Here is a 144,179-nt window from a genome sequence, read left to right as displayed (position 1 = left end):
GAAAATTTACATATATTGAGACAGAACCAGTTGTCATGGTAAAGGGGGGGTTATAATTAAGAAAATTAGAAATGTATATCAGGCAACAGTTCTGTATAGGCATATGATTAAATATTTCTAAATCAGATGTTCTTATTGTGATAGTTGAATATTATCATTACCATAAATATCATCATCATTATTATTACTATACATTTGTAGTTGTAGTTCTCATATTTCTTCAAAATAATTCCAATTAGGTGGTAGCACTTTCTATATTTTTTCTTAAATTATGTCAGTTTTTCCCCTAATCCAAAAAAAAATAGAAAACTATATTACCAGCATAAATAACTCGTTTCAAATTTATTCTAATTTATAAGGCACTTTACTTCCATGATAAACCAAATCAAAAGTTGTTTTTTAAAGACCACAAGGACACTGAGGTTAGAAAGAAAATCCAAGTTGTATATAATGTTTTGTTCAAACACTACTAAGCTTTGCACACATCTAGTGCCATCAAAGCAAAAGTAGGAGTTAAAGCAAGCAATCGTAAGGGAAAATCTTCCAATCACATAATAAGTTTAATTTTTGAATATGTTTCTTAGTTCTATGACTATAAGGGCATTTTCCCCTGGCCCCCTTCCCTTTTTAACCTTACCATCTGTCAACAGGATTTTGAAGATCTTTCGGTTGGTATTTGCATTCTTCTATTTCTCCACTTTGTGCATTTACATTTTATTTTAGAGAGAAAAATAAAAGTTAAATTTCACATTAGCCTCTGCTACTGTTAATTCAATTGGATCTGAATTGTAACAAAGCATCTGGCCAGCCTGAAGAGGATACAGTAGCATTTTGCTTTATAACTTGGAAGGCACTGCACCCCATTATGAAGGAATTAAATCCTTACTGTATATTTTGATGGTGATGTCTTTCTAGAAAATCACTACCATTCCCAACTCTCATGTATTTCATTATCCACCAGAATTGTTCTCCACCATATGAAGTCAGTGGAAACTAAGAAGCAGTGTTAGCGAAACAAAGCCGTCAAGAGCCTGAAGAGACTGTAATCTCATTGTGTCAATCAGAAATTCTGAATTAAATCTGTTCACTTACCACATGATATCATTATTCCGACTTACAACTCTGCATTTTTCATCTTTCTACCACTACTTTTCAAATGTATTGGGGTTTTTCATTTCCCTTTCTTTTTTTTTTCTTTTCTTCTCTTTCTATCTATCTTCTATCTTTTCATCTGGTGGCAGCTGTTTCCTCTGACCTCTTACATTTCAAACTGCTGGGGTGTGCAGTTCCAGTATACCTCATGGGGATCCTGTGGAAATTGTGTTGTTTACCATCTCAAAGAAACACTAGTTTGTCAATAGATTACATTTAATGATAATGATAATGTTAATGCTAGGAGTTTCTATGTATTAATAATCAAGATTCCTAATCCTAATTTTGTTGTCATTATAGTTAATATGTAAAATTATCATCACTATACACATTCCAATACCTATACTTTCTATCCAATAATATTCTCTCTCTCACTCTCAAACTTGGTTCTTTAATTTGTTATTGGTAGAGAAGTCTTTTGCTGAGGAAACTATTTTTGTTTCCCAGTAAGAAAGAGAAGCTGTCATGATTTTTAATGGGAGAGTCTACAATGAAATGAGATATTTCAGATCATTGTACTTTTAAAAAGCAAATAGAATCCTTTCTGTCCACTTTCTGGTCTGAGAGATCCTCCCCACAGTATGACAAGGTCTGACCACAGTTACACTGATGGAGACAGGACATGAATTTCTCAGTAACAAGATAAGGTAGCCAAGCTATATCTTCCAAAACACATATTATTTTTGTTGGTTGTTGCCCTCTCACCTCAGTAACCTCCATCACTTCTTCTCTTGAATATCCTGAGAAACCTGTATGCTCTGTAGTTAGCTTTCTTTCTGTGAATTATAGTGACGTTAATATATTGGCTCTATGTTATGTTGCGCGCGTGCGCGCACGAGAGAAAGAGAGAGAGGAGAGAATGTTTGAGAGAGTTCACAAAGTCAAGACAAGTTTTTTGATCGTTTTATCTTATGTAAATTAAGTACCTTTTTGTGCATTTTAGGTCATTATTGGCAAAATAAGATCATTCAAAATAGAGAAGCACTATTAATAATCAAAATTTTATGTCAAAATACTATAAAATAAATATTGTCGAATGTTTTATTTAAAATCAATCATAATTTAAGCAACTGATATATTTGAATTTTTTCTTTCACATAATGATTTCAAAATATTCTTCAGGGTATATGACAATCATACTTATTAATTTGTGTGAATCATATAAAAATGTTAAATCTTGAGAGCATAAATTTCTTATTTTCCCTGAAGTGGTATAATTTTAGAAATTTTAAAAGAGCTAAATCACTAGTTTTGCTTCCATTGACTGAAAAGAAAACTTTTATATTTCAACAGTTTTTAGTATAGTGGGATTCTTAGGAGTGAAAAGGTCACTAAAATGTAAGAGCTGAACTAAAACCATAGTTAGACAAGGATAAGAGGAAGAAAAACCAGAAAGAACTTTTTTTTTTAACTTCAAGAATTCATGTATCTCTTTATCAATTCTTTAATAGAGGGTATGGGGGGAAAGAACCCAGAATAAACCATTTCCCTCTGGAATAGTCTTCTTTATATTCTCTTAATGGAGTAGTTTCTTCATTCATCACAAGAATAGATCAGTAAAATCTAGTTTTAATTTCAGATATCTAAAATATTCGAGGGAAGCACAGGTTGGGGGTAGCTGGGTCATTTGCTTATCATTTTGTGGTCAGGAGACTCTGATTCATTTTGTATGTCTATGATAAGTTATATAAAATGCCCAATCATAAATCCTGGTATTCCTGTGCTCCACTGTAAAACTCTATTACTGTATCCTCAAAGGGTTAATGGCACTATTGGCCGGGGGGACAATTCATTCTGTAGCTAAACGCAATGACAAATAACCATTATTCTTTCCAACTGCACTGATAATCGGGACAGCTTAAACATTTTCGCCAATATAAGTGAAACCATTAATCCTCTTGGATTTCACGATAAGTGGTGACTGCGAAATAATGACTGTGTCATTGTAGGCAAGAAAAAATGTTAACAATTAAAACAAGTTAGCCATTATCTTACAGAGAACTGAATCACTTTCACATTTCATTAGCAATATTGTAAGTGATATGTACCTTATTAAAAAGCTCTTATTATCCACGAAACCTAATTAGTCAAAATCTCTCAGTCATTGCTTTAATTTTCTAATGATGGTGGGTAATGCAATGTGAGAGAATGTGTCTGTTTGTCCAAATGAAAGAGCAGCAGTGTATAATCCTTTCTAGTAGAGCTTACTTGGTTATGAATGAGGACAGTGGGGAGGAGGGGGGCAGGGGGACTATCTCCTTCTGGGAAAACAGGATTCTCTTTAAAGTGCTTCATATGCATATATATGTACACAATACATGTGTGTATTTGTGAATAGTGTAAAGCAATATATGTAAATATACATACTTGAATAAATGTATATATTGAGTATATAGAGACAGGTGAGTTTAGAGGGAACTGGAGGAAACAACTCCTACATAATTCATAGTGTATCCAAGTGAAACATTAAGTAGGATATCAAGCAAATAAGAAATTCAGGGAAATAATTATAACTTTTTTCAGTAGGATTAAGAGATATCTTTATTATCCTCACCCTCAATCTTAGGGCTTCCCCAAATTCAAGCCAAAGAACTAACACTATACTTTTGAGTAATGTAGGAAATTCCATGTAAGTTATGAGGTAATGTCAAAGATCAGTTTCAAATCCTATAGGCTTTAGTTTTTAAAACTCATTAGAGAGAAGACAATGTCAATATTTTTGCATGTGTATGTTTGTGTAGGTATTCTCACATATGATCTTTGTATAAATAAATGGCTATATATACTGACTGGTATTTGTACCTATATATTGAGCAATTCTGTGTATATTTGTGTAGGTATTCTCACATATGATGTTTGTATAAATAAGTGGATATATATATATATATATATATATATATATATATATATATACATATATACTGATTGGTATTTGTACCTATATATTGAGCAATTCCTGAATTCTCTGGTCTTTAATCTATACAACTATAAAATGAGGGGTTTTGACTACATAATTTATATTGCCTTTTGAAGCTAACAAAATCTAATATTGTGTTTACTCATGCATATATTAGAGCTATATAAATATAAAGGTCTATATAATGCCTGAAAGTACATCAATGTCAGAAACTAAGGGTCTTCAGGAGCTAAAACAGTATATACTATGATAATTACCTTTCAATATTATTTAGGGAGTTTACTGGTCTATAGACTAAACTTGATAAATTTAAGGAGAAATGAACCTTTGAGATCTTATGGAGGATGTGGATATGTTTTTTGGCATGAGTATATGGAAATACCCATTGTTGCTTCATTGGGAGAATTAGAGGCATTTCCTCAGTTTTCAGCTATTAAGAATGAATTGATTTACTTTCGTTCTTTTTGTGACAATAAAGCTACAACAAAGGGAGAGAAATATCAATCAAAAAGATGCCCTTTTCCTTCTTAGAGAGGCCAAGAGAAAATCAGAGAGCAGCAGTTAAGAAAGGTCCTTTTAGGGGAAATAGTGATGACACAAAGCCCTTGATCCCCTGATGCACTTCCCCTCTACCCCATGAACTCCAACTGCAGAAAACTTGAGTCAAAGAATATTGCCTTAGTATATTATCTTCACCACCTGATTCAAGACAACTCAATTTAAGAGATGGCAGTTATAGGTAGTGTAAATAGAATAATATCTCACTATTTAAACTTTTTTGAAGCTAAACTATTTACCCTAGCAAGAATGAGTCAGGAGACACCTCCTAAAATTTTATCATATAAGTTATTGTCATTAACTGCACAATATTTTAAAATGTATGCTTTTTCAACATGACTAATAATAGGGGCGGCTAGGTGGCATAGTGAATAAAGCACAGGCCCTGGAGTCAGGAATACCTGGGTTCAAATCCGGTCTCAGACACTTAAATACCTAGCTGTGTGGCCTTGGGCAAGCCACTTAACTCCATTTGCCTTGCAAAAACCTTAAAAAAAAACAACCCATGACTAATAATAGAATATGCTAAACATAATTGTCCATATATAAACTATATCAGATTACTTGCAATCATGTCAGAGGATGAAAAGGAGGGAGGTAGAAAAATGTGGAACTCCAAATCATACAAAAAGACTATTGTTAAAAACCTCTTTGCATGGGATGGCTAAGTGGTGCAGTGGATAGAGCACCAGCCCTGGAGTCAAGAGTACCTGAGTTCAAATGTGGCCTCAGACACTTAATAATTACCTAGCCGTGTGGCCTTGGACAAGCCACTTAACCCCCATTGCCTTGAAAGAAAACTAAAATAAAATAAAACTTCTTTGCATGAAATTGGAAACAATAAAAAAAATTTAGAATTTTCAAAAAAAAAAGATGCTATCTCCATTAAATCAGAATGCACATCTAGGAATAGTTTTTTCTTGAACCTTTTTCTTTTTTCTTGTTTTGTTTTGTTTTTTGTTTTCCTTTCACAAAATTATCAATATGGAAATGAGTTTTTCATGGCTATACATATATATATATATATATATATATATATTTATATGTAAAATCAAATTGATTTCCCTCTCAATGAGGTGGAAGGGGTGGGAAGAAGGGAAATAATTTGAAAGTCAAAATTTAAAAAGTAATGTTAAATGTGTTTTTATGTATAAAATAGATAAAATATACTTGATAAAAATTAAAATAAAACAAAATATTTGTTTTTCTCTATAGATAATGCCCAGTCCTTATCAGAAGTTTACAATCTATTTGATTTCCTCTAAATTCCAACTACAAATCTATCTTCTACAGGAATACTTTTTTCCTAATCCCTCTTAATTATAGTGCTTTTACTCTCTTACAGTTTTAGTCTTAATTTCTAGTCAAAATATTGCTTTATAATCAGTTATAAACAAAATGTATTTAATCACATCAATATATCTCATATGCTTAAGTATTTTATTGTATCTGATCTCTTTAAAATGGTTATTTCCAGTTGATACAGTTTACCTCATCTATACCTTTCATCCCATGTCACTATTGCCCATACCCTCTTGTAAATTCTCAACTATTTTACTACTACTCAATGCACTGGAGTCTTTTAATTTAATCTCTTGATATTGCAAAGTCAAAGTTGTATATCTTTTGTCCCTCAACGACATGACTAGTTAATTTCTTTTTTTTTTTTGGTAATACATTTATTTGATAATGTCATTTATTGCTCCTTATCCTCTACAGTTCTTTATTGGAAATATACAGTGCCCTATTCACTCTCAGCATTTGTCTTTCCATTGCACTTTAGATAAAATGTAATTTTAATTCTCCAGGGATGGCAGATCCAAAGATCTGACTTCATTTAACTTCACTAGAAATTTATTTGTGTTCATTAAAAGAACTTTTGCCTTGTGGAGAAAATTAGAATCAATAAAACAAGGTATACATTTGCAAAATTTCATTATTATTTTAATGTTTCCTATGTATGTGTGTTTGTATGTATGTGTAAACAGCAGTGAATGATGATGAATGTAAAATGATAAGCATTATGTGCTGTTTCCATCTTCCAGGTCCTAATCTAAGGTACCATATTAAAGCTGAAAATGTGATCAAACCTCTTCTAGTGAGAGGTGCCCCCCATCTCAGTGCTAAAGGACTTTCACTTTGGGATAGTACACTAATGCTTTATTGGTCCCCATAAATTTTCACTTTAGGATGACAAAGCAATCTCCTTGTTAGTCTCTCAGTCCTTGTAATGGATTACATTGTGGAGGGTATGCTGAGTCGAAGAGTTGTACTACGCATATCTTTCCTTTGGTCCTTTTTGATCATTCTTATATTTGTCCAAATGTTCATTTCCCTATCCTTTATGGATTCTTCATCTATACCATGCCCACCATGGACATCTTTTTATTGCTCTATCCAAATTTTTCTGTGTGATCTCATTAACTCTGAATGTTTCACTTACCATCACTATACAAATAATTATCAGGCATATATTTGCACATATAAAATGTGCTATGAATATGTGTGTGTTTTTATACAAACACAAGTATGTATGTGTGTATTCCTAGTTTTTCTTGAGCTACAACCCTCTCTTGGAAATCTCAAACTGGGTTCCTATTGACAAAATAAATTCAACATGTCCAAAATGAAGAATCAAGAGAAGCACAAAAAGATAAAACATGACAGAGTCATCATAAGGAATTCAATAAAGTTGAAGTATTTATTTTCCTTCAACTTTATTGCAACTCCTAAAAATGTTATTATTATTAGGGCAGTTAGGAGTCTATAAACACAGAGGCCATGAATGTAAGTCAGCTATATTGGGATAATCTCCCTCCTCCCCCTCAAAAAAGGGTTGAAAAAAGAAGTATGCACTGGGACAAATGTGAAAGGAAAGATAGAATGAAGAAATTTTCTCCCTTAAAAGAAGTATAAAAGGGAGAGTTTTAATAGTGAAGGGATAAATGGAGGGGGACAATGCTTGAATCTCACTCTTAACCGAATTTATATAAAGAGAGAATATATACATATACACATACACAAACTCAGATGGATATAGAAATTTATCTTTTCAAATTGGGAAATAAGAAAGGAAGGGAATAAGAGATATTGGGGGGGGGTGGAGTAGGTGATGATAAAAAAGAGGATTCCAGGGCGGCTAGGTGGCATAGTGGATAGAGTGCTGGTCCTGGAGTCAGGAGTACCTAAGTTCAAATCCGGCCTCAGACACTTAATAATGACCTAGTTGTGTGCTCTTGGGCAAGCCACTTAACCCCATTGCCTTGCAAAAAAGAAAAGATTCCTCAAGGAAGGGAATAGGGAAAAACAAAATAGACTTTGAGGAAGTAAAAGATAAAAAGAGTGAAAGATAAACTAAAGAAAAAAGAAAATAGGATAGAGGGAAATATATAGTAATCATAATTGTCTATATGAATAGAATGAGCTCATTCATAAAATGGAAGTGCATAGTAGAATGAGCCTAGAAACTAACATCCAACAATATGTTGTTTACTTGAGACACCCATGAAATGGAAAGACATACAGATACTTAAAATATAGGATTAGAGAAGAAACTATTATGCTTTATAACTGAAGTAACAAAAGGCAGGGGTAGGTATAAGCATTTTAAATAAAATAAAAGCAAACTAGACAATTAAAAGAGATGATCCAGGAAATGACATTTTGATAAAAGGCACAAATTTTTCAAAAATTTTATGGTAAGTTTCTCAGGTATCATTTTATAAATATATAGGAAATAACCAAATTTGTAAAAATGATAGTCATTTCCCAATTGATAAATGATCAAAGGTTATGAATGGGCAGTTTTCAAAGGAAGAAGCCAAAGCTATCTAGAGTCATATGAAGAAAAAATTCTATATCACTATTGATTAGAGGAAGGCAAATTAAAATAAAAGGTACCACTTCAAACCTATTAGAAATGACAAAACATAAAGGAGAGTAGGGAACATAAGTACAATAATAAATTGCTTCTGGATTTATGAATTTTGTTCAATCATTCTGGAGAACTGTTTGAAGCAATGCTCAAAGGGCTATAAAATTTGACCCAGCAATTGTACCACATAGAGATTAAAGAAAGGGGGAAAGGACATGTTTGTATTAAAAGAACTCTTTTAATGGTGGCTTAGAATTGGAAATGAAGGAATAATCATTAAGTGAGGAATGGCTGAAAGAGTTATGGCATATTATTGTGATGAGAACTATCATGATATATGAAATGATGAGGGGGTATTTTCAGAAAACTATGGGAAATTCTAAATGAACTGAGGAAAGTGAAGTGAGAGGAATTGGGAGATCATTGTCCACACTAAAAGTAATGTAATGATGATTAACTGTGAAAACTTAACTAATCTGATCAATACAATAATCCCAGAAAAACACAAAGGACCCTTGAAATAAAAAAAAAAGTTATTCAATGCCAGAGACAGAGAGAACTGATGAGTTCAAACTGAGTACAAATTCAGGCATAATTTTTTTTGCTTTTTTTTGCAATATGGCTAATCATAGAAATGATTTCATGATTTCAAATATACATATATATATATATATTTGATATATTGTTTGTCTTCTCAGTTGCTGAGGGAATGGTGGGTGGGAAAAAAAGGAAAACCTGGATTTCAAAATTTAAAAATAAAAATGTTTAAAATATTTAAAATAAATATTTAAAAATATAAATAAATGTATAAAGTATATATAAAATATAAAAATATGTTTAAAATATTTATAGGAATAAAGGAACTTTAACTTGGGGGAAAGGTTCCTCTTATATAAAATTTTTCCTAGTCTCCCCTCCCCCACCTCAGTGCTGATTTCTTATTTTTTAATTGCCTTCATATGGTTGTACTGTGTGTGTTTATGTATGTCTATGTGTGTGTTGGTGTTATGTTTCCAGTTATTTACATTGTCTCTTCCAATATAAGGTATAATTCTCAAAGGCAGGGATTATATATTTTTGCTTTTCTTTAGATTTCCAGCACTATATATAATGAGATGACACATAATAAGCTTATAATAAATGCTTGTTGACTGACTCATTGACTTACTGATCAGGAAAAGTCATTCACTAATTAAAAAAGGGATACTATTTCCAATATCACTTTCTCTTTTTTCATCAGTTTAACATATTAGGAAATCTGGCTAGGCTTATCTACTTGAAAGGGAACTCTAAACTGGTGTTTAGAGAACTTTGACATGCAGCAAACCAGAGGTTTATTTAAGAGATGTCCCAGGGCTCTACCTCAAGGTAAAAGTCATTGAGTATATATGAGTCTCATTCGACAGTTAGCAGAGCCTGGCACATAGTAGGAACTCAATAAATATCGATTGATCTAATTATTGACTTCAGGCACTCTCAGAATCAAACCCCTTTAAAGTGTGAGATATATGTCTCTAGCTATACACATACATTATAGACAGATATACGAAAAACACAATAGAGAAAAATCCCAGCCATGTCAATTTGACTTTTATATTTACCTATCACATTTTAATTTTATCTGAAAGACTCTGATGGAGGAAAAGAAAATCAATAGTAAATTTAAGATCTAAAGTTAAATGTTCATATACATATTAAGAAGAATCCAAATGGCCAAGTGTGACATGGACAACCTGTTCCTAAGACTCTTATTTAAGAACTCAGAGGTCTTTCTGAATCACTTGCATACATTCTTCTAATGCCTTTATCCCTAGAGGATCCCTCAAGTGTTTCCCCTGGAAATGTATCTTCTTTACTTCCCACAAATGCCTCAAATCATTCCTGTCTGCCCTCATAGCCAGGGAAATCTGGAAGCGATTGCTTTCAGAAGCCACAACTCCTGCTCCAGAACTGGCCACAGGGGTTTCTTCCAGTGACTTCCTCTACAATTCTCATGTCCTTGATTGCTCTAGGAGCAAAGAGCACCATAATGTGAGACCACATAGCAGGTCCAATTCCCATTAGCATTAATTACATGTACAAAATATCTTGTATCTGTGACAGCAGAACTTATTTGCATACTGTTTTGGGGTAAACCTATTGTCCTGAACAAAACCAGCTTCAGTACAACTTCTCCTGATGACTGTCCTGGGTCCTTTGATTCAAGAATATTGTGGGGTTTTTTTTCTTTTTTAGCTCTTCCCAAATTTTCTTTAAAGCAAATTTTTTTTTTATTTCCAGAACTTTACATTATTTTGCGATTCTTTCATCTTCTCTCTGCCAAGAAATACTTTAAAAGCAAGTTAAATCCTTGCTATTGCAAGCAAGTTACAACCTTGCTATTGCTAACATTTATATATTTTTCATGGTTTGCAAAGTATGTTACAATTATTTCATTTGATTCTCACAATCCTGGGATATAGGTGCTATTATTATTCTCATTTTACAGAGTAGAAAACTAAGGCAGACAAACATTAAGTGACTTGCCCAATCTTCTAAGCCACCTACTGGTACTGCCTTATCTCTATTGAAAATCATGGAATGCTCTCCCTGCTAGCTTTGGAGTGCAAGAATAACAATCATAGGATCAAAAAGAAATTGTGTAAACAGAAGGTATGAGGAGAAGGGAGGAGAGGAAAGGGGAGGGGAAGAGAAGAGAGAAAAGGGGAGGGGAGGAAAGGGGAGGAGGGGAGGGGAGGGGAGGGAAGAGGAGGGGAAAGGAGAAGGGGAGAGAGGGGGAGGGGAGGGGAGGAAAAAGAAAAAGGTTCTGGAAAAGAACTAAAAATAATATCTCATTTTGATTATCTGATTACTTGCTTATGAAACTGTCAATTAGTCTAAGGATCTTAAATCTCTATGGAGTCTCTGGCACTTAAAGTGAGCTTTAAATTTTGATGGTCTTGCCAAGACAGTATCAGTTTTCCTATGAGTATAAGAAGTCAGAATTTATATGGACTAATCTCAAAATATACAGTGTCACTAGTTAATTAGATATTCCCATGAGTAGAAGCCAAGAAACTATATACTTGAATTCATCAACACCAATATTTAGAAAGTTCATGTTAGTTATAAATTTTAATATGCAACCATAAAGTTTTAGAAATTGAATGTGTGAAGTTCTATCATAACAATAGCTTTTATGCAAGCATATTTTCTTCCTTCTCCCATGCCCTCTGCCCTACCAACACCCCATTTTGAGACTAGCCCTGTGACTTCCCTTGTATAAGTCCTCCTAAGAAAATGTCCTCTATTCATTCACCTCATAAATTGCACTTCCAGTTATAGAGAGGAAGGCTAAAATGACTTGCCCAGGATCACTCAGCCAGTATATAGCAGAGACAGTGCCTGGATGTAGCTGGGCTTGACATTGTAGCTAAGTTCTTGATCTACCACATGGACTCCCACAAATATGATCTCTCTCAGTGGTTCATAGATGGATTAGTAGGCAGAATCATAGAATAAAGTAAATAAATAATGGAACCAAGAAAATGGTAGGAGATACAACATTATATAGAGGAAAAAGAATTGACCTCTGAATACAGAGGCACTGGATTCTAGTCTTACCTACTGTACAAACTGGCTGTGTTGAGGCTAGCCATGTTCCCTTTCAGTGTTCTCAGGAAATTTTTTAAGACTATAAAGTTGTAGAGTAATAACTGATCTGCATTGATAAAGAAGGCCTCTTACTTGCAGTCCCCTATACTAATAAAAACAAGTCTGCTTAAAAGGGGTTTCCAATAGAATCATTTCTATTAGCATAAAAGGTAATAGAATGCATCTGCATTCACATCACCTTATGGTTTTAGGCTAAAGTTATTAGTGTGATACTCCGACTAGATATTTAAGCTAATCAATCCATATATTTATATACATATATACACATACACAATATTTTGTCCAGATATTTTTTTAATCAGTATAGAGAACTTCCAGTGCAGAAATTCCTTCTCCCTAGGCAGAACTGCAAACTGTCTGAAATTTATGACCTTAAAAAGTTGACTTTGTCTTTGTCCCTGACTTTGTCTCTATCTCTTGTCTCTCATTTCCTCTCTCTGCCTTTCCCTTTTCTCTCTCTCCTCTCTTCCTATCCTCTTCTCCCACCTCCTTTCTTTTTCCCTCTTTCCTTTTTTTCCACTGTTAGATTTTTTTCCCTTATAGACTGGGCTTCATTTAACGCAAACAGAGCTTTGTTCAAAGCCTACTTCAACTTGGAAAATGCTCCATCTAGCAATGGAAACTTAGACTTGCCTTGTAGCAAATCTGCATTGTAGCACACTGCATTGCTTCAGGATGGGTCAAAATAACAGAAAGTCAGGTTCTGGCTTTGCCAATGAGACACAACTTTATCAGGTCCTGCCTCAGCTTATTACTTTTGAGGTGACCATCTTGTAACTAAGGAAATGCTACTGAAAAACTAGGCCTGTCGTGTTCTATATAATCTCTAGGCCTCAGCCTGTGACTGCAGGTGTTTCTCTGTATTGAATCTCCCTGGGGAATCCTTGGCTTCACAGCAAAAGCCGGCTGAAGTGAAAGTGATTTGATTTGGATCCTATTACAGGCACTTTACCTCTTCTATTTCCGTGATAATAGCAGATTGGAGTCGATTATTGTACTGGGAGGGAAGTTAATGTGATGTCGAGAAACATTGGGAAAACTGGCACGGGAAAAAGGGGATAAATTTTTTTTTAAAAGTTTCAAGGCAAGTGAAATCCTGTGGAAAAACCCTGCATTGTTTCTTGGTTAAGTATCCTGCTTAGTTCCTAGTGGAATTTTCTGTAGAGCTGAGGATTACTTCCTTGATTTCTCCTGGTTAAAGAAAAGAGATGATTTTGACTGTTCATCTTCAACAAGCCAGCCTTTTATGCCCTCCTAACACTTTGGCCCATCACTTCTATGCCTCCTCCTCCTCCTCCTTCTGGAAACTTGCCTTTTGAGACCAAGGTGCTGCAAGAACCAGCAAGCTCTGATTTCCTGGCGTCGTTTTCCCCGGAGTCCGAAAGTTTGCCAGCCTTAACTAATTCACCTCTGACAGTCACACAAGCCAGAAAGAAAACTGAGCTGGTTTAAAAAAGAAGCACTTTATGTTCCTTCACAATAGAAAAGAAAAACATTGAAAAATGTCCAAGAGCTCCTGCTAGGTAACAAAGTAGCATCTGTTGGGGTTGCTGTTCAGGCCTCCTACACTTCGCTCCCCAAACCTTTGTGTTAAGCATGAGATGGAAGCGATCCTAGGTTAGAAAAGCATGCCACATCAAACAAGACACCATTAATAGGGTGGAACAATGAGATTTAAGCCACTTTAAGTCTGAATTTGTCAAAGTGAGTCAATATCATTCAATGATTTATCACATATATTCATTTTCAAATAGTCTGAGTTTAAACTACTCCATATGTCTAGTCATTGGTTTGAACACACCTTCTTTGGTGAAAAAAAAAAATGCTATCCTTGCATTTCTGCTTTGTGGAATGTGTCATGGAGATGAGGTGTGTCATGCATACTGCATTAGATTGTAGTTTGTTATAGACTGTGTAAATAAGATAGATGACAAGCTGTTTCAAACAGCAATAAAATGAGTTACAAAACCAGCATGCTTTCAAACAGTCCTGTCATCTATGTAATGAATGTTGTCCACTTTTTAAGATGATGTCATATATTTGGCTGCCATGACTAGCAAAACCTGTCTCTAGTCAAGGAAACTTGAAGTTGCATAGCTTTTGGAAAAATTTGTAATATGCAAAAATAATTTGATTACAAATTGTTTCTACAAAGGTTATTCATTAACATCAAAGACAGTGGACAATGAGTGAACCTAAATGAATGTTAATAGAATCTATCAGCTCTACATTAAATTTATCAACAAGAATGTATTAAGGGCTGACCCTATATTACACAATCAAAGTACCAAGGATATGACCAAAGTCAAAAACATTCTCTTTGCTCAAAACACTTACAATCAAATCAGGTGATTAAGTGATTGTAAGATGTATCCAATAGATGGACTTCATTGTAAATGTTTGGCAGTATAGTATCTGGATTTAGAAATTAAACACTAAGCAACAATGTGGTATGAGACTGACTTTATCCTTTTAACCAAGAACCCATGGGAGGTAACTATAAGAGAGAGAGAAAGAGAGAGAGAGAGAGAGAGCTAAATTTTGTGTGGGTGGGGTGGGGTGAGTTGATCTCAAAGGCAAGATGTACAGATAGGCTGCTAAAGAAGATAGAATCACTGTCTAAAGAGTAGAGAATTAAATGGAATATTCTTATTTCCCAATAAACTTATCTGAGGGTCAGGGTTGAGTGAATGCTTTGAAATATGCATGAAACTCAAGGAACAAGTTACTTTTATAGTCTATAAACTTCTTTATGTTAGTGTATCTTTATTTCTGGTTAAATAATAGAATCCCAGATTTGGAGTGTTCACTTTTAGATATGAAAAAGTTGGAAATTCTAGCTTCACTGCTTCACTGGCATAGGAAGTGGGGGTTAAGGAAGGAGAGAGTTTCTAGCCCTTATATTGTTAATGATAGAAAAGTTAGATAAACAAAACAGAAAATTCATTTCATAGAATTTGATTGTAATATTGACTTAAGTATATTTCCATTTCTCATGCATTTTGTCTGAGGAGGGGAAAAACCACAAAGGGTCAGGAGGTTTATTTCATTAAAAAAAAGTTTTGCAAAATTATGCCTTTTAATGCACTATCATGGATATTTATTTTTAATTGTTTTTAATTACTGGTATAGTTTCAACTTGGAGAGCCCTCTTGAAATGTACTAAAGTTAGTATACACTTATTCCCCTGAGAAAGTAGAGTTTATGTATGTATGTATGTATGTATGTATGTATGTATAAGAGGGAAAGTGAATTGAGAAACCAAAATAGTATGGAGAGCAGCATGGGCAGTTAGGTGGCAAATCTGAAGTAAGGAAGACTCAATTTCCTTGGTTCATTTAAAAGCTGTGTGACTCTGGGCAACTCACTTCACCCTGTTGGCTTCAGTTCCGAAAACATCCAAATTAGGTCACAAAGATACAGACAAGATTGAAATGACTGAACAACAATAAATAAGGCAGCATTATGTAGCTACAATTTCATTGACTAGCAGTGGTCCATGATTAATCTTTACAATTCTTAAATGGTTTCACTTTTTTAACTTTGTAACATCAATATTTGTAAAATGATTGTTTCTTTTCCTTAATATATATATATATATATATATATATATATATATATATATATATATACTTAACCATGTGAATCAACTACTCAAAAGTGTCCTCCTATGTACTCTAGAATAAAATATAAACCCTTCTGTTTACAGCTTCTTATAGCACATTCAACCTACATTTACAATCTAATTGGACAGTACTCCCACTCCTGCCTGCTGAAACCCAGCTAAATTGGTCTTCTCTTTGTTCTTCACTACATTTCTTTTCTCTGTGAATTTGAACTGGCTATGTCTCAGGCCTAAAATATGCTTCCCTCTTATCTGCCCTTCATAAATTCTCTTTTCTCCTTTAAGGTACAGATCAGACAACATCTTATTTACAAAGCCTCTCTTGATCACCCCCAACTACTAATGCCCTATCTCCAAACCTATCTTATATTATAGTCAATTTCTTTATTGTTGTATATATGCATATATGTACGAATTCATCAATTAACTTTATATTTATATTACTTATATTTTATATGGACTTGATGCATGCTCCATTAGAACATAAGCTCAATGTGAGAAGACATTGTTTCATTCTTTGTTCTTGAAAGATCCTAGCACAGCATCTGACATAAGGTCAGTGGTTAATACTTAACTGTGACTTAATGGATTGTCTAGTTCTCTTTACATCCATGTCTTGTATGTCTGAGATCTCTCTATTTCCTAGCATTCTTTCCCTAGAGGGATAAGAATGGTGGAGATAGTGGTCCATAGTAGAGATATTGGTTATTGAAGGAATACAAAATGTAGCTTGGTTTAAGAAAAACTGGCTTATTTCATTAGAACATATGCAGTGATACAATTCTTAACCAGGTTACAGTGCTTTTGACATTGATATAGAATGTTGGATAAGTTCCATGTTTTTTAGTATCCATCATGTTATCTATCTATCTATCAATGCATAGATTTATAGATATAATCAATATGCCTATATGAATATGTAATATATAACATATATATATATATATATATATATAGTTGTTTTGTTCATTTGTTTTAATTATGTCCTACTCTTTGGGATCCAATCTGGAAATTTCTTAGCAAAGACATTGGAGTGGATTGTCCTTTTCTTCTCCAGAGCTTTTTGTAGATGAGGAAAATGAGAAAAACTAGATTTAGCAACTTGTTCAGGATCACATATCTCCTAAGATTTTTCTGATTTCATGCTGGCACTCTACACACACACACACATACACACACACACACACAGAAACAGAGTATCCTTTATATCTCAAGTGTGTATACAGATAAATATCTGTATATTTATATACCTTATCCTTCAAATTTTATATATATGAGATATGAAGGATGCTAGAATCAAGGAATATACCTAACATCTCAGATCAATGCCAAAGGCAGTATAAAAATTGGGATAAGAATTGTATCTCTGAAACTATATTCTAATGAATTAAGCCTATTTTTCTAGAAGTAAAATAAATTTTCTATATCTATGTCATTTTATTTTCTAGAGATTCTACAGATTTGTACTCTATTCTCCACTCTCATCCCTGTAAAGACGAAATGCCAAGGAGAAAGAGGGAACCCAAGCATAGGAGGTTTGGTGGGGATTTGTGATAGTTACCTCTTCCTTGCAATTCTCTCTCCTAATTTGGTCTATTACCAGTTAAAATCTGCCAAGTCAGAGAGATCAAAAACCCTCAAAACAGAAAGGAAAAGATGAGGAAAAGGGGGAAGAAGGGTCACAGATAGGTCAAAGTTAGCGTGTGGATGATGATTTTACCTCTATGGATCAAATGCCGACAAAGGAAATCATAGGATGTGCACAAAGGTGTGCATTGATGAGTAATTAATGCCTGAGAAAAGATGAAAGGGAAAGCCCAGTAACAGATATTAGATAAAAAATAAAGAAAAGTATCCTTAGAATGGAGCAATATTATATCTACTGATCTCCTTAGGATTATAGGAAGAGAAAACAAAGGTCCATGGGAGAACAGGAAGATCTATTCAGAGTCATAGAGGAAAAGGGGATGAAGGAAAGACTCATTTACAATCCAATTTATCATCAGGATGCAATTAAAAGTACAAGTCAGCAAGTGCTTATACAAGGAATTATGTTCTAGGACCTTGATAATAAATGGCTAAGGATGACTCCAAGTGTCCTTTTGGTATTAACTCAGATGTCATGAAAGAAAGTGTATGATGTAAGCTTTAGGAAAGAAGTGATTTGTGACATTTTTAAGAGTAGCTAGTTTGGTATTTCAGTAATACTACTAACTGGGTCAAGGAGAAAATTGTATACATATTATTTAAAAACTGATTTCTAAAGAAGACAGTTGCATGGTTAAGAGACATTTTAGGCTATAAATCAGTCAAGGAAGATACAAAGGACATTGTGAAAGGAATACCAATAAATTTATTGTACCCTTGCTGGAATTCTGTCCTTGATGTGCATGCTGTGAGACCAAATTATAATTAAAGACATAATAATCAAGGTATTTTAGCATTTCCAGTAGTAGATGGATGGGGTCCAAGATATTCCTTAAAAACATAAACTTTCACATTATACTCTTCATAATTATCATTGTTCAATAATCAGGTTCCAATAAAGGTAGAATTGTGCCAAGTGGACAAAGAAATTGTTAATACACACTTCAGTCAAGTATCATAATCCAATAGGATTATGATAGCACCAATCACAAAAGGTACCATCAGTTTCAACTTTCTTATTCTAAGACATTATGGACCTTGAGGGATTAATTGAGGGAGTGAAAAACTAAGAGAGGGAGATAACAGCAAGAGACCAGGTGGAGACAACAGAGGACTATAAGTGAAAGACTTGATCACAGGGTAAGAATCTTTTCATCATTGTGTCTTTTTGTCTTGGGTAAGGGGATCAATGACCAGATCCTTATATAAACTTCTTTGGCCTATGATACCATTGCAATCAGCTATCCTGACATAGACAAAAGCTGCAATTCCTCTCTGATCTTGCTAAGTGAAAAGCCCTTGTAACCAATAACTGATAGGGATATGTCTGGACAAGACACAGACAATGACCCATTTCAGATTAATGAAATCTGTCATTATGAATTGGTCCCATGCTACTGAGGCATCAGACTACAACTTCAGTGGAAGGTGTTTATATGGAAAACATTTGTATCCCAGGCAGAGTCCATAAGATGCTCTATTTTGGAGTACTTTATGGGAGACAGAGGATTCCTCTATTAGAAGGGAGGATGAGTATTAAAAATATATAATATTAAGAGAGTAGTCCAAGAAAGCAAGCTTGGTATAGTAGATAAGAAAAGACAACAGAATAAACTTTAAAGAAGGTCTGATATGCAAAAGGCAGCTCAGATATATTGACATGGGGAATATCCTGGATGGATTTTTCTTCCACCTCTGGGATATAAAGGGATTCATCATCAATGGATAAGAGAAGCAAGAAGTCAGCAAAGTATAATATAAAAGAGAATTAGTCTGGATTCAAGATGGCTGTGGCTTGAATTCCCATCTCTGACATCAAGCTAGTTATTTTACTTCATTGGGCTTTATTTTCCTCATTTGCAAATCTGCAGAGGAATTTAAAAAAGGAAAACCTGCATATAGGTGGAATGACTGGCAACAAACTATTCTTGACCTCCATCTATGAAAGCACGTGTAATCCTATTTCTCACTTCCAAATATCCTTCCAATGTATTTCAAAAAAGAAAAATAAGTGTTTCTTATCTCTGCCCTTGGAAGTAATGCATCCGTTTGTGTGGTACAGACACAATGTCAGGGTCAAATTTATTGTTCAATAAAATTTCATTGATAGAGATGAATTGGGGAGCACACCAGCCTAAATTAGGGGAAATCTAAAATTGTAGAATATTTTCAAAGAACTCTAATTGTATTTCTTTGAAGTAGAAATAATGATTGTAACTCTTTTAGTAAAGTGTTGCCTAGTACATATAGTTCCTTAGGGAACTGCTTTAAGGAACAGAAAAAGAATGATTTGTAATTAGCATATCAAAGTGCCAATTTCATTACAATGACATTTTGTATGTAAATGAATTTTTCAAATGTATTTGAGGGTACTTGAATGTAATGGTTCTCTTAAGAAGGTAATCATTTCCAACTGGAATCTTGTTCACACTATTAATTTGCTTAGTTAAGTAAAACCTCCCTCTCCACCAACAAGCACTAGATAGTGCAGAGGTAAACTTCAACTTAACCTCTGCCAAAGTTATCACAATTTGTGAATTAGTAAAGTCTGAATTAATTAGTTATTATTATATTTTGAATACCATGCTCTAATGCTTAAGAAATTCAGATAAAAATGTATGAGAAGAAAAGATCAAAGTGAGGACATCTGACCTAGATAGTATCTCTCAAACATCACGGAGAATCAGATATGTGTATATGTATATATATGTATGTATATCTAAATATAATAGCCCACTCTTTGGAAGATCCTTAGAGAAAGTTGAGTTAGGAATCCTATTGTAAATTCTTATTTCAACTAAAATGTAAAAAGAAGATTGATATAACATAACTGGACAATTTATGGAAGTGATAAAAGTAATGAAATATGATTATGAAAAAATACTTTTATAATAGAATCATTTGGACTATTACCATAATTCTGAAAATCCAAAAGAATGGGAGGGCTAAGTGACCTATTTTTAAAATTTATAAAATATATGTTTCTTTACCACTTTACCAGTCTATCATCTCTGAACTACCTAAACAAATTTTAATAATACATTTAATAACAATTAATATTAAATAATACATCTAATAATACAATAATAGACGTGGGCAGCTAGGTGACCCGATGGATAGAGCACTGGCTCTGGAGTCAGGAGGGCCTGAGTTCAAATTCAATCTCATACACTTAATAATTGCCTCACTGTGTGACCTTAGGCAAGTCACTTTCCCCATTGCCTTAAATAAATAAAATTTAAAAAATAATACTTTAGAGGTGGCATCTAATCATGTTATATAAGCACTGAAAATAATCTAACAATATCCACCAACAAATTATTAAAAATTTAACTCTCTATATATAAACATTCTAATGTTATTACATTGAAATGGATCATTTAATGCTAAACATGTTTGAGTAGTGTAGAGTTTTAAGATTCAGAGGAAAGACAGCTGTCTACTGAATAGTTTCAGGGAAATAAAATCTCATTCATCTGGATTCCTATTTAGTGAATTTTATAGTCCTCTTTACTTCTTTGTGAACAACTGTAGAGGAACTGTCAGAAAGAAAATAGATTTATTTTTAAATTATAATTTATATATGTATAATATGTATATGTATACACACAAACATAAATAGTTCATTCACAGTATTCTGAGATTATCTAGTCTAAAGAACCAAGAATCTAGTATTTCAGAGTTGTGTGCACTATTGATGCTACTCTCTTTCCTACCTGAGGCAAAGACAATTCCCAAATATTATTGAATTCCAATATTATTATGGGAATTATTCCTCAGAGACATAATCCAAGAGTGATAGTTTCTGAATCCACAGAAAGGAATGAATAAAGGGAGTTCACCTGCAAATGAAAATCAGTTTATTGCCTTGAGAAAAACAGAAGGTTTTTGCAGAGATGAGAGGCATTCATTTCCCTTGGAGAAATGTGGGAGGGTCAGTTGGAAGTAGACTGTGTCAGTTCCTTTCTGCCCAGACATGACTGTGAATGAATTATTGATAACACAGGTATGGGGGAGAAGATCGGAAATTTTTCACATATGACTCAGGAGGGTATTGTAGACTTGGAGAAATTCAACCAGAACTTACTTTTCTCATTTTAGTCTGCTCTTCTCACCTCCTCCCTTTTCTACAAAACAACTTTTCTCTGCTCTCTCAGGCCACTTTTCCATCTCTTATCTCTGTGTGGTCTGCCATGCCTTCTTCTCCATGTAGAATAATCTTCCTAGTTCATTCACCTTTCTTGCTGTTTTAGGTTTATAGAATAGTCTCAAAGATTATTTCTTTCACAGAATTCTTAACTGCAAAAAACAAAAAAATAAATTGGATCCACAGACTGACTCTATCCCTGCATTCTAAAGTATAGTCACTTCCTTATTCCTTTGAGCCTTTCTCTTAATTGTCTCTCCAATCTTGTTTATATGGTAATATAACTGACATGACTTCTTTTGGTTTTTGCCTAATGTCTAATCTATTAAATAAAAATGTTTATAGTTTTGAAAAGGGTGAATTTGCTTTGTCAGGACTGACAATAATATTTAGTTCAGGGAATGCAAGGAAAGAAATTGAATTCATTAATAAAAAATGACTACTTCTGATACAGCAGAACTCTCTTACAACCACCAGGTTTCAAATATTTAGCAATATGTAACTAGTGGTCATTCATATTCATCTGGCATTATCCATTCATACTATCCTAGCAGAATAATTCACAAATAAAATTCCATATGCCAAATATTCTGATTCAGATGATAGCACCAGTTCAAAGCCAAATTTCTTCCTTCTATAAACATCTTTAGGGCTCCATTTTGGGAAAATTATGGACAGACAAATCTGAATATTCATGGTAAATTTTGGCTAATATCCATGCTTTTCTCTTGATATCTAACTTTATGATGTGGACTTCATGAAGTTTCAAGAATATTATCTTTTCTTTATCTTTTCAGTCATATTTTAGATTAGGATATCACTTCATTATATTATCACAACCTTCACAACTTTTATTCTGGCTATACTTTAAGGCAACTGTCAATAAAATTTCATTAAAACTACTGGAAAAATGTTTAAATCAGTGCATATCTTATTGATAATGGGTCAGAAATCATTAATATAATGGACAACATATTAGAATCTCAGAATCTCAGATTTGGAAGGGCCTTGCTAGAATATGTCTTCTCTATCCCTCCCTGGTAGAAGTTCCTTGAGAGCAAGTTCTATTTTATTTTTTTGTGTATCTTTCTATCTGCAAAACTGACATAATTTTGGTGCATAGAAGATGACTAATTTAATGGATTATGCTGAATTAAAGCAGCAGAGTTTGGAGATGGAGGATGTACATGAGTTCCAGGCTACCCTTTATCCTAGTCTTTGATCTTTGTGGTCCAATTCTATAAGGGGTTGAATTGGATTTCCTCTAAGATTCTGTCTGCCCTAAAACTACAATACTATGAATCCATGAGATCATTAAAATCTAGTCCAACATGGAATTTCACAAGAATACCCTTTAGAAGATAACTGACAAAAAGATAGCCAGTATCCTCTTAAATATCTCTAGTGATTTGAAATCCACAATTGCCTGGAGCTACCAATTCCATTTTTTACCCTAAGGCTATCTCCTTTATTATTGTTCATCTTAAAATATAGCTCATACAAGTCATGAATTAATTGTTAGAAATTAACATTTCCAATTAAATGCAAGAGTTCAAAAATGTTGCTGATGGATGATGAGATTATGCTTTTATTATAAAATCAAGATCAGGATCAAGATAAGTATCTAATTTAAGTAGATCAACAAATAATTAAAATAGCAAACTTTGTTTTAAAAAATTATTCATACTGGTCCAATACCATGTCCAGAATCATCCAATAAATGCTCAAAAAACAACTGACCTAATTATGAATTGGTAAGTAAAGAATTGAATGACTGTCCTTTGCCTCCTTTGAAACAGCCTTTGTGAGAGGCAAGTTTTGACAAGAGATAGATTCTATGTTATCCATTTTCATAAATACACTAGAAAGGGTATGTGACTGGTTGTCATGTTAACAAACACATAATTATAGTTCCAGAATTAATAAAGCTTCTAGAAGAGGGTACAGTAAAAATATAGACCTATTGCAAAACTTCACTGGATCTCCAGTCTTATCCACAAAAATAATACATCCAATAGTACAGATAACAATATATCCTGGCCTTCAAATTCTGTGTGACTCCTGTCTAGGTCTTTTTTCTAAGTGCTCCATGGGGTATCTATCCAAATTTTGAGAATCTTTCTCTAGTTCTCTTTACTCTACAAGGGGGCCAATATAGCATTCACAGGGTCTATCTATTATCTCTTATTTTCACTATAAACCCACATGCTGAAGGCTTATAGTCTCTCATTGATTGAAGATAAACTATACTGTAGCTATGGTCTTCATGGAGGCAGACAGATAGATTAAATGGGAAAAGCACTGAATGGGGATTGAGGAGATCTAAATTTTAGTTCCAGAACTGCAATTCTATGACCTCACTTCCCTCCAAGGTCTTTTTTACTACTCTGTTAAATAGGGATATTATCTATCTTACTTTAGATTATTTTTTGAAGATTAATCAAACATTTACATAATGTTGAATATGTTGTATATGCAATTCTACATGTGATATTGACTTTATCACCCTGATCTATCTGCTTATTGACCCTGGAACTTCTCTCAGTTCATGGGGCCTTATTACCCTATGACATTTCTCCATCATGCCAGCTCCATTTTCCCAGTGAGATTTCCTCTGGGCCTCCATTATCCTCTGGGCAGGCATCTGTCTCTAAGAACTTTGCTTCTCTAACTCAACAGCCCTATCAGCCTGGAACTTCCCTCAAAACCTGTATCCTTTCCATCTTTCAATATGCCTCTACTATGTGGGCTCCCTTTTCTCACTGGTAAGTTTTTTGAAAGCTCCAGGCAAAGTACTTCTAACTCTCAACACTTTATACTATTTGTATTGTCAGTGTCTATAGAGTACATAGTAAGTAGTTAAAAAGTACTTGTTGTCTGCCTATCTTTCCATATTATAATAATATTATAATTCCAAGAGCATCAATAGTCTTTTTGTTTAAACTTGGATCATCAGCACTTAATAGGCACTTAATAAATTCTTTTTCATTTATTCATTCATGTGAATTCACTTTGAAAGTTAAAAGCATTGTCTAAATGTTAAAGTCTTTATTATATATTGCTAAAGTACAAAAATGTAATGGACAGTATACAAAATAAGGCCTTTTTATTAAGTAGAAGAATCAGTCAGGAGCCCTCTGAATTATTTTTTTTAAAGTGATGGGACAAGAGAAAAAATACCTGTCCTTACCCCTCCATTCCCTCAGAGTTCACTTCAGAATTCTTTCATGATGACCCAAATATTTAACTATACTAAGTGACATTGAATATTATCAGATTCTTAAGATACTTTATAGCATATAGATTATTCAAGGAGCAAAGTATGTGACCCCTGATTAGTCTGTTCAGGTTAGACTTTCTCGGATTTGCATATTCAAAGAGAGTACCACTTGGAACCTTGTTCAGTTGTTCAATCATTTCCAACTCTTTGTGTCCCTTTGAATCTCAGAATCATAGAATGATGGAAAAGGAAAAAACTTTAGAGATAGTCATGTCCAAAACCCTCAGATTAAAGTTGAAGGAACAAAGGCACGTTTAGGCAAAGTGATGTGACAAAAGATCACACAGGTAATATCTCTCCCCTATTTCAGTCTTTTTTTTTAAATCTAATTCTTTTCTTCCTGTTCCAGCTCTAACTCCAATTCACCAAAAAAAACCATTCTTTGGCATGCTCTATGAGCAGCATTTATTTATTAATTTATCTATTTATTTATTTATTCATTTATCCATTTATCCATTTATTTTTTTTTAATAACTTAGTTCCCAACTTGTTTTATGTGAAGCAGGTTGGCAGGCCACATAGCTATACACTCATAGGGTATGGTCCGGTGGTGCTGTGTGAATACAGCCTTCAAAACATTTAAGACAGAAAAGGATTAAGTACAGTTTAGCAAATTGATGTTAATTTCAGATGCTCAAATTTGAAGAGAGAAGGCAATGGAACACTTCAGACAGCATCCAGTTATCTCATTTAATAACAGAGTTGTAAATCTGAATAAAATTAAAAAGATCAAACCCTATAGACAAATAGTTTGGCTAAATGCCTTCTCCTGTGATCTGAATACCAACTACTGTGTTGTGTAGTCATTTATAAAGGGGCTTGGAGGTAGGGAATAGTGGAGGGAAGGGGTCATTAATTTCAGCCCACCCAGAAAGGTGTTAACTATGCCCCATCCTTCTGGCTAGATGATAATTAAGCCAGCACTTTTGTTCCTCCCCAGAGGAGGCATATATACTGTATAACTACACAACAGAGTTAGTACAGTACAATCACAGTGAATCAAATCTTGTTTATCCTAAGAACGGTGGGCTCACTCAGTTAGAGCTCTTATTTTTAATTGGGGTTTTCAGCTCAGTGAACACCCTTTTAGCAGAATATTCTAGATGGCTCCGGGGCACATTTGGTTAACTCACTCCCAGACAATGCCATTATCTTTTTTCTGAGTGCTAAACTATTTGTAAGAACTCTCTTTCTGAAGAGGGCTTAGTTCTTCTAAAATGACTGGATATTTGTTTCAAGCCCATTACTAAAGAGTTTTACAGAACTTGTCTCATTTATCAGGGAGATAGTAATTTATCAATTATATCAATGAAAATCCAATAAATTTCATTTATCTATGAAATAATAATAGTTTCTAATATTGTTAATCATATACATTATTCAAATAAATTATATGAGTAAAGTATTTTGTAAAGCTCTATATAGATGTGAAATTTATTTATTTATTTATTATTACTATTATACATTTGGAAAGCAATATGATATATTTGTAAAGAGTATGGAGGTTGGTGTTGGAAGAACTGGGTTTGAGATGCCACTCTTTGCTAGATTTATGACTGCCAGCAAATCATTCAATTTCTTGAGGCCTCAATCTTTCTTATCTATAAAATGGAGAAATTGTATTTCATGGATTTTTTTTTTCAGAAAAGAAAAGGAGGAAGTATGGGCTAGGACAGAATGCTTAAACTAAAGTCAAATGATCTCCATTTTTTTGTTCCTCATTGACTTAACATGAAAATTCTGGGACTCTCTTTCCATATCTCTTAAATAGTGATAAAATGTTATTTTACCTACCTTAGAGTATCCTAATGAGAGTCAAACAAAATCATGTATTTTGTTGCCTCTTCATGTATTATTAACAAATCTGAGTTCTCAAAAATTTTACAGCAAACCCAAGCTTTGTTTCTCATGTCATAAATAAGGTAGGAAGCCTTGGATTATGGACTGGGTAATAGATTCTAGTGCAGCTATATGACTCAGTGGATGGATCCCTGGGCTTGGGGTCAGGAAGACCTGAGACATTTCTACCTATGTATACCTAAATTGACTCATCTGTAAAATAAGTTGGAGAAGGAAATGTCAAACTGCTCTGCTGTCTTTGATAAGAAAATCCCAAATGGGGTCCCTGACAGTTGGACACAATTGAAATGACTAAATAACAACAATGGATTCTTATCTGAAGACCAGCTTAGTTCATGTCCATTACAAAGATAGCCAACAGGTGATTTATATGTGGCACATGAACACATATCTCCAGCAATATGTGAAATTATCTACAGTGGTAGTGGGGTGGAGATCTACATTGGACAAAATATCCACATTGATGAAAAACAAAGATCTTTTGAAATGCTATGTAGACTTCCCTCAATCAGAAAATTTCAGTTTGATGAAAAACTATCTAATCCAAAAAAACCTGAATTAAATCATCATTTACATTCTCTTCTTTATGAAATTATCAAACTTTTCCTTGAAAACTTCCAAACAGGAAAAATCTATGTTTTCAGGAGGCATCCCTTTTTATAGATCTAATTATTTTTTCAATTCTATGTAAAGATAGCTTTCAACATTGATTTTTATAGCTCTAATTATTAAATAAGGTAAAAAGTAGATAAGTAAATAGGTAGCTCTATAGAGATAGACACATATAACTATACATAAATACATATATGCATACAAAAATAAATATATTTATACTTAGATACGTTGATAAATCAGTTATTGTGCCTACTATGTTCTAGACACTGCTAAATATTCAGGATACAAATAAAAATGAGTAACATAACTCTTATCCTCAGTGAGGTTCTATTCTAATGGACAACAACAGAGTTAGAAGTAGGGGTAGGGAGGGAATCTATTCATGTAATGATATGCCTGGAATTGTCCAGGCAGAGTTATGGGGGCTTAGATGTGAGAAAGTTATAAGACCAAAACTGTCTGATCAAAGTTCAAGATGCTTTCAGGATTGAAGTCCAATTTTCTTTTTCTTTCTTTTCCTTTTTTTGGTGACAAATACTTTTTTTCAGCTTCTCTTTCTTTTTTTTATTTATTTATTTTCATTGATATGTACATGTATATTTTTAAGTTTCAAAATTTCTTTCCACCCTCCCTTCCCATCCCCTTCCCCTCAGTAGTGAACAGTCAGGTTACCATTATACATACATATTTTTGTTAAACATATTTACAGATTAGCTATTTTTAGTATCAGGAATTAGGATTAAGGGAAAGAGATACCTAAGAGATAATTTTTATAAAGTATTCATCAGATTCTGAGGGGTTGGGATTTTTTTGTGTTTGTGTTTGTGTGTTTTGTTTTGTTTTGTTTTCCTACCACTGAATGGGGTTTATAAAATTGTCCATAGCTGATCTAATATGATTGTCCTTGTTGAAGTCTAATTTTTTTTAGAAAATTGAGTAGAGGCTTTATTCCAAGGACCCAAGGATTTTTCTTTATGCTAAGTCTAAATATGACTTTTTACAAAGAAACCCAATGTTCTGTTTGACTTTCTGAAGCCAAACAGACTGAATTTATTCTCTCCTCCACACAAACAATTCTTCAGCTATTTGAAGACAACTTTCAGAGCCAATCCCCATGAAGTCTTTTCTTCTCTGGTTTTAATACTCTGAGTTCTTCCAACTGACTCTTATTAGCCATGAACCTTCACTGACCTTAGGATGCTCTCCAGTTCATCAGTCTTTCCTAAAAGGTGATACTTAGAACTAGATCCAATACTGCAGAAGATGCATAGCCAGGACAGTGAAAAATGGCACCATCATGTCTTTTGTCCTAGTAAATAATGTAGCCAAGAATACTTTAGTTTTCGTGGTTGTCATATTTCACTTTTAATTCATATTGAGTTTGTGGTACATTGCAACTTTCATAACCTTTTGAAATTTATTGATTGCTGATCAAATCTATTCCAGTTTATGTTCATAAAGTTCATTTCTTGAAAACAGGTATAAGACTACATATATTTCTATTAAGATAATTAGATTGTAAGATGAATAGTGCTAGCTCTAATCAGGAATTCCTGAGCTCAAATCCAATCATAGACACTTACAAGCTATGTGTGTGGCCCTGGGCAGGTCATTTAATCTTATTGACCTCAGGTCCTCATTTGTAAAATGATTTTGTGAAGGAAATGGCAAACTTCTCCAATATCTTTGCCAAGAAAATCCAGAAACAATTCAAAAATACACAAATATTCCTATTATATTTCATCTTTTTATCACTATTTTCTGATCATTAAAATAAAAATAAATAAGTTGTAATGCAATTAAATTGTTTATATTTTTTCAAGTGTTTTGATATTATATTATATATAAGGAACAGAGAGAATTTTTTCTGATTGAAACATAATCTGAATCCTGTTTCCCATATATTATAGGATTTAGACACTTATAATAAGAATTAGAAATAGATTAAATCTGAGAGATCTTATATTCAGAGGTACTATGATATCATGGACAAAGAATCAGTTTTAGAGTGAGGAAGAGCTAGGTTCAAATGCTTCGCTGTCACATACCAGGTGCATGACCACGACTGAGTCTAACTTCAATGGCCCCAGAAAACTCTCTAAGATAAATATAGTATCTGTATTGGTAGTTCCTTAACTAATGAAATCACAAATTCAGAGTGGAGGTAGGAGGAAAGAAAATTAAGTCCGAGATTCTACCTATGTAAGAAATTGTTAATTTTTCAAGGCTGGCATCCTATGTCTGTGAGTTAACAAGCATATGGCATGTACATTCTATATAATAAAGCAGTATTCTACATACTGGAAAAAAAAAGTTTAAAAAAAGATCCTGTCTTTAAGAAGTTCACATTCTAATGGAGAAGAAACATATAAACAAATTGAAGATTATCTCAGAGAGGGTACACAAGCATAAAAAGGACCTAATAAAGATTTCTTGTAGAAGGTGATATTTAAGTTAAAATTAGAATGAAATCAGGAAAGCCAAGAAGAGAGGAGGAAGGAGAAAATGCTAAGCCTAAGGGACAGTCAATAAAAATGCATTGTAAGGAGATGGAAGGTCTCCTGTAAGGAAGATCAAGGAGCCTAATATCACTGGATTATAGGGAATTTGGAGACGAATAAATGATGAGTGCCAGAAAATTAGGAAGGACTCAGATAGTGAAGGGTTTTAAAAGGCAAACAAAACATTATTTGTTGTTGTTGTTGCTGCTGTTGCTATTGTTGTGGATGATAATGATGATCCTGGAGATAACTGGAAGGCATTGGTTGTGAATTATCTCTCTTCATCCAGCATAATCTGCAAATGTGATAAATATAGCATTTATAGCTTTTTCATTGATAAGACAAAAAAACAGAGCATGAAGCGAAGAACCTGGGGCACTTCACTGAAGACTTATTTCCAAGATGGTTTTGAACTATTACTAATTATTGATCTCTGACTATTCAAACAGATTTGAATTCATTTACTTATACTATGATCTACCCTACATTTCTCCTTAAGAATCATGTCTGTGATTTTATCAAATATTTTACTAAACTTGAGGCTAAGTATATGAATCTTTCAGTGTACAATGATCTATTCTTGCTGAGGTCATGATGGCTCCTGGTATTATTTTCTTCCTTTATTTAAGATGTTGAATTACCACCTTCCTCAATGACCTGCTCTACAGTTCTTTTAGAAATCAAATTCTTTTTCTAACTGCTAATTTTCATAATGCTTCTTTGAGAATTCTATTTTTCACGATATCATCGAGAGTGTTCTTTTTATGTTTTTTATTCCTTTTTTAAAAGTTATTTATGTTCATCCATATGCACATATATATTTTTAAGTTACAAAATTTCTTTCCACTTTCCACTTTCCCTTCCTATCTCCCTTAATTAACAGATTAGTTATTTTCAGTATGAAGAACTAGGATTAAGGGAAAGATATACATAAGAGATATTTTTAAGGTGTTTATCAGATTCTGAAGGGTTTGTGTGTGTATGTGTGTGTGTGTCTTTGCATCTGTGTGACTGTGTGTATCTGTGTGTGTCTGTGGGTGTTTTGTTTTGTTTTGCTTTCTCTGGATGGGGATAGCATTGTCCATACCTGGTCTGATACAGTTGTCCTAGCTTTCTGAACTGCTGAGAGGAGTTGCTTCCATCAAGGTTGATCATCTCACGATGTTTCTGTTAATGTTTATGTTGTTCTCTTGGTTCTACTCCCTTTGCTTAGCATCAGAACCCACAAATCATTCCATGCTTCTCTAGATTCTGACCATTTATGGTTTCTTATAGAACAATATTATTCCATAAAATTCATTTACCATCACTTGTTTAGCCATTCCCCAATTGGTGGGCATCCCCTCAATTTCTAATTCTTTGTCACTACTAAAGAGCTGCTATGAATAGTTTGGAACATGTAGACTTTTTCCCTTTTTAATAATTTCTTCTGGATATAGAACTAGAATTGGAATTGCTTGATCACAGAGTATGAACACTTTTATTGCTCTTTAGGCATAGTTCTATACTGTTCTCCAGAAAGGTTGGATCCGTTCATAATTCCACCAGCAATACATCAATGTCCCAGTCCTCCCACAACCTCCCCAAAATTGATCATTTTCACTTTTTTTCTCATCTTGATCAATCTGATAGGTATAAGATGATACCTAGATGTTGTTTTAATTTGCATTTCTCTAATTGGTAATGATTTGGAGTATTTTTATATGATTATATATAGCTTTAATTTTTTCATTTGAAAATTGTCTGTTCATATCCTTTTACCAATTATCATTTGGGAAATGACTTGCGATCTTATAAATTTGATACAATTCTCTATATATTTTAGAAAGGAGACTTTTATCAGAACTCCTAGTTGTGAAGATTGTTTCCCAGTTTTATGCTTTCCTTGTAATTTTGGCAGCATTGATTTTATTAGTGTAAAACCTTTTTATTTTAATATATTCAAAATCATTAATTTTGCAATTTATAATATGCTCTAATTCTTGTTTGGTCAAAAATTTATCACCTTTCCATAAATCTGATAGAGAATTCTTGGTCTATTAATGTATGCATGGTATAACTCTTTATGTTTAAATCCTCTACCCATTTTAAACTTACTTTGGTATAGGGTTTGAGATGGGGATCTATGCCTAGTTTTTATCCTACTATTTTCCAATTTTCCCAACAATTTTTGTCAAATAGTGAGTACTTATCCCAGAAGCTGATGTCCTTGGGTTTGTCAAATAATAGATTACTGTAATCATTTACTGAGACTTCTTTTGAACCTTTCCTAATCCACTGATCCATTACTCTGTTTTTAAACCAGTACCAGACAGTTTTGATGACTGCTGTTTTGTAGTATAGTATCTGGTAGAGCTAGGTCACCTTCCTTTACATTTCTTTCAACAGTTCCCTTGCTATTCTTGATCTTTAGTTGCTCCAGATGAATTTTTTACTATTTTTTTTCTAGCTCAGTAAAGTAGTTATTTGATACTTTGATTGATATGGCACTGCATAAATAATTTAATTTGAGTAGAATTATTTTTATTATATTAGATCAATCTAAACATGAGCATTTGACATTTTCCCAATTATTTAGATCTGACTTTATTTGGGTGAGAAGTGCTTTATAAATGTATTCATACAGTTTCTGGGTTTGTCTTGGGAGGTAAATTCCCAAGTATTTAATGTTGTCTATAGTTATTTTAAATGAAATTTCTCTTTCTATCTCTTGCTCTTGGACTTGTTTGTTCATTTATAGAAATACTGATGATTTATGTGGGTTTATTTTATATCCTACTACTTGGTTGAATTTGTTAATTATTTCAAGGAGTTTTTAGATGATTTTTGGGGTTCTCTAAGTATATCATCATATCATCTGCAAAGAATGAAAGTTTTGCTTCCTGAGTGAGAATTTTGATTCCTTCAATTTCTTTTTCTTCTCGTATTACTACAGTTAGCTTTTCTAATACTATATTGTGTTTGATAATAGGCATCCTTGTTTCACCCCTGATTTATTGGAAATTCTCTGAGTTAATCCCATTACATATAATATTTGTTGATAATTTTAGATAGATACTATTTATTATTTTGAGGAAAACTCCATTTATTCCTAAACTTTCTAGTGTTTTTTAATAGGAATGGATGTTGTAGTTTACCAAGACTTTTTCCATATCTATTGAGAAAACCATATGATTTCTGTTGGCATTGCTATTGATATGCTTAGTTATGTTGAGTGTTTTCCTCATGTTGAACTATCCCTGGCTACCTGATATAAATTCTACCTGATCATGGTGTATTAGCCTAGTAATAATTTCTTATAGGCTCATTGCTAAAATTTTAAGACTTTTGGATCAATATTCATTAGGGAGATTGGTCTATAATTGTCTATTTTTGTTCTTCCTGTTTTAGGTTATGTTTTGTATTCCACATCACCTTTCATATCATGATGGTATTTTTAATTGGTTATGATAGATTTTTGCATCCACCCTCCATTCTCTCTCTCTCTCTCTCTCTCTCTCTCTCTGTTTTTGTAATGGGCTTATGTGGGTTGCCCAAGGCCACACAGCTAGATAATTATTAAGTGTCTGAGGTCACATTTGAACTCAGGTCCTCCTGATTCCAGGACCAGTGCTCTATCCACTACTCCACCTAGCCACCCCTCTCGCTCTCTTTTTTTAAATCTGCATTTGTGGTTTTACTACTTCTACTTTTTCTTCCATTTGGAGTTGTTTCTTTCAAATCTGTTCTCCCAAAATATATGCTGCATTTTGTTAGACTCTTTCTAGCTTTCCTTTCTTTCTCTATCAAAATTTTAAGATTGGTAACTTTTTATTCCAAAGTTTATCATCATTTTAACCCTAGTAGTTAAATTCTCCTTGTTGAGGCTCAAGTCCAAAAATAGAATTTCCCTTCATAACTTTTTAGATTTTTCCTATTAGAAATTACATGCTTCATATCCCTCACCATTACTTGTGATCTTTTTTTCCTAAAATAATCATCTACTTTTTACTTCTGTCAAGGTGGTTTGCAGTATATCAAGATGGAAAAAAAAACACTGTCTTTAAAGTTTCACTGTTATTCATAGCAGTGATTGCTACCACACCAATTTTAGGGTTCCTGGATTTTCTTAGATGAAGACATTAGTAAGTTTTAAAAATTAATAACTTAAGACTTTTGGGTTATCTTGTTTATCTTCTTAATATAAAATTCAAATAAACCCCCAAGTTCCACCTCTTCTTTGCCTATATTAATTCTTATAAATAAGTTATAATTTTCTATCACCTTATTCATGCCATGATTTTCATCCACCAAGCTTCAGTTATGCCCCTGAAGTTATATTCACTGCCTTTCACAGGATTTCTCATTTATGTTTTTTGCTTCTAATACTTTTGCTTTTGAGAATAGACATCTGACGCCATAGAGAATATTACAAGTTTTCTTATTTTTTTTTATTTTTTTGTCACCTATGAACTTCTGGGTATCACAACAGCTGTTCTTCTTCCTACACTGTAGCTCTTTCCTATGGTATCAAACTTTGTGTTTGTCTCTGATGCCAGTCAGAAATGATCTTTCCTTTCAAAGATTTCACATAGAATTTTGTCCCACTTGGGCTCTCATTTTGCACTGTATTTATTTGTATATTTGTTCTTTCTCTTTCAATTCTCACTGGCTCATAAGCTCCAATTAGGGTAGAAACTGTCTTCATATTGTTATAGCTCTCCCAGAATAGATATGTCTTCAAAAGATCATTGTTGTATTATGGAGCTTAGTGTACAGGTGAAACTGACCTCCATAAGGTCAAGAATTATATCCTTTTTTCAATCTAGGCCAGTTCCTGTCTACCAGATAGTAGGGGCTCAATAGATTTTGTTGAGGGAATGAATGAATAAATAAGCATGTGGAATCCAGCTTCTTAAGATAAAGGTTGTTATCATCATATTTAGTTCATCAGAAATAGGAAACTGCCAGAGTGGATGGATGATAAACTACATGACTGAGTGAGAGGCCACGTCAAGAGTGGATGTGACCATTCATTCGAAAAAAGGCAGTATAATGAATCTGCTCCAGAGCTTAGGGGGTTAAGTGGTTTGCCGGAAGACAAGTTAATGATGTACTGCTGCATTCAATGAAGATTGATTGAGACTGGTATAAATGGGCAGTGGGTAACAACAAAAGAGCTGATTTTTGGGGAGGAGAGTATCTTGGTAAAGGCAAGACAGATTAGTGCTCTAGGTGCCCAGGTCTGAAATCTAGAGAAATAGAACAAATTAAGGGAGTAGGAAGAGAAAGAATTTCACTCAATTTTCATGGGAAAATTTTATATTTTTAATTATTTCACATAAAAGTGGAAGTATATGGAGAATTATTGATGGTGGGAGTCAACAGAATCTTCATTTTCTCTGACAAAAAATATCTGGTGTCATTTTGCAGTTTAGTGAACAAATGTTTAAAACTAAAAACTAATTGGTAGTTTTCTACCTGTAGCTTCAAATGTGCATATGTACATATTTACATATATACATATAAAATAGAAGTAGAAAGAAACATGAACAAATGCAAACCTTAGGATTCTACCAGTGGGAATTATTAACATTTCAGGCACTAAGGATATGTATGACATACCAAGAGAGATTGACCAGTCAGCCTTAATAGCAAGTTGCTTAGTGAAAGATTGTGCTTGGAAAAGAGAAAATGAATGATTCCCTAAAGTCAGCTCAACAGATAATTGACACAAAGACATAGAAAAGACTATCAGTACTGTATAATCTTGCCACAAAATTCTTGCAGAGATGAAAGTAAAGAGGTTCTGGGAATAGCATACATAACAATATACTTCTCCAAGAGAAGATACTCTCAATAGTAATAGAACCTTATTTCTTATACAATTTGTATGAGAAGTTATACTAATGGTGTCTAAAAATAAGTATAGTATAAGGAATATAAAATTGAGAATGCTGTTATAATTTCTGTAAATTTAAATTCATTTGATACAAAGTGCCATGTTTTAGTTACTGTTCCATTGACCTTATTTATTGGAAATTGGGGACTGAGGTTCAGGCAGAGAGAAAGTAGAACATTTGAAAACTGTTTCAATCCCCCTCCACTCCTATGGTAGTTGTAAGCACCAGGTACTAAATGTGCACTTACTTTGGGGGGTTTAGAAGTGCATGTTTAGGGTTGAGTACTATTAAAGCACAGAACTTATCTGTCAGCTGTCCCAGCAGAACACCTATCAATGACCAGCTCATGCTTGTCTTTCCTCCTTATATTCAAAACGTAAAAGGGAGAAAACTGTGGGAATATAGAAGATTCCTTTTTGGTTGGACTTTTACATTCCATTAAATGGAGGGGAAAAAATGGGTTAATTATATTTTATCCCTTCAGACTAATTTCATTCTTTTTTTAAATATCAACAACAACCAAAAAGGTGTTCAAGCTACAGAAAAAAGGGTAATTTCAATCAACCTAGTCATTAAAGCAATTAATATGAGCCCTTATTTGTTACATAAAAATGTGATATTTGCAGGTGTTTGGTCTCAGGTGGATACACACATAATTCTTGGATTTAGGTTTCCATGACAATCCTCACAACTGAGCAACCTTCTGCCCTAACTCTGAAAGTCAAAGGGACCATTCAAAAGAGATAAGAGAAAACTACCTTTTACCCTAAAAGTAAAAGCACATGGATTGTTAAAAATCAGTCTCTGCACATTTGAAGTGGTATTTTGTCTCAGCCAAGGGGAGGGCCTTTGTGGGCCTAAATCAACGTCTACACAAAGGAATTTTCCCTTCTCTAAGAGCATCATAACTATTGAAAGTAGATCAAGGCAGAGAGATTATCCAGTCCATCAGGTAGGAAACAGGTTTCTATCCCTTTAGCAAATCAAGTGCTTTAGGTTCTATGCCCTCTTTAGGACCTTCTGGAAAATAAAATAGAGCAAAAGGAGGCATGGACCTCAGCTTCTAAGTATGCCAAACAAACTACCAGCTCTATGTGCAACAAGTACCTGTCCGTCTTCAAATGAAAGATACTCTGAGTATGGCCATATTTTTTATTATTTTGTCATCAATAATAACCAAACCCCTGAAGTGCTTGGTGCTGTTGCCTAGAAGCAGCATTTCTTAGTTCTCAGTTGACAAGGGACTACAGTATGTAAGTAGTTAACCCTTGCCCTGCTGAGCAACTGAATATGATCACACACTTATAAATACTTGCTTAGTGAGAGGAGCAAGGAGCTGCAGTTGTTCTTGATCTTAGGGGCCAAGCATGAGGTCAGCATCACCAAAAAAATCAAAGGTAAATAGGCTTCATAGGTGAAAACCCCAGCAGAGGAAATGTAACCTAAGCTACAAAGCTTATCTCTGTTCACTTAGCTACTCTGCATACTACTGAAAATATATAGGCTCTTTTCTTGGAGAGATTGCTCAGTATCGTCTTTCTGCCAATTGTCTTTTCATCTCAATGCTAGAGATCATCATTATAGAGCTCAGATTTCTTTTCTAGTTAGTCTGGGTGTTGGTAAGTGGGAGAATCCTTTTGACCATTCTTTAGAGATTACATGCTAGCTATATCATTTTTAATTTTCCTAAATGTCAAAGTAATACTGTACTCTTATAAAATGTGATCTGCCTTCCCAAAATACAAATATTATCCATCCGTTCTAGTATGCTGAATTCTCTTCCATACCTTTCTGATGAGCAAAAATGACTAATGAAGCTGACAAACTATTTTTCCAAATTCATTCCTGTTTTCCCCCTTTCTTTTAAAGTTGGGACAGAAAGATGAAGAGCGTAGGGAGGGAGGTTGGTGAGCAGGGATGTTAGACTTGTTCCTTTTGGCAATTTAAGCCTTGTGGATTTTTTTTCTTTTTTTGTGGTGTTAGATTTACAAATGCATTCTTATATCTTGTAGTTCAGCGAAATGTATTAAATAAAATTTTCTTTAATTGGGAGGGGAAGAAATTCCTTGAAAAGGGGTTTAATTCAGTAATTGCAGAAATAAAAGATATCTTTTAAATATAACATTTAAAAATCTCTAATAAAATGGGGAAAATGAAGGTCTAAGATGACAGTCTTTATCAAAGTGTACATAGAGACATTATATGTTCCAGTAATTGTTTAGGCCAGTGAATTAATGAATCCTAGCTGTAAGTCTCCATTTGAAATGATTTCAGTGGTCTCTGCTGCTGGGCTGCTTTGGAAAGCCTGTTGTCTGAAGCTCTGGAGAAGGGCCTTGAACCCTGCCATTCAATCCCTTTCAGCCCATCAGCTGAGTCTAATTGCCAGAAAGCACACGAGACCCCTAAGCCTGATTGTTCCTCGACCTCCTTTGAGGTTTTGAGGCATGAAAAGAAAAAGGAGAAAAAAAAGCTCCCTTTTGATCTTCTGTTTCTTTCTCTCTCTCTCTCCCTCTCTCTCTCTCTCCCTCTCTCTCTTTTTTGTCTGCCTACTCCTACTCGAAGAATGACACATTTCTTTATATGGCTTCTTCTCCTTCTTATAAAGACAATAATTAATAAGGCCTTTATAAAATGAGGCTTGAATTGGTGTCACCTCAGGGGTGGTCTGGGGCTCTGAAGTGAAACCTCGGTGGGCCTAGGCCTTGCTTGGCCTTTGCACAGGTCAGGTTTAAATACCCTGACCCCAATTTTCAGTCTCTTTCCCTAATGAGGCGATTCGCACAAGGATACAAAATTATACGGAGGCGGGGAAGAAAAGACAAAAGCAGCAAGGTGTAGTTGACACCACACTAAGCCAAATTTCATTATTATCTTTATGCCTGTGACATCACAGCTGTGTACATTCCCAAAGCAATGAAATCCCATTTTGGATTCTGCTGTGAGCTTTATACAATTGCTTGCTTGGACTCAGACACGCTACCCGATATTTGTTCAGGCATCATAAAGTAATGGCATTAGGTAGAACTTGACCAGTGGCCGGTCTCTTCTGTGGCCACAAAGCATAACTAGTGATTGTTTTTGGAGGTTTTTTCTTCCTTGGTACCCTGTCAGTTGTTGGGATAAAGCAGCATTATCTGTATCCATTCTATTTCAAGACTTATTGTGTTGTCATCAAAGGTTTAAAAATTTCCACTATGGATGTTCTGCATCAGACATGTCCATCTAAAGCAATATGACTTTAAAGATAATGGCTTCTTATATTGAAACCACCTTGCTAAAATCTTTAAGAGGCTTATTAAATAACTGATTAGCTTTTATAAATTTCTATAATTTATCACAGAATTGTTAGCACTGGAATAGGTTAGCTTGTTAGGATTAGAGAAATGAGTGCATGTGTCTTTTTGTTTAGGGGCTTTTACCAAATTATAGCTTTTTTATTTTTAAAGCTATGAGGTCAGTGTGGGGGGGGGGGAGAGAAAAGAGATGAAAAATGCAGATAGAGCACATAGTAGATACCAGTCTAATTCTCATGCTCTTCCACAACATACTTTTCCCCCTGCCTAGTGCTATATTTCTATTGATGTTTTTGAAACTCGATAAATAGAAAATATATGCAGGAAAAGGAGACACTGATGGCAAGATGAACAGAAACTAGGGGACAATACACTTCTGTTTTCCATACAATGGAGGAAGATCTGATATCAAGAACATGGTACATATTATATCATATAAATCCAAAAGATAAAAACCTTAATATTCTTGGGTTTCAGGCATTTTAAAGAATACAGTTATCTTCTCTTTTAATGGGCAGAGCTCTTTAATTTTTGTTTTTGCAGGACTACATTGGCTATTTTGAGGATAATATTTCTTAATGAGAGTTCTTGTTAATAATAAGATAACACCCATCTTGAACCATAATTGCACATGTAGATTGTAAAAAATATCATAATATAAATGATATTAAATTATTTGACTGAAAAATAATGTAACATTATATGAGTGTTAACTGACAAAATGTTGTAATAACAAGTTATAGTTGAATATTGGGATACCTTGATCATTTTCACCTATTAAAAAATTCCCATTACAAACATTATTCGCTTATTTGATTTTATCTCAAAATGTGGTTAATTAGTATCAAAATTAATTGGAGTTATAAAAAAGACTAACAATATATGTAGGATAAAGACCTTGATTGTGGTATAGGAAAAAATTATGCTCTTTTTGAAACATGTTCATCAATAGTAATTCACATAATTCAGTATGTTTTTAGAAAAAAGTCAAATTAAATATTGATCCCATGGGTTTAAAATTCTCACCAAGAAAATATATTTAAAAATCAGCAAAAATCATGATCATGTGACTAGATCACTACATTAATTGAACACATAGGATTACTAGATAGAAAGTTTTGATGCTGCATCGGTACTTCAATAATGCCAAAAATGTGACACCAGCCTCTTGGTTTAAACTCCTCTTCCTATTCCCACTCACCATCCCAAGGAATATTTATGGGAATACATGGAAAACACTACCACAGGGTTAAAAAAGGCAAGAATTTGCATTTAAATTTGTGACACTAGAAGGAAAACCACATAAATAAGATCACAAGTTTAAGTATGTGTCAGGTCTAAAATAATATCTGTCTTATCAGGTTAAATTTTGGCATTTCTCTATGTTTTAATTTAGTTTTCATATTTATAAAATTCATACTCATTTTAAAAAGTCAAGAATTTCCAGGAATTCAATGAAAAAAGTACAAAAGAAGGTAGCTTAGCTTTAGCAAATATAAAATTATATTATAAAGCATCGTCATCAAAACTGTCTGGTATTAGATAAGAAATAGAGTAGTGGATCAATGGAATAGACTAGATGCAATAGCAGGAAATTATTATAGTAATCTGCTGTTTGATAAACCCAAAGAGTCCAGCTATTGGGATTAAAAACTCTCTCTTTGATAAAAACTATTGGAAAAATTGGAAGTTAGTATGGAAGAAACTTGGATTAGACCAACACCTCACACCTTATACCAAGATAAGATCAAAATGGAGACAGGATTTAGACATTAAAAAAATATTATAAGCAAACTAGAAAATCAAGGAGTAGTATACCTGTCATATCTATGGAAAGGGAAGTTTATGACCAAGGAAGAGATGGGAGAACATGATTAAACACAAACTAAATAATTTTTATTACATTAAATTATAAAGTTTTATACAGACAAAACCATTGTAAACAAGATCAAAAGAGATGTAGTAAATTGGGAAACAATTTTTACAAATAGTATTTCTGACAAAGGACTCATTTATAAAAGATACTGAGAACTGAGCCAAATTTTCAAAATAACAAGTCATTCCACAATTAACAAATGGTCAAAGGATATGGAAAGGCAATTTACAGATGGGGAAATCAAAGCAATCCAAAGTCATATGAAAAATTGCTCTAAATCATTACTTATTTGAGAAATGCAAATTAAAGCATCTCTGAGGTATTACCTCACACCTCTCAGACTGACCAATATGACCAGAAAGAACAATGATCAATGTTGGAAGGGAGGTGGAAAATCTAGGATATTAATGCATTGTTGTTGGTGTTGTGAACTCATCCAACCTTTCTGGAGACCAATTTGGAATTATACCCAAAGGGTAACAAAAATGTGCATACCCTTTGATCCAGCAATACCACTACTGAGTCTATACCCTGAAGAGATGATGAAAAAGGGTAAAAACATCACTTGTACAAAAATATTCATAGTAGCCCTGTTTGTGGTGGCAAAGAATTGGAAATTGAGTGAATGTCTTTCAATTGGGGAATGACTTAACAAACTTTGGTATATGTATGTCATGGAACACTATTGTTCTGTTAGAAACCAGGAGGGAGGGGAATTCAGGGAAGTATGGAATGATTTGCATGAACCGATATTGAGTGAAATGGACAGAACCGGAAAAACATTGTACACCCTAACAGCAACATGGGGATGATGATCAACCTTGATGGACTTGCTCATTCCATCAATGAAACAATCAGGGACAATTTGGGGCTGTCTGCAATGGAGAATACCATGTGTATCCAGAGAAAGAATTGTGGAGTTTGAACAAAGACCGAAGACTATTATCTTCAATTTAGGGGAAAAAACTGTTATCTTATGTAATTTTGCTATCTCTTATACTTTATTTTTCTTCTTTAAGGTTATGATTTCTCTCTTATCACATTCAACTTAGATCAATATATACCATGGAAACAATGTAAAGAATAACAGACTGCCTTCTGGGGGGGGTGGAGGGAGGGAAACAAGAATAGGGGAAACATTCTAAAACTCAAAATAAATAAAATCTTTCTTTAAAAAAATTCATACTCATTTAAAAAAATTCTTGCAGCAGAGGATGAAAAACTAAAGAAATATGGATTTGAATGTGGTAAAATATGGATTAATATTTTCCAAGTATACTTTAATTAGTAGTATAGTGGGTAGTTCCTTGAAGTCTGAATGCTTAGAACTGCTATTTCAATAGAACACAATGCTTATTCTTATGACTATTTTTTGAAAAACTTCTTCCATTTATAATAAAATGCCTATTTTCCAGTGCACAAATGGCTAAAAGAGATGAACAAATCATTTTCAAAAGAAGAAATAAAAATTATCAGCAAACATGATAAAATATTCACAGTCACAAGTCTTAAAAGAGATGTAAATTAAACCAACTCTGCTATTTTTCCACACACCCAATAAGTTAAAAAAACATGAAAGGAGACAGAAATAGCCAAATTTGGAAGCATAGGCATACTAGCACTCTGTTGGTCGAATCATGAGTTTGTATAATAATTTTTGGAAAATAAATTCTTAAGCAAGACAAGTTACAGAACTCATTCTATTAAAAGCAATCTGACTAATGAGAATGTACCCCAGAGAATAAAAAGACACAAGGAAGAGAATCACAATAGATGAAACAGTTTTTATAATTGAAAAAAAATGAGAAACAACAGTAAGGCTGAACAAATTATGGTATATGAATTCAATGAAAAATCCCCAGTAAATTAATAATAAATGCTGAATTTGAGGACTTAATAGAAACACGACATAATTTATATTAACAGAAAGTACAGAAAGGAGAACCAACATAAATACATACCAGTGATACATAAATGAAAACAAACACTGAGATAATCAGAATTTAGGTAAACTTCAATGGCTATCTTATTTCCAGAGAACCAAGATTGAAGTACACTTCCCTCCAATAGACAAAGAAATAATAAACTATTGGGGACAGAATGGTACATGCACAATCCAACAAAGTTTTAGTATTGATAACCATTTTTCTTTGTTATAAAGAATCTACAGGGGAGCAGCAGTTATGAAGAATTAATTGTTTTTAAAGAACAAAACAGTTTTTGATCAGTCAGATACTAGTTAAGACAGTATTTTAGGACAAGTAGTGACTATAAGCCTGCTTCTTAACTACATGGAACAGGAATTTCACTGGTATATAATTCCTCCACCAACACAGATCACAATCTCACTATAATTTTATAAAGTATTTTCAAAAGTTGCTGTGATTTAAAAAAATCACCTAGTAGCTCAATTAAAAAAAAGAGCTTCTCTGAATTTAAATAGTTCTAAATTCTAAGGAAAAAAATATTGATAGTTCCTCACAAGGTAGATAGTACTATACAGTGGACAGAACAGTGACTTTTAAATCCATATCATTGAGGTCATATCCCAATTTTTTTCAGTTTTACTTCTAGGACCTTAAGACAGTCAATTTCTCTGGACCTCAGCTTGCTGATCTATAAAATGAGGATGGATTAGATGTTCTATGAGGTCCTTCCAGTTGCATAACTATGATCTATCAGATTCTATTCCCAAAGTCTTTCCCACTTATTAGAACCTGTTGAGGTTTATAGCCCATTGGGAAAAATGTTCAAAAATTTAGGTTTGCTAGGTACACTGGTACATGACTATTATTCCTGCTTTAGGGCAGATGCTGACATGGGTGGATAATTTAAGCTCTGAAGTTCTGAGCTGCCTTGGGCTAAAGCTGATTGAGTATCTACACTTAGTTCAGCACAAATATGGTCAGATGAGAGTTGGGGGGAGAGAGCAACTTCAAGGCTGCCTAAGGAAAAATGAATCAGACCAAGTGAGAAACAGTAAGTCAAAGTTGTCTAGTTGATCAGAAGTATGATGTACTCTTTGACTGGTTACCATTCCATTAGAAGGCATGAGAATTGCATGGAGGATGAGTGCTGAAGTATTAAATGAAGATTATATGGGAAGAGTGTAGACAAATAATTCCTATAACCCTCTACCTCTATTACACATAGAATCGTCTTCCTCTTTTATTGTGCTTCTCATGAAACATTTCAAATACTGTTCTTTGACTCCTTTGTGATTCACACATCTATTTTCTCCTTACTTAGTCCTCTTAATTATTCCTCTCATAGAAATACTCACAGATTCACACTTTAAATTCCATTCCATCTATACATTGTCATATCTTTGCTATGTTAAAAGAATATTTTGGTCCACCCTAAATAACTTGGTGGGGAAATTACCAGTTTTAATAAACTATTTGACTTCTTATACCCTCCTCCCACATTAATCATACCTTTGCTTTTCACTCCTATACTAAAGCTATGAAATATGGTTAATTAACAGAGTTTTCTTTTAAGTTGATATGTCTACACAAATATTCTGTTCTGGGTTGAAACATCAGGTGCACTTTTGATTATATTTTATTTTATTTTATTTTATAATAAAAATTTACAAACAAAACTAATGCAACCAAAATTAAAAGGAAAACAGAAAACTGGGAAATGCAAATTAAATCAAATCTGAAGTACCACTTCATATCTCGCAGATTGGCTAATTTGAACAAAAAAGAAAAATAATAAATGTTGGAGCAGATGTGTAAAAACTGAGACACTAATGCACTGTTGATGGAATTGTGAAAGGTCTAAAAACTGTGCCTACCCTTTAATGCAGTGAAACCTGTACTATGTCTTTATCCCAAATGGATTTTTTTTAGGTTTTTGCAAGGAAAATGGGGTTAAGTGGCTTACCCAAGGCCACACAGCTAGGTACTTATTAAATGTATGAGACCGGATTTGAACCCAGGTACTCCTGACTCCAAGGCCAGTGCTTTATCCACTACACCACCTAGCCGCCCCTCCCAAAGAGATTTTTAAAAAGGGGGAAACAATTTATTTGTACAAAAAATATTTAAAGCAGTTCTTTTTGTTGTGGCAGAGAATTAGAAAATAAGGGGATGCTAATCAATTAAAGAAAGGCTAAATAAGTTGTAGTATATGATTGTAATGAAATAACATTGTGCTATAAGACCAACAGGGTGATTTCAGAAAAAATTGTGATCTTATTTGATAGAAAGTAAGACAGACAACTTTAGGTAACTCTGCCTCACTTAAATTCAGTTCATGTGCAAGTTATCAGCTGTGATGTCATAATTCTCTTTGAAAATGAAGAATGAACAATAACTCTCCCAGCTCATACTCAGACCATTAGATTGAGTCCCTGGATCATGGCTAGCTACTTCTCTCCTCAGGATTTCTTGAGGTTAGCTTAAAAGACTGAGAGTAGATGGTCTAATGCTATTATTACTCATAAACTCCAGTTTTTGGTTGTTGTTGTTGTTTTAGTTTAATCATTTTTTTAGTAATGTCCATGATTCCAGTTGGAGTTTTCTTGGCAAAGATGCTTTAGGATCTTTATAATGTTGTGTCATTTCCTTCAACCCATTTTCCAGAGGAAGAACTCCAGATGGGGCAAGCAGGGTTAAGTGACTTGACTTGTGTCACACATCTAGTAAGTATCTGAAGATATATTAAATATTCAGGAAAGTGAGACTTCCTGACCTCAGGCCCAGCACTCTATCCACTGTGACATCTAGTTACCTGATTTGATTTGAACAGTTGTGTTTCCCAAATATTAATTAACCACTTAGCATCAATTAGCTTTTTTCCAAGGGATATTTGCTGAGAAGGAATTATTCCTCCTTGAAAACCATAAGGAAAGAGGGAGAGACAGTACAGCACTCTAGCCTTTTAGATCTACAAACAGTTCTAGTTCTGTAGTTGCTTAAAAGACTTTGCATAAGCACTTAAAAAAGATAAGGAAGCAGTCAGAGGATGCTGGTGAGGCTCCTTTCTAGGCACATTTCTTGAAGCAGACTCAACCATAAATAATAGTAAATAAATAGTAAAGACAAGATGCTCTAAGGATTAGACCCTGATTTACACATCTCCTGTTTACATTTTTGAAATTATGTTTCTTATTTATTTTTTCAATATAGAAATCTTTAGAACTGTTGATTGATAAATATATCATTAAAATATTAAAAATTGCATTTAATGCTTCAGAATTGTCTTCTAGGCCAATGGTGGTTTTAGGACTTTTGCTAGACTGGACACAGTTTGAGATTGTCAATGATGCCTGTGCCCTGGAGGTTGAGTATCTTCCAGGTTCTCATTAGAAGCCAATGTTGGGTCTTATATGTCATCTCCAGGTCTTGAATTTTTCCAAATTGGGTCCACATGCTTTAGGAAGGGAAGTCTGCTCCTTGAGCTACATTGTATGCATGCTGAATTTGTCTCTTCCCATCAGAAATGAATATGAGGGGCGGCTAGGAGGTGCAGTGGATAGAATGGATAGAATACCAGTCCTGGAGTCAGGAGGATCTGAGTTCAAATTCAACCTCAGACACTTAACAATTACCTTGTTGTGTGACCTTGGGCAAGCCACTTGACCCCATTGCCTTGAAAAACAAAAACTTAAAAAAAGAAGTGAATATGAATGGGCAGTATGTATTTCACCATTCATTATAAGATCTTCAGTTATTTCCCCTCCTTGCCTTCTATGTTACCAATTGAACTTCATGGCAGAAAACTACAGAGTTTGCACTAACATTCTGAAGATTTGTGGTTAATTGTATATCCTAATAATTATCAGGACCAGAATTTGATATCTTGTAGACTACTATGATTGATTTGTTTGTGTTTTCCATACCCTCTGAATCCTTGTTATCAGACACCTAGACATGGCTCCTTGGTTCCCCTTGTAATTGCCTCTTTGGCTCTGAATTTGTTTGATAGCCAACTTTAAATCTTAATTTGACAAATAAGATTTAAAAAAAGTAACCAACTTTGTCAAAATGTAATTATAAAAATATATCATTCAAGTTTATGGAGAGCAGTAAAGAATCCTTATCAGAATAGAACTTGGATCCTGCTTCCTTCAACAACTCTAGCTTTTGTAAGAACAGTTTCTGGAATGATGCACACTTGAAAAGATTCTTTTTTTATTCTTGTGATCATCTAACACTTTCCAAACTATTAGCAAATGATTCCTAATAGATGTTGCAAACAAAGTGGCATTACTATCAATTAAGAGTATTAATTGGGTGCTTATTCATACCAGATATTGAGCAAATCAAAAAACCAAAATGAAATAGCACCTGTCCTCAGAAACTTTTATTTCTATCAGGAGAGACAGAATGTACAACCTGCTTTTCAAACTATACAGTATATTGCACTACCATTCCCATTTTCCTAGTCATTGTGTTCTACTTATTATTGCTCATTTAATTCCATCTCTGGGCTTTTATTGACTGCTCCTCTTTTCACATCTCTCCCTTATACCCCTTAGTTCCTATTAGATTCATATCTAGCATTCCCTTTTATAAGAAATCCATTCTCATCATTTAGCCAATACTTCCCACCCTCCTCAAACTAGCTTGAATTCATTTAGAGACAGCTTGACAAAGTGAATAGAGAGCTAATTTTAGAGTAAAAAACAAACAAACATGTATTTGGATCCTGATGCTTATGGTAGGCAAAGTGATTCTGTGACCTTGGACAAGTCATATAACTTCTCAGTGGTACAGGTAATTTTCTAACACTATAACTTGCAGAGAAGGTTTGCATTTATATTTTTAGAGAACATGTCATCATTTATGAATCCTTCACTATGATTACAGGTCTAGCTTCTATCCATATATCACATATACATACATATAAATATATATATATATATATATATATATATATATTTGTACTATTTATAAACACGTTAGTAGGTAGAATGTGAACTCCTTGGAGTTCTATTTAATTTTTGTATTTGTCATTGTGTGTGTCTCTATTGGCTATCAGACTACCTTGCACAGAATTAGTATTTCCTAACCACTGAAGGAGTAATAGAAATGTATACAAGAAAATTTTGAAAAATCATTTTTGATGAAGCAATAGCTGGTAACACAAGGAAATCAGGAAAGTCTTCCTATAGAAGATGTCATTTGAGTTGAGTTTTGAAGTTTATTATGTAAATTTTGATATTGAGGTTACCACTATGCATTCAGCAGTAACACTAATTTAATATAAACAATTTTTCTCAGAAGGTTTTCTATAGGCATTGACTCTCCTCAAATGTCTATACTTTTATATACAATTGCCTATTGAAATCCAATTTGTTTTCCACATTTGGAAGGATAAAGGAGTTCTTTCATTTCTTGAAAGTATCACACTTTCACTCCCTGGAAACTATAACTATGTAGTATCTATTTCCCTATAAAGTGCTGTGGTTAGTAAATAATAAGAAATCATTTGATTTACTACAATTTTATTGTTTTATGAACCATTACCAATCCCAATTCTCCAAAAGGATTCAGTATCTATATACAAAATCTTTCAGAAAGGTTTCTAATGGGCTGAAAAAATGTACCTTTTAAAAATATTTTTTAAAAAAATATTTCTTTTGAGGGTGGAGCCAAGATGGCAACAGAAGTGCCTCTCATAGGTGCTCTCTCTCTATGATATTTCAAAATTTATAAAATAATGACTCTAAATTTTCAAGAGACAGAACCCACAGAGGGATCTAGTGAGGCAATTCTCCAGCCCAAGGTAACCTGGAAAACAGTGGAAGGGCTCCACTACATGTGGCATGGCCTACCAGAGTGAAGGAACTTCAGCCTCCCAGAGGCAGCCCCAGGGCTCCTGGGAGCCACAGGCTCACAGCAGCAGGGGCAGTTTCCTGACCTACACCTCAGGTAGTACCAGGCACAACTTGGAAGATCAGTGTAGGGATGAGCAAGTGAAGCCCAGCCCTCAGGGCATTCAGCTAGCAGTGGCAAGCAGCCCAAATCCAGAAAACAGAAGCAGGTGGAGCTAATAAACAGGAACCCCCAGGCAACTGAGCCTACCCAAGGTAGGGGAGTGGAGAGAGACTTCCAAGGTCTCTCCTTGGACTCTGCTCCAGGACTCTGGGGCTCTGACCACATTCAGATCCTGATCACAGTCTAGGACCCCCATAGAACAGCAGGACCCCCCCACCTCAGCCCCATGGCAGAGGGGTGTGCTTGTGGTCATTCACAGACCAGGAGGGAAGACAGAGCCTCACACATGAGGATCCTTGGGGGGGGGGGTCCCAATAATACTCAAAAGATTGGGAAGCACCCCAAAACCAGGCACAGGCTGGGGAAATGAGAAAAAAAGAGGAACAACATTGAGAAACACATTGTCTATGATCCCAAGAAAGTGCAAAATACTCAATCTGAAGATGAGGAAGTACAAGGTCCTGCATCTAAAGAATGCAATAAAAATGGAAATTGAGTTAAGGCTATGACAGAGCTCAAAAAAGATTTTGAAAATCAAGTGAGGGAACTAGAAGAAAAATTGGGAAAAGAAATGAGAGAGGTGCAAGAAAAAAACATGAAAAAGAAGACAGCGGATTAGTCAAGGAGATCCAAAAAAATGCCGAAGTAAATAACATAGGTCAAATGGATAAAACAGTTCAAAAAGTTATTGAGGAGAAGAATGATTTAAAAAGCAGAATTGGCCAGATGGAAAAAGAGATAAGAAAACTCTCTGAGGGGGCAGCTAGGTGGCAGTGGATAAAGCACCGGCCCTGGAGTCAGGAGTACCTGGGTTCAAATCCGGTCTCAGACACTTAATAATTACCTAGCTATGTGGCCTTGGGCAAGCCACTTAACCCCATTTGCCTTGCAAAAACCTAAAAAAAAAAAACTCTCTGAGGAAAACAATTCCTTCACATGTAGAATGGAACTAAAGGAACTAAAGGAAGCTGCTGACTTTACAAGTCAAGAAATAATACTTCAACACCAAAAGAAAGTGTTCAATTCAAAAGAATGAAAAATTAGAAGAAAATGTGAAACATCTCATTGAAAAAACAACTGATCTGGAAAACAGATTCAGGAAAGATAATTTAAAAATTATTGGGGTACCTGAAAATCATGGGCAGGAAAAGAGCCTTATCATCATTTTTAAAGAATTCCTACAGGAAAATTGCTCAGATATCCTAGAAGCAGAGGACAAAATAGAAATTGAGAGAATCTACCAATCTTCTCTGGAAAGAGATCAAAAAAAAAAAAAACCCCAGGAATATTATAGCCAAATTCCAGAACTCCCAAGTCAAAGAAAAAATATTACAAGCAGCCACAAGGACACAATTCAAATATCATGGAGCTACAGTCAGGATCACATGGGACTTAGCAGCAACTATATTAAAGGCTCATAGGACTTGAAATATAATATTCTGAAAGGCAAAGGAGCTCAGAATACAACCAAGAATCAACTACCCAGCAAAACTGAATGTCCTCTTCTAGGGGAAAAAGATGGACTTTCAATGAACCAGAGGAATTTCAAATGTTCCTGTTAAAATGGCCAGAGCTGAACAGAAAGTTTAATCTTAAAATATAGGACTCAGGTGAAGCATAAAGAGTGGAGGAGAAGGGGAAAATATGAGGGACTTAATGATGATGAACTACATGTATTCCTGCATCGAAAAATGATACTGATAATACTCATAAGAAACTTCTCGTTTAATAGAGCAGGTAGAAGGAGCTTTTATAGAAGAAGCACAGGAGAGAATTGAATTTGAAGATATAATAAAAAATGGAGTCAATGACTGAAAGGGAAATGTAATGGGAGTAAGAGAAAGGAGAGGTGAAATAGGCTAAGATATTTCATATAATAAGATTTTTTTATTACAATGAGCTATTGCAATGATATGGAAGGGGAGAAGGCAAGGTGGGAATGAGGGAAACTTCACTCTCATCAGAGTTGACTAGGAGAGGAAACAGCATGTAAATTCAATGGGGTATAGACATCTAGAGTAAGAAGGAGATAAGGGGGACAGGGGGAAGGGGGCATTGTGAGTGATGGAGGAGAGGGTGTACCATGGGGGAGAGTGGTCAGATATAACACATTTTCTTTTTTACTTCTTGCAAGGGGCTGTGATTGGATAGCCTGTAAGAGACCACAGGGTGGGGTGGTTGCTGAGCCTTAGGGGGTGGTATGTGGGCTCGGGGCCTCTTGGCCCCAAGGCTGGTGATCCATCTGCTGCACTACTCAGCTACCCTATAGAACATTTAAGAAGAGGGACAGAGTAAAAGGAAAGAGAGAAAATATAGTGTATGATAGTGGGGAAGCACAAATGGAGAGAGTTGCGATCAGCAATGACAACAGTAGAAAAATATGGAAGTAGCTTTTGTGATGGACTTATCATAGAGAATGTGATTCACCTGCAACAGAGCTAGTGGTGTTGGAACACAGGCTGAAGAACATTTATTAGTATTACTATCATTATTATCATTATCATTATTATTATTATTATTATTATTATTATTATTATTATTATTATTATATGGGGGGGTTGCGGGGCCAATAGGGTTGGGTGGCTTGCCCAGGGTTGCCCAGCTGGGTGACTGTTGGGTGTCTGAGGACAAATTTGAACCCAGGTGCTCCTGACTCCAGGGCCAGTGCTCTGTCCCCTGCACCACCTGGCCACTATTATTATTATTATTATTATTATTATTATTATTATTATTATTATTATTATTTGGGGAGGTTGTTTTTGCAGGGCAGTGTGGTTAGGCTGGCTTGCCCAGGTTCACACAGCTGGGTGATTGGTGGGTGCTGGGACTGGATTTGAGTTTGGGTGCTCCTGACTCTAGGGCCAGTGCTCCATCCACTGAACCACCTAACTGCCCTTATTATTATTATTATTATTAATAAAAATAATAATAATTTTAATTTTTCCTATTTCCTTTACTTTATTGCTCATGAGTGTCTATATTTGGGGGGGTATTATGTTTACTCTTAAACAAAAGTATTTTAGTAATGTATAAAAAAACATCATTTGTACAAAAATAAAATGAATATAATAAGAAACGTTTCTTTTCATCTGTTATCCATGGTAATTTTCCAATTTTAAAGGATTTTTCCCTTTTAATTTACATAATAGTCCAAGATTGAATTTCACTTAAATTTGGTTTTACAGTGGTCTCTGATACTTAACCTATTTAGTCTTGTTAAGGAAAAAAAAAGAAGAGGATAGTGAAGAGGGTCATCAAAGATGATTATATGGTTTTCCACAATCTTTCCTTGAAACTGAAAATAATTCCACTAATTTAAATCTATGAGCTCTGTATTTTCTTTTTCTGTTTGCTTTTGTTTGTAGAAGAAGAAAAGTTTCTCTACTGACAGAATGACATTTTTAATTCTCTCTTCACACCTGCCAACTCCTGGCAATAATGTCAAAGTTAATTGGCTTATGACTGGGCCATATTTACAGTATTACTGGGTCAGTTCTCATGAAGCAGGTGATTCAAAGTGAAGGCCAAGACTATTTTTTTTTCCTTGAATGTGTCATAATGACTGCTTCTTTGTGTAGGTGGATATGTAATTAGTAAAAATATACAGCCTCATCGAATTATATTGAATGAGCTTGATGAATAGTTGCTCGAATGGTATTTTTCCATTTTTTAATGTAGTGATGGAGCAGTGAACAGAAAGAAATTGAATGTGCCTTTGATTTCTACCCCCCCCAACTTTGTCTATCACTTATATAACAAAGATATGTTTGTCCTTAGTTATTGTGCCCTAGGAGTATTAAAATACATGAAAGAAAAAATGTCATTTTAATGGAAAGTTTCATCCATTATCATTAAATTTACACACAATACAAATTTACATATATACATGCCTGTGTGTGTGTGTGTGTGTGTAGGAATTCATACATCCTAAGTTAGAGTTTGTTTAAAATTAATCACTCCAATAATTTACCATCTCTTTAATTCCCACTTCTAACTCCCCTTTCCATCTCATTTTTTTGTTAAGTAAAATGTATATTCTGTACTGAAACTCTATATATTTTCCCTTCTTTGTCCATTTCAGCTGAAATGAACATTCAAGTGTCAGCTGCTCTTTCCATCCCTTCCTTCCTGTTTGTGGGTCTATTTAAATAGCCTGATTATATGGGATAATTTCTTCCAATCTCCCTTCCTTGTATTTTCCTTCCCTCTTTCATTCTTCTCTTAAAATCATCAAAATCTTACAAAACTATACTCCTTATACAACCTCCAAGAGTGATATGGTTCAGAGAGAATTCTTATGTCATGTCCTCATTTTTAAATATGAGCAATTTGTGATATTCCAAACTATTTCTTTATAATGGTGGATACTAAGCACCTTGTGATTCTTATTGTTGCCCTTCAATACTGGAAATTTATTTAGACTGCTTGGTGTACTTTTTTTTTAATCTAGAAAATCTAGATTTGCATTATAATGTTGCTGTAAATTTTCTTTTGTGATTTCTTTAAAGAATTAATGATGGAGGTAGCTAGGTGGTGCAGTGGATAGAGCACCTGCTCTGGAGTCAGGAGTACCTGGGTTCAAATCTGGCCTCAGACACTTAATACTTACCTAGCTGTGTGGCCTTGGATAAGCCATTTAACCACATTGCCTTGCAAAAACCAAAAAAAAAAGGAAAAAAAAAGAATTAATGATGAATTTTTCTTATGTCCTTCTTGACCTCTAATTTTAAAAGATTTGAACTGTTCAAAAATTTCTTGAAAAATCATGACTAGGCTCCTTGGCTATGGAATTTAAGAAATGTAATGAATCTTAATTTTTCCCCTTGGTCTGCTTTCAAAAATCAAGAATTTTCTTACTATGAGATACCTTATATTTTCCTTCATTTTTTCTTCAGTCTTGTGAATTTCTCTTAATATTTCAAGTTCTTGCATAAGGTTAATTGATTTGAATTAGGTCCATTATTTTCTGGGAGTTTGCAGCTTATACCTCTTTTGCCAAATTTTTAATTCTTTGTCTAAATCTTTCATTCTTTTCATATTTTTTCTTTGGAATTTTTATCCCATTGAGAACATTTTATCACTTAAAAAGAATCTCTTGTTTTTTCTTTATCTCTTCTATAAATTGTAATTAAATTTTTGCCCAAACTGTACTTTTCTTTGAGTTTCTATCATTAGAGTTCTATCACCATTATAGCTTTTTATGATGAGATCGATTTTATTTTTTATGGGTTTTTTTTACTTATTCATTTTTCCAGCATGTTTCCTGACTTTAGACATGATATTAGGTTCAGCCTTTGAAAATATGGGTTGGAATTACTCATGCTTTCATGGCAAATTGACTACTGTGTTATGTTATTCCAGCATCTTAGGGATATCTTGGACTGGTGACTTCCTGGCTTTCAGAGCTCCCAGGACAAAATCTGGTTGATATCTCCCTAGTCTGAATTCTGATTCTGTGAAACATAGATTGCTGTTTGAAACAGTCAGCTCTCAGCCACCTGGGAAGTATTGCTGACTCTGAGTGACAGAACATGTCCCTCTTTGGTCTAGGATTGCTGACCTGGTTACTTCTTTCCAGGTTTCAGATTGAACTAGAAGTTGGAACTCTGCTCCTGGAGTTGGGTCATTTGCCTCTGAACTTACTTCTCTCAGTCTAGGGCTTGCTTGTTAATGTTATTCAGACATTTCAGTCATGTGAGGATTTGTAGCAGCTTCTTTTCTCAGAATAACATCCCTGGGTATTTATCCTCAGATATCCTTGCTAGATCTGGATTACCCACAAGTCCAAACATATTCATAACAGCTCTTTTTGCAGTGACAAAGAATTGAAAATTGTGGAGATGTCCATCAATTGGGGAATGGCTGAACAAGTTATGGTATATGTATAAGTACAGTATTTGTATGGTATATGTACTATTGTTCTGCAAGAAACCACAAATAGACTTTAGAGAAGCCTAGAAAGAATTACTCAAATTGATGCTTAGTGAAGGGAGCAGAATCAAGAGAACATTGTGCACTTTCAGAACAACATTGTGAGTTAATCAACTATGATGGATGAGACCTGTTATAGACAACACTATCCACATCCAGAGGAAAACAAAACAAAACAAACAAACAAAATAAACCCACAGACTTGGAATGGATACTACATTCACTTTTTTAAAATTTCTCTCTCATGTTTTCTTTCTTTTCCTTTAGTACTAACTCCTTATGCTCAAAATAACTAATATATAAACATGTTAAACACAACTGAAGAGGCACAACTTTTATTAGACTGGTTGCTGCTGAGGGGAGAGGGATGGGAAGGGAGGGGGTCAAAAATATGTAACATAAATATGCAAGTGAATGAATATTGAAAAACTTCCATAATATGCATTTGGAAAAATGAAAAAGAAAATTGGACTTAGATATGGACATGGACATGACTGAGAAAGTGTCATTTGGCACTTGTTCCCATGAAGAAGCTTCATCTGACTCTGGGAATAACCTATATAAATCTGGAACTTCCTCTTAACCTGGAGCACAGTCTGTCCCTATTGCGTAGAAGTGCTCTTACCCCTATTAACCAAACCCCATTTCTGTGTCTGCAGACCTTCCTTTCTCTCTCCCTAGACCAGCCTGTACAGAGTGAAAAGTATGAGGAGGGCCTTAGAAAAACCCTGCTTAAGCTCCAGACACTCATATGCTTCATTAAGGTCTAAAGAAGTAAATTCCATAGATTTTCTTTTTTAGGTTTTTTCAAGGCAAATGGGGTTAAGTGGCTTGCCCAAGGCCACACAGCTAGGTAATTATTAAGTGTCTGAGACCAGATTTGAACCCAGGTACTGCTGACTCCAAGGCCGGTGCTTTATCCACTACACCACTTAGCTGCCCCGATTCCATAGATTTTCAAAAGGAAGCTCTAGACAGTACTTTTTATGATGCATGATGAGAACTGAGATAGTATCAATTCCAAACTGAGAAGAACAATTAGAATTAGACAAGAGAAAGAGAGACAGAGAGAACGAAAGAGAAAGTTATAAAGACAAAAAGAGAACAAAGGGACTAGAGTCAAATTATAAGACTATTTCTAAAATATGAACAGTTAATAGTTAACCTTTATCGTCTCTTATTGAAATCTACTTCCCCCCATTGCTTATTGAATATGCCCTCTATGGCTCCATAAAGTTCTTTAAATGCTAAAAATAAGAGGTTAGCATGAGAGTGAAGGAAAGATCAAAATCTTCACCAAATTGGAGAAGATCCCAGTAACTTTAAAATAGTAATGGCAGCTTATAACCTGAGTGAACACAACTCAACCTACAGAAATAGAGAGGGATTAAAAACAGTACAGTAGTGCTATTGCATCTTAGGGTACCATATAGGCTATTGCCTCAGAAACCAAACAGTTCACAGAAAAGAAAGGTATGCCAATTTTATTATCTCCTTGACTTCCTTACACAGCGGGGATTCCCTTCATAATTTTGCATTATTGTTCTGAAACTTTTAGCTGTACTTTCTTATAGATTTTCAACCATTTTATGATAGGTTAGATGCCTGAGCCAATTGGGGTCCTAAATTAAATTTAGTCCAGTCTTTTCTCATGTAGATCTGAGCCAGAAGCAGACAAGTATTTGACATAGAAGTTAACAATGCCACAACTTTTCATATTCTCATTCTTACAGAAATCATTAAAAATGCAAAAAAAATCTGTCAACTCATCATGGCTTTAGTGGGTTTTCTTGGTTAACAGAAAGATAAATTATGCTAATTTGCTGAACTGCAAATACAAATTCAGTGTAAATGTTCTCACATAATGGAAAACACATGTGGAAGAGAGGTGTTTATTAAAAAATGTTTTTTATGGCCTGTGTTTAAGCAGTACTTCCTGCTTAAGGCATGATTTTCAGGTTTCCCTTCACCTCAATTGCAGACACAAATTCTAAAAATTTAATAATGGCAATACCTTATGTCTCTTTTAAAAGCTACCTACAACTGATTATAGAATGAATCCATGGTTTTCTTATAGATAAGGAATCAAGTTAATACCCAAGAGTTAGGTTACTCTCTAGGGAAGATGCTTAGATTCATTTAATAAATACATCTGTACTTTATGCTGATGTGATTCCAAAAGAAATGAGTTCCCCTTCGACATTGTTAAAATATTTGCAAATTCATTTTCCACAAACTGAAAAATTTTCCTTTTGATCATTTAGTTTATATAGTTTATAAATTTACAATAGCTTTATCCCATACACAGACGCCAAAAAATTTAAATCTATATATCTATGCTTTAGCTTGTGGTATCAGCATATCTACCAAGAACCCTATGAATTAATTAATAGGCAAGCATTTGCTGAATCAACTGTATACCATAAATACATAAACGAAGAGGACTCTGTTGCCCTGAAAACATCTTAATTCACCAATTTTTTACCGAACTATACATTAGTCTTTGAACTTTCAGAAAACCTGGTCTTAAGCATTAATTGGAAAAATTTTAAGTTGTCTTTTCTGTTGTCTTCAACATGCAATTAATCATGGAATATAAATGTAATTATATTAGAATTGGAGATATATATATGATCTCTATTATGCTGAAATGAAAATATGAGCTAAAACATAGAACAAAATTTTATATACATATGTGGGTGTGCAGAAACCAAGAGTACCTGTTCATTTTATTAATACATATTTGCCCATCAATATATTCTACCAATTAGGACAAATCCTAGAGGGAAATTAATATATGATCTTTATTTCTTTAGTGACTCTACTAAATATGACCTATACAGAATCATAAGGAGACAAGATTAGAAAATTATTATCTTGGGGAACTAGAAACTTTCATGCTTTCAAAGAACTTTGTTTCATAGCAAACAGTTCTAGATTACCTTGGAAGTTACATAGACAATTATTTGGTTTTCTATAATCTATGCATGATACCTTACTCTTATGTGTGTTTTAAGTCTGTACTTGTTTTACTTTATTGTGTTATTTTCATCATAATTTTCATTTATGGAGAATACCTTCAGTTATAATAAACGTGAAAGATCACAAAATGACATACTAAAAACTGGATTTGATTTCAATCCCCTCATTTTACAGATGAGGAAAATGAGGCACAGAGAGTTTAAATGATTTGCCCAAAGTCATACAACTCATAGATACCAAAGACTAACTTCAAGTCTAATGTTCTAACCACCATACCACCTACCTACTTGTAGCTGACCTCATCCATTGAGTTCACTAATAAAAAGATAATGATAGACTTCACTGGGATCAACAGTATTGTACAGGAAATAAAAACCTTCTGTCATGAACATTTCAGCATTTTCACAGCTATATTAATGACTTGAGACATTCCAGCTAAACCCCAAAGTTTATATGCAGGATTGTAGAGCAGATGTTCCCTGGATATAACATGTGGTCCTGAAGCCCTATGTTAGGATTTCAGTACTGATGAAATGATGGTGGGGAGCCCCAAACCTGCAAGTTGGATTATGATGTCCAGCTTAATTTCATTTTGTCTACAACAGGGTGGCCACCCTGTTCTTACTGATTGAAGTGAGGCACTGTTAAGCATCATGAACTCAACTGAAATGTTTTCTTTATCACATTTTATTATTCTGTGGTAGTTTTTATATAGCCTCACACCAGTGTAAAAATACAAAATGGCCCAAAAGTTCATAGACTCTTAAAGCTTGAAATTGCACTAAGATTTTGGGCTACCCTATATTTCCCCTGTTTACTCTATTTCCTTTCCACTAGGTATAAAAGTTGATTGGTATTTGGGAGGGGTCTATGTGTGACTGCCATTACACCATTAGTATGTTTAAGAACTAGCTAAATAGTAACCATATTTAATAATAATAATGTTGATGATAAGTAGCTCACATTTCTATATCTTTTTAAGATTCACATCGACTCACTTGATCCTAATAACAATCCTGAGGGATAGATGTTATAAGGTATTTTTATCCATTTTTTACAGAGGAGGCACCTTAGTCTCCGAGAGGTTAAGTGAATTCTTCTTTGGTCACGCAATTAGTTAATGATAAGAGGTGGGATTTAAACAGATACCCTCCTGACTTCAAATCTCTCTTCATTATAAATTATTTTCATAAATTAATAAAGTGAATATGGAATCCATAGTAGAAAATGCATTATATTAAAACTATTATCTATTTATTCTCATTAATTTGAGTCAGGTACTTTAAATATTTGTTTTCTATGTAATCAGTCCTTGTTCATTTCATTAATCCCCCTGCTTCCTCTCCCTTGTCCAAACTCAGCTCACCTTAGCCGGTTGAAGCAGAGAGGTCTCTCTTTTTTATCCCCCAATTCAGGGAAAAGAAAAAAAAATTCTTGTCTCTTTCTTCCAAGTTTCCACGTAACAGATTCAATTCTAGTTCCAGCTCCTTTAGGCAGGAGATTATAGATTTAGAGCCAGAATGGACCTTGGAGGTGAGTTGGTCCAACTCCCTCATTTTATAGATGAGAAACTAAGGACCAGAGAGGAAAAGGGACTTCCCAGAGATTGCACATTTAGTAAGTGGCAGAGTCAGGCTTTGAACCCAGTTCTTCCAATTCCAAAGCCAGCACTCTTTCCACTGTACCACGCTGCCTGCAGCTCCCAGTGAACTCTGTTCTGCTGCCTTTAGACAGCACACAGAATGTCATCCTAGCTAAGATCATTAGCTTCACAGGCTACAAATCCAATTTCTCTATGAAAATCAGTCTTTAGCCCAGAGGTTTCTCATTCTGTCTGATATTTCTTTGTTTTGCTTGCAAACGAATTCTAATATGCTCTCTCTCTCTCTCTCTCTCTCTCTCTCTCTCTCTCTCTCTCTCTCTCTCTCTCTCTCTCTCTCTCTCTCTCCCTCCCTCCCTCCCTCCCTCTCCCTCTCCCTCTTCCCCCCTCCTTGTTCAGCTGCCTATCAGAATGCTTCTTTCTGTGTTAACTGTATTCACTTACACTAAAAACAGTACCTTCAGCAAACAGCCCATCAGCTGAATTCCTTTAGAAGTAAATAGTCCCTAAATTTAAAAAATGAGCACATTCAGCACTGAGTTGTCCTCAAAACCTTCACTGACCCATTTCTCTCATAGATAATCAGAACTGTGATTTCTCATCAGCATCCTTAAAAATCGTTTTTTCTTGTGTTTCAGTTTTAGTTAAAATTTTCCAACATCCGTCCAGAAGGAGGTGGATTCTCAGCTGACATATCTCTTAAATGAACATACTCCTTTTTTTTCTTAACACATTTGATAGCACAGTTTTGAATAATAACGAAATTATTGATTTAATTAAATTCAATAAAATATATGCAAATGTGGGAACTGGACTAGATGACCTCATATCACTTCAGTGCCTCACTTAGAAGTATTGAAGTCCCAGAATACAAGCATGTATTTTTCATATCAGAATTCATATTTTGATGAGAAAAGAAGGGTGAGAAGAAGATGAGAAGAATTCGGAAGCAATAATAAATACTATGAAATCCAGGTCACCTGGAGTTTGTGGGAGTACAAGGTTTTTCCTTACTCAGCATGATAATGGTAGAGCAGAGATGTTGGATGGGGAGAGATGTGCAAAAATGGATTAACCAGGGTCAGCTTGCTCTAGATATGGGCCAGATTGAGGGCAGCTAAAGTCAAGGTCAAGTGAGTTGTGGTGAATGTAGCTGAGGTTATGCTGCTGAGAGGTAAGATGAGGATACAAAAAAAAAATCAGTGGGAAGGTTTGGAATAGGCTAAGGTGGGAGAGAGGGCTGAGATAGTAATGACTAGGAACTTGTTGAGAATGAGTTATAGGATTTTACCATGTGACATGAATGAAAATTTTGAAGAAAAAGCTAAGGCAGCAATTATTCTAATTGTGGATATAGGGGCATTTCTATCTTGATTGATTATTTCCCCTATATAATATTTATTTGTTTTTGTTTTATAAATTAAATTTCTATTAAAATATATTTTCTCTTCTACTCCCCCTTATCTTTAAAAAGGACAAAAAAATACAACCTTGCAACAAATATACATAGATATGCAAAACAAATGCATGCTTTAGTTAGATTCAAGAAATATGATAGTATATCATCTGTATAAGTCAGTAGGTAATATGCTTTAACATTAATCTTTTGGAATCATGGATTACCATTGCATTATTCAAAATTATTAAGATTTTTCAAAATTTGTTTTTACAGGATTGTGTCTAAATATGTGTGTATGTATATATATATAGTTCTAGTGTTGTTATCTAAGTATATATATATATTTATATATATATATATATATAGAGAGAGAGAGAGAGAGAGAGAGAGAGAGAGAGAGAGAGTATCATACAATTTTTCCCAAATTTCTCTCTGAAAATTTTTCATCATTTCTAATGGCACAAAAGTAAATCAATATACCAGTTTTTAACCATTTCTAAAATGATGGAAATACATTTCTCTCAATTTCCAATTCTTAAACACTACAAAAAACAACCATAAATATTTTTGTACATTTGCATAACTTTTTTTTAGATCAAACAGGATTTCTAGAAATTCTGGGTCAGAACTACTGTAGGTTAGTCTAGTAATTCAGGCTTAGGGATTAGACTATAATAATGAGGTACTGGTGGAATATAAAATGTAATAAAAGCAATTTACTGATAAGATACTAATAAAATATAATTTCTAAACTTAAAATAATAAAGTATTTTCTCAGATAAAATGTTGCTGTACTTTACCTCCACCAACCATACTAAGCTAGTAGGTGTTCTCTCAAGCCAATAGAAGCTCAGGTAAAATTCTTACAGAAGCTCCTCCTACACTGGGTTTTGGTAGCAAGGAAATAAAATAACTTGTGTATCCTATCTAGCAGCTATTGTTAATATATCCTTTGTTCTACTGGTTCCATTCATATCTACTTTACATCAATTCATTTAAGTCTCTTTAAGTAATTTTGAAATGGTCTATTTTCTCATTTCTTACAACATAATAGTATCCATTACATTTCTTTCCACAATTTATTCAACCATTCCTCAATTTAGTTTCAGGGGTTTCTTAACCACAAAAGAAGAGCTTACACACACACACACACACACACACACACACACACACGTGTGTACAAAACATGCATATAAAAATGTCCCATGCCCCCTCTCCATATGATCTATTTGCATATATAAATATTATAAATATATGTATAAGAGACATATACATACATTTATAATACATATATAAGCAGATTATATATGAATGCACATACATACACACACACACACACACACACATATATATATATGTATATGGACAGAATGATGAGAAATCAAGAAGATTCCTATTTATATCAGCTTCCAAGGATTCAATTATTTTCAACCAAAAAGATAGACTCATGCCTCATGAAGTAAAAATAGTGGTGAAAATAAGGATTGCTAAGATTTATAATCAGATGAATAATATTAGATTTATGTAATACTGTGTGATATGTAGTATGGGTTATATCTAGAATAGTGTAATTATATAATATGGATCTGGAGTCAGAGGATAAATACAGTTGTAGAATATTATATGATAAAAGGGGAGGCATTAGCAATCATGTTCAGGGGACAATGAATTATCAAGACACCACTAGACACCACCTCATGAGGCATGAGGCAACTCTTTTGATTGAAAACTTAATTGGTTTTTGTTTTATCTAAAAGTTTTATTCACTATTATGGACTAACTTGGAACAAGACTTGCCTAAAGGTAGGGACCTGGAACTAATAATTTCATTTAAAAAGTTTATTGGTATGTTTTGTTATTACATTAAATGCAAATAAATGTTAAATGTTAAAGAAGAAACCAAAGCTATGTTTAGTCACATGAAATATTACTATAAATCACCACTAATGCAATCAATTGCACAATTGGTAGAAAGACATATTAAAGTAAGTCTGAGATTTAAACCTCATATCCATCAGAATAACATAAATGACAAAAAATAAAAATGATTAATGCTAGAAAGGATGTTATTGTAAAATAGGCAAATCAGTGCATTGTTAGTGTATCCATGAATGGTGATAACCATTTTGAAAAGAAATTTGAAATTACACATCCAAAAATAATATTAGTATGTGTCCTTTGACCTAGTTTTGCCTTTTCTAGAGATCAAAGAGTAAAAAGTCCTTTATTTACAAAAAAAGATAGCATCACTTTTTAGAGTGTTAAAAAACAGGAAACTAAAGACATGCCTGTCAATTGAAGAATGGTTCAATAAGTTGTGCTATAAGAATGTTATGCAGTATTATTATGCTGTAAGAACTAAGGAAATAGATTACAAAAAAACGTAGAAAGACTTATATGAATGGATGCAGAGTGAATAAGCAAGTCCAGAAGGCTAAATTATTCTAAAACACCAAAATAAAAATAATTTTGAGGATTTTAATAAACTGATCAAGAATGAAATATGCATGAATCAGAGAACAATTTATACCATAACAACACTTAAAACAAATTTGAAAACCATAAGAACCATAATCAACACAATGACCATTTACAATTTCAAAGCACTGATTATGAAACCTGCTCTATATTACAGAGAGGTGATGGATTTAAGATGCAGAATGAAACACATATGTTTTTGTTTATAGCTATTGAGGGAATTTGTTTAGCATGATTACATATGTTTCTTACAGAATTTTCCTTTTTTTCCCTCCTTATGGGATGGGAAGTGAGAGGGTGAGAAACTATATTTCTGTTAATATTTTATAAAATAAAGAAGTGAAAGAGGTTCCTACTGATTTAAAATATTGCATAAACTCTCAGGTGAGACAAACGTATTATTAATTTTACTTAACTAATAGTCTTCCTTACCAAAAAACCTCTCCTCAAGTGGAAATAATCTGTAGATTCATTTTGCTTGTTGTCCAAGCTTTGGAAATTTATTCAGACATATTTGACTCTATGGGTTATAATGATGACTCTTATATGATTTTTATCACCTGTGAACTTCTCTGAGGCTCTACTGCTATTCCTCTTTATTGCAACTAATCCATGATTTTTAGCAAAGCATTCACACACACACACACACACACACACACACAAACACACACACAAACACACACACAGAGGCAATTTTCCAATTTTCTCTTTCCCCCACCTTTTTCTTTTTAGTTCACATTCCCTTTAAATTGATTTGCAAAATAACATTCTTGTCTATTTATTTTGTCCATGTCCAGAAATTGATTAATATATTTCAAACAATACTCCAGAAATCAAAATTTCCATCAGATATTATTTTCTTAGTCAGATTTTTCTCACATTGTGTTCTCTCTCTCTCTCTCTCTCTCTCTCTCTCCCACACACAATCTCTGTCATTCTCTTTGTCTCTTTCTCTGACTCTGTCTCTTTCTGCGCATCTGTTTCTTTCTGTGTGCCTCTATCTCTATTGGTGAACCTCACTGTTTCTGTCTCTGTCTCTGTCTCTGTCTCTCCCTTTCTCTGTCTCTTCTACATCCCTTTCATTCTCTAGGCAACAATGAAGAAAACACCGAACATCGCCCTATGCTCCAATGCTCTTCAGTTTTTTTCTCCAAGACTTCAAAATATTAGTCAATGCAGTATCACTTACAGCAGTGTGAAAAATCAATAGAATATGTAGTAGTTAACCACATGGACAACTCTTGGGAGGTTTTCTGTTATATCTTGGATGCATGTCTTGTGAAAGTCAGCCAAATTGGACTACTTTGCAAAGGATGTCCCCATGCTCTAAACTCTTTGTTTCAATTCTCCCTTTTGGAATGTCTAGCTCTTTTCAAGGTTTAGCTCGAGCATCTTGCTAAATAACCCTTATGTCCAAACTTCTGGCTTTGCAAACCTTAAAGTACTAAATAAATAAATAAATAGCAGTTCTTAGTGCCAGCTCCAAGATCACTATGAATTTATTATATATATATATATATATATATATATATATATATATATACATATATATTCAGTATTTATACACCTGTGAACATAGTATATCTCCCTATTGTAAGTAAGCTCCTTAAAGTCAAGAACTGTCTCACTTTTATATTTGTAACCTCCAATTCTTGGAAAATTAGAGTTGCTTAAAAATATTTTTGATTATTTAAAGACAATAGACCTTTTTTTATTGTTCTTGTTCAGTTGGCAAATAGTAGAGAAGCATCAGAACTTTCTTTTCCCTTTGACCTTAATTGTATAACCTATCACTTGGCTGAATCTATAGATATACTTTCCTATTTCTTGCAGAATGAACAACTCCCCAGAGCATCCCATTTCCTCTTCCTCTTCAGGAAGAGTCACAAATTTATTTTTTAGCCCCAAGTATAAAGTGATTTTTTTCTTCTCCTCCTCTTTGTTGTGACTTTCTACTTCTTGCCAACCACCTGATACTGATCAAGCTTGCCTTGTCACACCACAACCTCTTTGTAATCCTACTTCTATTTTGCTGTTGGATGGTTTGTATTTTAGGACCATTTCACTTCAGTGTAAAGAGAGATGCTCCTCAAGCCCTCTTCTCTTCTATTTTAGAAGAGAGCTGATCCTGCGCTTTGAATACAGCAAATAGTTGGCCATTGCCACTTATTGAATCACTGGACAATTTTAACAGTTCTCCATCCATATTGAAATCACCAGATGTGTTTTTTATATTGTTTATGAATGATCATAATTCACATCCTAGTGACCTTTTCAAGAGTTTAGTATTTTTTTCAGTGATTCTTGACAGCTTAATGTATTTATATCCAACATACCTTTTATGTTCCCAACAACAGCTTGTCAACCAGACTCAACTTTATTTCATTACCTTCTTGTTTGTTTTACTTACCAATGTTCATTATTGATGTGCATTATCAACATGTTTCTTCTTTTTTGTTGTTCTACATGCCTTTTTCTTATCTAACTGGTCTTGCTATTCATCTTTGCCTTCTTAATTCCTTCATTAGATTCTTTCATATTTAGGCCCTTATCCTCCTTCAGTTTGAGATTTTGATCCTTCAACATATTCTGAGGTTCTACCAAATATGTTTTTCCCATATTCAGTCTTTGGCCTTCTCCACAAGTCTGAGTTACTCCAAATTCTATGAACAATTTTTTCTTATTATTATTTAATACATTTTTTACTCATTCTTCCCTAATCTTCTCTGTTCTAACAAGCTATAATCTGTAATTAAAATATTTATGATCTGTAGATTTTTAGGAAATAGTTTTAGCCTTCTTGTCCTCAATTTATAAAGATAAAAAAAGAAGAATTTAAGAAACATTCAAATTCTAGAAAATCATGGAAAGTATTATACTAACTGATGCTGAGTGAAGGGACCAGAACTAAGAGAATATTGTACACATTAACAACAACATTGTGAGTTGATCAACCTTGATGGATACAACTGTTCTCAGCAGTTCAGATTGCTAGGACAACCTTGTGAGACTGGCTATGGACAATATTATCTACATACAGAGGAAGGAAAGCAAAACAAACAAAAAAACCCACTGAATTTGAATGAACATTATGTTTACTTTTAAAAAATTTCTCATGTTTTTCCTTCATATCTCATGGTTTTCTTTCTTTTCCTCCTAGTACTAATTCATCATATAGAAAATAACTTACCTGTAAACATGAAACACAAATATATCCATACAATATTCACCCAGACTGTTTGCCACTGAAAGGAGGGGGTTGGGAAGGTCAGTAGAAGGAAATCATGAAACTTAAAAATATGCATATACATGTAGATGTGTTGAAAAACTTCCACAACATGTAATCAGAAAAATAAAGTAAAGTATCTATTGGGGGAAAAAGAAACATTCAATGTAATATTTATATATGTTACAATAACCATGGTAGACTGTCTTCAGAAGTGGATAATGAATATACACTTCAAAAATGTAATTTGCATGTTTATCATTGAGGTATCACTGTATCATATATAATGATTCCTAATGAAAATGATAATTGAATATAATCAAAGAAACTAAGGATGGAGAAGAATAGCATAAAGTGAAAAGAAAATTTCATTTGAAACTGAATTAAACTGAATTGCATGGGAGGAAAAGAAAAAAGATAATGAGAAAATTCATCAAATGGCAAATATAAATGTTTTTTACAAACATTTATGAAAAAAGTCATTTCAAGTGTTTGCTAACAATGTGAGCACATTATGAAATATATTTAAAGAATTTTCAGGATGGATTAACATTTATGATGCTGAGTTCATTGATTTGAATATCTTCATTTAAAAACTCTATTAATTGGATTGCCCAATATACCCTGGTGCTAAAATATATTTAGTCAATATGCTTTGAGATCAAATTATCAAAGCAGTCATTTAATGTGCAAGGTTATGCTAAGTATTATGAGTTTTAATCATCATTTATTTTTTGTTTTCTTAATTTTTCAAGCTTATGATTACAATGTTTAATTTAGCCAAAGTTCAAAGTGAAGGAGAATAGGAAATTATTCATGCTCAATAGGTATAAAACAGAGAATTTCATTGCATTTTGACTTGGGAATCAAATAAGCATGTCTTATGTTTTACTCTGTTCTATCCTTATCAAAATGTGGTATATTCTGAAAAGCGCAATTTATGGACCAATTCAATTTTTACCACTGCAAAGTAGAACTACTTCAGAGTCAAAAATGTATGTAGTGACTAGCATTCAGGTAGTTGTTGTCAAGAAATACGTATTCCAGTTTCATCCCTGTTACTGATTTACTGTGTGACCTTGGGCAAGGCATTGTTCTTGCTCATATGTTGGTTTTTCTCTTTTCTCTTTTTTCATGGAAAAAAGTAAAATAATTTCTATGTAAAGATCTTTGAAAAAGAAGAAACATGTAAAAGTAAAGTATTATTAAAGTATAAAATTTGATTGATGAGTTGCAGTTCAAAAATAGTGATTTAATATAATCTGATTTTAGGGCCATTTTAGATAACTTCAAGTCAGTAATTTAAGTGGCAAAAAAAATATATTTCATAAAATTACTGACTTGAAAAGTAGAATGACCAACTTAAAGCACAAATATCACCTACAGTATGAAATAGCGAAGTCATTTATCCTTTGTTCAATGAATCTATAGGTGAGAAACTCACTTTTCACTCCTTCAGACCCAATATCATAGGTTTTTGCCATCTCTAATCTTTAAGAACATTTTCCTATGTTGAGGTAGAATCTGCTTCTATAATTTCTATTTTCAGAGCCAAGTAGAACATGTTTCCTCCACAACCACATTTCAATGGAACTGTGAAGTGATTTAGTTTAATGGGAAAAAGGTTAGATTTGGAGAGTAACTGAATTCCTCAATCTACTTCAGTAAACTGTGAGATGTTGGGGAACTCATTTAACCTCTCCAGGCCGCTAGTACCTTCTATGACAACTTCAATTGGATGACTTCTTAAAGCCCTTTCCAAATCAGCCTATAAGTCTATTATCTCAATGATCACTATGCATTCACAAGTTTCCATCCTGAACACTTGTTGGTCACGTTTTCCTACAATCCTCTGTAGGAAAGGTACCCAAAATTCTAACAATTTTCCTCTAGTTACTGAAATTGGATGGTTGCAAATTCGTTATAAGATCTGATTATTGGGGTGGATAGGTGGCATAATGTATAAAGCACCAGCCCTGGAGTCAGGAGTACCTGGGTTCAAATCCAGTCTCAGACACTTAATAATTACCTAGCTGTGTGGCCTTGGGCAAGCCACTTAACCCCGTTTGCCTTGCAAAAACCTAAAAAAAAAAAAAAATCTGATTATTTTTTTATCCTTCTCCCTCACTCCATAATGGCACTGTTTTGTGAGATCTACAATTCAGAGTCTTTTGGAGAGGGTGCAACAGGTGAGGCAGAACTGAACATGGCTCATACCTGAGCCTGCATACACCTGTCAAGTATTCAGTATAAGCTTTAGGTGTCTATACTTAACCCTTCACATCAAAGGTGAGACTCAATTCCACTTCACCTTTAGCCCCCTCACCACATGTTCTTGAATTTGAAGATAAATGTTTATATTACTTTCTTGTGAAAAACCTTAAAATAGTTGCAGATAGGAATCATGACTATCTTTCCTTGGTCAAGGTTATCTTCTTTATTATCAAAATTTATAGCATCTAAAAATTCTCAGTTGACATGGTTTTAATTCCCTTACCATTCTAGTTGTCCTCCTCTAGACACATTCCAGATTGTTACTATCCTTCTTAAAATGTAATGCTACAGACTAGATGTATTATGCCAGATAGGTTTCAATAAGGGTAGAGTTATTAGAGAGCAATTATTTCCATTCTCTGACCATGAAGCTTCTTTTAATATAATCAAAGATTGCATAAACTGGCAAGGTGAATACATCGTATTGCTGATTCCTTTTAAAGTTGTGGTATCCTGTGAGGAAATGGTCTATTAAGAGCCAAAAGTTGCCTGATTGCCTCATCATGGAATATTCAGATAACTCACAGAACTACAGGCAAACACCTTTGTTCAAGTAACCCCTTATTTGGATCCTTGTGCAGCAATAATGAGTAGTGTTGTTTAACCTCTCCTACTGTTGACTAAGTTAAATGTGTTTCCCAATATTAAAGCTCCTTCTTTACTCTGTGATGTCATATGAAATGATCTGTAACTTTAATGGTTTTTATTTCAGCTCTGAACCCCTAGCAATATTCTAGTAAAGCACCTGGTCTCTAAGACTTTCTTCGCTTTTTATCCTCCCAAATGAATTTACAAAAAAAAGTAAAACCATACTAGTAGAGATCAATGATTAACAATACTTAGAAAGATAAAATAAAGATTTGAAACAAGCAAGCAAATAAAAAATGGACTTTTCAAGGACAAAGGAGTACTGACTTTTAGGTTTACAAAAAGGAAAACAAGAGGAAAAAACGATGATTAAGAATTACTACCACCTTGGGATCTCTAGTTGGTTGAGGATTAAGGTGACGGTGAGTAAGACAACATCTATCCAGATATTTCTTATGTTCCATTGGTCCAAACATTCTCACTCTCTGAGTTCTATTATTTTTTTCTTTGTTTCAATTGCCTGTATTCAAGCTTTTGGTCTCTCTGTTCTTCATTGCCTCCCCTCTCCAACTCCTTGCATTGTCTTTGCCTCTTGTCAGGAGCTAGGTTCTCTTTATAATCCAATTTACAACTAGATTAACCGATTTATAAAGGTCACCCAAGGGTGTGAGGAATCATTGTTTATTGTTGCTCCCTTTCTAATCACATCTCACAAGGAGATCACCTAGTATAATTGCAGTTGTCTTTTCCATAGTCAGTTTAACACATTATTATTAAACCCTTTCCTATTATTAGACTTTCAAAGACAAACTCCCTTACTCTTATAAATATTTGTGTATATAAAAACTTGATTCTATAAATTAAAATTTAAAAAAAAGGTTTTTTGCATCTATTGCAACAAAAAAGGCAAAATCCCCTTGTAGAAAATTACTTCTATCACCCTCTATATACACATAGATCCTCTAATTCAGCATGAAATAATTATTTACTGCTGAAATAAATCAATAATACTTTTAGGGTTTTTTGGTATCATTCATCCCTGGCGTATTTTTGAAAAGGATTCATCTTCTCCAAAATCACCAAAGCTATATTACAAAGCACTCTCCCATAAGCAAGGCTGTGACCAGAAATAAGCTAGCAAATGTTTCATTATTGGATACAGGCAGGTACATGTTTAAGTTTAATCTGCATTATTAATATTTTCTCCATCATTTTATTAAGTCTAGGCAAACAGCAAAACAATAAATCAAGTCCTGATTTGTAGTCTTGATGATTTCTGAGGTGTAAAATAATCATAGTGAGAATTTAAGAGTCAGCACTCTGAGCCATCCCAGCTGGCTCCTACACACCTCAGGCAATGGTCAATTAAAAGACTGAAAGATATCAAAGAAAAATCTTAGAAGTGCAGACCAAGAGATAGCTTTTCAACTCTGTAGTAAGTTCAGAGAAGAAATCAAGAACTGAAGCCAGGAAATAAGGGAAATTAGACCTGAAAAATCAAATGATTTGCCCAATCATGTAGCCAGGATGTATCAGGGACAGAAATGTGAACATAGACCTTTTTTTGGTCCCAAAGTCATCTTTCCCCCACCTATTACACTACACTGCAATAAAAGAACATCACTAAGTCTCTAAGGTCTTTTCCACAAGAAGAATTTCTCCCTAGCCATACATGTCTCTGCTCTCCTGTAATTTTGAAGTTCATTTTTTGAACTCTGTTCCTCCAAATCCAATCTCAGTCCTTTTTTATTTTCTCCTTTTAATAATCTCCTTTTAATTCCTCACTGGTTCATTTCCCTACAGTTAAAAATTTTCTACTCCAAACTTTTAGAATTCCGAACATACAAGCTAGAAGACAACTTGAGATTGTGAGTGAGAGAGAAAATGAGAATGGGTGAAAGCTCAAAAATGTTCCAAATCACTCATAAGAGAGAGGTAAATTATAATAACCATCTTTCTATGGAAAAAGCTAGATATAGATCAACATCTTACACTATATGCCAAGACAAGGTCAAAATGGGTATATGACTTAGATGAGTGATACCATAAACAGATTAAGAGATAAAGGAATAGTTCACCTCTCAGATTTACAGAGAAGGGAAGAATTTATGAGCAAATAAAAAATAGCAATAAGAGATGTAAAATGGATGTTTGAATCAAATGATTCTCAGATTAAGAAATCACAAGGTGACTAGGTGGCACAGTGGGTAGAGCACTGACCCTAGAGTCAGGAGTACCTGAGTTCAAATCCAGCCTCAGACACTAAATAATTACCTAACTGTGTGGCCTTGGGCAAGCCACTTAACTCCATTGCCTTGCAAAAAAAAAACCTAAAAAAATTATTAAAAAAATCACAGCTATTTATAGTCATAAAAATGTTCTAAATGGATTATTTACTGACCATTAATTGACTAAAATTACTATTGATTAGGAAGAAGTATCTCTTACCACCTCACACCTCTCAGACTGGACAATATGACCAGAAAGGACAATGATCAATGTTGGAAGGGATGCAGGAAATCTGGTGGGGCTTTGGACTCATCCAACCTTTCTGAAGAGCAATTTGGATTATGCCCAAAAGGCAACAAAAATGTGCATACCCTTTGACCCAGCGATACCACTACTAGGTAGTACCCTGAAGAGATTATAAAAAGGGTAAAAACATCACTTGTACAAAAATATACATACATGACAAAGAATTGGAAATTAAATAAATGACCTTCATTTGGGGAAATGGCTTAACAAACTGTGGTATATGTATGCCATGGAACACTATTGTTCTATTAGAAACCAAAAGGGATGGGAATTCAGGGAAGCCTGGAAGAATTTACATGAACTGATGCTGAGCAAGATGAGAAGAACTAGAAAAAGATTGTATACCCTAACAGCAACATGGGGGTGATGATCAACCTTGATGGACTTGCTCATTCTATCAGTGCAACAACCAGGGACAATTTTGGGCTATCTTCAGTGGAGAATACATCTGTATTCAGAGAAAGAATAATGGACTTTGAACAAAGACCAAAGACTATTACCTTCAAATTAGAAAAAAAGAACTCATTATCTTATTATGTAATTTTACTATCTCATACTTTATTTTTCTTCCTTAAGGATATGATTTCTCTGTCGTCACATTCAACTGAGATCAATGTATACCATGGAAACAATATAAGGGGTAACAGAATGCCTTCGGTGGGGGGTGAGGGAGGGAAGCAAGAATGGGGGAAAATTGTAAAACTGAAAATAAATAAAATCTTTCTAAAAAAAGAAAAAAGTATCTCTGATAAAGGCCTCATTACTCAGATATACAGAAAACTAAATAAAATTTATAAGAATACAAATCATTTACCATTTTATAAATGGTCAAAAGATATGATCGAGTGTCAGATAAAGAAATCGCTGCTATCTATACTCATAAAAATGTTCTAAATTGATTATTAACTATTGATTGACTAAATTGACTATTGATTAGAAACATGAAAATTAAAAAAAACAACATTATACCTATCAGACTGACTAATAAGAGAGAAAAAAATTGGTAAATGTTACAGGGAAACTAGGAAAATTAGCACACTACTGCACTGTTGGTGAAGTTGTGAACTGATTCAAATATGCTGGAGAACAATGCTCAAAGGGAAATAAAACTGTTCTCATCTTTTAATCCAGCAATACCACTAGTAGGTCTGTAGGGGAAAAAACCTATATGTACAAAAATATTTATAGCAGTACTTTTTGTGGTGCCAAAAAAGTGGAAATTGAGAAAATATTCAGCAATGACTGAACAAGGTGTGGTATATGAATATGATATAATACTATTATGTTGTAAGACAGGTGAGCAGACAGATTTCAGTAAAACTTCGAAAGACTTACTTAAAATGATGCAAAGTGAAGTGATCAGAATCAAGAGAAAATTGTACACAATAACAGCAACATTGTGTAATGATCAACTATAAATAATTTAGCTTTTCTTAGCAATAAAATGGTCCAAAATAATTCCAAAAAAACTCTTAATAGAAAAATTCTGTACTCATCCAGAGAAAGAATCTATGTAATCTGAGTGGAGATTAAAGTATACTATTTTCACTTTATTTTTTCATGCTTTTTTCCTTTGTTCTGTTTCTTCTTTTACAACATTACTAATATAGAAATATAATTACATAATTGCATATATGTATATATTCTATATCAAACTGCTTTTGTCAGTGATGGGGAGGGAAAAGAAAGGAGAAAATTTGGAACTCAAAATTTTAAAAAATGAAAGTTAAAGATGTCTTTACATGTAAATTGTAAAAGGTATTATTAAAAGAAGAAATAAAAATAAAATATCCCTGACTTCCAAAGATGAATCAATCAATTGGAATAGAGGGAGGTGATAGATGAAAATCAATCAAAAGCAAACAAGAAATTCTATCAGGTAAAGGTGAAAAGGAAGAAACTAGCCATGGAGAATAGATAGGAAAAAGACAGGATAAAAGAAGATGGGATATCATGTATATGAGGTTTAGCTAGATAGACAATCTGGCCACAGCATAGAATATAATTATAACGTATAAGGAATCAAATTACAAGTTCTTCAGTTTTGCTTGAAAATTCAAATATATTTTCACACTGACCTTTTACTATCAAATATTTGAAAATTATGATCATTCTATATTATACATAGTTTTTTTTTGACTTCTTTACTTTAGACCTGGAGTACTAAACCCTTTATGTGTTACAATTTCTTTCAAAAATTTGGAGGAAGTATATGGATACACTTGTAGAATCATGTTTTTAAATGAATAAATTAAAATTCATAGAGAAGCAATCGATATACATTTATAAAAAGAATGAAAATAAACACAAGTTCATGGACCCCTAATTGGCACAATTAGTGCTTCCCTATAAAGAATGCTAAAAGAAAATAGGAAGAATAATATTTCATATCAAAGAATGAAAATGGGGATAAATTCCTAGTATTTCAAAGATGTCTATCAGACACCAAAGATTTAACAGAGATCACCTATCTACAATGTGGTGATCTTTCTGTTTTCTTAAACAACTAAACACACACACACACACACACACACACCCTACCCTTAGAAAAGTCTTGAGAGAGGAATTAACATATTGATAAATAAAGGAATTCATCCAAATACATTTCTGATGTGTTTAATTCTGTGGAGAAACAAAAAACCTCTAGATGGGTTAAAATGTACAGATATGCCAGTCACAGCAAATGAATTCAAAGGTTGGTAAATGTGGGTTACTCACACTGCATTGGGCTGTCTCAAGTTAGCCAAATGACACAATTGGATGCAATAATCACACACATGTCTCAGTATGTCAAAATTTTAACAGGGGAGAAACCCACTGTCCACTTCAAATGGAGACAGCCTGGCAACTAGATCAGATTATTTCTGTCATTATTTCAAATGAATTAACAGGTTAAGAGATTGTTCACCTTGTCTGACACCAGTGAAGGTTTTGATGGCCAATGTTTCATCAAGTAATACATGCCAGACTGTCTTCCCAAAGATCCCACCTGAAATGATTAATTTTAACTCATAGGGTTTCAACTCATATGTGTGTGTTGGGGTGGGTGTACTTCCACAAAGGCTCATTTTTTTTTACCTGCCTGTTACACCTTATTGTATAAGCAACAGAAAATACCAGGAAAAGGAAGATGATGTGTCAGCAAGAAAGCCTACTAAGGGTAAAGGGGGATGGATCTATTCCATTGTCACTTCATACAGGAGACCTGAAATAGTTGCTACCATATCTGTACAATGCTGATTGGTGAGGAGAAGCCAATGTAATGAGAAAGCAGAAGTGGATAAATCAGCAGCAAAGAACAAAGGGAGGAGGAGATTTATGGTTAGCCAATACACAACTAAAATAACAATGGGAAAAAAAATCTTCCTATATGATCACATAATAAATGGCAATAATCAAAGAATTCCAATGGTATACAAAATGTGCTAGAGATAGTTTAATTTATGAAAAGAGATATTTTTGTGTGTGTATGTAGAGGGGGGGGTTGTGTTTTCCTTCATTTTATTTCAGAGGGATAAAATCCCTAGCTATTCCTTTTTTACCCTAGTTATACCCTTTTATCCTTTGACCTATATTAAGCCTACATCCAAAAGAAATTATATATATATGTAATGGGAAAAGTTCCACAAGTTCAAAAATACTTATAGCAGCTCTTTTTGGAGTAGCAAAGAATTGAAAATTGAGGGATGTCTATCAACTGGGGAATAACTGAACAGGTTTTGAGGTTATGGTATTATGTACACTATGGAGTACTATTGTTCTATAAGAAACTCTAAGTGGTTGTACTCTTGAGAAGCTTAGAAAGAATTAGATGAACTGATGCTGAGCAAAGGAAGCAGAACCAAGAGAGCAATTGTACACTTAACAACAGCATTGTGAGTTGATCAACTATGGTGCATGCAGTTCCTCTCAACAGTTTAGAGATCAAAGAAAGCCTGTTATGGACAATGCCATATTCATTGAGAGGGGAAAGACAGTAACAACAATAACAAAAACCCCAGAATTATGTTCACTTTTTAAAAAATATTCTCTTATGTTTTCCTTCCTATCTCAATGATTTTCTTTCTTTTCCCTTAGTTCCTAATTCCTCTTCCATAAAATGACAAATGTAAATATGTTAAACAAGAATGTACATGTACAACTTTTACAAGACAGGCAGGGTGATAGAAAAATGTGTAACAAATTTGTAATTGAATGGATGTTGAAAAACTATCAACGCACGTAATTATAAAAATAGAATATCAATAAAAATTTTGATTTTATTTATTTATTTTCCAATATTTTATAAAGATAATTTTCAACATTCATATTTGTAAAGATTTCCCTTTCCCACATATGTCTCTCCTCATTCCAAGATAGCAAGTAATCTGATATAGGCTATATATGTGCAGTTGTGTTACACATATTTTCATATCAGTCCCCCTATGAAAAGAGAATCAGAACAAAGAGGGAAAAGCAACTACAAGGAAAAAGCAAAAACAAAAAACAAATTTTAAAAAGTAAAGAGTATGCTTTGATCTGTTTTCAGATTCCATAATTCTTTCTCTGGATAGAATAGTATTTACTGTTGCAGGTTTTTAGAATTGTCTTTGATTATTGCATTGCTGTAAAGAGCTAAGTCTATCATAATTGATCATCACAAAATGTCAATGTGACTGTATACAATCTTCTCCTGATTTTGATCATTTCTCTCAGCATCAGGTCATGTAAATCTTGCTACGTTTTTCTGAAATTTTCCTCCTCGGGATTTCTTATTGAACAATAATATTCTATTACATGCATATACTACAATTGGTTCAGCCATTCCTGAATTGATGAGCATTCCCTCAATTTCCAATACTTTGCCACTACAAAAAGAACTACTATGAATATTCTTGTACTTGTGCTTCTTTTTCCCTTTTTTGTGATCTCTTTGGGATACAGACCTAGTAGTGATATTGCTGGATCAAAAGGTATGCATAGTTTTTTTTGGGGGGTGGGGGTTTAGTTCCCAATTGCTCTCCAAAATGGTTGAATCAGTTCACAACTTCACAAAGTATTAATGTTCCAGTTTTCCCACATTCTTTCTAACATTTATCATTTCCCTTTTCTGTAAGATTTGCCATTATAATAGGTGTGAGATGTTGTCTTAGACAACTCAGAATTGTCTTAATTTGCATTTTTCTAATTAACAGGACAAAGCATTTTTTCATATAATTATAGACAACTTTAATTTCTTCATCTGAAAATTGCCTGTTCATATCCTTTGATAATTGATTAATTGAGGGATGACTAATTGGGGGATGACTTATAAATTTGACTCAGTTCTCTATAAATTTTAGAATTGAGTCCTTAATCAGAAACACTGATTATAAAATTTGCTTCCTAATTTTCTATTTTGCATCTAATTATAATTGTATTAGTTTTATTTGTGCAAACACTTTTTAGTGTTATATGAACAAAATTATCCATTTTGCATTTCATAATATGCTCTATCTCTCCTTCAGTTAAAAATCATATTTTTCTCTATAGATATGACAAGTAAATAATTCCTTACTCTTCTAATTAGCTTATACTATCACTCTTTCTAAATTCTGTACCCATTTCAACTTGTCTTTGTATAGGGTAGAAGATGTTGGTCTATGACTAATTTCTGCCAATTAATTTTTCAATTCTCCCAGCAATGAGTTCTTATCCCAGAACTCTAGCTCTATTCCTGGAGTAAGGAGAACTATATTTTCAAGTATTTACAATGGGACATATGACTTGGCCAGCTGCACCTCTGACCATTCTAGGATGCCTCCTACATTATTCTCTTGCCTTAATCTTGGCCTGTTCTCAGTCTCATATTGTATCAGATGTCCCAGAATCAGGTCAGTCTCTAATTCTGAAGATTTACCTGACTGTTGATCTGCTAGATTCTGTTTCCAAGTTGTTGAGAAGGAGGTACAGGTCTTCATATTGCAGTAGCTGCAGATGTCACTAAGGCCTTCAACTGCTATTATAAGAGTAGACTTTGCTCAAAGAACTTGGGCATGGTAAGTGACTGTGACTAGAGTCTGAAGAAATCTACCTTAAACAAAGCATATTCTGCCAGACTGGGAAAGAATGAAGATTGAGGAAGGGTCATGTGATTGTCAATCCATTAGATTCCCATCAAAGTCAATGACAACATGGTAGGGGACAGAGATGGTGGCTATTCATTTGTCTATAAAGAGTCACAGGGGCATATAGTATCCAAGCGAGACATCAGTCTGGATGTGTATCAAGATCTCCCACCTGGAAGGTTCTACTCCAGTCATCTGCCAAGAACTTTAGAGAAAATTTGAGCCATCTCCCTGGACAGGGTAGAATGGAAAGGGAGCCAGGTGGGACAGATGGCTCTGTTTCTCAGAATATCCATTGACATTGTATAGGGACCAAGACAAGACTGCTTCTAAGTACCAGGGAGTTCTAAGAAAGTCTTGGGGAATGATGGAGCACAGTGCTATGTATCAGTGAGTCTGGAGTCAATCTGGAGTTCACTTCGACACTTGTGACATCCCACTTCAAAGATGACTCTCTTACTCGAAGGGTCTGAGGGCCCTGGAGCACATGCAGCAGGGCCTGGGGTTAACTCTGCAGCCTGGACCAGCCACCCAGTTCCAAAGAAATCCTTATTCATGCTTACTACCTACTAGTCTTCCTCACATAGCACTGTCACCGTGGGAGGCATGGGAGGAGTGGGGGATAACAGAGATCCTTCTGCAGGGCTCCAGGTAATCCAAGAGAGAGCCTTTATTTCAGCCCAGTCACAATCCTGTAAAGTCCAGGGTAAGAAAACAGAAACCTGAGTTGCAGCAAGGATGGAAATTAATGAGAGTGCAAGTCCTTATTACTAATGGTTCATTGGTTCTTGTCCTTTGTTATTGAAGAAGACCAAAACAACATCACTAAATTAGAGCCAAGCTACAGGATGCACAACTGGGGCTAATCAGACCAAAACAAGTTCAGAATGTTCTACCACAGTTTGGGCATAAATAATCCATGTGGACTTTTGAGGTGGGTTCTCTAATCATGTTTCCTTTGAACTGCTTCAAATTTGCCTTGTTCATAGAGCACAGAACCCTCTCTGATGAGGGCATACCATACTGGGAGATCCTGAATATATCAATTTATGTCATATGTAAATTTAAATATATATATATATATATATATATATGTGTGTGTGTGTGTGTGTGTGTGTGTGTGTGTGTGTATATATATATATATATATATATATATATATAGAGAGAGAGAGAGAGAGAGAGAGAGAGAGAGAATGCATATATGTTGGGGGGGGGAGCTTGTATACCAAGATTAGGGATGCACTGGAACTAATTCTAATGGGTTTGCTAGAGCGCAGTCATAATTATTCATCATGAACATTTATAACTCAGAAATGAGTGGCTATTGCAAATCAAGGCTTGCTTTATTATGTTTTTGATTTTCTAGACTTTTCTAGGAAAGTGTTAACCATGGAGATTAAGTTTAAGAGTCTGTCTACATTTTTGATTTTTTTTCCCAGTGAGTACAGTTGTTAAACCATCATATACCTATGCTGCATTATAACATTGCTTGAACTCAATAGGAGTACAAACAAGTCATCATCAGACAGAAGGCTTGGTGACTATATGATAATAAGAAAATAAACAGTAATAGCTGGCATTTATGTAATACAGATTGTCTCTTTTATCTGATTCACAGGTAGGGAATTTTTTTTCTGCCAAGAGTCATTTGACTATTTATAACATTATTTAAGACCTATATTTGGTCAAAGATTTAGTTAATTCACCCAAAAAAAGCTACTAGATTTATTGAATTTCAAGTCCTGCCTACAGTTGCCTTGGCAATACCAGACCAATACAGTGTGTGGTCCAGAGGTTCCTTGCCCCTGAGATTCTAATTTAAGTCTCAAATTATTTGGGCCAACATCACTGAAGAAGGATTGTGGGACCATGTGAAAACAATTTTATATCTTTAATCTGAAAAGAAAAAAAGAGGAATTTCATAGCTGCTTTCAAGTACTTGAAATTCAGTTAGGGATACAAAGAAATTAACATAATTTTGATCCCAGAGCTCATAACTAGTAACAATGTGTAAAAGATACAAAAAGACAAATTTAGATATGATATAAAGGAAAACTTCCTAATAATTGAAATTATCCAGAAGAAGAATGAGTTTCCTTGGGCCAGAATGGGCTCCTCTTCAGTGAAGTTAGTCATTCACCATAGAACAGTTTATCAGATGTGTTGTTATGAATGTCAAGAACAATCCTTTTCATTTTCAATGCATTTTTCCATTGGTGGAAATATGGAATATATTTACATATATGCATATGTGTGTATGTGTGTTTATACATATGTACAAATATATGCTTGTGTGTGTATAGACCTACACATAGGGCCGCTGGGTGGTACTCTGATTAAAGAACCAAGTCTGAAGGAAGTCTTGAATTCAAATGTAGCCTCAGACATTTACTAGATATACTACCCTGGTTAAGTCATTTAACCCTATTTGCCTTTGTTGCCATGTTTGGAGAAGGAAATAGCTTTGTCAAGAAAACCTCAAAAGGAGTCATAAAGAATTGATCACAACAAAAACAAATGAAAACATGCAAACACATACTTATATTTATACATACGTTGTTGTTTTTGTTGTTTTTGTTTTATTTGTTTGTTTGTTTGTTTATTTTTGTTGGAAAGCAGTTCAAAATTTTAGAATTCCCATTATCTTTCTCACTAAAAATGAGTCAGACTCAGAAGTAAATTCTTGTGAAAGAATTTTTTTTAATTCCAGACCAACTCTTCTTTAAGAAAAAAATTACCAATGAGATCATAAAAAGGGGGGGAAATATTTATAACAGTTTTTGTGTGGTAGTAAAGAACTGAAAATTGAGAGAATGTCCATCAACTGGAGAATGATTGAACAAGTTGTGGCATATGAATATATTGTTCTATAAAAATTGATGAACAGACAAGTTTCAGAAAAATCTGGAAAGATTTACATTAACTTATGTTGAGTGAAGTGAGCAAAGCCAGAACATTGTACACAGTAACAGTGATATTGTGATAATCAACTATGATAAACTTAGTTCTTCTCAGCAATACAGTGATCAAAGAGAATTCCAAAAGACTTGTTATGGAAAATGTCATCCACATTCAGAGAAAGAACTATTGCCAATCAAATCATATTATTTCACATAATTTTTTCTTTCTTGTGTTTTTTCTCCTTTTTTTCCTGGTTCTTTCACAACATGATTAATATATAAATGTGTTTTATATGATCGTACATGTAAAACCTATATCAGATTGCATGCTGTCTTGGGGAGGGGGCAGGAAAAAGGGAAGGAGGAAAATTTGGAGCTCAAAAATCTTACAAAAATGAATGGTGAAAATTATCTTTACATGTAAATATAATTGAAAAAACTATTAAGTGAAAAAAGAACTGGACACATTCATTTTGGAGAAGAATTACATTGAAAAAATAAAGGAGTTATATTGTCTTTTTTTCCCCCCAACTCTATTTAAATTGCTAGATTTTGCACTGGCTAGCCCTGAAATACTATGTGTGTAGTTGAAAAAAATAACTAAACATAGCAGATATCTTCTGTATTTTTTTAGCATACATACTATACAGAAGTTTAGGAAATATATCCCACAGGCTTGTGGAATGTTATCACTTCAAAGACATTGATCTCTTTTTAGACGTCTCTTTTTTGACAGTTCAAATCTCTGATCTATAACTTGAAATTGACTAAACTGAGATCTGATAATCTGCAGTTTTACTTCTAGCCACATTCTGCGCTCACAGTAATAAAAGCCATGATTATCTTTGATATGGCTGATGATGCTACTGGGATAGCAGACATTCCAGCTGGTTAATTTCATTTCAAATCATGCTGATAACATGTAATGTCCATTTTGTTTGTGTTGCCGATTTTCTTTGGTATAACCAGTTATATTTTTCATACTTTCTCTGATATCTATAGTGCTCCATCAGCGTTGAAAGTTCAAGTGATTGTCCTTTTTTTAAAAAAAAGAATTTTTGTTTGTAGATATTGTGTCTGTAAGATGTCTTCAAAATGCAATTTTGAAGTACGTTCTTGAAAATATAAATTTTTATTTTAGACTTCCTCAAAAAGAATAAAAAGTATTAGGAAGGTTACATGGTTTAGGAGAAGGTTTCAGAATTCTATCATCTATTCTAGTGTTAAATAATTACGTCATGCTAGACACTGCCCCTATGGACCCCAAAATTAGAATTTCTATGATCTTTAAGTTTAGTTTTCCTTGGTTTTCCCTCAATTGTTAATATTCTGGATTAATAGTTACTTCAGGGAGTAAAGGATTAGTGATGAAGCCCATCACAGAATCCCAGAAGTTCATGACCAGAAGAAAAAATTTGAGAGCATCTAGTCCAGTAAGTCAGCTAGGTGGCAATATAATGGACTGAGTGCTAGATCTGGAGGCAGGATGCCTCATCTTCCTGAGTTCAAATGCATCTTCAAATCCTTGATAGCAGCATGGTCTTTGTAAGCCCTATTTGTCTTAGATTTCTCATCTAGAAAACAAGCTGAAGGAAATGACAATCCTAGTATCTCTACCCCCCCCAAAAAAAATACCAAATAGAATCACAAAAAATCAGTCATGACTGAAAGGATTGAACAATAATATACTGAAGTATCAACAGCTTTTAAACTCCCAAGTGTAACCAAACCAGATTAAATTATAATTGGAAAATATTCTAAAAAACTAAAAAATACAAGAAAATGTAGATAATATTTGTATGAAACTCTCTAGGTTAATTATGTGCCCATAGGAACCCTTATGAACAATTTAGTGTTACCTGTTATTATTTGAGCAGGACACTACTAATATAGTCCATTTCTCTAATTTTGCAGGTTAGATAACTGAGGTTCATAAATGATTAATGACTTGCCCACATTGGTCAACAGTTAGCTGTAGTTTTTGATAAAATTATATTCTAACCCACTTAATTCTACAGTTATTTTCAAATGTTCTTCTTTGTCTCATTTCTAAAATGATTTTCTAACTTAGCCTTGGCTAAAGCCAAAAAATAAGTTTGTCTAAAAATGGGAACTATATTTAAAGTGATTTCATAACTCCTTCATTGGGTTTAGTTTCCAAGGTTTAAAATAATTCTTATCCATTCTCTTCAACAACCATCTTAAATTTACAGTTATGTTCACAGACATACAATGGAACTTGGTTGTATCCAATTTTATATAAGCCAGGTCCTCCTTGGACACTTCCAAGTAATTTTATTGCTGAAAGTATTAAATTACATCATTATTTTATCTATATGATATATAGCCTTGAGCATAAATAATAAACACATTATTAGAGGGTATTGCAGTGTGTTTAGGATTATTTAATGAAGTTATTACATTAGAATTGCAAAATAATTTTTACATTACTAACTTGGAACAATTTTTTTTTCTTTTATACCTGGGTTGTGATTTGAAGAACCTAATAAGCTAGGTGATACAATGGATAGAATACTATTTCTGGAGTCAAAAAGGACCTGAGTTCAAATCTAACCCCATCACTTTGAATTTACTAGTTGCAAGACCTTGAATAAGTCATCTAATCCTGATTCCCCCCTCCCCCACCAAAAAAGAGCCTAATAAACAAACTTCCTTGACTAAAATAAAACAGCAATTATTCTACAATTTATAATCATAGAAAGTTAACTGGAATAATGAGGGATTAAATTAATTGTCCTTGATTAGTTACAAAGGCAGAATACAGCAAAGGCACAACTTGAATCCAAGCCTTCTGTCTCATAGACAGACTCTGTATTCTCTATTCAAAACCTCTGAGAAATTTGGAAGGTTAGAGAAAAAAGGCAGAAGAGGGTGAAAAAAATTATTTGTTCATCTTCTTTAGGCTCAATTTTAGATATATCTCAAAGGATAATGAACTTTTTCATTCTTATTCAACCATTTTTATCACAGGATAGCTATAAAAGTGACCTCAAACTATAAGAATTCGATCAGAAAGGCTAATATCTAAAATCAGTGGAATCATAAAAACATCCTAAGAATCACATATAGAGGATGGGTAATATGTGTTAAGATTCGATAAATGACTGGATAAGAGTGATGAGAGAAAATGAATAGTCAAGGTCATTTCCAAATTGGTCAAACTGGAGACTAGATAAATCTCTCAATAAAGATTCAGAATTTAAGAATAGGTTTTGAAGGAGGAAAGTTTTCAACCTATTTTTGGATATACTGTGATTGAGAAAAATGGACTTTCAAATATCTTGGAGAACACTAGGGCCATTTTTATTTCTTTCCACAGCACTGATCAGGTAGAGCAAATGGAGCAGACCGGTGTGTGTGTGTGTGTGTGTGTGTGTGTGTGTATGATATGAACTTTGTGAGATTTTTTTTCAGTAGAAATGTACCATGGAAATAAGCCATTTGAAGAGCACAGGGATCAAATATAATAGACTTCACTTCCACCAGAAAAAAAATAAGCTATCTGAATAGATCATATTTCTTTTGACAGTTTTTCATTCAGAACAAAGGTGGGCAGGAGGTATAACAGTTTTCCTCCTTTAGAAGTCAAATGCTAAATGTAATTATGATGCCAATCTGAAGATTTAGATTCAAATGAAATCACTTCCACTATCTTAAGAGAAATGATATACTTAGACCTCCTTGCTTGACATCACAAATTGTAGTCCACAGGTTGGCACTGTGATGAACCTGGAATTGGTCCAAGGACCTATAAAGGTGGTGAAAGTTAGAGCTGAGATATTTGTTGATCTAAGTGAAAAACAAAGTATTTAAATTCTTGCCATAGGATTCATGCTTGTTCAAATGCATGAACAATTCTACCTATTCGTTCTGGAATATCAAAGGGAATAAAACTCAAAAGTGTGTACATGCTTACCCTATTTAGTCCCATGTCTCTCTCACATTATAAATAACATAACCTTCTAGTTTTCTTTTCCTTTAAAAGAGGTCCTCTGAATGAAACATCGGAAAGAATAGGCTGCTAGCATCAAAAGTGATTTTTGTGTGAGCCTAACTACAAGTTTTTTCCCATGATTAGAGATGAAACATCTTTTTAAAATTTATACTGTGAGAGAAAAATAAAGTGGTCAGTGTGACCTTAGAAATCTGACTTTCAAAGGGAATAGTGTTATGGTCTGACTTTAAATCAATGCATTTCAATTAGTTGACAAATATTTGGGTACTGATTTACACTCATATATAAACATTTATATATATTTATGAATGTGTAAAACAGTATTGAAGAAGTTAAAAGCAAATAGATACTCTCTGCCTTTTATGATTTAATAATTTTGATAGGGAAACCATGAAGATATCATAATTTTAAAATAAAAGTAACATAAATTTTATGATCTATTATATGCCTCAGAGTGATTTCTCATGCATTACATAATTAACAACAATAACTCATATTTATATAAAATTTACCATATGCCAGGTGTTTAACAATTATTATATAATTTATCTCAAAACAACCCTAGGAAGGATGTGTTATTATTCCCCATTTGAAGATGAAGAAACTACAGCAGACAGAGGTTAAATGATTTGTTCAGGGTCACACAGCTATTAAGTATATGAGGTCAAATTTGAATTCAGGTCTTCTTTAATCTAGGTCTTCTTGACTACTGCCCTACCCATTGTACTTTGATAATTGTTCCACTCCCTGATGGGCAGATATGAAGGAGAAACTGTTACTACTATAAAGATAGAAAAGCAAAGCTTTTCAAAAAGTGGTAGACAGGAGTCAGGAAACCTGAGTTATAGCATCTTCACTTTACTACTAAACAGGTATGCAGCCTTAGGCAAATAATAGTTTTCCACTGATTCTCTATTTCCTCATTTAAATACTGTTGGAGAACATGGAAACTGATTAGAGTTCTAGACTCCATCAAGGAAGACTTGTGTTCAAATTCAGCTTCAGAAACTCCGGGGAGCTAGGTGGTGCAGTGGATAGAGCAGCAGCCCTGGACTCAGGAGTACCTGAGTTAAAATTTGACTTCAGACACTAATTACCTAGCTGTGTGGCCTTGGGCGAGCCACTTAACCCCATTAGCCTTGCAAAAAACCTAAAACAAAAACAAAAACAGAAACTCAATAGATGTGTGACCCTGATCAAATCCCTTAGTTTCCCCACGCTTCAGTTTCCTCTTCTCTAAGATGAGGATATCAGTATCAACTGTGATAATAAAATGAGATATTAGTTCTTTCTCTGGAGGCAAATATTGTTGGATACAGACTGAAACATGTTATTTTTCAAGTTTTTTTTATTCTTTTTATTTTATTTGTCTTCTTGTACAAAATGAAAAATATGCAAACGTTTTACATGATTCCACATGTATCACCTACATCTGACTGCTTATTATCATCTAGAAGGAGGAGGGGATGAATAGAATTTAGAATTTAAAAAATATATTAAAAATTTTTTTAACATGTAATTGAGAAAAAATAAAACATGCTAAATTTTTAAATGTTAGAAAAAGATTTTTTGTCGTGTTTTGCATACTTTAAAGGACTGTATAAATGTTAACCATTGTTACCATACAATAATCACTAAGATCTTTTATGATATTCCATGTTTTTAATAAGGCAGTATTTGAAAAATTGCAAATGTTTAGTAGCAGCAATTAATATTATTGGAGTATAATATTACTTTAACTGGAGTTGGAAGGGAAGATTTCATTGAGGAGAGAGATTTTGAATTTGAAAGGATGGTTCCAATTTCCAATAGTGATTTCAGGGTTATTCAATCTGACATTGGTTAATTTAGAACTTTGTAGCACTTGCTGCTACATCAGAATTTTTGCCTTAAATGACTGTGACCACCTGAATGCATTTCCTCTGATACCACAACACTGGAAAAAGGGAAGAGAGACCAGAGTATATAGGATTTGCTTTTCTTGTAATTCTGTGCTACTTACTTGAATCTCCTAGTACAATCACTGCCAGGAGTGAGTGTCATTTTATGAATATGGTATATTTTCTAACCTTCTTTTGGATTCTGTGTGTCTTAGATCATAAAATCAGTTGAAATAACTTTACAAATTAAAAAACAAAAAACTACTGAGATTTAGGCTTTGTTAAAAGAAGTATAGTCTCTAGGTCTGAAAGATTAAAATAGTCTTGCACTTTGCCATGAGAAGACAATATCTGGAATGTTGAATTATTTTTGGTTTTAGGTGTCAGACTTTAGGAAGGACATTGATAAGCTGGAGAGTGGCTAGAGAAAGGCAATCACTGTGATGAAGGACCTCAATCAAGAATCATCTTTAAACACCTACTCTGTGTCAAGTGAAGGAGAATTTAAAAAGTGAAAATGTCCATGTTCTCAAGGGACTTATGATCCAGTGGAGTTAACATGAATATAATATGCATATAAGTATGGAGAAGTCTATATAGACATATGTATATATATGCAAGTCACTTCTGTTCCATTGATTTATTTCATTATTCCAATATGATTGATATATTATAGAACAATTTAAGCGTAACTGAGCTTCATGTTTTCTGTCCCAAAAGACAAGAAGAAAATGAACCATACCTATAGATAACTGGTATTACAATTTTCTTTCCAATTTCAGATATCTCTCCATGTACTCCTTCACAAAATAGCTCCCAAGTTGCAACCCCTTCTACATCCACTTGCATAAGAAAACTTAAGATCTTTTTTGCAAGATAAAGTACTGATATATCTTCTGGTGCAGCAGAATCTGTGGGTAGAGAAAGACTGGTTCATACTCATACACTCTGCTACTCTCCCCCATCTGTTTTAGAGTTGAAACCCACTGAAGCTGCTGTCTCTCCCATGTTCACCAAATTTACCAGAAGCGATAATTGGGGTCATGTAACTGTGAGATAGCAGACACCATCACTAATCATTATAGTAGTTATGTATTTCCTGACCATTTAACATGTATATAACTCTTCTATCATTTTTTTTAAGGTTTTCACAAGGCAATGGGGTTAAGTGGCTTATCCAAGACTACACAGCTAGGTAATTATTAAGTGTCTGAGGTCATTTTTGAACCCAGGTCCTCCTGACTCCAGGGCCAATGTTCTATCCACTGCACCACCTAGCCACCCCTCTGCTATCATTTTTATTATATTCTGATTTTTTTAATGTATAACTGACAAATATTTTTTTTAATTTTGTGGCCCTAACCCTATTTTTCTCATATGTCTTATGCTTTCCTTTGCCTGACTACATAGCAAAATGATTTTAGGTACATAAATGCTCTGTTAAAAAATAACTGATTGCATGTGTATGTACCAAACACATGCAATGCTTTTACCACATACCCTTGGAGAGAAAGGCAAATAGCTTCTGGGGAGAGAGAGACAGCAAAGATCTTATGCAGAAGATACTGTTTGAACTGATTTTTGGAGGGTAAAAGATAGGATTACATGAGGCAATGATGAGGAAGGAGTTTATTCCAAACATAGGGAACAGCCAGAACAGAGATAGTGATAGGAGATAAAGTGGATTTGTGAGAATAAGTGGGTTGATATGTGGAGGGAGTTAATATAGAAGACAAATAGAACTAGGGATATCTAGACTATATTAGAGAAGAGTTAGGGTGACATGATAATGATCTATAAGTATTTCAAGGGATATCATGTGGAAAAAAAAACTAGATTTATTCTGCTTAATCCAAAAGGCAGAACTGGGAGAAATGAATGGAAGATGCAAAAGGGCAAATCTAAACTTGATATAAAAGAAAATTCCTTTTTAATCATTAACATTATCCTAAAATGAAAGTCTTTCTCAGAAGCCAGGATTCTCCTTAAAAAATGAAGGTCTTAAAGAAAAAAAATGGATTTTATGTCACAAAGGGGATAATTTATTTTGGATATAGGTTAGTCAAAATGGCCTTTGAAGTTCTTTCCAAATCTATATTTCTGATTCTATGATGTGGGGTGAGAGAACACAGCATGAACAAACTCATGGAGTTAGGGGGAATAAAAATAGAAGATTCATAGACATTAAATAGAAAGGTAATATAGGTAATATAGAAAAGGAGGTAATATAGAGGTAATAGAGAAATGGTAACATAGGGGAGGTAATATAGAAAAGATTGAGTAAGACTAGGAAAAATGTGTAAAGCCTGGTAATTGTTGGGTTCAGTGGATTATATTATACTAAGAGTTTCAGTCAACTAACTCTGTATCCTCACTCTTCACCATTTTATGAGTCAATACTATTCTTAATCTTCCAATATCTTCTTAATAGTGTTTTGCAAATAGGTTTATATTCTAAACCAATATTGTCTTGAATTTCTTGTCTCTGTTTTGCATAGAGATTGAGTTTCTTCTGCTAACTGAAGAGGGACTCTGAACTCTTTTAGCCATTTCATTTTTGTAAATGTTTTACATCAATTACATACCTGCAGGAAATGATGATTATCAGAATCAATGTCCTTTTCTTTATGCCTTTTCCATTTTTAAAAATCAATAGCTTGTTGGAATAGGGCAAAGGAGAGATGTTATAATTGCATTCAATGTCTTATTCTCATCCTTCCCCCATTCTCATCTTTTCCCCTTCTAATTTGGTGTTGATTTTGACATTTGCTGTAACTAGTCCATGGTCTGATTTCAGGCAGACAGCTAAATTTCATAATTATTCATTGGTAACTGGTAGTTTCCTATTTATTAAGATATCAATTTCATTTTCATATGTATATGTATGATGTTACTCATCCTTTCCTATATCTAACCACTTTCTTAGGATTTCCTGGTATAACTAAATCATAGAATTACAGAATCTCAAATTTGACAAAACCTTAAAAGCCATCTGCTTCAACCTGAAGCAGCATGGTATAGAAGCAAAGGGACCTGAATTTAAAGTGGGAGGACTCACCCTTTTTATCTTTTTAAAGATTTTATTTATTTTGATTTTTACAATTTTTCCCCTAATCTTACTTCCCTCCCCGCCACCCCTCCACAGAAGGTAATTTGCCAGTCTTTACATTGTTTCCATGGTATACGTTGATCCAAATTGAATGTGATGAGGGAGAAATCATATCCTTAAGGAAGAAACATAAAGTAAAAGATCTAGCAAGATCAGAAAATAAGATATCAGTTTTTTTCCCCTAAATTAAAGGTAATAGTCCTTGGTCTTTGTTCAAACTCTAAAGTTCTTTCTCTGCATACAGATGGTATTCTCCATTGGAGACAGCCCCAAATTGTCCCTGATTGTTGCACTGATGGAATGAGCAAGTCCATCAAGTTTGAACATCACCCCCATGTTGCTGTTAGGGTGTACAACATTTTTCTGGTTCTACTCATCTTGTTCAGTATCAGTTCATGCAAATCCCTCCAGGCTTCCCTGAATTCCCATCCCTCCTAGTTTCTAAAAGAACAATAGTGTTCCATGACATACATATACCACAGTTTGCTAAGCCATTCCCCCAATTAAAGGACATTTATTTGATTTCCAATTCTTTGCCCCCACAAACAGGGCTGCTATGAATATTTTTGTACAAGTGATATTTTTACCCTTTTTCATCATCTCTTCAGGGTATAGGTCCAGGAGTGGTATTGCTTTGATGAAAGGATCTTCACATTTCTGTGGGCGTAGTTACAGACTGCTCTCCAGAAAAGTTGGATGAGTTCAAAGCTCCATCAACAATGTGTTGGTGTCCCAGACTTCCCACAACCCTTCCAACAAAGATCATTGTCCTTTCTGGTCACATTGGCCAGTCTGAGAGGTGTGAGGTAGTGCTTTAATTTGTATTTCTCTAATAAGTAATGACTTAGAGCAATTTTTCATATGTCTATGGATTGCTTTGATCTCATCATCTGTAAATTGCCTTTGCATATCCTTTGACCATTTGTCAGTTGGGGAATGGTACTTCTTTTAAAAATTTGACTAAGTTCTCAGTATATTTTAGAAATGAGTCCTTTGTCAAAAATACTAGTTGTAAAGATTGTTTCCTAGTTTATTACATTTCTTTTGATCTTGGTTACAGTGGTTTTGTCTGTGCAAAAGCTTTTTAATTTAATTTAATCAAAATCATCTGGTTTGTTTTTAGTGATATTCTCCATCTCTTCCTTGGTCATAAATTGCTTTCCTTTCCATAGGTCTGACAGGTAAACTACTTCTTGATCATCTAGTTTGCTTATAATACTGTTTTTTATGTCTAAATCCTGTATCCATTTGGATCTTATCTTGGTATAGTGTGTGAGGTGTTGGTCTAATCTAAGTTTCTTCCATACTAACTTCCAATTTTCCCAGCAGTTTTATCAAAGAGAGAGTTTTTATCCTAACAGTTGGACTCTTTGGGTTTATCAAACAGCAGATTATTAGATTCGTTTCCTGCTATTGCACCTAGCCTATTCCACTGGTCCATCGCTTTATTTCTTAACCAATAACAGTTTTGATGACTGATGCTTTATAATATAATTTTATAACTGGTAGGGTTAAGCCACTTCCTTTTGCATTTTTTTCTTTGAATGTCTGGAAATTCTTGACCTTTTTATTTCTCCATATGAATTTACTTACCATAAAGTAATTTTTTGGAATTTTTATTGGCAGGGAACTAAACGTGTAGTTTAGTTTTGGTAGAATTATCATTTTTTATTAAAGTAGCTTGACCTATCCATGAGTTGTTGATGTTTGTCCAGTTATTCAAATCTGATTTTATTTGTGTGAGAAGTGTTTTGAAATTGTTTTCAAAAAGTTTCTGAGTCTGCCTTGGCAAATATTACTTAGAAGAGTAGTTTACCTGTCAGACCTATGGAAAGGCAAGCAATTTATGACCAAAGAAGAGATGGAGAACATCACTAAAAAACAAACCAGATGATTTTGATTACATTAAATTAAAAAAGATTTTGCAGAGACAAAACCACTGTAACCAAGATCAAAAGAATAATATAATAATATAGGCTACTTTGAATGGGATTTCTCTTTCTAGCTCTTCCTGCTGTATCTTGCTAGTCACATATAGAAAAGTTGAGTATTTATGAGGGTTTATTTTATATTCTGCAACTTGGCTAAAGTTGCTCATTGTTTCCAGTAGTTTGGGGGATGATTTCTTGGGATTTTCTAGGTATACCATCATGTCATGCAAAGAGTGAGAGTTTTGTCACTTCCTTCCCAATTCTAATTCCTTCAATTTCTTTTTCTTCTCTTATTGCTGAAGTGAACATTTCTAATATGATGTTGAATATTGGTGGTGATAATGGATATCCTTGTTTCACCCCTGATCTTATTGGGAATGCCTCTAGCCTCAACCCATTGAATATAAGGCTTGTTGATGGGTTTCAGATAGATACTGCTTATTATTCTAAGGAACAGTCCATTCATTCCTACACTCTCTAGTGTTTTTTGTAGGAATGGGTGCTGTATTTTGTCAAAAGCTTTTTCAGCATCTATTGATATGATCATATAATTTCTGATAGGTTTGTTATTGATATAATTAATTATACTAACAGTTTTCCTAATTTTGAACCAACCCTACATTAGTGGGATAAATCCTACTTGATCATAATGTATTATCCTAGTGATAACTTGTATTAAACATTTTGCTAAAATTTTATTTAAGATTTTTGCATCTATATTCATCAGGGAGATAGGTCTATAATTTTCTTTCTCTGTTTTAACTCTTCCTGGATTAGTTATCAGCACCATATTGGTGTTATAGAAAGAGTTAGGCAGAGTTCTTTCTTTTCCCTATTTTTCCAAAGAGTTTATTTAGAATTGGAACCAATTGTTCCTTAAATGTTTGGTAGAATTCACTTGTGAATACATCAGGCCCTGGAGATTTTTTTCTTAGGGAGTTCAATAATGGTTTGTTGAATTTCTTTTTTTCTGAGATAGGGTTGTTTAGGGATTTAATCTCCTCTTCATTTAACCTGGGAAACTTATATTTCTGTAAATATTCATCCATTTCACTTAGATTGTCAAATTTATTGGCATAGAGTTGGGCAAAATAATTATTATTTTAATTATTTTAATTTTTAATTATTTAATTTAATTAATTAATTATTGATTAATATTAATTTGCTTATTAATAATTAATTAATTAATGATTAGTTTAATTATTTAATAATTTTTGATTATTACTTTAATTTCCTCCTCATTGGTGGTGAGTTCAACTTTTTCATTCATGATACTAGCAACATGATTTTTTCTTTTTTTAAGAAATTGACCAAAGGTTTATCAATTTTATTGGTTTTTTTTCATAAAACCAACTCTTGGTTTTATTTATTAGTTCAATAGTTTTCTTGCTTTTGATTTTATTAATTTCTCCTTTAATTTTTAGAATTTCTAATTTGGTATTTAATTGGGGGTTTTAACTTGTCCTTTCTCTAATTTTTTTAGTAGTGTAATTAGTTCTTTGATTTCCTCTTTCTCTAATTTATTCATGTAAGCATTTAAAGATATAATATATCCCCTGACAGCCACTTTGAGTGAATCCCATAGGTTTTGGTACATTGTTTCATTATTGTCATTATCTAGGATAAAATAAGTAATTCTTTCTATAATTTCCTGTTTGATCCACTCATTCCTTAAAATAATGTTACTCAGTTTCCAGTTAGTTCTGGGTCTATATCTCCCTGGCCCAATATTGCATATGATTTTTATTGCATTATAATCTAGAAGATGTATTCACTATTTCTACTTTTCTACAATTGATTATTAGGTTTTTATGCCCTAGTACATGATCAATTTTTGTGTGCCATGTACTGCAGAAAAGAAAGTATACTCATTTATATCCCCATTCAATTTCCTCCATAAGTCTATTCTATCTACATTTTCTAACAATCTATTTACCTCTTTAACTTCTTCATCTAAATCTGAGAGCAGGAGGTTGAAGTCTCCCACTAGTAGAGTTTTGCTGTCTATGTCTTCCTGTAGTTCTTTCAGCTTCTCCTCTGAGAATTCAGATTCTATCCCATTTAGTACATATACATATATATATATATATATATATATATACATATATATATGTATATTCAGTATTGAAATCACTTTATTGTCTAGGTACCTTTTAGGAGGATACAATTTCCTTCCTTATCTCTTTTAAGGCTATCTATTTTTGCAGTTGCTTTGTCTGAGATAAGGATTGCTATCCCTGCTTTTTTCACTTCAGCTGAAGCAAAATATATTTTGCTCCAACCTTTTACCTTTACTCTATATATATTTCTCTGCTTCAAACGAGTTTCTTGTATGCAGCATATTGTAGGATTCTGGTTTTTAATCCACACTGCTATTCACTTACATTTTAAGGGAGAGTTCATCCCATTCACATTCAAAGTTATAATTACTAACTCTTTTCTTAGTTTGGTTTTTTTTGCAAGGCAATGGGGTTAAGTGGTTTGCCCAAGGCCATACAGCTAGGTAATTATTAAGTGTCTGAGGCCAGATTTGAACTCAGGTACTCCTGACTCCAAGGCCAGTGCTCTATCCACTGCACCACCTAGCTGCCCCAATTACTAACTCTTTATTGCCCTCCATGCTATCTTCCCTCTGTTTGTATTTTCCCCCCCCTTTCCCCCTTTTAGCCATATTCCCAAGTATTTTGTTTCTGAATACTGTCACCTTCGGTGTGCTACCTTCAGTGCCTTTCTATATGCACTCCTCCCTTTCATTCCCCTTTCCCTTTTTTCCCTTTTTCCTTCTCATCCTTCTGTTAGTTCCCCTTTTCTCCCCCCCCCCCCTGTTTCTATCTCCCCCTCCTCTTTTCTTGTTTTAATACTTGAAAGGTAAGATTTTTTTTTAAGTTAACTGAGTGTGTGTGTGTGTGTAAGTTAACTTTAAGCCAAATCTGATGAGAGGAAGATTCAGGTGTTTCTCATCTCCTCCTTTCTTCTCCTCTGTTACAAAATGTCTTTTATATCTTTTAATGTAATGAGATTTACCCCATTCAATCTGCATCTTTTTCCTGACACCCTTTTTGAGGAGGAAGTGTTTTTAAATCATTCTATCTGAGTCATAGAAAATCCATCACTTCTGACTAAGTATAATCTCTCTAATAGAGTTACAATTCTTGAGAATTATTAGAGTCTTTCTCCCAAGTAGGGATATAGCCAGTTTCATCCCATTTGGTAGCATTCTCATGGCTAAGTCATGAGTGTCCATCATTTCTTGCTAAATATATTCTCTCTGATAGAGTTATAATCCTCAAGAGTTATGAGAATCTTTTTCCCATGCTGGGATATAGCCAGTTTCATCTTATTAGATAGCAGTTTTTTTCTTTGCCCCCTCCCTTTTTTTACCTTTTTATGTGTCTCTTGATCTTCCTGTTTGATATCCAAATTTTCTATTGAGCTCTGGTTTTTTTCATCAGGAATTGTTGGAAGTCTTCCATTTCATTAAATGTCCATCATTTGCCCTGAAAGAAAAGGTTCAACTTTGCCAGATAGTGGATTCTTGGATGCATTCCAAGCTTCCTTGCCCTTTGGAATATTTCATTCCAGGCCCTTTGATCCCTTCATTTTGATGCAGCCAGGTCCTGTGTAATCCTTACTGTGGCTCCTTGGTATTTAAATTGTTTCTCTCTGGCTGCTTGCAGGATTTTCTCTTTTATCTGATAGTTCTGGAATTTTGCCACAACATTCTTTGGTGTTTCCATTTTAGGATCTCTTTTCAGAGAGCATTTATGTACTCTTTCAATAACTATTTTGCCCTCTAGTTCCATGATATCAGGGCAATTCCCATCACTAAGTCTAGGCTTTTTTTTTTCTTTTCAATGTTTTCAGGAAGATCTATAATTCTCAAGTTGTCCCTTCTTGATCTATTCTCGAGGTCAGTGGTTTTGCTGATAAGGTATTTTACAATTTCTTCTAATTTTTTTTTTATTTTTCGGTTTTGTTTAACAGGCTCTTTCTGTCTCATAAAGTCATTGGTTTCCACAGACTCCATTCTTGTTTTTTTAGAGAAGAATTTTCTTCATTTACCTTTTGCAACTCCTTTTCCAATTGGCCAATTCTATTTTTGAAAGAGCTTACCATTTGACCAATTGAGGTTTTGAGAGAATTGTTTTCTTTTTGCATTTGTCCAATTGTATTTTCCAATGATTTGTTTTCTTGTTGCAAAGTGTTAATTTTCTCTCCTAAATTTTTCCAATTGATTTTTAAACTCCTTCCTTATTTCTTCAAGGAAGTCTTTCTATGCTGGAGACTAGATAATATTCTCCTCAGAGGTTCTAGGTCTCTCTGAGTTAATGTCTTCCTTCCAAGAATTTTTTCTATGGACCCTCCTTAGTGCTGGCCTTTCTTCATTATCCTAAGACCTTGTGTTGGGAGGGGCTGGTTCACGTAGGTTTGGTGCTGAGATCCCTAGAGGCTTTACTTACTGTCAAGTTGTCCAGTAGGGGGTGCTAGAGGATTTGCTCACTGAATGTAATTTCTCCATCTGGCCAGTAGGGGTGCTGGTTGCTTTCTCTGGAGTGTCTGTGACCTTGATTGAAGCCTTCTCCCTTGGTCTGGAGGGAGTGGTTGAAGCTGTTAAATACTTTTCTCTTTGATCAATAGTGGGCTTTACCCTGGGGTGAGGTGATCACTTCTCCCTATTGTCAGCTGAGGTGCTTCTGCTGCTCACACACCTGAACCTGGGGCAGAGGTAGTCTGTAATTGTGTTTGTTATGGGAAGAGGTTTCAGCTGAAATAGAGGTGTGGGATGTCCGCAGCTCTCCGGCCCTGTCTGTGAGCTCCAGATGGTCAGTGCCACCATCAATGCCTCTGATCCCTAGCTGACCCAAGCCCCTGTGGCTGACCAGGCTCTAGCTCTGCGACTGATCAAACCAATTTGGTTCTTGGGCCCTCAGGCTCCCAGTCTCCCACTGGTCAGGTGCTCCTAGCAGAGTCTGCCGTCTGCACCCGGACTCACCCACAATCTCAGAAGACAGATCCTAAGGTGGATGTTTTTCTCCTGGCTTTTCTTTCTGGGTTTTGTTGATCAGATTTCTGTTAAGAAGTTTGTTTCATATTATTTATGAGGGAAGATCAGGAGACTATCTTTTCAACACCATCTTGTCTGGAAGTCTCAGGACCCACCTTTGAACCCTGCACCTTATACTTAGTAACTATATGAGTTAAGACAAACTTTTAGCTTCATATCTGTAGTAGAGAATCTTTTCTACATGATCATAGGTAACCTCTTATTGAAAACCTTCATTAAAAGGGAACTTCCAGCATGTATAGTTGGGGGGGGGGGGTAGGAAGATTATTCTATTCTTTAATTTTTAGAAAGTTTTCCACTGGGATAATAATTCATTATTGTTGGATTTGTGAACTGATCTGACCTTTCTGGAGAGCAGCTTGGAACCAAGTTTAAAGATCTATAAAAACTATGCTTACCCTTTGATTCAGCAATACCAGCACTATATTAGGTCTATATTCCAAAGAGGTCACAAAAAAGGAGAAAAGGACTCACATGTGCAATATATATATATATATATATATATATATATATATATATATATATATATATATATACACATATATATATCAGCTCTTTTTCTGGTGGCAAAGAATTGGAAATTGAGGCAATACCCATCACTTGGGGAATGACTGAGCTAGTTGTGATATATGAATGAAATGGAATATTATTGTTCTATCAGAAATTAAATGAACAAGGGGCAGCTAGGTGGCACAGTGGATAACGCACCAGCCTTGCAGTCAGGAGGATCTGAGTTCAAATCTGACATTGGACACTTAATATTTACCTAGCTGTGTGACCTTGGGCAAGCCACTTAACCCCATTGCCTTGTAAAAACCTAAAAAAGAAAAAATACGTGAATTGATGCTGAGTGAACAAATCTAGGAGAACTTTATACATATTACTAGGAACATTGAGTGATGATCAACTAAGATAGATTTACCTCTTCTAAATAATATTTCTAAACACTTCTAAATAAGTGATCAAAGACAATTCTAAAAGACCTGTGATGGAAAATGTCATTCACAATCAGAGAAAGAACCACTGAGTCTGAATTCAGATCAAAGTATATTATTTTCATTTTTATCTGATTTTTTCCTTTCTTGTGGTTTATCCCTTTTGTTCTGATTCTTTTTTCACAACAATACTAATATGGAAATATGTTTGACATGATTGTGCATATATATATATATATAATATTTCAGATTGTTTGTTGTCTTGGGGAAAAGGAAGGAAGGGAGGGAGAGAGGAATTTTACCTAAAAAAATAATTTTGAAACCTGCCTCCATGTAACTGGAAAAAATAAAATACTATTATGATAAAACAATTAAAATCCTCTATGTAACTACCACTCTGTGTGCCTGCCTCTATGAATTTTGAAACCCCCCCCCAAAAAAAAAAGAAAAGAAAAAGAGATATCTTCTCTCTCAATTATCCTTGAAATTCTGAGCACAGCTTTCACTGTAACCATTTTGTTTCCCTTTATCTAACCCAAACAGTCCCTTCAAAAAAATTTGCTTTAGTTGTTCAGTTTTTTTTATTTTTTCAATCATAAAGATTCCATTTGGGGTTTTCTTGGAAAAATATAATGGAATGGTTTATCATTTCCTTCTCTGACTGATATTATAGATGGGAAATGGAGGCAGAGTCCATTGAGTGATTTGTCCAGGATCACACACCTAGTGCATGAGGCTAGATTGAACTCAGGAAGATGAGTCTTCTATAAATTCAACTGTAACTAAAAGATTTCACAAATGCACATATGCAATTAGTCAAGAGTTTTCATAATAAAAAGAGTATGAATAATGAGCTCAAAATATGACTAATAATTTAACAATGTATACCAAATTAATAGTTGTAAGATAGACTCCAAAATCTGCAATAATATCCACATTGTTTTCTTTAAAAATGTATGAGAGAATGAAGATCCTGAGCAATCTACAAATCTTAGACTCCCTTCACTACTTTTGAGCCATATTTGCCAACCTTTCTTTCACTAGTTTCCCCATCCCAAATTTCACATTGAATTTAATTATTATAAGTTCATTCACTCAACAATTATCAAGAACCTACTAAGTGCTAGTCACTAGGTAACTTGTTCAGTTGCTTTCAGTCACATACATTTCTTCATGACACAATTTGGCGTTTACTTGGTAAAGATACTGGAGTGTTTTGTCATTTCCTCTCCCGGTTCATTTTTACAGATGAGGAACTGAGACAAATAAGATTAAGTGATTTTGCCCAGGGTCACACAACTAATAATTGTCTGAGGTCAGATTTGAACTCAGAAAGATGAATCTCTGACTTCAGTTCCAGTGTTCTATCCACTGTGCCAAGAGAACAAAAACTAAAATGCAAATGTATTTATATATTTTAAATTGTTTTGGAGGAGCTTTTCAAGTTTTTCGTACATTTCTCTATCACATCTACTATAAAAGATGTTTATGCAAAAATTCCTATATTTTGAAACATCATATATGGATTTTTTAAAATGGTCTTATTGCTTATACTTCTCATGAATCTAATGAGATGAGATAACCAATTATTCCATGAAAAGATATTCCTAATGGCCTCTGAGCACCTACTCCATAATATATTTTATTGGCTTCTTCAAGAAGAACTATGACTCATCTTTCTATTTACTACAAAGTTTTAATGTTCCTGGTTTCATTTCATATTAGACTGTTAATAATCAATGTGTTCACATTTAAAGTACCAATAACTAAAATAAATTCTATATATAATCTAAAAGCTATGAGATTCTTGGCTTTTGTGACCATTTTTTCTCTTGAAGTCAGTCACATAAAGCTGAGAAACCTTGGGATTTTTCCTTATTATTTAGGTTGCTTTACAAAAAAATAATTCATCATCTATATATTGTATTTTTTTTTTGCCTGTTGTCTGTAGGTCTTTGGCAGTTGGGAAGAGAGGGGTAGTGCGATGGAATTACTAAAAGGAATACATGTGTACCCCAAGAGTTTTCTTTTTGCTTTTTTGACTCCAGTAAGATATGTGATATGAATTCATTTGCTATCATGTGGATTTCTGTAAAATATCATGATGTTTAAAAGTCCCACTAAACTAGTGTCCAACTTAATGGTGATAGAGCTAAGCTGGTTCAAAATGCTACTCACATTGGATGCATACCTGAACTCTGTCTAGATTGATAGTTTATTCAAATTAGAACTTCACTAGGGAAATATATGAAAACTCAAGGATCATCTGTATATCAAAATGAAGCATAAGAATAGGAATTTTATGGGGGTGTCTAGGTGGCACAGTGATAGAGCACTGGCCCTGGAGTCAGGAATACCTGAGTTCAAATCCGGTCTCAGACACTTAATAATTACCTAGCTGTATGGCCTTGGGCAAGTCACTTAACCCCACTGCCTTGCAAAAACCTAAAAAAAAAAAAAAAAAAGAATAGGAATTTTAAAAAGAAAAACATTTGACATGATATTTAGCTAACCCATATCATTCCCATATTGATCTGGAAGGAGATCAAAAAACACATATCCATAACTAAGGAAAGAATAGAGTTAGCATTTCTATAACCATGCATTTTCATTGATGATAACAGAACCACTGCAAATGGATTCCTATTCTTTATAATACCTAGTATGTTATTTGGTAAAGGAAAAGTAACACCCAAGAAAAGACAGGAAGATGACTAGTCATAAGTTTATAATCAGGAATAAGTAAGTTTAATATTGCCTCTGATTCTTATTTTACCATGAATGAACCATAGCATAATAGGTCATGGAAATTTTTTTTTATTTACTCTGAGACACAATTTCCTCACTTTTAAAATGAGAACAATAAAACTCATAGTAGCAATTCAGACATAAGATGTGGGGCTCAAATGAGGAAAAAAATGTATAATATTTTATGAACTATCAAGTGCTTTGTACCTTTCAGTTACTACTACTACTACTACTACTACTACTACTACTACTACTACTATCATTACTACTATTATCATACAGAAGTTAATCTGACAACACAATTTTTAAAGCATTTATTTTAAAAATATCTAAAAGAGAAAAGGTCAATAACAAATTCAGGGGGGAAATCCAAGTATCAGTACCCCCCCCAAAAAAGGTAACAGAATATTGCTAACTACCAAACATGTAAACTTCATTAAAATGATTGAAGGATATAGAGAGTATACTGGTTATGATTTAGTGATTTTTAAAAAAGCATTTGTCTTAGTAGAATAAATATAGGCCTCATGGGTCTTTACTAAAAGTGAATTCTGTGATTATAGGAAAATTACATACATTTGCTTTATAGTTGTGGCTATTGAGATGATTATTTAATCCTTTAATTAACAAAATCAAACTAGGAAAATAACACAGATATAATATTCACCACAGGTGTTACTCCCCTTCATGAAGCATGTCCTGTAAAGAGTATAGTAAAATTGTCCAAATGCTCTTTTTTTGTGGATAAAATTGTGTTGTTTGCATTAAACAACAGAATACTAGCATGCCTACTCAATGAAATTCATGATCTCGTAAAAGATATAACCCTAACAGGATACAAATGAATGGGAAATACTTATTGTTCAAACCATGATATGCAATTCAATAAGTGGCTTGCTGAGTTAAGCTATCACTCTTTTTGTCAATCTATCTACCTAGTCATCACCTATATATACATGCACCCATCCACTCATTCATCTATCCATCATTTGTCTTTCCATCCATTTATCATATATCCATCCATCATCTTTCTAGATATTTATCTATTTATTATCTATCCATCTACATCTTAGGCAGGCAATACAGATTCAAATTAAAGGGAAGTAATAGAGGATGTCATATTGTATTGTATTTGTGAAATTATGTAATTTTTTTAAGGTTTTAATTTTCTTCCTTTCATAAAAACCAATTGTTTATACCAGTGTTCTGGTGATTCAATCTGGATGTAAATCCTAGAACACTACAGTTTCTAAAGTACCTACATAACTGAAGGGCATGGTGGAAAGGAATATCTTGCAGATTGCTTATAATGAATTACACATGTAGAGTGGTATAAAAAATGCTATCCAGAAAACCTTTAATTAAAGGAGACAGAAGAGACTGTGGGATAATAGATGAAAAGTCCAAGTGCTACTCCTACAGAATGTTAAAAGACTAAGAAGGACTAGAGCAGAGCATGTTGATTAGGCCTTCTCTGAAAGATTTATAAGATATCAGAAAAATTGCACAGGATAAGAAAATACATCTATCAGTCTATTCTGATGAAAGAAATACTTATCAATTGATCTAAAATATTTATTAAGTATATATCAAGTGACAAGCACCATGCTAAGTACTGGTGAGTCAAAGATGGAAGAAGAAAAAAATATGGAAGGAAGGAAGGAAAGATAGAAAGAAATGCTGTAAAGGTTATGAGATCATTAACTCATTGAAATATTGACATATCAGGTGCTGAATACAATTTTAAGGATTTTTTCTTTATTATCTGTTCCATGAGAAGTAACTGAACAATTTTCTACACACACACACACACACACACACACACACACACACACACACACATATATGAATATATGTATAAATGACGTATCATACTCATGGGTTCTGGATCATAAGCAATGAAAATCTCAAGAATTCATGATTTTGAGATCCAATCAGTTTAGCAAACCATAAGATTTTTGGAGCAGTCTCAACTTTAGCTTCATGCTCTCTATTCTGCTAAAGCATGATTGATACTCAATGAGCCAGATCCTCTCAATATCTAGCTCCCTGGGAGAGAGTTGGGCTCTTGTGGAAAAGGCTCAACTCTTTGAGTCCACAAGGGTCTAATTTACTATACTGAAACAGTAACTAACTCCTAGGGAAAAGTTTACTGCTGAAAGAATCTGACTCCTTCCCTATTAATTTAGCAATAGTATATATTTTACAAACTGAGTAAAGATTTTTGAGACAGAAATGAATGTATAAATGAATGAATTAATGAAATATTTTTAAGCATTTATGATCTGCAAAACATTGCTGAGCACTGAGAACACAAAAAGAAAGAAAAAATAGTCATTGTTTTCATATTCTAATAGGGAGAGATAAGAAATATAGGAAGTTTCAGCTGCAAGTTAGCTAGAATATAATGGTAATATATATTTCCTTTAATATAATTTCTATTGATAAAATCATATCCATATCATATATTGAAACATTTAGTAGTGCCAAGGATATTGGTGGAGAGGACCTTCTTTCCCCACTCTTCAATAACTGTGACTGCTGAGGAAGGGACAGGACTTCTAGTCATGCAGAGGCTGCCGGTCATTTGTGTCTTCACAAGGGTTGCTTCCCTAGGTGATAGCTCCTAGATCTCCTAGATCCAGACTAGCAGCATCACCAGTGATCTTGGAGTGCTTCTCTACTCAGGGGATTATTAGGTTTACCCCTTTTGTGGCAGTTAGTCTGTGAGTTGTATTAGGTGGTAGTAGTAGTAGTTTGTTGTTGTTGCTGTTGTTAGACCTATATTTTTGAAGAGAACCATTGACATCAGGGGTGATGTCTTGAATTTATGAGACACAGTTGTACAAAATTTCTCAGTCTCTCTCACTCTTCCTGAGTCATTGAAATCTAGTGGTAAGACAAAAGTCAGGATGACTGACCATGGCCCAGGAGGCAGTGTATGACCTGGGCATCTTCAGTGACTGACCAAGCCCTAAGTTCTTCAGAGTACCCACTTCAGTCACTTTCATGGCTGTTGAAACAAATTGTTTTCATCTTCCCATTCTACTGCTATTTGTCTTTGCATGCTTGGGATAGACATCCCTCTAAACTCACCAATCAATTTGGGGTCTCTTGGTTATCCACAACCTGGTTTAGCATCCAATGAGATGGTTTACTACATATGGCTGTTGGGCATACATGGCTTCTTGGGTCCACATGTAAGAACTGAGTGACAGGTGCATACCAAAGGTAGATGAGCAGCCCTAAAAAGGATTTGGCAAGCTCTCAGACTAGAAGTGCTCTTTTAACATATGCATACCACATTACTATTGGGTAGTAATACCAGTGGAGTTAATAAGCCCATTCTCTGCAAGTTTTGCTCCAATTGATGATGACCGGGTGAACTGGACAAGAAGCAAGGCTGGTGGAGAGGGATGCCACTTTCCTAGAATTTTGGGGTTCAAGGTTCTGAGCTATCTAGAGAAGTGGTAGTTGAAAGTGGTTACGATAGTTTGACCTGCCTGTTTCCTACATTAATTATTGAAGCTAATAAGCAGATGTAGAATGAACAAGACTGTCCTTTAAAATATGATAAAATAACTTTTGTCCAAGTGGTAAGACTTTCTATTAAGTATGTGCATCTAATTATTTCACAATATATTCATCTCCTAAAGATTCCTTGAATCCAAACAGAATCAAGTTCCTTGAACAACCCCAAAAACTCCTATCTGCCCCCAAATTTCCACTTATCCCTTCTGTGTTACATCTAACTTGCCACAGTGTCTGAAATTTCCATACCTTTAGTTGGAAATCAATCAATCAACAAGCATTTATTAAATGATCTACTATATACAAGCACTATGGATACAAAAGGATCTGTAAAATGTAGAAATTTTCCCAGAGAAAAAAGGGAAGGATTTTAGAAAAAGGTTTTTCTATGGTGTGATTAGTCTTAGTTTTCGATTTTCTCAGGCCTTAGTCCTGCTGAAGGATAAGAGGGGTATCTCACTCTCTCATGGGTCACAATCTCTCAAATTCTCTGTATCAAAAACTACTGCTATATTATTTCTTTGTATCTGCATTGTCCAGAGTCTGGTAAATAAAAAGCACTTAATAAATGTTTTTTTGGCAAACTTACTAATAAAAGGATAAATGACTGATAATAACTTAAAGTGAACAAAACCTTCATCTAAACTTGAAGTTTTTTATTTCAGACATCAGTCAATGAATGAGTCAAAAGTTTTAGGGAGGGCTTTTGTAATACTTAGACCTATCTCCTCTATCTTTGTCCCAATACAGCTCTACTAAAATCACTTTTAAAACATGTTTTTGTATCCATTCCTATGTGAAGTAATGACCTGTTAAACCAACGCCATTATCTCTTTATTATCAGTTCATGAAGGAGTAAGAGCAGCATGGAACAATGGAAATACTGCCTTTGAGTCTGAAGATATTCACTACTTGCTTAATAAAGTCTTTATTTAAATGCTTATTGATTGTTAAAGACTTGTTGACTGTGTATAAGAAAGTCATCTTCTCTCTCTGTGCCTCCTCACACCTTCATTTGTAAAATGGAGTTGGACTAGATGATGACTAAAATCTGTTCTAACTCTAAACCTATAGTTCTATTATAAAATATAAGGAAAATAGGTTTTGAAAACAAAGCTATGAAAAAGGAAGTGTAAGCCAAAAATATGAGCCTAGATGTAATGTCATATGTAGTATATGAAATTCTGGATGACCTTGGGTCAGCTTTAGAGCATGAAAAATAAACAAGGACAGAGAAAAGACAGTGCTACCAAAAAACATCAACAGAGCTACTCTCTCAAAATTCACCTTCATAGTGACAGTATACCTTTAGTTCCATCTTGTAGCTGATTATAATGATCTTAAAACTTTATGAACTCAAGATACTTAGTATAATAGTTTTTCCTTCTGTGCTGATAGGAAACAATTTTTATGGATGTGCAGATGAGGTTGTGTCTCCCTTTCCCCCCTTTTTGATTCAATAATAAACATTAATTTCACACCTACTATGTGCAATATTCACTGGGAATTCAGAGTCAAATACTATTATCTGGACTCGAGGAGCTTACATTCTCAACTGACAATCTTTTTTGCTTCTACACAGACTACTTTCCCCCTTCCACTGGGATATACTCACAATCCCAAAAAGCTCTTGAAAAAGAAAAAAGAAATATTCGAATAGCTATACATGTGTCAGTGAGATGATTCAGAGTTGCTTAGTGAAAATTTTATTATGCCTGGATTAAATTTAAATCACAGATTTCCTGCTGGCAAGTGATCTGAAAGGATACCAGAAAAAAGAAAAAAAAGGTTATTTCATGCAAACATCCATTTAGAATGACCCAAATAGCACCCTACTTCGTGTACCTACTTAAGTGCTTTTGTGCTATTCCTTATCACTTTTTCCTAGGAAGTAGTATGCCACATTGAAAGATTTTCATCACTTTGAAGCAAAATTTGAGCTCAACATTTGCTAAACAAAGGCTACGTCTATACAGGAATATCACATAAACTATTTTGCTAGAATTATTTTATCCTTTTAGCTAAAAAAATCCCAACGATTTAAGAGATAGATACCTTCTATACCTACTTCATCCCCAATTCAAGCAGATCTTTGATCAAACTACTTATTTAGTAATTTAAGCTACTCATGCAATGAACAGAGAAATCCATATTAGATATACAACTATGGAAATGGACCACTGATCTTATGAATGCAAATTTTCTTGTCAATGGCATAGACTATAATATAAATATAATGTAAAATTCTTATTTTATGGGTTATTATTGCCTGACTACTTTTCAGTCCTCAGGTAGATGGAGTCTCAGAGAGTAGATCCAATGTGTTGCCAGATCTGCCCTTCAAGTCTTCCCAGAATGATCTGAGAATTTGGGAATCTGGGAATTTTTGATCTGTCATTGGTTTACAATCTCAAATGACCTTTTTTCATTAGTTATAGATAAGTCATTTCTCCCTCTTGGAAAATTTGCATGTATGAATGCACATAAACACACATGCATGTTTATTTTTTAACTGTCTATGCAACCATCCATGTTTTCAGAGTTATTTACTAAGACAGATGTTTTAGTTCATCAAGCACCAACTTTTCCTGCTGTAGATTGATGTGAAAAAGTTATTACACTCTCTCTTTGGGGTTAGAGATTAGACAATGAGGGGAAAGTTACCTTGAAGAGTTCTGGTTCAAATGATTCCTTGAATATGAAAGTAGGCATCCTTAACCACCATATACTCCATTCCAGCAAAAACCTAAAAATTGTACATGTCAAGCAATTATCAAAAAATTCCATGAACAATTCAAGTAATTTCCTTCTTCCACCAAATAATGGAACAAAAGGTCAACAAGAAGCTCACAGACAATAACAAAAGGTGGCCCATTGGAAAAGTCAAGCAAAGAAGTTGATAGACCCTTAAGGCAACAAAGACTTGTAGCCTGATGACATAAAGGAAAGGACTTCCCCTGAAAGCACCAAGATGATGGAAAATAAATAGCATGGATCTTAAAAGCTCCTAGGAGCAATAGTAACTAGGTCAGTTTATTTATAATTATGATGGTGCTCAGACTGGAGTATCCCAGATCCCTGGATTCTAAATTCCTTAGCATTCCTCCATGAAATGTCAGAGGGCCCTTAAGAATAACTTGAGCTCCCAAAGTTCAAGGAGACCTAATATTGAAAGATAGATGTCAGAGCAGCAAACCATATAATTCAGGAAGAGTACCAAACAAGGTTAACCATACCTCCCAAATAGTACCAAGAGGTAAAATCTGAGCCTGGCAAAAAAATGAAATAAAATAATTAAAATAGAATAAAATAAAGGCTTAATTCAGGGAATAAGACTAGAGAAAAGAGAAAAAAACAACTAACATTAAAAAAAAATTATAAAAGATGCACTGCTTCCCCAAAATACAAGCTAGAATTTCCTTTATAATTGAAAGCAAACTCTCAAGGTGTGTGTGTGGGGGGGGGTGGAATGTTTATTTTATAAAGATTATAAAAATATCTGGTGGCAGCTAGGTGGCCCAATGGATAGAGCATTGGCCCTGGAGTCAGGAAAACCTGAGTTCAAATGTAGCCTCAGATACTTAATAATTATCTAGCTATGTGACCTTGTGCAAGTCATTTAACCCCACTGCCTTGCAAAAACCAAAAAGAAAAAGAAATTAAATGAGAGATTTGTTTAAGAATGGAATAAATGTGCTGAAGGAAAGAAGTGGAAGGAACAAATAACAATATCTTACACATAGTAAATCTTATACATATAATATTCTCACTAAAAATTATAATTGAGCAAAGAGAAACTAATAATTTCATGAGATAGCAAAAACTAGATTAAAACCAAAAGATTAAACAAAATATGGAAAATAAATTATATATTTGCATATAATATATATAATTTGACTTACAAAACAAATCAAGGGGAAATAATCTAAGATTATTTCAGAATCCCAGAAATGAATGAGAAAGAGGAAAAAAATCCCCAATAATATTAATCACCTCCTTTAGTACTTTCTCCAGAGATAATATGCTTCAAAAATTTTTTACTTTAAAAAATTAATATAGATATTTTTTAAATTACAATTAATGACAAGATCAACTAGAAAACAACATATGGAACAGCATGCTATGCCAAGGCAATTAATGATTACATATGACTAAGGACAAATAGAGTATATCTCTAAATAACTCAAAGATAATTATATCAAATTACATGAAATATTTGATCAATATAATGCATCAAGGATTTGAAAAAGCTTTGCAAATTTCATGATAATAAAGAAAATAATGAACAATGCCTCATATTTGCACAGTAATTTCCTTCCAGAAACTTAGTTTGGTTTAAATATTCTGGACTTCAGAGTTATAAATCCGTTAGGCAGTGTGGTAGAGCAGTGAAATGAAGACTGGAAATGGAGTCAGAAAAATGAGTTCAAATCTAGCCTCAGACACGTAAAAGCTATGTGGCCCTGGGCTAGTCACTTAACCCTTTGTCTAACACAATTTCCTTAATTGTAACAGAAGGATAAAAATAGCATCCATCTCACAGGGCTATTATGAGTTTCAAATGAGATCTTTTTAAATTACTTATTACTACCTAGTGCATAATAGGCATGTAATAAATGCTTGTTCTTTTTTCCTGTAATTACTAGTCTTTACAATATACAAATATACAAAGTGAGCCATTAGTCAAATGCATTTTGTTGAAAACTAAATTAAGATGTCTGTTCACCTTTTTCTATTCCTTTAGGTCACAGTTTCCTAGACTCAGAGATTCATGATATTCAGATACTGACAGATTAACCACCACAACAAAAAAAACAGCCCATATCTAATATTTGAATTCTCTGATATTTTGTATTACATTAATGTTAGAAAAGTATTCACCATCTGATTTCCTTTCCAATTCCTTCAGTGTCTTTGCCCAGTGCAGTTCATTTGCTCCTTCTTTTTCAGATGTATAATGAGTTTTAACATTCTTCCTTCCATCTAATGGGTTTTCTTTATCTTTATCTATATTTTTATATGATGGTCTTTTAAAAACTTTCTCATCATTACCTTACTATGTGAGTAGTTAGAAGCTTTTATAGTAGCAATACAATGTGCTTGAAAATACTTAAGATTAATTTACATGGCAACATACTTGCTTTCTCTCCCCATGTCCTATATTAGATCTTTATGCATCATATTTGGCAATATCACATTATTACGATGGTGCTTTGCTCAGTTATCCCAACAAATAAAATAGGTCCCATTTCTTTGAAATCAGTATTAACTCTCTCTCTCTCTCTCTCTCTCTCTCTCTCTCTCTCTCTCTCTCTCTCTCTGTGTGTGTGTGTGTGTGTGTGTGTGTGTTTGTGTGTATTTATGTATGTGTAATCTATAGATAGCCATTTAAAACTGATTTTTGAATTCGACTTTTTTAATTATAAACCTTAGAGATTCAGTGCATGGAAGTTGTAGTTAAATATTCAGACTGCTACTAATGCTTGAAAACAGTGATGAAAAGTATGTTAACAAGGCTTAGCACATTTGGGTATCATCATGGAATGAGAGGTGATATTGATAAACTTCAAATACTTGAGATTCCTTGGATTATTTCCTTTTCATTCAAGTTTTCTCCCACCTAAGACACATATCATGTGCTTGTTAAGTCCTTAAGTATTTTTCCTTCTAAAATGCATCCTCAGTGGAATAGGGAAAAGAAAGCTTCACTTGAAGGCAGTTGACCCAAGTTCCAGGCTAGAGTTTTTCCTAGAGTTCTGTGCAAATCTGGGTGATTTTTATAGTCATAAAACTTGTCTTGGATTTTTTTCTCCATCCCATTTTACAGATGAGGAATTAGGATAGTGAGGTGGTACAGTGGATAGTGCACCAGAGTAGAGAAGATTCATATCCCTGAGTCTAAATCTCATCTCACACATTTACTAGCTATGTGACTGTTAACCCTATTTGCTTCAGTTTTCTCATCTGTAAAATGAGTTGGAGAAAGAAATAGCAAACTACTACAGTATCTTTTCTAAGAAAACCCCCATTGTCATGAAGAATCAAACATGACTGAAGTGACTGAACCACAATAACAAAAACAAATCAAGAGATTATGATGCAAAGGGAAGATGGGGGTCTGACTATAAAAGGGCCTTGAAGGTTAAGCATATGAAATCATAAATTCCTTCAAAGATTTTTAAGTTATTGAAAAACCAAGAACCATTCCATGGATATTTACATATTTATTTTCTCTGATATCCAAAATATATATGGAAAATGAGCAATTAAATTCTATGGACAAAGAGAAACCATGACATTCCATGTACCACAGTATTCAGAACTGGAAGAGACCTTTAAGTTCATCTAGCTCAAAGTTTCCCTTTGCACAAGAGAAAATTGAGGTCCAGGAAAGTTATAATTTGATCCAAGTCACATATCTAGTAAGTGGCAGAAGGATTTTTGAACCCAGAACCTATGACTCTATTGGATCCCTTCTCTGTCTTGCCTAAAACTTGTTGAGTTGTACTTGGGATATTTTGGTATTTTTAAATGAGATGTAATATATTTGTTCCAAATATTTAAAAATTTAAAAAATTAGGGGGTATGGAGAAAGAAAAAGGTGAAGGAAAGATGTGCATGTTCAGTATACAGACTATATTAATAACTTTGCTTAGTGGGGAGCCAAAAATAAGAATTGGAAAAATAGGCTTTTGTACTATTTACTACTTAATGGAATGCTAGATGAAAACACTAAAATAAATATTTCATTTTACCCAGTACCACTTAAAAATAAATAAGGCACAAAGCACTTTGAAGACCAACAATTGTTATGGCAGTATGGGGTAGATATAATGGCTTCAGGCAGCATAAAGTTTAAGCTAATATTCTTGATCTTAGGAGTTTCTATCTTATTCTTCCCTATAACAGTCTTCTATATGATTCCCATAGGTATTCTCATCTCAGTAAGTTTAGCAAGCCAGTGTAAATAAGTACAGATGCACATTAGAGCCCCAGCTACCCAGTAAAGGCAAATCAACACCCCCTTACTAATAGAGATGTTCAAAAAAGATAATACACCTCAAAGCAAAGCCTGGGTGTTTGTGCTGCTATTTCATGTTGAGGCAATTACAGTGATGCTATTAGGAAAGATCAGGGAGGGAGCAGTGTTGTCATATTGGAATAAGAGAAAACAAGCCTTTAAGCAATCATGTAGAGCATGCAGAACATCTTAAAGCTGGTGAAGGAACAAAGCTTAGCTCTGTCAGGGTATTGATCTGTTCCAGGAGGTGCAGAGTTCTGCACCACAGTGATTGCCTTCCCTGCTGGGTTTAGAGAGGTCTGAAAGAATACAGTATTGATCTGGCCCAGTTCTTAAGAAGTAACTTACAGATAAACCCTGACTATAGGCCACCAGCCCTTCAAAACAAACTGTTGCAAAACAGGACTATTTTCTCCAAGTTGAACAACAGAACTAATGTTATATATGGGTGTCGATTAGAATATGTTTCTATTTGGGTCTGTGAGATGGACCTGGTGCTTGCTCTCTCACCAGGTTTAATCATAGCAGGCTGAGAATCACAAAATAGCCAAAACAACGACAACAGAAGAATTTGGATGTATAGGGCAGCAACAATTTATGTTGAATTTTCTCCAGAGAGCAAATATAAGATTTATAATTTTTTTAAAAAATTGGTGGTGAGGGAGTGTATTCATCTCTTCTTCAATATTGTCTGAATTCATGTGTCCATGAGGTGAAAGAAAACAGTGACTGACCTCTCTTGTTCACTTATCTTCCTTAAGTCAAATGGGAAAACTCTTCAGAGCCAGGAGAGCTCCACAGTGCCCCTTTGCAGAATTGTGGGTAGCTGTTCTGCCTCTCAGTTCATGCTTAGTCCTAAACCACAAATTCAACTTTGGAAAGAAAAATAAATTTTCTAGACTAGTCATCACCATATACCACTTTGTTAGCTTTGGTTTCTCAATTGAAACTCCTCTGAGCCTCAGTATTTCTCTTGGTTTTAACCTCCAGCCACAAACTACCTAGGTTTCCTGGGAAAGTTGGCCAAGCACTCATGAAAAGTTGGTGATATCTAAGCTTCACTTTGAGTGCCCTTTTGGTGCATTTTGAGTACCAATCCAAACACAATGCATAAAAATTGGGATGTCAATGATACTTTCAGAAAATTAGGAACCTCCCTTGTTGGGGTGGAGTGATCCTTTGAGCAGTAAAGCACAGATCAATATCAAAGGATATTCCATTTACTTTATAAGGGGAAAACATATTTATAAATGCAAAAGAAGGAAAAAAAATCTTTCAGGGAACTGAATTGGGGAATCTATTTTAGGCCTGAAAGTTCATAAGTACAAGTGCCTTGATGTATGTGATTAATTGAAAATATGTGGACCCAATATACTAATGGGAGGGATAGATAATTTTCACAATATAAAGAATAGTGAACATAAAGATTTCTCTTTTCAAATTCACTTTTTAATCCCTCACATAACTATGTCTTCTATCCAAAAGCTTTCAATTGAAGAATATTCCATCTACTGGGCAACTAGATGGTGCATTAGGTAAAACACTGGCCCTGAGTCAGGAGGACTTGTGTTCACATCTGGGCTCAGACACTTACTAGCTATGTAAGTCACGTAACCCTGATTGCCTCACATCCAGAGCTATCTCCAGTCATCCTGTTTCATATTTGGCTACTGGACCCAAATGACTCCAAAGGAGAAAGTGAGGCTTGTGACTTAGCACAGTACCTTTTCACTCAAATCCAATTCATGTGCATGTCGTGAGATCATCTTTCTGGTTTCATGGTCCTCAAAAATGAAGGACAAAACAGCATCACATACACACATCTCCTACTGAAAAATTCATTAAAAATCTATAAATTTACCAAACTTATGCTAGGCTTAATTCATAGGAACTATGTAGTATTATATTAGTTATATTCACTTTTAATCCCTACCTAACTTTTGCTATCAGATGACATCTCAAGGGCATTCACTATACTCAAAGAAATAATTTGGTCAATCAGTGTCATTTTCATTCTTCATTATGGGCAGTATGGGCAAATATCTCCCCTAGCAGGGAGCTGTGAAGGTAGGATACAGTGAATCAAATGGACTGGATATTTTATTCGTGGTTGATTAGCCACAGTCACAGAAAAGAATCCTAAACATTCTGTTGCTAAAAATGACTTTTCTTTTATTCTGGAAAAAGGGTTATTTTGAGCATAGGAGGAAGTGTGATATGTGAATATGCTTAAGACATTCATATTCTTACAAATATATCAACTCTAATTAGATCCACCATAAATTAATGAAACACTGAACATTTATTTAGTCACCTATTATGTGCTAGTGTTGCTGGGAAAATATATGACTGGCTAAAGGCTTTAGGGGTTCAAATAAACATGAAAGAATCCACCTAAAAATCATCTATGATCCAGAAATATTTAGGGACCAAAAAGTTTATTTGCATATTGCTGTGGTTTGCTGCACCTAAGGGAAAGAGAAAGTAAAGGCAGTTGAGGCAGTTGGAATTTACTGGCCCCCTAAGATGACTAGCAAGATTAGTAGTAGATACAATAGCAGTCTCCATGGGGGGATAAGCAGTAAGGAAAGGAATAGGGCATGAGAATTTATTTGAGGGATCATACTCCCCAAGATCAGGCTGGCTTCTGAAAGAGAGATGGCACCTTCAGGAATATACACTAAGAAAGATATAGGGAATGAGAATTTATTTTGGAGATAACGATCCAGAAGAGCAGATTGGTTTCCCAGACACCCATCTTAAATGAGGAGAGAGTGAACTTTTAAAGGGACAGGAAGATGAGGTAATTAAGTATATGTTGATAGGGATCATAACTCAAAGACTTAATCCTTTCATATTAGAGTAAGGATCCATGATTTGCTGATAGAAACTTGTCTTGTGTCTAGGGACAGGGTTTTACCAAATCCTTGTTAAGGAGGGGCAAGCACTTTACTAAAAGTCCATTCAACTAAAAGTTCATCTCCATAGCTAGACCAATGGAATGAGTGTGGGCATGTATTGCTTGGAACAATGGGATATAGATCAGTGTTAAATCTAAGATATATGGTCAACACAGAGAGAACAAAACACATTTTTTCTGTCCAATATTTTCTATACAACACTGGCACAAGACCACCCAGCATGGCATACCCTCATCAGTGAGGGTGCTATATTCAAAGAAGGCAGAATTGAAGCATCTCAAAGGAAAGGTGACAAACATAAGTTTAGAGTACCCACCCCAGGTGTTGACATGAACTATTTATGCCCAACCTGTGGTAAAGCATTCTGAGCTGGCATTGGTCTGATCAGCCACAGTTGGCATACTATGATTTGTCTCAAACATGGTGATGTCATTTTGGTCTTCTCTGATAACAAAGGATAAGAACCAACCAAGCAACCAATCAATACTACACTAAACATGGGGAGACATGATTTTTGTATGCCTTCCTTCATTCTATTCAGTTCAGCTCTGTAAAGATTTATTAACTATATACTATAGAAAAGGCATATGTGCTTATAAAGGCTTAGTCTGAGGCTCCAAAGATAGGAGAAGATAAAAGGAGACACAGCGCCTAGTCTAAAGAAAGTTTACTATTAAATTGGGATAATATATAATCTAAATTAAGGTATAAGAATGACAGAATGACAAATTTTTCTCTCTTTTTTTTTTGTTTTTTGCAAGGCAAATGGGGTTAAGTGGCTTGCCCAAGGCCACAAAGCTAGGTAATTATTAAGTGTCTGAGGCTGGATTTGAACCCAGGTCCTCCTGATTCCAGGGCCAGTACTCTACCCATTGCATTACCTAGCTGCCCCACAAGTTTTTCTAAGAAAGGTTAAGAGAGGGATTGCTTTCATTTGGGAGATAAAGTCAGATAAAGGAGGAAGTCCAAAAAGCCTTCATTCCAGGCTTGGGTTTAGGCCTACCCAGAGATAGGAGAAGGTAGAGAATAATAATAATAATAATAATAATAATAATAATAATAATAATAATAATAGTATTTTTCCTTCCTTCATTTTTGAAGAAGACCACAATATCAGAGAGGTGATGCCATGACAAGCATGTGAATTGAATTTGAGTGAAGGAGTGCTGTGCTAAGTCACCAGCCTCACTTTCTCCTCCAGAGTCATCTGGGTCCAGTGGCCAAATCTGAATCAAGATGACTGAAGATGGCCTGGGTGTGAAGCAATCAGGGTTAAGTGCCTTGCCCAAGGTCACACAGCTAGTAAGAGTCAAATGTCTGAAGCTGAATTCAAACTACTCTCCACCTGATTCCAAGGCCAGTACTCTATCTTCTGCTCCAGTCAACAAATGTTAATTAAAAGTTTATTATAGGGGCAGCTAGGTTGCATAGTGGATAGAGCACCGACCCTGGAGTCAGGAGGACCTGGGTTCAATTCCGGGCCTCAGACACTTAATAATTACCTAGCTGTGTGGCCTTGGGCAAGCCACTTAACACCATTGTCTTGCAAAATCTCCTTTAAAAAAAGTTTATTATATATATATATATATATATATATATATATATATATATATATATATATATATTGCAAAGAATGACAAAAACAAATAAAAATAGTCCTTTCCCCTAGGAATATATATTTTAATAAGGAAAAAATATTTAAAAGACTAAGTTGTTATTGTTCAGTTATTTTAGTGTTTGACTCCTTGTGATCTCCATTTGAGGTTTTCCTGGCAAAGATACTGTAGGGGTTTGCCATTTCCTTCTCCAGCTCATTTGATAGATGAAGAAACTAAGATAAATAACTGGGTATGATATTAAGAGAGTATATAAAAATATTCTGAAAAGGGACACCATTGAGAACTAGGTGGGCAGAGGCATAGGAAAGGTCGTCCTATAGAAGGTGGGATTTGAGTTGAGTATTGAAAAAAGCCCAGGAAAGAAAGAGGTGGATATGAGGAAGCAGTCAGTCAATCAATAAATATTTTTTAAGCTCTTAGAATGTGCTATGTTAAATACTTCTGAAATTAGAACTAAAAGCAAAAAACCAAATCAAAGCATAACAACCCCTACCTCAGAGAAACTGACAATCTAATTGGGTGGTAAGTACAGAAATTTATACAAACAAACTATATACAGGATAAATAGGCAATAATCAAGCGAGAGAAGACATAGTAATAAGAGGGCTTGGGAAAGGCTTCCTATTGAAAGCTGTGCTTGAAGAAAGTTAGGGAAATCAGGAAGTAAAGATGAGAAGTAAGACTATTCTAGGCATGGGAGGCAACCAGAAAATTATCCATGGAACCAAGAAAGGGGATGTCTTATTTGCGGAAGAGCAAAGAGTTGCATGTCACTGGAGTATGTGGGGTGGTGTTAGATATAAACAGACTGGAAATATAGAATATCTAAGTTAAGAAGTACTGAAGTACTTGAAATACTAAACAGAGGATTTTGTATTTCATATTAGAGATACATTGCAATTGAATTTAAGGATGATATAATTGGTTTGACTCTTTAGAAAAAATCATTTTAGAGGCTGGCTAGAGAATGACCTGAACTGCCATACTTGTGAAAGACAGACCAAAAAACAGGCTATTGCAGAAATTCAGTCATGAAGTAATGAGGGCTTTCATTAGAGTCATCTCAGTATTGGAGGAGAGAAAAGGGGCATTTGAGAAATGTTACAAAGGGGAAAATGATAACACTTAACGACAAAACGAATTTGGGGAATGAGACAGTGTGCAGAATAGAGGATGAAACCTAGATTATGAGCTTGGGATTTTATGGAGGTGCCCTCATCAGCAATAGAGAAATTTTCAATAGGGATGGTTTAAGAGAGGAAAATGAGTTCAGTTTTGGATATTTTGATTTTAAGATAATCTTCTGGACATCCAGTTCATATGTCTTAAAGCTACTTAGAGAGCATTATGGGCATAAAAGCCAGACAGCTTATAGGATTCATGAAAGATTGTAGCATGAAATAAATATGGAAATGTGTATTTACTCTAAAGGTAATAAGGGCAATTACATAGTAAAAACTTTACCTTCGGAAAAGTATTTTGACAGCTAAATGTAGGCGACGGTGGGTTATTATAATATTCCAGGCAAGAATTAATGAGCTATGTTGACAGTATAAGTAGAAGGGAAGGGACAGATATGAAGTACTGTAGAATGAAGAGAATTGAGAATTGATTAGGTATGTAGGATGAGTAAGAGGAAATATTCAAAGAGATAACTCAAGAGTTTTGTTCCTTGATGACTAGGAATATGGGACACCATCCACAGGAATAGGAAAGTTCAGAGAAGGCATATGCTTAGTGGGAAGGCAATATATTCAGTTTTAGAAAAGTGGCATTTGTGACAGTGGTGGGAAAACCTATCAGGCAGGCACCTGGAAATGCAAGGTTGGAGCTCCAAGGAAAAATTGCAGCTAAAGATAAAGATTGAGTATAAATGAGACCAATCAGGGAGAGACCAAATGTAAAGAAGAAAAACATCAGCAAGGAAGTGAAGACTGAGCAGGGTAACAAAGGCCAAAAAAGGAAAGAGTAAAAAGAAGGCATCAAGAAGTGTCAAAAACTGAAGGAAGATCCAGAAACATGAGAAAAGACCTGTGAATATAGCAACTATAAAAGCAATTGGAGAGTCTTAAAGAGAGTGATTTCAATAAAAGAATTGTCAGGAAAGTCAGACTCTAGAAGGTTGAGGAGCAAATAGCCTGTGAGAAAATGAAGGAAACAAATTTAAAAAACCCTCTCCCTAGAAACTTAGTAGTAAAAGAGATGATTGATACTAATGGTGTATTGAATATCATGTGTGACTCAGTCAAAGACACCTGTGTTCAAATACTGTCTCAAACAGTAATTTAGCTATTTAACTGGTCACAGCAACATGACTTCAGTTGTCTTAAGAATCAAACAAGATAATATATGTAAAACACTTTCCAAACTTTAAGTATTATATAAATATTAGCTAGCTATCTTAACACAGAATTATGGAAGTTTGTTGTTTGTTTCTTTTTTTTTTGTATTTTTGTTTGCTTTGGGATAGGAAAACTTGATCAAGTTCATAGAAAAAAGGAAGTGAATCATTAAGAGGAAGGATATGGCGGAGAGGGGATTGTAATTAACAGAGAGGAGATAATTAATGGAGCAGATGCTTGAAGAAGATGGGAGAGATGGAACCAACAAAGACAGCTAGACATATTCAAATCCATTTAACTTTTAGAGGGTCTAGATTCAATACTTTGTTGGCTGCTTGCTACCTGTGTGATTTTGGACAGATTACTTAATGTCCTTAATCTCCCTTTTGAGTACTAAGCTTTGCAATGGATAAAGTACTGGACCTGAAGTCAGGAAGACCTCTTCCTGAATTCAAATCAGATATTCATTAACTATGTGACTACCCTCTCTCTACAAGTCACTTAAGCTTGTTTGCCTCATTTTCTTTATCTGAAAAATGAACTGGAGAAGGAATTGGCAAACTATTATAGACACCTCCAAATAAGGTCTTGAAGAGTCAAACTCAACAGAAAACAACTGAACAACATTTTTTTTTACTCATTTGTGGGATTTAGATTAAATGGACTCTCAGTCAGCTAGAGATAATAGGAAAGGAGTTGAACTTGAAATCAGGTAGACATTAGTTCAAATCTTGCCTCAGATATTTATTATCTATGTAGGCCTGGACATGGCACCTATACTCTCAGATTATTTCCTCATCTATAAAATGGAGATAATAGTATCATCCTTCTCACAAGGTAGTTTTCAGAACAGAAGATAATATTTGTAAAATATTGATTTTTCTTGAAGCACTATGAATTGCCAGCCATTATTATCTTTGATCCTGTTTTGCTATAGATCTGAAAACCTATGAAATTCCCCACTAGATTAATCTACTTCTTTGCAATATCTACCTGCACCTGGCTGCCTTCTGGCACCAAAAAGATCTAGCTAAATTGTTCTTCTGGAGGAAAGTCTTTCAGATGCTAGAAGTCAACTATCATGTCTTGCCCAAGGCATTTCTTTTTCATCCTTGAAGAGTATAGTATCTACTTTCTTAATAAGTGGAAGTTTATAGGATAAATCATCTCTGATTTTTTTTTGTATTTAATCACTATAAGTTCCTGGAATTATGATTATTAAATGTAGTTGCTCCTTTCCCCTGGTTTTTTTCCTTCACTTAATAAAGTTAATAAATAATCAAATTAATGTAGCTTTGGGGGTTAGCATACCATTCTCAGAAAATTGAACTCTTGGAAAATAAAGATATAAGTTTATTTGATCTCTAATTTCAATACTTAAAAACTAAACATTGTGTTGTTCTTCATTAATTTCAGTTGTGTGTGCCTTTTGGGAACCCTATTTGGGGTTCCCTTGGTGAAGATAATGGAGTGGTTTGTCATTCTCTTCTCCAGATAATTTTACAGGGTGAGGAATCGAGGCATACTGAGATAAAGGAATTATCCAGGTCATTCAACTAAGTAAGTCCAAAATCATATTAGAAATCGGAAGGATGAGTTTTCCTGACTCCAGTACTAGTGTTTTATCTATTGTGTCATGCAGCTTCCTAGACATATTGTAAGGGAACCAAATTAAAATAATTCAAATGATTTGAGTATTTGGGAAGAAGATATGCATTTATTATTTCATTAATGTAGGGTAATGTCAACTCAGGAACTTTTCCCATTATTTTTTGTTGTTGTTATTGCTGTTTTGTGAAATCTTATTTTATTTTATTTTCCAATTACATGCAAAAATAGTCTTCAACATTTGACTTTTTGCAAACTCTTGTGTTCCATATTTTTCTGTCACTCTCCCTTCCCTACCTCCTCCCTATGGCAGCAAGGAATCAGATATAGGCCATACATGTTGCAAATATCTTTTTAATCTTTCTATAAATTTCAGCATTACAGAGCCATCTTGGACCATAAGATACAGGATTTGAATCCAGTTCATCTTGACTTCCAGAATAATTAACTTTCCAGTATGTCACATTTATCTTTCAGCCTTTCAATGCATAACTTAAGGGCTAGTACCTACCTCAAATGTTAACTGCAGGCCTCTTGCAACTACAATTCAAATGTCTTCAATGAACTGCCCATCTTGAAGGATAATTATTAGAAATTCCTTGTTTTATTTCAGTTGATAAAAGTTTTTAATTTTCTGTTTAGATAATATAAGAGCCTTTATTTATTTTTGAGCTCATTTTGTACTCATTGTACTAAGTTTCTATATTTCTTTTTGCTATGGTAATTACTATATATAAAGTAGACAACTCCCATAATCCTGATGTGAAAAACTTTGAGAAAGTTTCATATATATATATATATATATATATATATATATATACATATATATATATATATATATATATATATATAAAGAATTCTATTTAAATGTTGTATTCTCCCCTTCCCCAGTTGAAATCATTCTTTTGTATGCATTGTTGCAAAATAATAAATTCTTCCATTTCCATGTTAGGGATGTATTTTCTGAGAAACAATTCTTAAATAGTGCATATTCCTCATGCTAATTTCATATGCAGGTAGGGATCTTCCAGTACTGCATTATTTTTCAAGAGGAAGGGCTAATGAAAATCCATGATGAAAGTACGATATGACATGCGCATTCAGCTGCGATTCATTTGATCCAAACATGTTTGGCCATTGCTGGACTTTTCCCAGGCAAAAGGAGAACACCCAGGAGAGTGCCTAGTCCGGACAAAAGGGAATGGAGGGTGATTTTATTTCACCACCATCATTTCATCTCTTTGTAGAACTCCCCTGTGTCTGCCCTCTAGCATAAAACTTGCTTTAATTCAGACAACTCAAATAGAAATGATTCTTCCTCCAAATTTTACAATTATCTTCCAAAAGTTAAAAGGAAATATGAACTCTAATTGGTCATTATGAAATATGGCACAATATTGTCCATTTATCATATATTAATGTTTAATATTCTCAATTAGTTTCTGGTATTTCTCTTTGAAATTATATAAGAATTTATGAATTATAAAAGGTGTGCTTGAAATGAGGAGGAAAAATGTATTTTAAAAAAACTTATCACTTTGCTTTTTTTATAAATTTTACCATTATTCTTATCCTGATCCTATTAATAATGCCTACAATATTGTGATCGATAACAGGGTTGTCATTCTTTTTAAACTTTGACAGAATTTTAGAAAAAATAGTTGCATCCTCAACCTCTTCAGCAACCAGTAGCTTTCAAAAATAATATTTTGTATAAAGGATACTTTACCTACAATGATTGAAATGAATAATAGGATGCATTAAAAGAAACAGAGGTTATTATTTTTTCTCCACATAAAGGAGTAGTAGATACATGATAAGTGGGAAGTTCTTGTGAACAATATGCCCTTTCCTTCCCTCTCTATCTGCATGTCCATGTATGTGAGTGTAATACTTACCCTAGGTGATTTTTTTTTCTACCCTTTATATAAACAATGTTTTCCCACTCTCATTTTCCCTTATTCTGCTGTTTTAGTCAAAGTCAGGGTGCAGTATTTACTGTCTCCAGATCTGGGACAAGGAACAATAGACTTCTCTCTGGTCAATAAGGAAGACAAGGGCACAGTTATAACTGAATTACTGAAGTGAACAACCTTGTTGTGACCAAAAGGAGGAATTTCACTTTCAGGTACTCCCAACAGGTTTTTCCTCTTGGTTACTAGGCCAGAAAGATCAGTCACATCTAGATAGGACACCCTTTAAAGTATTCAGTCTGAAAGCCAGGAAACAGGTTCCGCATGACTGCTATCCAGTAGAGATGTGAACTCTGACTGGATAGGTGAGAACCAATGGAAGAACCAGGTCATTTCATTTCAAAGTTTGCTGTGTGTGTGTGTGTGTGTGTGTGTGTGTGTGTGTGTGTTCTTCCAAAGAGGAAAAACAGTTTTTGAGGTTAGAAAAACATCAAACCTTATGAATGTGAAGGGAAGAAAATTAAAATAATCTAAATCATATTTTCAAAGGCAAACCTAGGAAGACATTAATACAATTGATACTATTTCTTATTCAAAAGCCTTTTTATAAACATAGGACAGTATTATAAGCTGGCAAGGTTAATTTGGTGGCAATTTATCTTTTTTGCAAGGAGCCAAAAAGCCTATAGCTCCTAGAATTTCCCTTCTAACACTTTCCTATAATCTATTTTCATTGTCTCTTGAAGTCATAACATTCTGGAAAAGATAACTAGCATGTTGTGTTTACTTGCTGATGCATTTCTAAAAGGTCCTGTAATTTAATTTTTTTTAAATCGAAGAAAGTAATTTCGTTCTCTTTTCTGACTACTAGCCATAAAATGTTTCCATTGCTAACCGCCCCCCCAAAAAAAAGCCAATGACTAACTTGAAATCAAGAAGTCCTGGATTCAAGTGTTAACTTTGACACTTAATGACTGAAGAGACCTTGTGGGAGTCACTTCAGCTCTTGGTACCCCAAGAAGATAGCATTTTGCTTTAGTAGAAACAATCTCTACATTAGGAAATCCCTACATCAAATGAAATGAGCTAAAATAAATCAGAAAAATAAGACCTCAAGTCTTTGTTGACATAACATAAACTTACTTCCCTCAGTCTGTGCCAGTAAAAAAAGTCAAATTACAACTTAGAGCTTATAGGCTCCAACACACTAGATTACACAGAGAAAGTACACCAATTTAATGTCCATAAACTCTGTTTCCCCTTTTTCAGTATATAGGATTATAAGTTTATTTATCCAGTTTATAAGATATCTCAGCATAGAATAAATACTAGCCCCAGAATTAGAGGACCTGAATAATAATAGTACTACTAATATTCATTGTGTGATGTTATAAAGTACCTCAAAAGACCTGAGTTTCCTAGTCTATAAAATGGGGGAGTTGGACCAGAAGGCCCCTAAGGTTCCATTCAGCTCTAGTGCTCATGAACCACACTTTACAAATGTTAATTTTCAGGTCTTCTCTAAAGCTCTTAAAATTACTTGGGACAAATGAAAATTATATTTTAGAATGCCAATACCTTAAGACTATATACTGTTTATATCCTTACATTTGTCTCCCCAGAACTTTCATAAAACTTTGCATATCAGAGGAACATAATCAGAACTTATTAAAATGAACATATGAAATTAATTTTAAAATCTCAAACTTTTCCTTCTAAATCTATGAGAGGGTATCAGAGTAGAGAAATTTTGAAATATTGATAATTCCTTTGGAAATAAATTATATTGTGGTAATTATCAGTCTTTGTTGCCTTGTAAATAATATTAAGACTTAAATTAAGTTCTCTAATATTACTAAAAAAAAGTTTATTTAGGGACGGCTAGGTGGCACAGTGGATAAAGCACTGGCCCTGGAGTCAGGAGTACCTGGGTTCAAATCTGGTCTCAGACACTTAATAATTACCTAGCTGTGTGGCCTTGGGCAAGCCACTTAACCCCATTTGCCTTGCAAAAAAAAAACCCTAAAAAAAGTTTATTATATATACATATATATATATATATATATGAATTGTAAATAGTATTATGCTAAGATTTGGAGTCAAAAGAAATGAGTTTAAATTGGGGCTAGATCACTTACTGTATAAATAAATACATATATGTGTGTGTGTGTGTGTGTCTCTCTCTCTCTTGATATATATATATATATATATATATATATATATATATATATATATATAAATTCAAGTCATTTTACTTCTGTAGGATTCAGTTTCCTCATGTGTAAAATGAATTCACCTAAATAAGGTCAATAGTTTCCAAATCCTACTTGCCATTACTTACATAAAATGATTTTGTGATCAGAAAAGTCTTCATGGCCATTGAGAAGTCAGTTGAAAGATGGATGGCATTTAACAAAAAGAGAAGAGAGACTTTCTAGATGTAAGGAAGTCCAGAGTAAATATCCAGAAGTGGAAAAGGAGGTGTTAGTTTAGAGAACAATTGATAATACAGTTTGATTATAGAATGGGTTATTTAACAGAAAAGTGGCAAGATAAGAAAAAACATAGAAAGGAGCTTGGTAAGATTTGAATGGCAAACTAAAAACTTTTTTGTCAAAGAACATTTCCAAATAACTAGGTTTGAAATTTTACTACCTGTCTGAAGTTGCTGAAAGTTACCCTCCCCTCCCAACCTTCTCTCCTTCTCTCTCTCTCTCTCTCTCTCTCTCTCTCTCTCTCTCTCAACCCAATCACTTTCCACACTATCATCACAATAATATATTCATATTAGTAAGCTATATACTTAATAGAACTAAGAAAATCCACCAGATAATTAATCTCAAAATTCTGCTTGCTTTAAAAAAAAGAATTAATGATTTACATTAGAATCTTTCTTGTGATTCTTATGTGATAATAAAAATATAAATATATCATAGGACATAGAGGTCCAATCTTGCATTCAGGAAGACTTGGATACAAAGCCTGCCTCTCTTTCATATACTAGTTTTGTCACATTAGCCCCAAGCAACTTTCTAAATTTACATTACATTACATTATTATTAAATTAGAGATATGCATAGGTGAAGACAATTATGACATTATATGTTAGCCAAATTGATGGAATTACAGGTTTATTTCCCAATCCTCAGAAATAATAGCAAAGATTTTAACTAGTAATATTGAAGAATTAACATAAAATTAAGCTATTCCTCAACAAATCTGGAACATGCCTTGAAATGAAGTAAAGTTACTTCTTTCTAAATGCTTCTGATTTTAAATTAGCCACTTTATTCTAACATAATTTAAAGGTTTCCGATTTTGTGCATAAATGTCTAAGATAGTTTCAGGAATATTCTGTTTGGAGGAGGGAGTTAATACTTTTCAAAATGTGGAACTTGGAGATAAAGTTTGAAACCCTGACTTGTTAACAAACAATCCAAATATCAGCTCAGCACAGTCTAAAGGGATTATTCAGCCCAATTTTCTCTGTGCCTAAGCTATGCTCTGGATATAAGATGGGATCCATTGGGAGAAGGTTTAACTCTTTCTATCTTCCATGGTACCTTTTATTGGAGCAGCATGGTTCTTTCTTAAATAACATTTTATTCAGTAGCAAAAAGTACTTATATCTTTGCAAGATACCTATGTTTCCCAGCATATAAATAGAAACTCCTGTTCATTATGACAGAACAATAAACTAACAAAATTAACACTTTCATAACTCTATGGTAAGTCCACTATTGAAAGAAATGGATATTGGGTTGGTGCTGATATTTTCTAAACTTAAAAAAAAAGTAAAAACCATTTCTCTTAGTAATTCCTACATCTTAAAGAAAGACTACTCCTGGGCAGAAAACTTCATTTTTGTCTTTTTTATTCCTAACTCCTAGGACAGGGCTTGGTATCTAGTAAGCACTTGGTAAATTCTTATAGATTGATTGATTAAGGGTAGTAGAGAGTAACAGTAACCTCTAACCCTGGTATATCTGCCTAGTAGCTTGGCATTAGAAGAATTTAGCTAGTTTCCTTGGGGAATTACCTAATCCTTTAGCCAGAAAGTTCTTTAATTATATAAACAACAATAACAAAAATGATCTTTCTAGTACCTTTATTAAAGATATTTTCTACAGCACATGTGCAAATGGAGAATAACAGTGAAGCAGAAAGAGGGCCAGCCTTGGAGTCAGTGAGACGTAGATTAAAGTTCCACCTCTGACCCCCTATTAGTTGTGTGACCCTAGACAAATCAGTTAACCTCTTTAGTGTTCAAGGCAACTCTCTAAGTCCATAAACTGGAGATGAGTGAAAGGTAAAACACAGAGATAGCACGGAAGTTAAAGAACTGGACTTGAAATAATAAAGACATATTAAATCCTGTCACATATTTACTAGCTGTCTGACCCTGAGCAAGTCAGTTAATTTGTAAGTCTCAGTTTCCTTATCTGTAAAAAAAAGGAGAAAATAATATCCCCGACCTCACTGAGCATTTATGAGGATCTAATGAAATAGCATGTAACATGTTTTGAAAACCTTAAAACACTACATAAATGTGTTCTTGCTGCTATGTAAGTCATAAATCTTCATTGGTAAAGAAGAATTTCCAAACTGAAATGTCTTTATACTGATGAAAATCACAAGTCTAGGACAAAAGAAAAAGAAAGTGTATCTAGGAAAAGGTTTTAACTCTTGTGGTAAGAATAAACAAACAAACCAAAACAAGTAAACTAGAAAAAGACAGGGACAAAAAAAGAGGTTCCATTTGTAAAGTCAGAACAGTCAATCAGGAAAGGGTATGACCCAAACTTGCCAAGGTGATAGTCACTCCTGTCTATGAATCCCCCTTCATGCTCCAAGGCAACAGTTCAGCTTTCCCCATTACTAATAAAAAGGTTAAAGCTTCAAACTATTTTTTTAATTTAGATCTGCTGGTTGGTAATTGGAATAAACATTCAAATTTGAGCATCAAATTTCTCATTAGTTTCACATCAATACCTGTGCTGAAACTATGGATCAGTGAACTGAACTTCTTGCTGCCCAAGTGAATTCATTAATCATTCTCTCCTAAGATGGCTGTATAAGTAGACAGCTGTTCTAAGCAGCTGTCTTCTGGTACAACTCCTCTCCTACATAAATACATACTGTTGGAAACTTTTTTGCATCAGTTGGCTGTTGTTTTAACGAGGAGATCCTTCTTATTGTAAGTAAACCATGCCAAATTGCCAGTGGTCACTTTATGGCTACAGAGAGAAAGTTTTAAAACCATTAAGGCTAAGTTACCATGTCTTATCTCAGGTATCACCAGGAAAAAGAAATACAAAACCACGAGCATCAAGTCCTAGACAAATGTATGTCATGAAGGAGTCATACAATTAAGCTTCCTAAACCTAATCTTTCCCTTGCCCATATTGACAGGGTTTGGCTCCTCATCCTCCCCTCCTAATCTTCTAGTTATAGATATTTAACTTTATTTTCATATTCACTGATGGATTTGGCTACTTGGAGAGATTAGAATCCACATTAGGCTTCAATTTTCTATTACAATCTAAACAAGTGCTCAAGTAATTGGAGCTTATCCTATTTAAATATATGCAGTCAGGAAATTTGAAACTGTCTTGATGGCCCATATAATATTTCCTTTAGATGGTCTCTGATATGTCAGTAGCTGCAAGTTCATCCACACAACAATGACCTCATTGGATAACCTTTTTCCAGTCATAGAACACTTAGTAGCAACATGAGAACCTGATTATTTCCCCCTGAGAAAAAGAAAAACAATGCATACAAACAAGATTTTAAGGAGACTCTCTCTTAGAACTCAAATTGCATGGACACACACACAAACACACACACACACACATATACACGCACACAAAACAACCAAAAAACCTACCATGGACAGATCTGACATGACATAATGAAAACACACACCTTCACAGAAGAAAAATTAAGCAATCTTTAGGTAAACTTTCTTCTTGGAATTACATTTTTTCCATTTTGTATCAAAGACTAAAAAACTGAAAGAGACTTGGTTTCACCACATTAACATTAAATGAACCTAGGAAGTCATATAGAACTCTTTCCTTGTTCCATCTTCTTCCATTTCACAATACTTTATAAAGTAGATAGCTAGTTCTGTAGATCAGGAGTTGGCAAATTATAACACATGGGCCAAATCATTAATTTTTGTACATTGTTAGATGTGAGTGGTTTTGCATATAATGCATGTAATAAAACTTATATGTTTTTATTGTCTTATATAGAGAAAAATCTTTATTTCCAAATGTTAAAACCATTCTGGGATATACAATTTTAAAGAGAGTAGATAAGTATTTGCAAAATCTGTTTTACTTACTCTGATAATTAAGTATAAAAATTCTGCCTGCATATAATTATCCATACTGGTTGGTCTTTCAGGTCTTTATGACTTGGAAAATTGGGACTTCCTACTTCACTTCCAAATAGAATTAGCAGACTATCTTTATTTCACAAAATTTCACTGTTTTAGGAGAATCTGTGAAAGTGCAGTTTTTTCCTCATTGGTTCTGCTGATTCTAAGACTCTTTAAAACACCTGTTTGGCCTAGTGTAGCTTAAAATTATATTGGTTCTAGGGGCAGCTAGGTGGCATAGTGGATAGAGCACCAGCCTTGTATTCAGGAGTACCTGAGTTCAAATCCAGTCTCAGACATTTAAAAATTACCTAGCTGTGTGGCCTTGGACAAGCCATTTAACCCTATTGCCTTGTAAAAAAAAAAACAAAACTAAAAAAAAAATCATTTGTCACTTTTTAATTATCTAAGTATCAGTCTAAGGCCTGAATCTGTGATTTCACTGGAATTAATGTGTGTTAGGCAACTCCCTCTACTAATGCCAGTCTGCATGGTCTCTGTGATTTATAATCTTAGAGTTGCCTATGGCACTGAGAAGTTAAGTGACTTGTCCAGGAATCCACATCAAGGGTATTTCAGAGGAAGAACTTGAGTTTAGTTCTTCCTAGCTATGAAGGCAGTTCTCTGGACAGTCCATCAGATTGTTTCTGCTACTGAATATCTGAATGTTAAGAACTTATCATATAACCAAAGAAGTTTAATCATCTGGTTTGGGATTGTAAATTTAGAATCAGAAGGAAGTTTAACAAGATCATTTGGTCCAATCTCCATATTTTACAGATAAATCAACTAAGGCCCAGATATGCCAAATGACTTTCCTGCTATCAAAAAGGTAAATGGAAAAGCATTGTTTCCAGCTCATTCACTATACTATATCAATTAATACATTATGGTAACTCAGTAGATATATGATGTAGATGATTTCCATACCTTAACTTCACTCCTAGACTTTGTCCTTGGCTTCAACTCTATATTGATAAGAGTCTGTTGTATACGTTTCCCTGAGCATCTTTCTAGCACTTCAATCTCAATAGGTGTCAAAATGAATTCATGGCCCTCCCTCAAAAGTTTGAAAATTTGGAGTCATTGTTGAGTATTCTCTTCCCTCCACACAGCGCTCTTTCTACCAGCATCACTCCCATCAATTTCTATATCTTGTCTATTGTGGGGTGGGGTGGGGGTAGGGAAGATGGGTTTCTACCTAAGGTTTTCAAAATAATGTAAGATTTTAAAATTGCCCTTGAAAATTCTTTGTCAGCTAAAAAGTTTAATAGATTATTTTTATGTGAATTTTATGTGAAAAGAGAATAGTATAGAAAACATTATTCTAAATCATAATAAATGAAATGTACATTAGAACTCTGATATTGTACCTCATCTCAGCAAATGGACATAGATCACAAAATTCAAAATTAGTTCAGTATTAGAGGAGTTATAGAAATCTGGGCACACTAATACACTGTTGGCAAAAGTATGAATTACTTGAACCCCCTCTGCAAATTAGTTAAAATTATGTAAGAAAATGACTCAAGGGGCAGTTAGGTGGTACAGTGGATAGAGCACTGGACTTGGAGTCTGAAGGACCTGCATTCAAATCCAGCCTCAGACACTTAATCATGACCTATTTGTATAACTTAACCCCATTGTCTTGCAAAAAAGAAAAAGAAAAAAAGAAAGCAGGACCTACTGCTAGGCAAGATGATTAATGATAACTATGGAGGACTTATGAAGACTATAATATTTATAGCAGTACTTCTTTTATTATCAAAGAATTAGACCAAAAAAGTGGATTGTCATCTATAATTGTTATACCCGGGTAGTACAAGAATGAAATTAAATATAAATGCACTATAAGAAAGAATGATTTATAATGTATACAGAAAAGCATAGGAAAATAAATTAACATATGCCAAACATAACTAGGAAAATAATATAAATAATAATTATATTACAAATAGAATGAAATAATAACAACAAAACCCAATAAAATAAGATTCAATGCTGAGAAATTACAGTGACCACTCTCAGTCCCAAGAAGAGATATACCTTTTCTTTGCAAAGATAGGGTACTATGAGTATGGAATTGCATAGAATTGTCAGATATTTTTTGATTTGTTGATTAGTTTTTCTGAATTGAATTTTTTATTCTCTTTTTTATTCTTTGTGACAGGGAAGTAGAGGGAGACATTTTTGGAAATAACGGTAATGCAGAAACAAATGATACAGATAACATGAGAAGCAAAAAGAAAAAAAATCTAGGATTTCATCAAAAAAGAAGTTATCTATACCAAAGAGGAGATGTATCTGTGATATTTGCTATGAGAGCAGTTTGAGATCAATGTTATTTTTTATAACATATAGCTAATAATGATTAAAAAAAGAACAAAGAAACCAGGCTTTCTTCTCAAGTAGAAGAAAATAAAAATAAGCAAAGATTTAGCTGGCAAGAAAACTGATGCATGGGGGAACAATATTTTAGATCCTAACAAATAAATCTGATTATATTACATTCCAAACAATTATCTGTGGATAGAGGAGTCAGGAGGAGCTGAGTTCAAACCTGACCTTGGACCTTTGACACTAGCTGTGAGATCTTGGGCTAGTCATTTAACCCTGATTGCTTTGCATCCAAGGGCTATCTCTAATAGTCATGAATCATATCTGGCCAAAGGACCCAAGATGACTACAGAGGAAAACGTGAAACTGATGTCTTAGTATATCAGCCCCTCACTCAAATACAATTGACTTACTTGTCATGGCATTATCTCTCTGATATCATGGTCTTCAAGAATAAAGGACAAACTTCCTCAACGTCATCACTGCTGCTCTTCCCCTCCCCCTCCCCCATATACACAAAATAAGTTAGATACCTTATCTACTGATAAAGAATGAACTCCTTATTCTAACACTCAAAGATCTTCACATTTTGGCTTCAAACAACTTCCTACTTTTATCTCATACTTCTTCCCTTTATGAATTCTATATTCTGGTCAAATTCACCTATACCTCTTTTTCATTCTTCTTTCTCCTTTCTCTGCACTTAAGTGGTTTCCCATGCCTTTAATGAATACTCCCATCTCTCAGTTATTGATATATCTCTCTTTCTTCAAGGTTAAACTGAGCTCTAACCTTCTCACCAACTACCTCTTCCTGCCAACTGAGAGCAATTTCTTTCCTTTCAAATCTCTCATAATATTTTTCCTGGATCCTCACTTTTGTATTTAATATATTCATTTCACTGTATTATTGGTTGTATCCAGATCTTTCTCCCCTCCTCCACACTTCCATCTATACAATATATGGTAAACTCCTTAAAAGTAAGGAATACATAGTGAATTTTCCTGCCTCTATGCACATCACCTTGCAAAAGTGTAAATATTTTCCAAATTGAATTGAAATTTAAACCCAGAAGGTAGGTTAGAAATTACACAATTCATTTCTTCTCATTTTATTGATGGAGAAATGAGGCTAGAGTAAGTGCATTTTTCTGTGACTCAAAGCTAGTTAATTTCAAAGTAAGATGCAGAATTCAGTTTTCCGAACTTGCCTAGTGTTCTTTTAATTAAATATGGAAAAGAGAAGAAATGGATTGATGGTAAAAGAAAGATGACCAACTTTATTCAGATAACTGAATATACAAATATTTTTATATTAATTATATCACCTTACTAGAGAGTCAATGGCATGTCTTCCAAAAAATTTCCCAGAAGGTTTATTTTAAAATATACATCAACAGCTCATTAATTTAAATTTCAATAATTAGGAATTTGTGATAATTCAACTGGGGCTTTGTTGAACTTTACCTTTGTATTATCTAAAAAGAAATAGCTTGCTTAGCTAATTACTAGAGTAAACAAGATTATAAGGGCATATTTAATGTACTTAAAAGAACAAACTTTTAAAGGACTTTAGGACCTTCATGATTTGTATGTCAATGGATCCTTCTTGATTACAAAATGAACCTTGTCTTATCACTAATGTTGTCTTTCAAATGACAGCCATTGTTAAGAAATAGTTTTCAACAATTTAATTCAGCAAGCATAAATCAAATGCCTGCCAAGAGGCTAGGGAGAGATGCATTTCTTTAGAAGTATTCAAATAGTTCAGGTTCATCTTTATTTGAATTTGTATTTCCTCACAATCTATGAGGAGGTCCCTGTTAATATGTATAGAATATAAACTCCCTGAGGGCAAGAATTTTCTTTTTCACTGTGTTTTCTGAGCTGAGCATGGGATTTACTTAGTAGGTGCTTAATAAATATTTGTTTGAATTAAATTAATTACATATAAATGCTTAAATAGTAATACACATATATTGATTTACCCCATTATAGTACAATGACCATTATCAATTATGGATGGGGGGGGTGTTGATGACTATATATTGATATTGCTGTTTGCTCATGAACTTTTCCTGTAAAGATTAAAAAAAAAGAAGTCATCAAGATTAAATCCCAGGAACAAAGGTAACAAGGGTAGACTAATGCCTGATCACCCTGTGCTGAGGAAACTTAGAATTTATAGGTAAAAACAAAACAAAGCAATAAAAGGTCTATAGACCTCAAATGTGTCTAAGTAATTTGACTAATGATTACAGAGTGTTGTCATAAGACTTGCTACAAATGAATTGCATAGAGATCTAAGACCAGAGAGCTCCAGAGTGGTCTAAACCACAAGATTGTCATCTTGTCAGAAATTCAACATTTCCTACCAGGATTAACTAATAGAATTTGTCTCAGGTAAATTATTTGGAAGAGAAAAGGTGAAGAGAAAGGAAAAGAAAGATTAGGCTGAACATTTTATAAATATTTCATTTGACCCGCACAGTTAACACTATTTACTATTATTCTCATTTTATCATCATCATCATCATCATCATCATCATCATCATTTACAGTTAAAGAAACTGAGGTGAACAGAGGTTAAGGGATTTACCCAGTGCTCAAATTAGTTATTATTTGAAGGTCTTTCTGATTCCAGTTCCAGTATTCTACCCAGTATGCAATGTAACTACATGGAATGAAAATGAGGAGTCAAAGTAGGAAAGGTAACTCTTTGAGACCAGTACCTGAAGACCTCCAGATAATGACTAAGCAAGAAATCAAAATCTTAGAGGACAGATCCACTGGGGCCCATTTATGCTAGAGTGAAAGTGTGTGTGTGTGTGTGTGTGTGTGTGTGTGTGTGTGTGTGTGTGTGTGTGATAACTAGGAGTATGGCAGGTATATTGGCAAGGCTTTCTCAGGCCATTGACACTGGAAGCATAATTTTATATTTGAGAATGACCATAGTAGGGGTATACTCTGAACTACCACTTTGAAAACTGAAGGCTAGAGAAGTTGACCTTGGAGGCCTGAGATAGTAAGTACCCTGGTGGTACTTACATCAAAGTCAATATCTGGAAGGCTGTTGAAAAGATGAAAAAGAAAGAAAGATAAAATCAAAGGTCCATAATGCCCTATAAATTTTTGCTTAGAATCAAAATTAAACTATAGAACTTTTGTAATTTTTAAGCTATCATTTTATTTTCTAGCAATCCCTTCTTCCATAATATCCTTTGTTAATGATGTTTTTAAATGTCTAAAGCCTTGAAGAAGTTGGATGTGATTATCAGACAGTTGGGGAAAAGGAGAGGGCCAGGTAGTTTGTCCTTCAATCTCCTTCTTCACCCACTCAAGCAGGATTTAGTGATAGTGTTTCTGGAATTCCAGGAAAAATAGAGGTGGTAGCAAGCTAAACTTTATAGAGGTTCCAGTCAATTTGACCTTGGGTCAATCTAGCTACAAAGCAAAGTGATAGCATTTAGTGGGAATGATGGGAGAGAGGGAGAAGAATAGACCCATTATCCAGATAGGCAAGACAGTACAAAAGATTGATATGATGGCTCCTAAGCGTTAGTGTACTGTTCTCTATATTCCATCTTTTCAAACACGACATAAGTGAATATTCTTGGGGCAGCTAGGTGGCACAGTGGATAAAGCACTGACCCTGGAGTCAGGAGTACCTGGGTTCAGATCTGGTTTCAGACATTTAATAATTACCTTGCTGTGTGGCCTTGGGCAAGCCACTTAACCAACCCCATTTGCCTTGCAAAAAACCTAAAAAAAGAGAATATTCTTTTTTGTAGTCTATATTACACTATTATGATTTCCCCTCAGTAGGCACTTACTGAAGGCTTATTAATGAATCTTTCTTCATGGAGAAATACTTTGAAAACTGTACATAGAGATTGATGTTACATTATGACAGGATTCCAAAGAGAATATTTTATAAGAAGTTATTAACTAGTCAATTTGTACTTCCTTTAAAAAAAGTTACTCTATTTATATTATTGATCATCAATTTAGCCTTATAAAACTTCCACAACCGAGTTGTAATGCATATTGACATGCAGGCAGGTAAGAGAGATGCACTTTTTAAGGTTTTTCTCACAAACTACTTCTCAGATTCTATGAGTCACTAGGTAATCTTTCTCCACTGGGATTCCAGATATGCAGATAAATGGCAGAGTGGGTCAAGATACAGGAGGAATCAACACCCAGGCCATTTGCTTTGTGTCTATCCAATATTAACTTTTATAGTTCTTTGAAGAAAAGATTTTCTTTAATACATGATGGCTCTTTCAGCTCATCAGCATAAGTACTGAAAATGAATACCAAAACAACTAGGTCTTCAAATTATCAGTCAGTTCATTTTCTAAGAATAAATATGAACATACTTTCATTTAAAAAGCCTTAAATCTATGATCAGTAATCAATCATGACTTCTTTATATATAGGTCAATAATTTAAAATTTTTTTAATTATTGCATATAAAATTGATTATATCAAAGACTAAAATTAACATTCGTGTTGACCATCTTCATGAGATAGTAATAATCTTGATTTTTGTAAACCATATTCCAATTATATTTATAATCAACACAACAAAAATATGTCATTTTATATTACTTTCACAGGCTCATAGTTCTAAAGCTGAAAGGGATCATAGAAATCATCTAAGTATCCTAATCTTTTTTATTTTTTTATGAATGAGGAAATTGAAGACTTGAAGATGTTAAACGACTTATTCAAGATCACTCAGGCAGTCAAGAATTGAACTTGAATTCAAATGTGCTCTTTTCACTAGTTTTCACCAAAGTAATAACTAATTCCTTTAAGACCTATCTAAAAAAGAATCAGTTTTTTTTTCAGTGAAGTTGGGGGATAAGGGATTTTACAGACAATTGGTAGTCTTTTGAATATCTCTCCCTATTTACCACATGGGAATCATTGAATGAAAAAAAGTCAAATCTATACAGCCTTACACTTTGAACCATTTCTCCATCTTAGGCTTAGAAACTGAAGTCTATTTGAGTTAACTTGAAATACCTTGATTAGAGTGATATTCTGGATCTATATTTCAGGAAAGATAATGAAAAATTACTTCATCTTATAAATACAATTATTAGGTTTAAACTACTATATATACACTATGCACATGTCTATAAAAGTATATATCTGTTTACACACACATACACACATACATACTTTCTATCAGGTATAACTTACATATGAAGGAAAGCTATATTTTAAAAAGCTAGAAAGTGTATCATAGAGATGTACTAATCTTATAATTCCTTGGAGGAGCAAATAACCTTTTCTCTTGATATAGGAATCAGGCATTGATCTGTCACACTGTTTGTTCTAGCAGAGTTCCCAGAGGTGCACTCAGTTTGAAACGTTAAGGCTAGTTCATTAGCCGTCCCTAGCTCGTTTCTCAGAGAGAATCAAGATAATACTGTGGTTAGTTAATGGCTTTCTCTTGTTTCCCCCAGAGCCTGCCTGTCTGAAGCCTACAGGCCCAAGCAGCTTTTCCCCCCTTCTCTTTGCTATTAGTCACAGCTGGTAAGGCTCACAAGAGCCGAGTCTGTTTGAAAACAGTCGGATCGTGCAAACGTTTGAGTCTTTCTGCTGCAAGCAACAAACTTGGCCCTCACTGCCATGGGGAGATGGAGTGAAGGTGGGATTGGGGGATGGGATTCGCAGAGGATTGAAAGAAGAAAAGAAAACTGCTAACCATCTGATTTCAAAACCCTTTTTGAAGGACTCAGGAGTGTGCAGATATTCTTCAAAGATGGGAGGAGAAGCCAACTTTTAAATATATCTGATTTCTTTGGGATTGTATGACTATTGCTGATGATCTTGCTCCCTTCTCTTCTAGGTATAAGGAAAATAGCTAGCCCTTGGATTCTAGAGCAACTCCCATTATCAAATATGATCACTTCATTCATTCATCCTCATTGTTCATATGAGCAATGAAGACAATGATAAATGGATATGACAGAGGACTGAAAATTATAAAAATTATTAAAATGTACATGTAACATTTTAAGCATTTATATATAATTATAAAATTACCAAGTAAGAGATTTAACAGAAACTAGACATGCCAGACTAATTTTTTTGGACACGTTTATTTGAAAACAAAATCACTAAGGGAATAGTATAACTGAATTACAGAAAAAATATCTGGCCATTTTCTAAAAATTCCATTTCAGACAGGCTAGAAAGATTTGGGCTACAACAGATTTGAAACTGATTAAACAATTGAATATTGAATCTAAGTAATAATTAATGATTGAATATCAACCTAGAGGGACGAATCTAATGGAGAGACATGGAACTCTATTCTTGTACCAATTCTATTCAATATTTTTTATCAGAAATTCAAGTAAAGGAATAAGAAACATATTTATCACATGCCCATAATCTGTATGAATGGCATGATACTGGGTGTGATAAACAACATACTGAATGAAAAAAAGAAGATCCCAAATGGTTAAATAGTCTTTAAAACTAATAAAAATGAAATTTAAATCATTTTCCAAATAAGTTAGAGGTACAGGAGATGTTACTAGAAAATATTTGTAGTGAAAAGGGATCTTTATTAACTTAGTGAATTACAAGCTTAATGGTGGACAATGGTGTTTCATGACTGCTCCCCCACCCCCAATTACTAATATGATCCTAGGATGCATTAACAGAAGTATAGTCCTTACTAAAAGTCTACTTTGATCTCTCATCTTAGTGTTGAAGTTTCCCATGAAGGCTCTGTCAGCAAGTAATAGTAGCATTATCAAGTCCTATCAAGTTAAAATGATTCAAATATGAGCCTTTACATATTGACTGTATGTTTGCTGTCTGAGGACTTAGTTAGCTATGGGAGCTTGGCCTAAAGGTGGTGAATTATCTTGACACAGTCATCTGGAATTCCATCTGCTAAGTCACAGCATAGAGTGGGTTATAATTGCACTTATACCAATGTAAATCATTGAAATATACACATATATGTGTGTGTCAGTATGCATGTTTTATGTATATACCACTTATATACATACACATGAGTGCGAGTGCATGTGTATATGTGTATATATACACCTATACATCTCTCACATATATGTGTATATATGTATGTGCATATGTGTATATATGTATATATACACCTATACATCTCTCACATATATGTGTATATATGTATGTGCATATGTGTATATATATACATACACATACACATATACATATACATCTCTCTCACTACACACACACACACACATATATAAATTGCTTTGCCCTAGCTGGATCATATCTGGAATATTATGTTCTTTACTGGAAATTAATGTTTCAAAGTAGAAATTGTCCCCAGGAGGTTGAACAAAAAGGTGAGGCATAGGGAATCATATAATTTGAAGAGAAATTGGGGATAGAAATGAAATCATGTATGTAATGGGCATTGCAAATTTTACAGCAATATATAAATGCTAATTGTTATCATCATTATATTATCATCATCATCCTCATTATCCATGTGAAGCCATCATATAGAATGGGTATTGAGCTTGGCTTTGTTTGGCCATAGATAGAAATCGGAGCTTTGATTTCATTGGTTTCCTGTAATCACAACTGATAAAATTCATTCTACTAACACAGCTTATTGTAAACTTTCTGGAACACTTAGATATTAGGTAACTGACTACACAGCCAACATATATCAAAAGTGCAGTTTTCTTGCATTTAAGGCTGGCTCTCTTTTTCACCATATCAAGCTGAATCTCATCCTTGAGGCCAGAACTGAATAATGCATGGAGCTTATATAGATGCAGATTTCCATCTAATATTGGGAGTTTCTTAATCCTCAGAGTTCTTCAAAGGTGAAATAATCTCCTGTGGAAGGGAAGCAGTTGCCTATTTCTGTAAGCCTTCATGTGGGGACTAGAATACCACTTTTAGGGAATTATGTACAGTGGATTCTTGCAAAATGTGGTTTGGGCTATAGTAGATGAACTCAAAAGTTCCTTCAAGCTGTTTGGATTTTAAAGAAACTAGCAAAAAAAAAAAAGACTTTTTTTTTTAATTCCTAGGGAACTGATAATAACTCATAATCATTCCTCTTATTCCTTTTAGAATTCTTCCATCTCTGTGCATTGGATTAAACTTTTAAAATAATGTTTCTACAACTCAGGTCTTCTCCAAAGCAGGCACATCTGAAATTGTAATACATTATAAGCATCTTCTTCCTCTTCTTTCAAATGACTGCAATATTATCAACATATGAGGATGCTCTATAACTATCTAAAGATGATAAAGATTATAATAATAATAGCACCAATTATGTGTTGGATTCTGTCACTATCCTCATCAAAATTATTTAAATAGATTTTATAAATTTGGAAAATATATATGGAAAGGATATATTCTCAGATCCACTTTAGATGCCTTTCCAATTCTCACAATAACCAGAAATTGCAAAAGGAAGACTTTCTACCAATTTTAGGAGAGATCATGCAACATGGATCAAAACAATAGAATTGCCTTTATTCTAAGAAGGCTTAATGTGATCCTTTTAGAAATGGAAACTTTCAGAATACACTATTGACTCTTTGTAACCAGTTGAATAACAGTAGACTCTTGTGATTTAGGATCAAAGTAATGACTTATCTAAAGAAGGGTAGAAATATTTTATACTTTTTTAAAAACTCCAGGTAATACAAAGCATATACATATGCACATATGTATACCTGTATACATATGTGCATATAGGTAGATTTAAGTTTCTAAAACATAAATCTACATTCAATTCTTTTGTTAATAATAAGCATAGGAATTATATTTTAGATTTTCACATTTGAGTTAAAGGCTGGGAATGAAGAGCATTAAAGTAGAAATATATCAAAATAACTTTTTTTCAAAATAAATCTATGATCTGCTATAGCATATGTTTTACAATAAAATAATAATAGTTTAGAGATTTTATTTTTGAGAGGTGATGGTATATTGGGAACCTCCTTACCACTTGTTTTAGGGAGGGGTAGGGAACTTTCTAAGACTGGACTTCTGTAATTTGAAATTGAATTGCTGCCTCTCCCCACCAAAAAAAAAAAAAACATTAGCTGCTCCAATTATGTCTTGCAGAAGTCTTATGTAAAGATGTATTCCCTTTAGGGATAAAAAGAGGACTTCTCTCACAAAACAAGAAGGAATGGGATAAAGATGTACAGAGTATTCTTTATCTCTGAAGGGCTCAACTTTACTTTTGATTAGAGACCACTTTGTTTTTTCCTTTGTGTGACTTTTTATCAAGACAAAGATCTCTCTCCCTCCCACCCTCTTTCTCTTTCTTTTACCCTCACTCTCTTTCTCTCTCTCCCTCTCCTCCTCCTCTTCTACTCTTCTGCTTCCCTTCCTCCCTTTCTCCCTTTTTCTTTCTCTTTTTCTCTCTTCCTCTCCTTCTCCCCGGAAGTCTGATTTGTAATTGAGTCTCATGGATGTTAAAGAAAGTCTGAATATATGTGTATATATGAAATATATATGCTTATATGTTCACAATATGCATATATGCACACATTTTTATTTCTTCAGTATTTTAGTTTCTTTTAGCTAAGCTGTTAATTCTTTTTCATAATTTCCTCGAACCATTCTGAATTCTTTCCTAATTTTTCCTTTAGCACTTTTAAAAATAATTATTTAGTTTATTCTGAATTTAAGAAATAAAAACAAACATTTCCATAACATTTGAATAGAAAAAATTTCAAATCTGTTAGGCACAACATTTTTTCCTTTTAAATATATAATGAAGTTATCATGTAACTTTCATTTTCTCTGTAGTTTCTCTTCCCCCCACCCTCCACCCCCTTGCCCCAGATAGCTACCATTAGATACAAACATGTTGGTTGTTGACCTTGGTTCCACTGAGCATTTTTCTTTGTTTTCACATTTTTGTCTTCTAATTTTATGTCTTGATCTTCCCTTCTACCATAGTAGCTTCTTATGGTCAAGTTCATTGTTGTTGTTTGCTCATTTTCCCAGTTTATGGAGGTGCTGCTGTGCCAAAAAAAGCTTCAGTTTTTTCATGCTACTGTTTTCAGAGCAATTTCTAGTGATCTTCAAGTGTTTAATGCTTCAAAGATGGTGTTATCCTGGGAAAGGTCCAGTCACTGCACTCCTAGACTGCCCCCTGGTCCTTACCCGGGAAAATCAATTAAAACTATGCTCCAAAATTGTGATCCAAAACCGTGTAGGAGCAATAGAAATACTAATCAGTGCCAGCTGTACCCAACAGCAGCAAAGGGTCCCTTGTGATCTCTATTTATCATCTGTTCCCCTCACCATCTCTGGACTAAGAGCTCTCAAAGTTTTTGATGTTGCTGCTATCATTCTGGCTGTCCCTAAGGCCCAACAGTGATGCTTCTGCCACACTCAATGCCTGCACCCACTTTGGTATTTAAGATCTCTCCTGAGGACCTCCTAAGTTGTCTTAGACTGGGGGAAATGACCTTTTTTTGGTTCTGCTGCTCCAAAATTCGATTTGAGGCATTATTTAAAGTAGTTTGGAGGATAATGTTGGCAGAATTCATTTGGATCTAGATAATGCACCCTGTCCTCTAGATGATAGTCTTATAGTCTAGCATTCAAATCCTCCCCTTTTTAGGCTATTCAATATCTCTCAGTTTTCTTCAATAAGAACCCTGTGCTCTTATTGAGACAGAATTAATAAATTCATCATTTTTTATTCCCATTCTTAAAAACTGAAATCATATCAGAAGGGAATGTGTTTTCCTCACATTAGTATTGAATGTGTGACATAGGAGAGAGTGTTTAGTTATAGCCCAGTATATCTGAGTTTGAACACTCATATTCAAGAAAAGTAACCTTATCTGTAACTGTTTTAGATAACTCTCAGATTTAGTTTAGTCAAAGATACTTGACCTAACTGATGGAGCAAGTTACCTGTGCTGTTGAAATCGCAAATGTTTTAGGCTTTTGATTCACTTTCATCTTTTTTTTTTATTACATCATTAATTATAGTTCCAGAATATATACAGAAGTCCCTCAGTTTTAGGTCATTTGAAAATCATTGTTCAGAAGTAGATTAAGAATTCCTGAATTTCATTTCAGGATTACAAATTGAAATTTTATGATATTAATTTAATCATTTTGGCTTGGTTTTTGCATGTGTGTAATGAGGATTTTTTTTGAGGTACTTCTCAAATGAATAAAATGATAGCATATTAGAGAATCAGATTCATTTTAAAAATAAGTAAATTGAAGTGGAGATAGATTGTGACTTACCCAAGATCTAATAACTGCTGAGCCACAGAACTAGGATTTAGACACAAATTTTTTGACAATTTTCCAAGATGTTATGCTATTTCTTTTACATGCTAAATGACTGTGTGTATGCATCTATGTGTATATTTAAGTACATAACAGCATTAGTCACTATTAAACATATTAACTGTTCTTTTGTGAGGGATACTGGCCTGCATTTTGAACATTACATATTCTAGAAATCTTCTAGTGTATTTTATCTAATCCTAACATTAGCTATGTGATCACGAAAAAATCACTTACCTTCTCTAGGTCTCAAACCTTCTTCTAATGCAATGTGTGTATTTCCTCACCAACACAATCTTAGATAGATATAGGTGTACATATTTATAGATATAATATGTGTATATAATATATGTGTCTATAATATTTATAGATGTAATATGTGTATACATGTATATATGTGTGTACATTGATTTATACTATATGTTTTAATGTATCTGTATGTAAACACATATTTGGTTACATGTACTCATCAATTTGACCTTATATTTACATTTTTCATTTACCAGAGCAAAAAATTGGTTTTGAAAAAAAAATATTTTATTTGACTACTTTCTCTTTCATAAAGCCAGTAAATTTAAAGTCTTCTAAGAGTTTTTAACCAATAAAGTCTAAAAAATAGGCATTCCTAAAAATATTTCAAGTAAAATAAAAAATAATTTCATTGACTTACTATTATCATTCTTTAAGGAAAGGAGTCTTTTTCATCACAAGTGTTCCATTCACTATCCTTATCCCTCTCTGATCCAGTGGACAGTTTCACAAGTTGTTACAACCAAAAATATCATCACTTTGCAGCCTCCTGGTGATGATCCTTTCCACACTTAGGTAGTCTGTTCTCAGCTCAAATCTCTCCCAAATAAATAGGAGCTGCCAAAACCTGAACTCAGTTGGCATAGCCTTCAAGAACCCAGTGTCATTGTCACATTCTGATGAAATAGAAACATTAGGTATTTCTTGGAACATAAAGTCACAATAATGTTTTCAAAATCCTGAAAAAAAAAAGTTTGGACTTTTAGTCCATTCAGTTGGATTCTTCCATTTGGACTTTCCAACAGATGGGGCAAAACACACTATTTCCCCCTTGAGAGAATTGGGTTTTTATTTGGATCACCAATTCTGTGTTCTCATGTAGTACAGACTCTTGGAAAAATTATTAGAGGTATTTATGTCATAAACACACACACACACACATATACACATACTCACACAGATGTGAGTAACCCCCCAAAAAGTCATCCAGAGTCCTCTAGTTCTTTTTTGTTCTTGGGCCATTCACTCAGGCTAGTAGTAATTTGGTAATGTTTTGTGATCTGATCTTCTCTATCAATTCTCCAATTTACACAGTGAATCTTATGCAGTTTGCTTTTTGGGTAACAAGTTAAAGAAAAGGGGAGAAAGTGTAAATTGGAACTTGAATTAGACTAGTCTTTTAAAAAACCCTACTTAGACTTAAAATATTTGCATATGAAAGATCTAGGAGAACAATTCTGGATAAAGAGATAAAGTCCTCCTCCCAAGAGATTTAATTTTATCTCACTGACTTTATCCCTAATTCTACCAGAGAGAACTACTACTGGGGAGAACAGTTGTTTGAGAAATCACTTAGGTGGCACTTACCTGGAGTCAGGAAGACTTGAGTTAAAATTTAGCTTTAGACAATAGTTGGGTGAGGCTGAGCAAGTCATTTAACCCTGTTTGCCTCGATTTCTCATCTGGAGAATGAGCTGGAGAAGAAAATGATAAACCATACCAATACCTTTGCCTAGAAAACCCAAAATGGGATCATGATACAAGTTGGACTTGAAATACCTAGAAATATCTGAACAAGACAAGGATTTCCTGAGACATTTGGTAGCAATTAGACAAAATAACCTTTACTTGGTTTATGATCTGGCCTTCATAGTTAAAAAATGGAATACTTATTGTAAGGAAGAAGTTTAGACAAAAGAAAAGATTAAACCTGAAAACAATAAGCAGATAAAAGAACCCTGCTTTTGTTTGTAAAGTGCTTAGAGCATGGGTCTGGTATCAAGTCAGACACCAAAGAGCAAACCAAGAGAAGATTTCCTATGATCTTAAACAAAGATTTTTATCTTTTCTAAAAGAGCTGCAGAAATCTATAGACTCTTGGCCAAAATTACAAAGCAGTGCCCTCCTTCACTTAAGAAAGTACTAGTCTAAGGCTTTATCTAGCCAGAAATTGGAGACAATAGAGCAGCCATGGATCCAACCAAGCACTACATCTGGTATATATATTATATATCTAGTTGAACACTGTCTAACTGAATAGTAACTAGTAACTTTGAAGTAGAGAAAATATTAAGATAAATATGTTCTATAATTAATCTGTTCCTTCTTCACTGACCATGTACATTACATTAACACTGATCCCATTGTCCAAGCCAAGTAGAAGAAATCAATGAACTTTTTAGTACTTTGACCCTCCCTGGCAAGGACTCACTAAATCTGCCCTCAGGCATAAGACAAACCCAATCAACAAAACAATGAATCCCTGCCCTAGCCAGAAAGGATTGTCCTTGAGCTACAATCCCTCAACTAATCCTTAAATACTTCATTTTTACTCTTTGAATTAAACCCCTCTTCTACACCATCCTTATCTCCACTCTCTGAGTTATTTTCCCAATCTAAACATACCTAATTATCTCAGCTTCCTGTCCCTTTAAAAGCTCATCATTCCTCTGTTGAGT

General features: G+C 34.0%; 1 long non-coding RNA gene and 1 pseudogene across 1 annotated transcript; one reads left to right on the top strand and one right to left on the bottom strand.

The window, feature by feature from the left end:
* The first annotated feature begins 45,227 nt into the window (after nt 1-45,227).
* LOC141520045 (uncharacterized) lies at nt 45,228-130,060 on the top strand. The gene is made up of 3 exons (XR_012477526.1): nt 45,228-45,283; nt 128,600-128,651; nt 129,990-130,060. It is a non-coding gene; the product is annotated as an uncharacterized LOC141520045 (long non-coding RNA).
* On the bottom strand, nt 77,573-103,487 carry LOC141520465 (zona pellucida sperm-binding protein 3-like; annotated as a pseudogene).
* Nucleotides 130,061-144,179: the final 14,119 nt, after the last annotated feature.

The sequence above is a fragment of the Macrotis lagotis genome, chromosome 4, assembly GCF_037893015.1.
Source record: "Macrotis lagotis isolate mMagLag1 chromosome 4, bilby.v1.9.chrom.fasta, whole genome shotgun sequence".
NCBI classification, from domain to species: Eukaryota; Metazoa; Chordata; class Mammalia; order Peramelemorphia; family Peramelidae; genus Macrotis; species Macrotis lagotis.
Note: the sequence above shows the minus strand (reverse complement) of the source record. Positions and strands in the feature narration are given on the sequence as shown.